The sequence below is a fragment of the Pararge aegeria genome, chromosome 18 (genome assembly GCF_905163445.1).
Source record: "Pararge aegeria chromosome 18, ilParAegt1.1, whole genome shotgun sequence".
In the NCBI taxonomy this organism is placed as follows: Eukaryota; Metazoa; Arthropoda; class Insecta; order Lepidoptera; family Nymphalidae; genus Pararge; species Pararge aegeria.
In genome coordinates, this window is record NC_053197.1 from 12,344,040 (window position 1) to 12,488,218 (window position 144,179).

The window sequence follows — 144,179 nt, forward strand, 5'->3', positions numbered from 1 at the left end:
TAAATAAAAAAAAATAAAGGTTACATAAATGCATCACGAATTTCAGCTCAGTTGAATGACAACCGATTAAGCAGAATATATGGTAAGTTGTAAGCAGTGGCGTGCACAGGGTTTTTGACCAGGGTATGCATAAAGCAGGTACATGACATAAAATGGAAAAACTCCCCTTCAAATCGAGTAATATAAAATAACTTGGGTATGCAGTGCTTTTGTGCATGTATGAAGTGCACGCCACTGGTTGTAAGACTTTCCGAATTGTATACCTTTACGGAAAAGCTTTACAATAGAGCTACTACTAAACATTTTATTTTAATATACATACACATTATCGAATTAAAAAGAAAAAAATTGTCACGTCCAGGAAAAATACGACAAAATCCACCAAACCAAAGTCTTAAAAACATAAATCTCTTCTGTACGTGGAATTCATAATACACCATAACGCCCGAACTGACCTACGATTACGCTATGATTTGACGAAATCAAAGAAAAAGGTTCAGCAAAAAAGGCTGTAGATAAAAATCTGGACGCAGCTTTTTTTGTGTTATGTTCCTTTATAACAATAAAAGATTTGCCGGGAATTGAGTTTGAAACGTGTTTTCAAGAAGCCCATTTTCATTTAATTACCACGATTTTAACTGTCAGCTGTAGGAAGAAACATTAAACCAGCAACTTGAATTTGTTGCATTTTGAAAAACAGGCGTTACTCCACGGAAGTTCATGATATATATACAATAAATTGACCATAATCACTAAAAAATAGATAAATTAGTACGGTTTCACGAATACTTTATTTTTGATTTTTTCATCACAACACGTATACTCAAAATTAATCTCTATGTGCTCCACCAGAGCATCTTCAGGTACCTACTTTACAACACATGATTGCAAAAATAGGAACCGTAGCATATTTAACTCGATTACGTAATCAATTATGACCTTGTCAATTTTAGTCATTATTAAATCAGTAAGATTTAATAAATACATATTATTTAGTATTATCAGCCAATTAATTTGAAATTAAATTCAAAATTCATTTATTTTAAGAAGACTTACTGTATCAGCACTTTTTAAACGACAACTCTGTTCGTTTATAGTAGCTCTCCCACCGATTTGGAAGTCAGATTTCACCCAAAAGAAGCCCGCAGAACACGCAGCAGTTTCTCTTTTCTAACATCAACAATTTGCGCTTTATCATTTATTTATTATGTGAGAGATAAAATTAGAGCAAGCTTCAAAGTAACCTTGTCATTAAAGAGTTATCCTAGAGCGGTTAGTTACCTTAGCCAAAGAATTAAGTAGTTTGGCCATCCAAAGGGGCAATGCTGCCAGCATCTTAGGAACTGTGCGTAGTTGCGGTGGTTTCGAAGACGTTTTAGATTTTATTTAGTTTTACATAGTATATTTTCGGTAATATTTATAAAACCAATGTATAAATAAATAAATATAACCTTGTCAATAAAAAATTTATCAAATGTATATTAGTTTACCTAGAAGTAATTTTTTTGTAGGTTAACAGGTCCCAAATCAAATCGGTCTGCGTGGCCCTTTTATCTATCCCACATGATACGTATTCGTTTTTTGCCAGATTTCTTCTAACACGAATATACCGTTATGGACACAGCTTGCATAAATCATGTGAAGTGGTGGCTTATGGTGTAGGATAGGTCGCTTAAATTTTTTTATCTGTGGTATGTGTTTTGCATTTGTTTTATTGTAATTTAATATCGTTATATTACAGATTTTAATATTAAAAAATTTAGTCCTTTCGGATACAAAGTATGCATATATAACCATTTTCCATTTGTTTTTGTTGTTTTTTATCTTTTTTCAACTAAAACAAAAATAGTTTGAAAAAGATTGGTACATTACTTCAATCAACAATCCTGGAGGTATCCTGTATATAAATATATATAAAACTTTCTGTCCCGGAAGAGAACCTAAAGCACCCTTCCGGGGGATTTAAAAACATTGCCTTTATTTAGCTATGTACAATTTCAAATCGGAACAAATCTTAGCTAAATAGATAAAATTATAACTAGGAAAAAAAACTGTACGTTCCCACAGGATTAAAAAAGAAACCAAAAATAAGTTGCGAGTATGCATCGATCACTATATTATTAGTGATCGATGCAGGTATGTTAAAAATAGTCTTTGACTTTAAAACAAATAGCTGAATGTACAATTTTTGGCCGAACCGGGAATCGAACGGTACGGTCTCGTTATCGGTAGTACTTACGTACTGACTACAAGGTTGAGGTGATGATTTTCTTAATTTTTATTTTTTCCTCTCACATTTTACTACAGTCAAAATGGTTTTATAACGTCATTTGCACTAACAAATAGAATTCAATTTAACACAAGCTTTTCCATACACCCATCCATCAACTCTTTCTAATTATATTCCTAACAATGGCGATAAAAAGTTGAAAAACAGTGGACAATAGGTCCCGGGTCCATCTCTAAAGGAGGTCTATCAAAAAGAGATCAGATCGATAGAGACCCACACATGGGGGCGTACGTAATAGTATTCCATAAAAAACGGATAGACTAGTGCAATAAAATAGATGGATGCTCTTTGGGAAAGACGTTCTTGATGTTTTTTTTTATCAAAAACTGCATGCCGTAAGAGCTACCTTTTTGCCTACTGAAAAAATCAAACCAATCAGAGACGTTCCAGAATATTGTTGAACTTCGTAATGTATGTCATGCTCATTTTATAGCAATGCATTTCACATTTTAATGAAAAATGCTTTGTGTGGCTCCTTCACTCTTAAAACTTCTAAAGGCGTTGTGGGGTTTTAGTCAGTAGAACTCTGACAGAGAACTTTCATCATGATTAAACAGTAAAGATTTTTTTTAAAGTTACTACTAGTTACAAATGAATATTATCCACCATTACTACGCGTTCGGCTTCTTTGTTGAACGCATCGGCTGCATATTCTTGTGCCCCGATAACCGTCTAGAACTTTTGATTAATCCGTGCAAACAACTAAGAAACATGAAACGATGGAATTATTCGCATCGTTTCCTTTCAAATTTTTATAGAAACACCTTTTTTTGTTGCAAAAAAGTATAAATGAGGGTGGAAGGTAAAAAATCTATGGACAAAGGCCGGTACACAAAGAGGTTTTAATACGAACTTTTTCTGACCGTCGATATACTTTTTCATCCGATCAACACTCGCGTAGATAGAGCCCGCATATATAGAAGTTTTTGCAAAATATTGCACCTACCTCGAAACATCAATTTTTTTAATGTTTAGTTGTTTGAATCTAAAGATAAACAGTAAAAAATGAAATAATACATTTTTGCCAATTACTAATTAAAATTAGTAATTGGCAAAAATGTATTATTAACAAAATGTATTAGCAACAGAAATATAAATGATCGACAAATATAACACACTGAGAACAATGAATATTATAATATAAATCATAAAAGCATTTGTGAAAGCTTGAATTCCATGATATACAATTAACATTAGTGAATAAAAACTATGAGAGAATAGGTCTGTGCCCAGCTGGACTCATACAGGTTTTCTTCTTCCCTCTAGTTTCAAATACTACTTAAAGCAGGAAGCTGACTTTCTTGCCGGCTTCTTCTCAGTAGAATCTGCTTTCCGAATCGGTGGTAGAGTCACTACACAAACAGGTAGACAAAAGTGCCTATAGAGTAAACCAGAATTTTTTTTTTTTTTTTTAATATTTTAATCACACTTGAACTATTAATAAAACATGTTACTATGATCTGGAAGCTGAAAGAGTTTTTACCTAATCAAAAATAATAATCTGTTGTAACTTGAATTAAAAATATATATATATATATATTCTAATTTATAAACACTTAGCACGTAATTAAAAAAAATATGAACGTTGATATAATGGTAGTATGATGTGAATGATCCCTACGCATTCGTTACTAGAACAAATAAATAATATTTACTTTTACTTTAATTGTAAAGCACCATCTCTACAAAGTTATAACGTTCGCATTCTTTCAACGTCCCAGCTTGCCCAATCAATGTCTTGACAACATTTTTTAATCATAAATGTTCTTGAAATTAAAATTTATAATTAATAATTATCTAAATCATTTTATTATTAAATTTTTTAAATAAAATAATGCAAAATAAAATACAGTCGGCCACAACATAAAGTGATGGACCGTTTACGTGTCGCAACTCGCAAGCTTGTACAAAATAATTAGAGGGAGTACGCGGCCGCTAATGACAGCCCGCCGATGCTCGTGTCCAGCCGAGCTCATTCAATGCTAATTCCTAAGAGAGAAGCACCAATTTGTTAGACAGGACTGATGAAAACCATCCTTTTTAACTTTTTATATAATGGGTAAAATTAGATACTTATGTTTTTTTTGTTTCAATTGTTTGGATGCATTTTTGGAAATTAATTCAACAAATTTTGGCACAATAGCCAAGAGTTTAAATTTTTCATTTGCGATTAAAAAATCAGTCTGAAAGACATGTAAAAACCGTTTTTAAAAAACACTGATTGAAACAGTTTTTGATAATTTACAAACCCTTTCCTTCGCGTTGTTTTCCCATACATGTGAGATATTTTCCCTGGATAAAAACTCAGCTAGATTTTCTAATTAACTGGAAGAGTTCCATCAGATTTAGTTTATTTCATATGAAACAGAAAAAAAAGAAGTAACAATAGTAGGAGCTTCAATAGTGTAAAAAAAAAGAAAAGTCAATTTCGAATTGTATTCAAACAGTTATTGTGTGATTACAAATTCCTCTTTAATTATAGAATATTAAATAATACCAATTGCTCATAGCAATTTTAATTGATTTATAAAATTATTTGGTGATAATACAACATTCCTTTAATATTTTCATATCAAACGTCTGCTCTAAATGTACTATACTCTTTTATCACACACACAATGACCTCGCGATGACAAGCCTTCTGCCCACGCGCAAGTTCATTCTAATCATTCTCTGTACCAATATCAAAATAAATAATAATAACGTGAGGTTATTGAGAACGAGCTTCATACACTGACAATGCAGCAGGAAATGAAAAATTCTCTACACGTTTATAAAAAGCAATGTATATAGAAAAATACTTAACAGAATTATTTTTATGTTAGTGATTACGACTATCTTCAAACTTATACCGCTGCGCTTGTTCATTCATACAATATAGTTTGTCGATTTTTTATTACAATTTAAACGCACGAGTGGGCAGACATTTTGTTTTATTGTCTGAACAAATTTGTTAGTTAATCGCTTTATCATCGGTTACGTTAATCGATTTGTATTAACAATAGTATTGTAATACTATTTCTATTATTGCAATATTTTCGAGTAATAATGGTTCTTACCTGGATGCATAATTTAATTTTTTCTTTGGAAACCTGAATTTAAAAGACTGAACTATAATCTCAAAGATTGTGCATTTGAACTCTGCTGTTAAAACTGTGAATGTAATGAAAAAGTAAAAGCATGTAATCAAAAAATGCTGTCGCAGCCCCGTGCAGTAAAACGTCTTGTTATGATATAAATGTATATATATATTTATATTTAATTGCAACTAAATGCCTTAATATTTAATCTGCATTTTAAATTTGATACAATATATAACCTCTTAGCATAGGAATGAGCAACAGATAACAAATTGTGAAAGGCTGTTTAAAAATTTAAATTTCGAAGCGCAGGTCCACCTCTGGCCAGTATGCTAATAACGACAATATGAAATGTCAAACTGAACTTTGTTATGTTGATGACTGTACATTTCTGTTACCACACCTTTTGTGTGACGACGACGTTTTCAAATGGGTCATCATTCATAAGAATTTTGATTTTAAGTTTTGTATTTAAATTTATATATTTATTTTAGATTTTAAATTATTATGTTTATCTGTATTGTATCTGTATCTTAGTTCCATTTGCTTGCCTTTCAAGAAAAAGTATATTTATTATAAAACGACTGGAATATCACTGGCATCGTAATTAGATCGCATCACGTGATGGCGTTCCAGTGAGGATATTCAATGACTGTTTTAAATTTAAAAAGAAATGAGGGAAACCTTTGTTGGATATTTTACTTAGGTGCCAAAAAAGTAGACTGACCTAATTTATTATAAAGATACAAAGCTAACGAATCGCAGTAGAGCAGTGGGGTATATCTATGACCGATGACGGCCTATTGGCGCAGTGGGCAGCGACCCCGCTTTCTGAGCCCAAGGGTTGCGTTCGATTCCCACAACTGGAAAATGTTTGTGTGATGAACATTAATGTTTTTCAGAGTCTGGGTGTTTAAATGTATTTTATAACTATTTATGTACCTTTATTATTCATAAAAATATTCATACGCTTACTTTGGGGTAGATGGCGATGTGTGTATTGTTGTAGTTTATTTTTTGATTAAAAAGAAATGTTCTGAAACCCTCTCTCCTAATATGATGACGGAGGTCACTGCCCAGTAGTGAGATGTTTATAGGCTTACTAGCTGTTGCCCGCGACTTCGTCTGCGTTAGATTTTGTTTTTAAAGTATTCAGTATCGCTAAGCCTTAAATGAGTATAGTAGTATATATATATATATAACATGTGACTGTCAATTAATTATAGACAAATAATTTGCAATAAAATAAAATTGCGACTATAATTAAAGATCTAAGCTATCCTATCTTTTAAGTTGGACCAGACTGCTCATTGTGTGCCAATTTAATTTAAAATCGGTTAAGTAGTTTAGGAGTCCATCGCGGACAAACATCGTGACAGGAGATTTATATATATTAAGATGATGATGATGAGGTAAATCCTCATTATACCAGGCCAGCCTTTTAATCTGACTGCTGTAGGTAAATAAGCAGTCTAGTTTTTAATCCTTAATAATACTTACTGTAACGTTTCCCTGAGGTAACGGCAGATCAGAATACTGTTTTAACCACCCCTCCTCGCGGGTGTAGTACGAGGTTTCTGAGCGCTGTGAATTTAATTAGGAGTTCCCGGGTTCGATTCCAGACAGGGCAATTTTTGAATTTATAATTTCCGAATTTTCTCTGGTATCGTCTGGCTAGTTATCACCCTAACGACAAAGATGTGCCGATAGAAATCGATTAGGGGTGTGACTACCATACTTCCTAACAGGTTAGCCCGCTACCATCTCAGACGGCATCAGTTAGGTAGGTACTACCAGGTGAGATTGCATTCAAGGGCTAACTTGTAATGTAATAAAAAATAGGCGACTTAGGGCATATAACTATATTCCAATTCAAATTCAAAATTCATTTATTTCAAGAAGGCCTAATTAATAAGCACTTTTGAAACGTCAAGTCTGTCTGTATTGACTCTACCACCAGTTCGGAAGGCAGATTCTACTGAGAAAAGCCGGCAAGAAACTCAGCAGATTGCTATTTTCCAACATCATTTTAAAGTTGAACAATCTTTAGAATTTTTCTGTTTTGTGAAAGATGAGAGCGGAGTGGCCTGCTTCCAAGCAGCCTTGTTGTTAAGGAATTTATCAATCGTGTAGTAACCACGATTTGTGAAATATCTTTTAATATATTGTTTAAACTTAGGTAAAGGTAGATCTAATATTACCTTCGGTATCATGTTATACCCATACCCACAAAGGATTTCTGTACTTTTCTCAGACGATATGCAGATATCAGTAATTTATGTCCGTTTATAGTTGTCGACATTTAGTTTATAATAACTTATTTTTTTGTTTAATAAAGATTGTATTATTAAAAATATATTGCTATATAAATATATTAAATAGATATATAATTTTATTTATTTTTATTAGAAACCTATCAGTAGCAAACCGTAAGGAGTTTCACTTGAAACAACATCCGAGCCTCTTCCAAAACGATACGATACCTTCCTACGCATCACTACGCACAGTGGGTTGAGTGGTGAGTCGATGATAGTGAAGTAACATCCCATCACAGAGTTCATTAATTACGCCCATTACAAATGGACTAAGGCAATTATATCTTTCACAACACTATTGTGGTGAGCGTGATTTATTCCGCTGTTTTTGTTTTGGCTATCTTATAATAAACGGTTATTAACTGTTCTATGAGAACGAATTTTGATGACCTCTCCGTGCTTAGAAGTTTAGGTTGACTAGTATCTGTTTTTAAAGGTCTATGGTTTTTTTAAATTCGGTTTACAGTTTCGCAAGTTTTTAATTTTACACGCTTTTTATTAGCTTCAGCTGTATGTTGGATTTGATTTTGATCCACTTAGCCGATTTCTCTTATATTAACAAACTTTATGGTGAATGGGCTTAAGAAAAACTATACTATACATATATATATATGTATAGTATAGTTTTATCAGGTAGTATATATATATTTATATATACTACCTGACCCCAGCGCAATCTGTCGGGATGGTTTGTGAATCTAAACCATCCAGGGTGCCACCCAAACGCATACCGAAAAATTCATTCAAATCGGTCCAGCCGTCTGGGAGGAGTTCAGTGACATACACACGCACACAAGAAATACACATATAAAGATAAATATATATAAATAAACAAAACTTTTTTTTACCTAGTGTGTTTTTGTAGTTTTATCGAACTATTAATTTTTAATTGTAAATTTTATCGCACCATAGCATGGATACAATTATGATCGAATATTGATGATGAACACAAACGCGGAATCACATCGATGGCGCAAGCGAAACTACATAGTTTACAGGACCAACGCAATGTTGCCAGTTTATAGGTTTTTTAACGGATATACCGGTAAGTGTGCTTAGGAGTTTCACAATCTTATTCCTCCGTTCCCGTTCTACCACAGAACAGCGAGACGCCCTAAGTGATGGTAACCTTATATGGTTAATATTCCACTAACTCGCATGCAACGTTTTTTATCCACTTTTGTGATACGTACCGCTAGGATGTGGTACGCCCACCCGGCAATTGTGTTTCCTGCCACGTATAACTTCAGTTCCTTCAAGGTGCTCCAACCTAGACTTCATCATTGCTTTCCAACAGGCATCATTGTCATCAAGCGTTGGCCTATCATTAATAAAAAGATTAAATTGTCTTCTATATTTACTCCCCCTTAGCCGTTGAATTAGCTGGTTTAATTAGGGGAAAAAACATGTATGTATTACGATGTACACAATGAAGTACGAAACGGTAGGTAGGTTTTTTGCGTATATAACAAAACAATAAGTTGAAGCTTTCACATAAAGAACTGAAGTAGACAAGAGATGGCAATAAACATTAGGAATTTCAATGCAAATCAATACTTTTATATAATTTTTATTAGTGTTATTACCTACACTTGGGAGGAATTATAAATTTTTATAAAGTTTAAAAAGCATGAATAAATTTTCGAAACCGACAGGATTTGAACCTGCGACTATCTGGCAATCGCGGCCAGATTTTTTTTTTTATATGCATTTTAAAATTTATAAAAATCAATACTAGTGCCCCAAGTCCAACAATAACATATTAAGTCAATGCTCAAGACCAATTCCTATTTTGATAGGCTATTTAGGCTTATTCAGACATGTGTATTTATGAAACAGTTCTAGATGGCACTAAAGAAGCATTTAAGCCAATATTGTATGTAGTGCATTGTGTCCAAAAACACTAAAAACGACATGCGCTCGTCTCAATTTTTGCACCCGCGTAATGTGGCTAGCTCAATTTATTTTTTCCCATTTTTCCATTTTATGGTGAACGCTTAGAACATAAGAAGTAAAATAGTTACTGTCAACTGCTATATTATGGTATGAAGTACCTAACCGAGAAACTATACTGGAGTGGAGTGGTTTTTGATGCTTCAATGTTAGTCGTGTACACGATTTCTGTATGTTCTTAATTCTGTGTAAAGAAGTATTCAAACTTTGAGGTAAATTATTCTAAATTCAAATTCAAAAATGTTTAATTCATTACAGAAACTTATGAAGCGTTCATACATTCATCATGTTACGCTAATGTTAGTGATGGTGATAACTACATTCGTTAACTTAAAACTAAAGCTAGGAGGATTTCTAAACGCGCCCTGGTCTAAGAAGAGCCCACAACGAACTAACCCGGGTAAATTTTGTTTTTTGGTATGCCTAAATGAATAAAGAAATTTTGAATTTAAATTTGAATGCAGCATTGCATTTGCAGCATTTGCAGAAATGATGGGTGGCTGTGACATCATCGTTTTAAGAAAATGAGGAAAAGATTACTTTCGCAGTCTGTTACAAAATAAATAGCTTGATGTTCAAGTAAATCGCATATTACCAAGAAATGAACGAAATGTAACAAGTACGCTGTAACTTGTTAGTCATGGAAGTTATATTTCTGGCCAATGGAATACCTATATTAATAATAATTATCTTTCTCTATAACGGTATATCGGTATATCGTCCGTTTGGATAATATCATGGTTATTATCACATTGGGTGTTTTAATGTTGGCAATAAGCTAACTTGTTCAGAATATTTTATTGAGGATTTAAACCGTAGGAGTAGATAAAAGTAACTTTATTCTTTCATTTGTAACTTTATTCTTTATTCTAAAGCCTATACCTAACCTATCTTTACATGTTCCGAAATACCCCAGACATGAATTATGCTAATATCTAAGACACAATGACGCTCAGTCGCCAACTGTCGCGCCAACCAACCAGCCAACAGGTGAAAGCTGACCACCCTAAATAAATACTTAATCCAGGCACATGTTAACCTTCTAACCGCAATGCTCACCGATTCTCGTTCAAAATAAACGGCCTATTGACCAAAATGTGCATATAGCCAATCATATGATTAAAAATTCTCGGGTAGCTAATGATATAAATGAATGAATGAATAAACTTTTACTGTACACCTCGTAAAAATACAGGAAAAATTATAAAAAACTAGTTTATACGATGTATAGAATTATGCAGTTTTATCGCTACATAGCGATCTCTTCCAGGCAACCGATGCCGTCACACACTGCTCAAGACGAGAGGTAGGTGGATATGATTAACAATGCTCCGGTCTCCTCCCAGAATTAAAAGGTTTTACGCCGTAGTTCAGTCCCGTCCTGCAGATGAAAAAATCCTCCTCTAATACAAGGATATACAAAACTAGGGTTCATGTCTGAAGTGCTCACGGGATATTAGAGATTCTACACAGACCAAGTGGCTAGAATCACCTTGTATTGAACAAAAATATGAAAAATTCAAAGTCAAATATCCTTTATTCATTAAGGCCTAACACAGGCACTTATGAAGCGTTTATACATATATTATGTTTACATAATTTATTGTAAGGGGATGGTGATAACTACTTTCGCCAACTTAAACCTAAAGCTACGAGAATTCCAAACGCACCCTGGTCTAAGAAGAGCCTAGAGTATACTTAACGTAGTTTTTTTTTTTTATTATCACCATCTCACAGTTAATTAATATTCAGGTATGAAGTTACAGCAATTCATACCCAAGCTTTTTTATCGTTTTAGAAATCCTTAATATAATATGTAGTAGGATTTTTCTATAAGCTTATATTTCATATAAACTTTGAACTTATTGAGAGACATCCCAAATATTTAAATGTTATAAATTGTATACAATTTCCCTTTAATTAACTACCTATTTTATGTAGCCCAGTAAAATGCACATCGAGTTGATATTTACTTCTTACATTATATATTTACATATTTTTATGGACTTATTTGAATTTTTAAAAATGTACTGACTAAAAAACTGTTTAGAAGCGGTGATAGACTAGTGGTTAAAACTTCAGCCCCCGTTCTGGAAAACGTAGCGTTGGAGAACTACCAACCCCCCAGGTGGACAGACGAGTCGCAAGGAGTCGCTAGATACGCTCCAAATGACCTATGTCCAGCAGTGGACTTCCTTTGATTGAGATGATAACGAACTGTGGAAGTCAGGACCTAAGCTGGTCTAATTTGGTCCACTATACGGCAAGGGTCTGATGAATTAGAAAAGTGTGGCCGTAGTCCACCACGCTGGTCAAGTGCGGATTGGTAGACTCCACAAACCTTTGAGAACATTATTTGGAATTCGCAGGCATGCAAGTTTCCTTAAGAATTTTTTCATTACCGATAAAGCTATTAAAATTAAAATTGCCAAAAATAAAAACGAGCAAAGCTCCAAAACTGGGTCGCCCCCCCGAAAGAAATTGAAGTCCTGGGTATCAAAAAATATATATTAAATGTTATTGTACATTATTACTATATTATTCTGTAGAATATTATATTTCTATAATCATTATGAACAAACAATAATTGATGTCATACCAACTTAATTTGCCGGCCGGCTGTCAAGGATAACGTCTGTGTGGTAATCACTCTATTGACAATGCAAAACATACACTGTGTCCGAGGATAATTCGCTTTAACTTGGAACAGTAAAAACCAAGGAGTTTGTACTGGTACAAAAAATATTTAGTTTTCATTCGAATCAGTAAATTTATTTTATTATTGGTTCTACAATAATAATGTTAGAACGGCCTTCAGTTATATTTTAAAGCTTCTAAGGCTCATATGATTCTTTAATGATAATATTTTTTGTAAGATGATAATTTTAGAATTATTTTATTTATACACTTTATTTGTACACCACAAATAGTAAAAAAGAACAATGGACACAACAAAAATAAACTTAAAAATTAGGATACAAAGGGCGACCTTATCGCTTAGTAGCGATCTCTTCCAGGCAACCTTAGGATTAGGAAAACCAAGGGAAACCGATTGGTGGGGTGTATTATTATTATATACATACTTACGAACAATTACACACTAATACTTATCAAGATTACACACATAAAATACTAATAATAATAAATATAAAAAATAATAAACTAATATATACTAAAACATACTTAAATATGAATGAGTTAATCACTGTCGTCTTTATTGCTCAAGATTTGGCTTTAACAGCATTTTTGAATATGTCTAGTGACCTTGACTGTCGTATGCTTATTGGGAGTGCATTCCACAGTTCAGTAGCTTAAACAATGAATGAATGCTTATAAAACTTAGTTTTATGAAACGGCATGCTCAAAGTCAGCGTACGACAAAAACTATTATAATAATTATTATATTAGTCGTTTTTTAATTATAATGGTTGATCGTACAAATATTCTAGATTTAACTTTGAAAATCAACTAACATCACATTAACTTATTTGGAAATTGCTAGATAATAAACTTCCAGTCCAGATTGCTATGTATATAAATGCTGTGACATAAGATTTAAAAATTCTGTTTTATCAGTAACCAAAACAGGTGCATATTTTTATAACAGGGTTTGCTTTATTTTAACGAAGTTATTTTAGCTGTGTAACTACTTTGTAACTTATGTTGTATTAATATTAGGTATATATAACTAGTTTAATACCAAACTCGTATTAATACATTTATGCATGCGCATATTTTGACATAATATCTTCGCGTATTACATAATTGACTTTTATTCGACAATCTTCTTCGTGGTTTCTCCTAACACGAAACAGGCAAAGTATTTTGTGATGTTTTGACACTATAAAACACACTATATTTGAAGCCATAAATCAAAACAAGAAGAAATATAAATGTAAAATTGGTCGTTAATAATTTCAGTTAAATTGTATTAAGATTAAATGACACGTACAAAGGATCCAGGATTGGAAGTTTGTATAATAAAGCGACTCTATTAACTCTCCTTTTCCTTCTTCATGACAACATTTGGCGTCACCGCGAAAGTGGGATTGTTACCGACATTGTTTGACACACGAACGAAGAAACGTGTCATTATTGAATGAATTCATTTTCGATACTGGCTTACTTTAAAAAATATATATATTCTTATTTTACTATAAGTTAACCCTTGATTGTAATCCCACCTGGTGGTAAGTTATGATATGGTAGCGGGCTAACCTGTTCGAGTGTTAAGGATATGGCAGTCATATTAGTTTACAAATACCCCTTATCGGTTTTTACGCGGTATCGTGCTGCTCCGCTTAAGCATTTGACGGCAAACATATAACAAAATATACAAAAATTATATCCTCTGATTATACCCCCCGACGGATATAATTAATATGGAACCTGCTAAAGCACGGGAATATGGAATATAAGAAGTTTAACCCCGTTTATTCACACACATATATTATTTGGATATTATTTCCACTTGTGCGCCATATACGCACAAGTGGAAATATGCGAATAGCTCTGACGTAGCGTAAAGTTTATACTAGTAAAGTTATCTGTATAAGAATTCATTCTAGAATTTTAAACGAAATATTATTACGTAAGGGTTTAACAATAATATCAGGCGAACACGAGCTTTTATATACTTCCAGTGTAAGTATGGATTATGTCCTTCCGGTTGTCTTGGCCACAATATGGTTTAAATTTTAGAATTCTTGCGCAAGAAGTCTAAAACCTTATTTATTACTAATTTTTAAAGTAACAGTTTTAAGAATAAAATTTATTAAAACAGCTATTTAATTCGTACTAAAGCAAAAAACAGTTATCTCAATAAAAAGGCTCACAGGGCTAGAAGCCCATAGTAGTGAAACTGGATAAAAATCTAAATTTAGAGTTACAAAAAGAAAAATAAAATTCAAAAAACGAATTACTTGCACTTTTTAATTAAACACGGGTTCTAAATTTAAAAATCGAATTCACCTTTGAACGCACAGCAGTGACCTCCAGCCCACATGGATGTCGGCCCACACCGCCAGTCATTTGGATTCGGGCCGCGTAGCCATTGTTTGACTTTTATTTGAATTTGGAATCACCGATGTTTCGACAGCTTGAGGGTTCGTCATACTGGTTGGCAAAAGGTTCTTTTATAAGCTGTGCAACAGATAGTCGCAACACTAAAGTAAACACTTTCATTTGAAATAAAATTGCATGATATTAGAAATAGTTATAATTGCCAATTTTCATGACATAAACTTTTGTTTCTTTTATTTGGCCCCATAAAATAAAATTCTGGGTTTAACGAAAAATTTCAACCTTAAGATACTTCTGTGGTTTACATTTACAAAGTGTAATCTATGGTGTACCTCGGTTCGTATACAATGAGAAAATGCACAGATATTTAGAAATACTAACAACCAAAGAGAAAATAAACACTTGCTGAAAACAAAATAAATAATTAAATCAATAATTTTATGAATATTGGAAAAAATATTTAACTTTTAAAAAGTTTTCTATGTAATACAGTATGTAAACTGCTCTCTACATGAAATGCCCAAAAACACTATCCTATTTATGTGGATATGTATATATGCATTCGCGCGGGTTTCTTTAGGATTTAAGAACTACAATTCTCTGGTAGGTATATTATTAACCTACCCCAAATTGTACCTTCTATCTTAAAGCTGTATTGTGATTGCATTTTAGAGAATTTTCTCTGCGGTGTACACTAAAAGTCTATTCATTCAGTGGCTCGGTGTCTTTCTTTAAATATCCTTCTTCTCTACATACATAAAAAGTTATTAAGCCTTTATTACCAACCATATGTTAAAACTCATCTAAAAGATGCGTGATTTCGGAGGATTAAGCGGATAAATAAAGGCCAAAAGCGCCTTTATTTTATACTATGTAGAGAAGAAATACGTCGATATGCAAACACTCCTCAACATACTTATTTTTGTGCGGTCAGTTGTTGTAACGTGAACTCTTTCCTTATGGCTCGCGGAACTCAGTATCGTAAATACCGAATTGGCTGGTGATCAAGTTCTCAAAATCACTTTTTCGTGTCAATGCTTTCATTTGTGAGCGAAACTAGTGTTTGTTTTTCGTAATGAGATTACCTGAACAGAGTGAACATTTAATCGTAATTAGATATTGAGTTACTTATACTTGAAGTTAAATTAAGAATTAAGTATTTGTTAATTAAATACTGGATGGCAGGCATTGTGTTAAAAGACTAAGTCGCAATTGTGTGAAAAAAACACTTAAATATAAAGATATTAATACTATTTTTGCCGCCAAGCAGCAGGCTGTGTTGCAGACTGAAGGAAATGGTTGCTTGTGTAATTACAGACTCTCTCTCTCTCTTTAATCGCTCCCTCATGACTGAGGATCGTGATCACTGCTATGGTCAGTAATCTTGTCATATAAGATCTCTCTCCATCGGGTCCTGTCTTAAAGACACATGGGTCTTAACACCTACGCCAAAATTAAGTACTTGTTAATTAAATACTGGATAGCAGGCATTGTATTAATAAACCGAGTCGCAATTATGTGTTTTTTTTTTTTTAATTACAGGCACATGGATGGGGCTTAACACTGACGCCTTAGGTTGAGCGACACAGGGTGGCACTTTGTAGAACGTGCTCCAAGCGAAGCGAAGCGAAGCGTTAGCCTGTTTATATGCGATGGTTTTCCGCTTACAATAATTATTATTCGGTGGGCCATATGACTGGTGCGTCAGTTGATACTTTAAAAAAATCTGTTTTCTAAAAATGTGTATACTTGGAAACGACCCAGTAAAAAATCCAAAATTCATTTATTTCAAGTAGGCCTAATATAAGCACTTTGGAAACGTCAAGTCTGTCTGTCTGTAGTGACTCTACCACCGGTTTGGAAGGCAGATTCTACCGAGAAGAAGCCGGCAAGAAACTCAGCAGTTGCTTTTTTCCAACAATTTACATTTTACATTTTAACATTCATTTTTCTATCTTGTGAGAGATGAAAGCGGAGCCAGGTGCTTCCAAGCAACCTTGTCATTAAGAAATATAAGCTTAGGCAATGTGTCGAAGTAAGTGTCAAACTATCAAAATCTGGCATTTGCATTACTTATATTTTACTTCCGAGTTCTGCGTTACTATTTGCAATGTATAAAGACCAGAGCATTTTCAAGTAGAAAAATAAACTAAAGTAGTCATACCCCAGGGCGCCTGCCACAGTTTAAACTGAAGCTACAAGAGGCAAAAAGCGTCATCCCTAACAAAAGCGGGGCCAATTGTCTATCGTAAATTCTTAACATCAATGCGTTTTAGTAGGCTGTGACTGTTTCCATTCATCCACCATTGTCCCTTACGTAAGCTTCGTAACTCAATACGTTTAAAGGACTTTTTGTCATAATATTTACTTAGCCTCACGTTCTTACAATGGGATACTTTAACTAATAATGCTATTATAACCATTCAGAGCCCCGGGGTCTTTAATTGTCATGTCATTATATCGATTCACGACATCGATGCTTTGACATCCGAGATTTGCGAACGATTGCTTATCGAGTGATAAGATCAATGTATCGTGTTGCTTATTCTTGAAGTGTTCGAACGTTATAATTTGAGACGATTATGTAAGGGATTTTCATGAGAAATAGGTAAATACGTAAGCGTGACCCAGTTTTAAGTGTAGTTAGAGGCTCTGACAAATTGTGCAGTGCTGTGATTTATAAATGGGAGGACTAGGACGCGATCCTTGGAGAGAGTAATTTGCAATGACTTTATAGAGAACTCTCACACATGTTTCTTCGCGATGTTTTCCTTCCCTGTTGAAGCAAAGTGTAACGTGATCGATCTGGCGAGTTCAATCCCCGGATATATCTTTTAATATCCAGGGACCAAACTCCATCCCATTGAAACAGGAGGGGACCTTACTGGTCATAGAAGTAAGACGTCGCGACGTTGTCTTCACAATGTTGCCATTTACCGCGAGATCATGTTCTCGCTTTCTTATTGCATGATTGGTTTAACCTCCTTCTAAATCATATATATGCTATAAATCATTGACTACCATTGCTGGAAAAATAGAAAACAACTTAAGTTACATAAAATAGAATTGTTTATGAAACAATAAATAACTAATGTATTATTACCACACAAACATAATCACTATATGTTATCAGTAAACAAGAAAACAAAAGTGAAAATACCATGTAATAAAGGCATTGAAAAAACGAAAATTAAACAAAAAACAACTTTATTATCTTCAGTATAAGATTCTATATATCTGGGTTCAACGGCAAAGTAGCTTGAATAAATAATTATAATAATCGGTAAAGACTACAAAAAGGGTGACCCCTCGTTGAATGGACAGTCATTATTTATCATCAAGCAGAACGCCGCAGTGAAGACATTGCGGTTTAAATCAAAAAGTCCCGAGGCTTACTACCATAGCCATGAACAGAATTATTTTGAATGCTCTCAATTAATAATTATAATTGTTATTTTAGGGACGTCACTAACAGTCATGAAAAACGATAATTTAAAATTTTTGCTTTGAGCAATGATACTAGTAGACCATTTAATGATGTATGTGCATAAAGATCTCTATTTCAAAACTTCCAGTAATTTCACATTTCATTCTAAATTTAAATAAAAACTGAAGAAAAAATACATAATTCAATTACATATTGCATTACCGCGAATACATCACATACAATTTAATTTATTGATGATGGAAATATTTTTCAAAAGCGTAATTGTTTTTAAAAATGTATCTAGAGTAAAAGAAATAGATATTATTGCATATAGAGATCTCAACGACAGCCACTTAGAAACAACAAATTAGATAATTTTTATGTGATACAGTTTAGGACCCAATGGTCAAATACTTTGGCAAAGTGCAATGTAGGGTATTTCATGTGCATTCAATAGCAGGATGGTTCTTTTATCTGAGGTTAACTCGTCTGTTTGTATGTAAATTCTAGGCTTCGTTGACCTTGCTCGGAGTCATCAGGAATGAATTAGGAATCGAACTTGACCACGGGGCAGGGTCGCGAGGTCTAGAGTGATTGACAACGTGAGGATGATGCTTTGTTTGAAACACGACTTTTTTGCTTGTCGCTTTATGGTTTTTGTTAGTAGTTTATTTAAATTCTTAAATCTTAATTCTTTTATTTAAAGTAGGCTTTTACTTGCGCATATGAAACGTTAGATCTGTCATTTTCCTATCTTATGAGGGACTAGCTGTTGTCAGCCTTCTTCGTCCGCTTTTATTACGGTTTTTACAAATCCCGCGGGAACCGATTTTTTTCCTGCACTGCTAGCATGGGAAGTAGACAATTCATATCTTGCCTGTTGCATTTTATAGACTGGGATAAAATGTAGACTACGCTACTCACTGTCTGTTCAACTAACTTTATATACCCAAAGTCAAGTAGATGGATTGTTCAGTTAAGGCGTTAAGGAAGGACAAATAAACAAAAACATTTTGGAATTTAAAATACTAGTAAGGATGAAAGCTTATCCGCTTCCAAGCAACCGTGTATTTACATAGTTGTTTGATTCATCATCATCATCATTTCAATAGGCGTCCACTGCAGAACTTAGGTCTTTTGTAGGGATTTCCACAATCCACGGTCCTGGGCCGCTTGGCTCCCAGCGACTCACCTGATGTCATCTGTCCACCGCGTTGGGAGCCGACCAACACTGCGTTTACCGGTGCGGGGTTGTATTTCCAACACCTTGGAATATTTCTATACCTAACACAAAAACTCACATATAAGTTCGCTGCCATCTTACTAACCACCAGATGAGATTGCTAAAAAGGCTTCAGTGGAAAACTTTTTGTGGATTAAAAAAACTCTAGAAAATTTTATAATATAAAAAACCACAGGAAAGCTCTCTACCATCTTACATACAGTCAAATGCTTACTTTTAGTGGAATAAAGCAATCTCTCGAAATATTCACCACAAAAAACCAGATATTCTACGCGAACGAACCACGGGCATCAACTAGTCAAGTATAATGGACAATTTGCTGTATTAAGTCGATAACGCCGCTAATGGCCGGCTGGCGAGTACTTCACAATTAACTCAACAAGGTTGCGATCATTTTATTTATTTGTCGAAACAAAATGGTGGATCAAAATGTTTTTATAAAACTGATTGGCGAATTTTATGTTGTACTTATTTGAATAATGACTCATTATTGCGCGGTGGTAACCCAGTGGTTGTAGCACGTAACTTTTCAAGTTATGTGCATTTAAATAACACTTCATCAACGGTGAAGAAAACCATCTTGAGTAAATCTACATACCTGAGAGTTATCCATAAAGTTCTCAAAGGTGTGTGCATTCCACCTATCCGCAATGCGCCAGCGTCGTGGACTACGGCCTTAGCCCCTTCTTATTGTGAGAGGAGACCCGTGCCCTCTAGTAGGTCGGTAATTTGTTGAAATGATGATAAAAGCAGAGAGAAGTATAAGCGAAGCGAAGCGAAGGAAGAGTAAATATTGTACGATTGAGGAAGTAAGACATCAGTCTCCTTTTGTTATGTATTTTTTAATGATCAGGTTCTAAGTACATTGAAATAGTACACGTAGGGTTAAAGATATAATAAAGTTATCAACTGGGCTTGGGCTTGGGCTTTCGTTTCCTTGGTAACAATACTTGACTTTTCCAGCCAGCGATGGACGGCGCCACAGCGGTCAATACACGGTACCACACAGTACCACCGACCGAAATCTTGGAATTTTTATTTGGGGTTGGTTTGATATTGCTATGGTAACCCTTGACGTTATGATGGTCATATTTTCTGTGAGTTTACCCTGTTTGCGTTCATTTCTGGCGCAACGGGAGGCCTTGTGGTTTTGAGTTGGAGATCCCGGGTTCGATTCCGGGCAGGGGCAGTAATTATAATTTCTGATTTTTTTTTTGGCTTCGGCAATGGATAGTTCCCACCCTACCTACAAAGTCGTGCCGCTAAGCTTTCTGGTAGGATATCGCTTAGAAACCGATAATGTAAAACAAACACTGTTTAACAATTGACAAATTTTGTCTAATCCATACGAATATTATAGATGTAAAAGTGCGTTTTTCGCTTTACGCCCTAAATAAGCAAACAATCGACTTGATTTATAATAAAGTAAGATGAAAGGACGGTGATTAACACGACTTTTACCTGAGAAAAACAAACGGAAAGCGGACAAAACGAAACATTGCACGGTATTATTTGTGTAACTACCCGCTTATACGAACATTTTCTTTTTAGCTGCATTTAGTTATATATAGATAATATAGTATATAAATGTATTTAACTATTTACCTTCTATGGTGTACCTACGCTTCGTTAAATTTAATTTAATTTTTTCTCTAATTAGCGATCTTTTGTTATTCTTTTGGGAAATAAAGATATTAAACCATAACATTTCCATAAAAAAAAATTCCGCATGTTCTTCTCATACCGGATAATCCTAAGGATAAATAATGTAACGTTTCAAAACTCATTAATTACAAGTCTGCTACGTTCATGGACTAAACTCTGATTGCAGTTAGGGGCTAACTTGTAATGAATTGAAAAAAAGCTAGAAATATAATTTACACTACGTCCATTTCCTCAAAATTTATTCAAATTTAGGAAACTCGTGTTTTACCCGGTCAATATAACCAGTACTTACATGTACCAGGCGCGGATTGGGGTAGCAAATGTTTGAGGGCGATTTATATCGAGAGAAATAAATGAGGCCTTTTATGATGTGTAGAAGATACTTTCTTTAAAAAAAAACCATCCAATCTTCGATTTAAGAAAATATTTATATTCTTGAAGTCATTCTGCATTATAATAATGCTATTTAATTTTAGTTTCCCATTTTTTTATTTTCAAAAGTTTGTTGAGTAGTTGAGGAGATTTTTATTAGGTTTAGTCGATCTCATTCACCTTCGAAGAAGGAATAATAATAATAATAATATTTAAAAGGGCTTCATACTTTGAAAGGGCTCGATTTTCCTAACATTAAAAAACTTAAGGTTGCTCTAATGCAGATTGGTGAGTTCTGCTAACGATCTGATAGTAATTACGAGCGCGTAGCCAGAAGCTGGGAGTTACAACAAACCACCAAGAAGAGAAAAGCCGTATTTCTGGGCCATTTTCAGTGACATTAGCGATATTAACTGCTCCAGTTTATAATTACGGGCAAAGAAGAGGGCAAACGATGCGTTGGAAGAAGGAAGAAGTAGTTTGCAACATCTGGGAATGGAGGAACAACGTGGAGAAATTGTTTCCCTTGGTGCAAGACCAACCTCCAGTAGTAGAGTGGTACAAAAAGAAGAAGAAACAGAAGTAATTATGAGTGGAAACGAAGGTTTTGCGAGGCCAGGAAAATAACCTTAAAAGACTTGTCAATTACCACCTCAGGCCAAAATTTGACTCCAGTGTTATTGAGTTTAATTCATTTATATTAAAGAGAAAGATAATAGTTTAGTGATGAGTATATCAATTCTACATAGAGTTGAAGATATAAATATAGGGCTTTTGATTTAGTGTTCGTGGCATTTTGATTCCACGCAAGCTTTACCCAAGTTAATTATCTCGAAAAGCTGATAATAAACAATCACTATAACAATGAGCATCTAGCCACCAACAGATTTATAGGCTCGGAGTTAAACAAATATTTCGCAATGATGAGTCAGCCTGAGAAACGCGTGGGGGGCATAAGGATGCATTGCGTTGCAAGTGATTTAATAATATGATAATTTGGCATTTATATGTCATAGATCGATGGGGTCATAAACACACGCTTTTTATAGAGGCTGTATAGCGTGTTTTTTCGCTTTCTCGTTAAAAGTTTCTTTCATTCATTTCGAATGAATGGAAAATATATAATTCATTATATATTTTACGAAACGGGCTGACCAGTTGGAACAGTTCAACTCCTGCTGGACGTTTCCCGGTTCGAAGCTGAGATCTCACCATAACCTAGATCTTCAAAAATGAAAAAACCACCAGAAAAAGAGAGGACATCCCTTTTTCTTCTAATTTATCACCCCCTAAAATGACAAAACGAAATGAAAGAATGTTTAATTGCTGAACAAAATGGACAATTTCAATGTAGAGTTAACGAGTCATAATAGCTGGTATAGTAAAAAGTAAAATCATCCATATTTTAATAGTTTCAGGTAATATTTAAAACATATAAACATATAAACATTTAAAATATATTATACATTATTATGTTACATACAATAAACTAACACAAGTTCACACACACACTTGAAAGTGTGATAGCCCAGTGGTTAGGACTTCGAATTCGCATTTGCGGGGCTGAGTTTGAGTCCCAGCACGAACCTCTAAATTTCCAAGTTATATGCGTTTTAAGCAATTTAAACACTTGCTTCAACGGTGAAGGAAAACATCGTGAGGAAACCTGCATGTCTGAGAGTTCTCTATAATGTTCTTAAATGTGTATAGAGTCCACCAATCCGCACTGGGCTAGCCGGCTTTAGCTACGTTTCATTGTGGAAGGAGACCATCGGGAGAATTAGGTACTTTGTCGGCGTTGGTTACGGTTTTTTACAAATCTCGCTGGATCCGTTTAACCGATAAAAGTAGCCTATTATCATCATCAGCATCATCATATCAACCCATTACCGGCCCAACCCCAGGGCACGGGTTTCCTCCCACAATAGGAAAGGGTTAAGGCCTTAATCCACCACGCTGGGCGAGTGCAGGTTGGTGGACTATTACACTATCCGTCTTTCAACCTTACTATATGTTCAATCAAGAATGGTTGCTTAGTTCGTCCAGTGAAGGAACGACAAACATACAGCCACACTTTCGCACAATACCTAGAGATAATATCAGTAAAGATTGTGCCACTTATTGTTGCCTATCAAACTAATTGTCCATGCTCTTCGTCAGTTATTTAGGATTGGATGCTGGATATCATCTCAATTTATGGTCCACGTTGGCGTGTAGTGCATTAGCCGTGTTTGGTTCAAATTTAGGTTAGGCTAAGACTGCCTGCAACTTAGATTTAATGACTGAGCTGTTACCAACGTTCTACGTCCGGTATTATTACGATTATTTTTACATACTTCGTATAAATCAAGCCGATTGATAGATCAATTAGGGCGTAAAATAAGGACAAAAAAAAAACAAAGTAACTAATAAAAGATAAATTTTGATCCTAATAAGCATCAAAATAGCTGTATCAGGAGGCCTCACTCTTCAACAAGACAAGATAAAATTTAAAAAAAACGATTGAGTAGTGTGTCTTGGTGTTTATGTAAACAAACAAACTCACTTTCGTATTTATGATATTAGTTTGCACTATCTTGCTTGATATTTCAAAAAAAGAGGAGAACCTCTGAATACGGCTATATTTATTTTTTGAGACTTTAACGGTGTATATCCGCTAAGTGTGAACCGATTTTAATGTAAGAATTTTTTTTAATTTCTAGGATATCTTAAGGGTAAATACTTTTTGTGAAAAATCTAACCAAATGGCGGAGAAACAGGGTAGAAATGAAATAAAAGTATTATCTATCCTAGTCCTATCTTTTTTACTTGTGGATGAATAAAATATATTTATTGAAATAAAGTCAGTTAATTATATCTAAATTACATACCTAATGATAGAACGTACTAGAAAATATGGCCCAGTGGTACGGCGGACCCGTCACGGTTTTACGTATATTATTATTCCTGGTAAAATTTGATGGATGAAAAACATCCTCTGTCTGTATCTAGGACGCAAGCTGTTTGTGTGCAAAACTAGGACAAAATCGGTTTAGCTGTAGGTAAAGGCTTGCAAAGCTAACCCGCGTAATTAAGAAAAATACGTTCCATTTTTTAAAATTACGCGGGAATATTTTACCGAGGTTTTCTAAATTTAAAAAAATTCTAATGGTAACAAAATATTGGACAAAAAAAGCAAGCACTTCTAATATAAGAATAGTAATGTGATGTGAACTTTTCAGAATCATCCAATAGGTATAATCCAATGTTTTGCATGGAAATCATAATAAGTTATCATCATAAGACGTATTGTTGCTAAGAGCAATGCAGCCTGATGGATTTAGATCATAAACTCAGACTTATTTTATGAAAATATGTCCTCTTATGTAGAGTTCGAGATTTGTTTGATTGTTTGCATACAAAACGTCCAAAGTAATACTGCTGTGGCTCATATTTATCTTGCCTTTAACAAGTAATAATTATATAATATACAAATACATACTTTTTGCTATATAATGTTATTATCAATTATAAATAATAATAAATAAATAAATTTAAATACTTCGACAATACACATTGCCATTTAGCCCCAAAGTAGGCGTTGAGTTATGGATACATAGATGACTAATGAAATTTATATAAATATTACAATATAAAGATACACCCATACACTGAAAAACACTCATGTTCATCACACAAACATGTTCCAGTTGCGGGAATTGAACCCACAGCCTTGAACTCAGAAAGCGGGGTCGTAGCCCACAGAGCCAATCGGCCGACTAAATTAATTTAATTAGTCAAGTATTACAATTTAATTTATTTTATATTATGTTGCAATCAATTCATTTAATTATTATCATTGCGCTTGGTCCGTTCTAGTAAGGCAAGAATAAAAAAAAAAAAAATTAAATATTAAATGCAAGATAAAATTAAGAGAGATAATTTATATATTTTTAAAATGATAGCTATCATTTTGATTAGACGCAAATTAAAAACGCATAGAAATGTAGCTAATTCACATTCGTTTTCACATTCACATTCAATGATTAGTTAGTTGCATAAATAACTGTGGTAGATCCCACACTAAGTTAGTCTGCATTAGCCCTAAAGCAGTCTAACTTATTTGGCCGCGCTTGATTAGGCCGAGCATCGTAGGCGCCGTTGATTCACCAGCATCCATCCTAATTACCATCGCTTACGTCTCACACAAACCACGGCCTCCATTATGCTAGCGAAATTATGCAACCATTTACACTTTTGCTTTTATATGAGCTTGCATAAATATAGGTATAAACTATTTACGTAACCGTGATAGCTTCGTGGTTGGGATTTCAGCCTCATTTTCATTGGGACGGAGTTAAATCCCCGACGAATTAATCTTTGAAAGAAAATGCGTTGTAATCAACAAAATATTATTTGCGTTAACTTTTTTTTTTTTTTCTACTACAAGTTAGCCCTTGACTGCAATCTAACCTGGTGGTAAGTGATGATGGAGTCTCTGGCGGGCTAACCTGGTAGGGAGTATGGTAGTCATATCCCAGGTTTCTAAGCGATATCGCACCGGAACACTAAATCGGGTAGGGTGGTAACTAGCCACGGCCAAAGCCTCCCACCAGACTAGACTAGACAATTGCCCTGCCGGGAATCGAACCCGGCTCCTCCAGCTTTAATTCACAGCGCTCACCGTTGCGTCATGGAGGTCGTAAAAAACTTAACTTAGAAAACATCGTGAAGAAACCTGCATGCTTGACAGATATTCATTATGTTCTCAAAGGCGTTTCGGCCAGCGTGGTGGTCAATGGACTAAAACCTCACTCTGAGAGGAGACCTGCGCCCTTCATTGAGCCAATAATGTACACACTTTTTAACCTGGATCAGCATCTAGAACGTATTCCAGGGCGATTAAAAAAAAACCTGAATAACCTTATACTGGCATAGTAAACCTGGTAAAATTGGAACAGCAAATTAAACCAATTCCAAAACCAAATTACCTATACTATAGATTGTAAGATTTTTTTAGCAACGCTTAGAATAAATGTTTGCCGCTAATGTTAATACCTCGTTACAAAAGCCCTTTCCAACTTTGACTTGATAACTTGAGGTCAAATTTTAAGTATCCAGTCGTAATATAAAATAAGGAAAAAGAAGTTACTGAGTCTATTTGTTAATTTAAGTCGAGAGTATGTCACAACATTACAAGCATTTTAGTCCATGTCATTTATAAAAAGCGTTGTATGTCAATATTTTAGTATGAACTAATAAATAAATAAATATACTTACCATTTACCTGTCTTAAAACTTAGCGTCCGCAAGACCCGAAACGAAATCATCAAGGGGTGTGTTTATTTTTGAAATACGAAAACAAACTAACATTTTCAGCTACAAAATTAAAAAATCGCGGAAAATTAAATCTAATTGCTAATAACTTTAAGATTCATAATTGTTTATATGAACATGTTTGTGTATCATAGAAACTGTGTGACATTAGTTTGTGTCGACCACATGTGTCCTTGAAAAGGGACTTGCGTAAGTTTAGGTCTATTTCGGGAATGTGGTCGCTCTCTTAACCACTGGAACTTTTTGTAAAGTTATCTACACGTTATTTAAAAATTCAAAATTCAATAGTCTTTTATTTCAAGTAGGCTTACTCTATAAACACTTTTAGCGTGTCTGTTAGTTTGTCTGTTGTTTCTCTCTAAAACCGGTTTGGAAGGCAGAATACCACAGGTTAGCCGGCAAGAAACTCAGTAGCTCTTTTCCAAGATAGAAAATTTGCAAATTTAACATTCATTATCCTATCTTGTGAGGGTTGAAAGTAGCGCCGGATGCTTCCATCCATTTTAAAGTTTTAGAACGTATCTTTCATCATCATCGTGTAAACCCCACTGTCCATTTAGACGGCCGACTGGCGCAGTGGGCAGCGACCCTGCTTTCTGAGTTTGAGGCCGTTGTTCGATTTCCAAAACTGGATAATGTTTGCGTGATGAACATGAATGTGTTTCAGTGTCTGGGTGTCTATCTGTATATTATAAGTATTTATGTATATTATTCATAAAAATATACAGTCGCCTTAGTACCCATAACACAAGCAATGCTTAGTTCGGGGATCATCGGTAGATCGCGATGTCATTAATCAATTATTGTCGTAGCATATTTATATTTATTTATTTATATTTATATTTACTGCATGGCACGGGTCTCCTCCCACAATGAGAAGGGGTTAAGGCCCTAGTCCACCACGCTGGCCTCGTGCGGATTTGTGGACTTCACACATCTTCACATGCAGGTTTCCTCACGATGTTTTCCTTCACCGTTAAAGCAAGTGATATTTTAATTACTAAAAACCGCACATAACTAAAGTTAGAGGTGCGTGAGAGGTGGTGAGGATTCGAAGTCGGTTCCCCGAAAGTGAAGTCGCGGTCCTACCCACTGGGCTATATACATATTTTTTTATGTTATTTTAGATTAATATTTCTGTAAGCCAACTTCACTGAAATGATCCAAACAATATGTAATCCTAACGATATTTTCTAAACTTAAGAAAAGAGCGAAAACAACGTTTAAATTATCTGCTATACGCTCCCAGACATTGAATTTGGCGAGAATTTGCAAAATGTTCCTGTAAATTCTACTTAAACAACTTTGACTATACTATAGAAGGTGCAATATGAATTACGATGTACATTATTAAGATCAAGGAAAAAACTTCAATAAAGCACGTTTTTTGTAATACCCTAATTTTGCAAATTAATATATTTATTATTTGTTCTTAAAGAAGCAAATAGAAACACCGGCACTCCCCGTGAAACATTTTAACTTTCTCTCTCGGATCATGAGAGACAGACGTACGGACGGACAGACGGACAGCGGAGGCTTAGTAATGAGGAGCCACCCTTCTGGTATGGAACCCTAAAAAACAATGACAAAAGCGGCCTTATGACATGTCCTCCAGACAATCTTTAACAGTAGATCCATGGTTAAGGTAATTGGATAACACAAGGGGAAACATTTGGCACAAAATTAAATATTTTAGGCACTACAAGTTAGCCTTTGACTGCAATTTCACCTGGTGGTAATTGATCATGCAATCTAAGCAGTAGCCTAACCTGTGAGTTTATACATATATTCCATAACACTGATACGCGGTATTGTGACGGAATATATTATATTAATACAGTTGTACCCACCCGTCCTCTTCCCGCGGGTGTACGAGGCTAGCCTTAGGGAACATAACGGAGACCGGGTAGCAGCATCCTCTGTGCTACTACTACCATGTACTGCGATCACCAGTAGGCAAACCATTCCGTTGGGAAAGGCCTATTAGTGTGTTAGTGTACCCTCATAGGCTACTAGCGTACCCAGCCCGCTTCGCCGGTCTAGATTTTGCTTTATTTTATTTAAATAATAAACTTACATCATTAAATTTTTAATTTAAGTCTTATAATATAATTAAATCATTTATTTCTCTCCGTATTCATTCTCTTCTATCCTCTTCTCGAGCGGGTGAAGATCATTATCTACACCCATGTACACCCAACAATAGAATATCATCATACTAAATAAAAGCTGTATTTGACAGTTTGATAGTTAAAAAATAGGAGTGCTCCGATCGTCACCAAACTTTAAAGGATTACTCGCCAGGTTAATCCGGAGATTCCCTGAAAGTTTCGTTGAATTCGGTTTCGGAGCCTATACGGAACATACCCACACACATTCTCTTTTATAAATATAGATTGATGGTAATATCCCTAATCGGATTCTACGCGGCATCGTACCGGGACGCTAAATCACTTTGCGGTGTTTTCATTGATAGCGTAATTACTATTCACCTGACAATGTAAAAATTTGCTTATAATTATTTTTTTCTGGATTTGGAATTTTTTACGACAACACACACACCGCCATCTAATCCCAAAGTAAGCGTAGCTTGTGTTATGGGTACTAAGATAACTGATGAATATTTTTATGAATAATATACATAAATACTTATAATTTACATATAAACACACAGTCACGTTCATGTTCTTTTTTTTTTTCAAAAATATCTTTATTCAAGTAGGCCCACAGGTGGCACTTTTGATGCGTACATAAGAACCACACGGTAGTGAGATGATGGCGATAACCACATTCGTAAACTTAAAACTAAAGCTACGAGGGTTCCAAACGCGTCCTGGTCTAAGAAGAAGCCCACAACAAACTTAGCCGGGTGTTTTTTTTTTTTTGTTATCACCATCTCACAATGTCATTTAAAATTATTAGAAGAGCAACCTGGTTAGAGCAATAATTTACACCCAAGCTTTTTTATCGTTTACGTAGTCCTTTATACTATAATAAGACTTTTCTATAAGCTTACGTTTAATACAAACTTTGAACTTTTTAAGAGACATCTCCAAGATGACAATTGGTAGTTTATTGTAGAATCGTATGCAATTTCCTTTAAACGAATTATGAATTTTATGTAACCTAGTATATTGCACTGTAAGTTTATTCTTACTTCTAATGTTTAAATTATTGCAGTCACATTTTTTCTTAAATTTAGAAATGTTTTTATGAACGTACATTAAATTTTCAAATATGTACTGACTATACACTGTCATCACACAGACTCAGAAAGCAGGGTCGCTGCCCACTGCGCCAATCGGCGGTCTAACTTAATTGGTTATGTCCAACCACTACGCCCGTTATCTCGATTAGTATTCTGGACTTGCAGATCATAAAAAATCTTATTTTCCCATAAAAAATGACAGAAATCACTTTACATCCTAAACTAAACCCGATACTTTCTCGGCGACAAAGTTTCGTGTATCAGATCGAGCAATTTTCTATATCCTGTCCCACATCTGTCGCGGGACAAAAAACATGAAATATCCGAAGGCCTCTACAATTATAACTGCGCAACATGTTTCTCACTCGCACGAAATCAGAAACTTTGAAGTAAAAATCTGAAATTAACCTTTTATCTCTCGAAGAGCATATCGTTAGCCCCACAAAGGTTTTCTAAGGCGATATGAAGATATCACCAATTGATGTCCTTTTCTAGTAAGTTTATAATTTTTATTCACTTTTTTTTTATAAAGACTAATGTTTTGTTCTACAAATATTATATCCCTACTTCTCTACTAATATTATAGATGTCAATGTAAGTTTGTTTGTTACGCTTTCACGCAAAAACTACTTAACCGATCCTCATGAAACATTGTACTTTATTGGAGGTGTTAGAAGTAATATAGGATACTTTTTATCCCGACATTAGGCTCGATTCCTTTGGGAGAGGGGATATCTAATTCCGGCAAATTATAACCGATTTAAATAATTATTTTTGTACTATAGAGATAATGTGGTTGGAGATAGAGGACAGAACTCCTCAGCGGACAGAAGCAAACCCCTCATATAAGGCGATACTGAACTTTGAATTTTTTTAGAACCACAACTAAATTGAATGCCACATCAAAAAACAAAATCAAACCCAGACGAAGTCCCGGGCAACAGCTAGTATTACATACAACGTGTAAATAAAAACCGAAATAATACATCACAGGCTTTAGAAAAACATAATGTACAGTCTCTAAAACTTGGGAATCTGTGAAACCGAAACCTAATAGATTTAGAGTAAACCATTGCCAAAGTTTTTACTGAAAAGAATCAGAATACAGCTTTATATAACATTATCGGAGTTTTATCAAGGATCCCGATTTTTTTTGAAAATATGATATAGCCTATGTCACCCGGGAATAGTGTAGCTTTCCAACAGTGAAAGAATTTTTCAAATCGGTTCAGTAGTTTTGAAGCCTATTCGATGCAAACAAACTAACAATCAAATCTTTCTTCTTTATAATATTAGTATAGATGAAAAATTTAAATTATGTGTCTCCCTTAATTACGAGTACGTAAGCGGGCGCATCGGTCTTTTATCTTTAATAGGGTTATACTACTTTATAAGTAAACACTTAGAATGTATTGAATTCGTTTGGACGGTAAAATAAATACTTCTTTTGATTTAATATTTACAGGGTGATTTCTTATGAAATATACTTATTCATCCTTCACCATTATTTGTTGATTCGTTTACACATTGTATACTATTTCTTTAAATTTTTCACGAAGGAATTCGCAAGATCTTAGCCTGTATATTGTTTGATTCTCTTTTTTGTTTTATAAATATCGACTGCCAAATTGTACCTACGTTCTACCTTATTGTGCTGTTGTATTTCTATCTCTGTAAATTTTCTCTGTGGTGTACAATAAAAGTGTATTCATTCATTCATTCATTCATCGTATCTATATCAGCTGATCCCGTAGGACATAAAACCGTCTGTAAACTGTCTAATTTTTCTGACTGCATAGGCAGCTGAGCTAATTTTACCCGCTAATGTCTATATATGGGCACCCCATTAAAGGGTTAGATACAAGATAGTTTTCCGCTTTAAAAAACCTATGCCGATCTCTAATATGCCAACTATATATATATAAAACAAACTGGCACACAGACATACTTTTGGATTTATAATATACAAGCTGAAACTGCGGCTATGCTCTCGTTTTACCCTTAAAAACTAAACCTTATTAAATTTATTAAAGCGAATAGCAACACTTGGTTACATTCTGACTCACACACTCACTGACACACTGATTACTGACAGAAATATAATATTTAAATAAGAAGTTCGACGAACTCTGTTTTTGTAAAACTTTTAATTTCTGCAATACGATCTCGATCGATATGGTACGATACGATCTCCAGGATGAAAAATTTAGCGAGTGGTTGAGTCGAATATAGGTAAGAAACCAGCAGTTGATCTCGTTCTTCGTCTTTGTTTATTATGGTTTTCTTTTATTCCACTACAAGTTAGCCCTTGACTGCAATCTCACCTAGTGGTAAGTGAAGATGCAGTCTAAGATGATAGCGGGCTAACCTTTTAGGGAGTACGGAAGTCATACCCCTTATAGGTTTCTACGCGACATCGCACCGGAACACTACATCGTTTAGCGGCAGGTCTTAATCGGTAGGGTGTTAACTAGTCAAGGCCAAAGCCTCCCACCAGACTAAACCAGAGATAATTTCAAAATTATAAATTCCCAAATTGTCCCTAGTGAGGTCGGTGGGGGTTTTTAATAAATTCCGTGGGAACCATTTTTTTTACTGGGATATAAAGTAGCCTAAGTGACTGTTTGTCCTTTCAACTAGATCTATGCTAAATATAAAGTTAATTTGTAGCTGCATATTAAGGCTTGAAGGAAGGACAAACAACCAAACATACAAACACACTATCGTATTTATAATAATATATGTAAGGACAAACAATACTCAGAAAAACATACGCTTTTTTTATAGTATGCATCAGTGTCGATTTCATCCAAAGACTGACTCTTAGTAAAGTGCCCGACCAAGTAATGAACCTCGGGGATGGTTCGCTACTCGCCCCCGCTTTCCACGCCGTCTAGCGTTGAGTAGCATCCCGAAACACACGTGAAAATCCACACGTAACAAACCATCCCTCTCGCGTCCTCCACACATACGTACATATGAACGAGATGAACATACATCGCTCATCATCCAAAGCTTTCCACTAGAGAAAACGGACACCCCTATCCATCTCTATTTTCACTTAAACCGTGGAACCTTTAGACAAGGATGGAATGATTTCACTCGATGTCCGAGTAAGGTTTTATTGTCCAGTTATTTTTGTCCAGCCTACTCTAAAATAGTGTGTCGAAACTTTAAAAACTTATGTTCTTATTTTTATTTTCTATTTGTAAAAGCTTAACATGACGTAAATTGAGATATCACATAAAATCAAATCTACTTATATTTCGCATAGAAATTTATTTATACAGTCAAATAATCAAAATTAATGCAAAAAATATTATTGTAGAAATAGTATTAAATTCCGTTAGTTCTGTATTTTAATAATACGACAGTATAGTAAAAAAATAACTTAAAATCCCTTTATTGATTTACCTCGTGGATTATATTATTTTTATCTCAAATATATATCTTACTGTATAATTAATCATTAAAAAAGAATAAATATTCATTTAAAAAACACAGCTTTTCCCCTACCAATCATTTCATTACATTAATTAATACATTTTTATTAATTTATCGCGGCTATAAAAGAAAACCAACAATTAAATAATTCTAATTCATTTTTAAATAAATAGTTAAGAAATAATAATAAAATCTTCTCGCAACAAAACAAAACGATTCTAAAATCAATAAACAATTAAATACAAGACAGACCAGACATGAAAACTTTTTTAAATTTCAATAATCGAACGTTTTAAAGCGGCGAAGTGAGTTCGGAAACAATTATGAAAAAGTTCTTTTTCGTCCGCAGTTCGCGCCAGACTGTCATAAAACTTATTAAAGTCAAGGACCGAGATAAGTTCCTCGTCTTAAGTAAAATAACGCGGTAAAAAATGCGCTGGGAAGTTGAGTGAGAGTGAATCTTAACTACGTGTTGCTTTTAGCGAACTATTTATGCTGTTGTATTTCTGCAAAAACTTTTCGTTTGGGTTTTTTGTGATGTAAATTTTGCTTTTTAATTAATTATTTAATTTACGCCTTAAAACGCAAGTAACGATTCATTATTAAATGAGGATAGAACATAACTGCAATAAGAATGCGTTCTACTACCAACAAACTCCAATGCAAAACAACATGATAATTGTTGATACAATAATATATACTCAATACCCTATTATTGTATATATCGTATTATTTCTAGCTATCGAATGCTAAACAAACTTTATACTCAGCCGTAGCCATCGTAGCATTATGCTACGTGCGAGCACTCCGAAAAAAAAATGTGGTCAAGACGCCTTAGCATTTGTCATATTTTGCTAATAATAATTTAATCTACAAAAAAAAAACTAGTTTAACTTTTTTCTTAATTCATAAAAAAAATAGAAATTTCTTGAAAATTAAGAAGGTCAATGTTTCTTTTGACTCTAGGTCAAAGTATCGTAGAGACCGAGTTATGTTTATTTCAGCTGAAAGTATTCACAGTTGTTTTAAAACTTATCCTTCATAAAAAAACGTTTATAAGCGTAGACTGACCGTGCGACACGGTCCATTCAATTAAAAATTCCATCTCCTAATCGAGTCATGAAATATGCAAGCAAATATTATCCCTTTTCTTTTGTACGCGCTGCATCTTCGCCCCACCCGCGCACGCACACCGACGCACGGCACTTGTGATTTATGACTATCCCTTTCACTCCCACGCTGTGAGGCTGAGGAGCGCGCGTTGGCGTCTCTCTCAAGCAGCCGAGGCGTTGGCGACCGCGAGTAACCCCTGGCTACTTGGTACGGACTCGCACGCGCCGTTGTCGGCCGGTTGAGCGAGACGGCGCGAGTCGTGGACACGAGGCCGTCGAGCCCTCGCGCAAAGGGACACAGGACAGACGTTCTCGGACATCGGGCGAGAGCGGGTGGCCGGCTGTGCACCTGCCTCGTACCGCTCCGCACGCGACGTGCTGCGCTACGATAATCACAAACAACAATAGTCTACATTTAAATAAAATTATATGGTTTTGTTTTCGTATTGCAAATTTTATTACAATTCATAAAAGCATTTTGGACAATCTTTGGGACAGTTTTAACATAATTTACTCTGGTAGAGACAGTGGTGAAAAAATTTACAGATACGTGAAAATTACCTACCTGAATTAAATTAAAAGTGCTAAAATAACATTCCTTGAAGCAGATCCTACAGTGCTGATAGATTAGATAGGACGCTGGGACGTTATACGAGTGTTGATAAGACTTATGACCGGTCAAAACTGAAGAATAAATATTGAAAATTGTGAAATTAACCGTCGCATCATGAAAAGAAAAAAGTAAGAAGTAGAAGCACTGAGTTTTCCAAATAATCGTGATGAAGAAATTGAGAAAATTACTGGAGTAATCTGTTTACGTGTTATCCGTCGGACTTTTGTAGAGGATTAGTGTGACACCTCGACCTTTATTATCAAAAACGCTTTGAGAGTGGGACGATAAGTCGCCGGACCGACGGCGGCACATGTGAAGTGCTAACACGCTGATAACAAGATATTAAGATAAAGATTTTCTTAGGATAAAGAAGTTGTTGAAGATCTAAAAATAGGTGACCAAATCAAGATGAGAATAAAGATGCCAGCTGTACGCATCGCGCAAGGTAAGAAAAGAAAAATATCAGTCGATAACTATTTTTACTTATCCTAGAATTAATTTCCTAAGTAGAAAACTACAGTAGCTAACAAAAATGTTACTTCATCGTGTTTCGGGAACATAATAAGTAAATATTGTTTAGTAGCTGTACGTAAATCTATTCATTATACTTATTCATTATTTAAATTTTTAAGATTTAAATCTTGAGTAAAACCGAATGAATACAATTTAAACACCTATAAACTTATATTGTTTATTTAAAGTTTTTATCGGAAAATATGTTGAAAATAAAACTTTGTTTTATTTTTCTAACTCTACATTTATTTATAAAACTATAAACATCATGCATATTATTTTTTACAAAGCTAATCTTAAATGTAAAAACAAACAATTTGATTGCGATTTAAAAGATTTGATGACAATCATTAATTATTTAAATCAATCATTGAATACTTAGCGAGATTTTTAATCCGGAAAACTGTATGCACAACTTAAGTTAAATTCTGAAACACGACTATAATTTCTTTAGTCATAGAAAATGGTTAGTTTGCAAAAAAATGCTTTTCGGAAAATTGTGGAAAATGTTTTGATTTCCACGGAAATACATCACCATTTCAAACATGCACCCACACTTCCATCTGCGAGACGCTATTCAACGCGACGAACTACTTAATAGCTAAGCTTAGGGTTACCATTTTTTCTTTTACACAAACATTAAAAAGGAAACTTTCAAGATTTTAAAGAAAACCTTAAATGTTTGTTAACTGCATTTATTATTTGACTAGAGCTGATTGTTTTATCGTTAGATAAATGAAGAAACGGTTCCTAATTAAGTTTAAAAATTTGGCGGTTTTTTATTTTTTCAATTATTATGTTTTAAGTTTATTATATAGTTTTACTCCTACTCTCTGTTACATGTAAGTTTGCAAAAAGTATTTTTTTTACAATAAATGGAGAATGAATCGATGAAACGAATTAAAGAAAGCAAAAATTTACTCTAAGTACTCTGCTTTTTCTCGTAATTTTACACAAAAGGTAAATACTTAATAAACATTTGCTATCTTAAGTATAAGATAGATCTATATCGTTTTCTTGATATTTGTCTTAATATAAATTTTATTTATTGTTTAAATAATAATGTTGGTACCTTTAGAATCGACTTGCTAAAACAAATAAAGATTCTCACTCTACAAAACGAAATTGGCCTGTATTTTACTCATATTCCAATACAGACTAAGGGCTTTTATTTGTTATACTATCATGTTATAAGAATGATGTCATACCAAAATTAATATACTTATGTAATTCAAAAATTATGGTAAATACTTCTTAGATGAGTTGAAAACCCTAGCAGTACCATAGCGTCCGTGTGTCAATATTTATCCTAGGCTGGTCATCCACGGTCCGAAAAGGGGAGGGTTTTAAAAAAATATGTATCAGGCATTCCTTTACAAACTACAACAATAAAAAACTTGTAAGTTTTATTTTGTGTAATAAAGCACATTTAGAAATCATTTTTTGAAACTAAGTTCGAGTGTTTTTTTTTTTTCATTTACTACTTATTACAAAACACATTACTATTAAATAAAGGTTACTATTTTGACAACAAATGTTACTGTATTGTTATAAAGTAATAATATACGTTGATAGTCTTGTTTCAAATTAGTAGGTAGGTTCTGTGAAATAAATAACAAATCAAATTAAAATACCAACATTTGCAATTTATATTGACATTCAATATGGAGTATATTGTGTGATGATGGTAGTGAATTTTTCTAATTTATGATTTTTTAACCATTTATGTCACATATAAAAACTATACTGATTGCATCAATAATCATGATAACAGTAAAATTATAGACGAAAAAAATTTCGTATTTTTTTAAAACAAACATGATAAGTTTTAAGGACATAGTCGAGTCATTTTGGTATAAAACTTACTTGAAAATGTTAATTAATTAGCGGAATAGTTTACGGTGATTTGATTTGGTTTTAGTAAATAATTATGGTGGAAAGAACTGAGCAATTCTGTTCGGGCGTCCCAAAATTATTCTCTCTGTACGGATAATGTGTAGGTATATCATCAGAAGCCTTAGCGAAGCCCACTGCTAGACTAATTGCATCTTTTAATGGAACGGTTTGACAATAATCACCACGCTAGGCAGATGGGATGGTGATCGGAGTAGATTGTAGTAGTAGCACAGAGAGCGCTGCTGTCCGTTCTTCTGTTCCCTCGAGCGACAGCCGTGGGGAGATGAGGGGTGGTGACTGTATTCTGATCCGCCAACACTTGTGGCACCTCAATTTTATATTCAACTAGAAACGCAAATTGATTTAGAAAATAATATTAACTGTATACCTTAGCCAAAGCTGTATACCTTTCAAACTATAACCGTTATTTAATTGCCGTGACTACCTTTAGCTCGTGGATCGTTTTAACTGCAGTGAAGATGAGTGGAGTGAAATGAAGTAGAGACACGCATAACCAATCCCTATCCCTATCCCTACTTAATATTATAAATGTCAATGTCAGTACATATATTTTTGGAAGTGTTAGAAGTAATATAGGATATTTTTTATCCCGACATTAAGCTCGTTTCCTTTGGGAGATGAAAGTGTTTGACGATTTTAAACCATAACTCAAACAAATTATAACCGATGTAAATAATTATTTTTGTACTATAGAGGTTATAATATGCCCACACTTTGTGTAGATCTGATGAATGTGGTTGGAGATAGAGGCAGAACATTTAAGGCTTAGCGATATAAAATTTTTTAGAACTACAACTAAATTTAATGCCACATCAAAAAACAAAATCAAACGCAGACGAAGTCGCGGGCAACAGCTAGTTAGGTTATAAGTACGAAGTGAAAATTGTAACAACATCTGTCATTAATCGTATCGGTATTTTCTCGAACGTCACCATTTGACTTCAAATGCACTTTAAAACTTAACTTGAGAAGTTACTTGAATATTAGTCAAGCTTAAGGATCATCTTTAGTCTATTAGATGCTTAGAGTTTGGAACCACAACGCTGCTTCAATGCGGTTTAAGGATTACTTAGTAAAAATAACTGGGACCGACGGTTTAGCGTTTTCTCCGAGGCGCGCGGCTGGTACTGAGAAATTCTTGACTGGAAAACCCGAAACTTCACCGTTTTCGACCGACTCAGGAATTGAACCCAATTATTACGAACAAACCTGTCGATCAACGAGGTACATAGGAAAACTAAAAGATACTACAAAACCTTTAAAAAAAGGACTACTGATGCGGGCACCTTTCAGCCACGGCTTTACAATATTATATACTATACTAGGATACTAAGTACATAGCTAATGGTAAAACTATCGAAACATATTTAAGGAAACCAAAATGATAAGCATAGATACTCTATATAAAAGTAGTGATAAAACTAAGTAAATTAGGAAAGTTTATATTAGGAATCTAAATGAAGCGGTGATAGCTCAGTGGGTAGAACTAAGACTTCACTTTCGGAGGGCCGGGTTCGAATCTCAGCACGCACCACTAAATTTTCTCAGCTATATGCGTTTTAAGCAATTGAAATATCACTTGCTTAAACGGTCAAGGAAAAACATCGTGAGCAAAACCTGCATGCTCGAGAGTTCTCCATAATGTTCTCAAAGCTGGAGCCCACCAATCCGCAGTGGGACAGCGTGGACAGCCACGGCCTTAACCCCTATCGCATTTCGGGAGTGCCCTGTAGTGGACCGGTAATGGACTTCTCAACTTTTAAGGGGTATACTACGCCGAATTTTCCGAAACTTAACGCCAACCACTCCTTAAGTAGATATATATGTAGCCCGCGTATGGCCTCTCTAGTTTTACGACTATATGCCGGTAGTTTTTCTCCTACTAGTCTCCTTATTTCTATTTTAGTCTCTTAGAAAAGCTCCAAGTACCCATATATTATCTGTGTATTACCCAGTCTTTGAGAGGTTCTATAGTTCTATAGTTACCATATTCTTTGATACATTGATTAAATAACAATATAATTATTTTATTACTCCATGTTAATATTCTTACTGTTTGCAATATCAACAAAGTAAAATACAGGCACTCTATAACGTCTAATTATAACTATAATTAAACATAGTAAACTCATTTATCTTTGAATTCACGTTTATTACTCAAATCTGTTACTGGTAAATACTCAACAGTTCTAATTTAAACAAATGATTATAGAGGATCGAGGTTAAGATATAGCCAAATAGTTGCATTTTAAATCTCTGGGCTCAAATACTTTGTAACTGAATCGATTCTAAATTCTAAGTTTTCACCGCTTTAAACAAGAAATACAAACAGAAATTTTGCGCAGCCGACTGGTAGTTGCAATTAATATAACGTATGGCCACTCTCTCTAACAACTAAAGTAATGCATGGGAAATGTTTGGACGGTCATTAGAATAAAATGCGTAATTAAATTAAAGTAGCACTTGACCAGTGGGAACTTCAGATAACAATGGCCAGAAAGACATGCCGCTTCGTATGTGAAACCATTACTGCATTTTTTTAAATTTTTGTGTTATTTTTAACTTAGAAGCCACTAAGTAATTCATCTTAGATCTAGCTGTAGAGTTAAATCATAAATTCCAGCTAGCCATAGCTATAGCTTGGAACTCAAGCTACAAATCGAAATTAAAAGTGAAAGTCAAAACTTTCTTTATTTGTATAGTACATTCGTACCAAACTACAAGATACCCTTTTGATGTTTGCGTAAAATTTGTTACAAACTTCATTAAACAAAACTTAAACAAATCTTATTCTTAGCAAAACTGAGTGAATTGAGCTTAACAGCAATTTAGATATATAACTAAATTAAAAAAAAAACTTAAATTAAACTTCCTCCGTAAAATCTCAAAAAGCTTCGCTGGTAAAATTGTATGGAAGTAGGCAATCATTAAACACATGCGTACGCGCACTTCAACGCACCGATTCTCCTTACGCCTAGTGTTATCGCACACATAGGCAATTAGCGCAAGTTGACCGGAGGCGACAGCCCGATCTGATTGGTCGGTGGCCGCGTGACGTCATCGACGGCTGCTGCCTTCGCGCCCGATTGGTCGACACGCGTCATTTCGTCGATGACACGTTTGTTCTTATTCTGAACGAAAGAGGCCTGAGGTACTCGGTTTTTTGTTATACATAACAATGGTAACCCCCCCGGTGCAAAAAAATGTACGTGTGTGTTCGAACTTCGGTACGAGGCGACAATATTAAAAACTTAATATTTTTTTTCAAGAGTAGTTATTTATATTAGAAGTTGTTTTTGATTTTAAAACTATACGCAGGAATGTAGAAACTAGAGTCGAACGAACGTTTTACGAATTTTCAATTTTCTCGTAACAACATTTTCAAACACTCGCTTAAGAATTTAGAATGTATCTACTAAGCCAGTTGTGAGTCATTTAATGTGACAGGTTCAACAAAAGTGCAGAGTAGGTAACAACGGTCACAGATTAAAAATTAAAGCTGACAAAAAAGTTCTGAACGCGGTCTCAATTACTGAACAGAAACTGTCCGAGAGCGGAACCTTTTTGGTTTTAAAACCCTCCTCAAAAGTGTGAATTGGGGAATCGTCAAATTACTTTATCAGGTGCGAGGCTAGACGGCCGGGGGAAGTTGTGAAAAGTTTTAAAAATCCAAGTTAACTTTCCCACCGTTTTCCACTCACTCCCTTAATAAAATATTAGCTCGTGCACCGATTTGTTTTTTGTTATACGGGTTGAACGACGACTCGTATAGGGTTTATTTTTGTTTAATTGACAGGGGTTTTGTTAGATGTTTGCAAATTTTAATTGCTACAATAGATACCTACTCTTAAATAAAAAAAAAATTGCCTGATTAACACAAAAATAATTATTTCCCTATAACGGCTATAGCAAGTCATAATAAGTCTTCTATCTGTAAAGTAGAGATCGAGCTTAGTGAGGTAGTAAGATTTTTTCATAAGTCTAACAAAATTGCTACACCAACACTACTAATTTTTATAAATATTAAGACTCGACATATATTATTTTAACCATATCATCTTTGTTTTATTGTAGGAATAAAAGCAAAAATCCTGTTTTTAAACGTTTCGATGCACTTAACTGTATCATTCATCCTATTTCTAATTCATTTGTTTCCATCAGTTGTTTTACATTTGTTTATTTTTCGTTCGGAAATGAGCGGATGGTGCATAAAAGGGCCGCACGTCAATTTAAAACATTGCCTATATCTTGTCTTTCGCTTAGCGATTCAATATGTCTTCATTAAGTGAATATCGAAGCATCGTATTCACAAGCGGAACACTCAATCTTGATCCTTCTGCGGGAATTATAGCCGCAACAATGCTCTTGATACTTTGAGCTAATTTCAGTTTCCCATGGGCTTACAACTTTATTAGGTAGGATATTGTATTTAAAGTTAGTTTATCTTGATATAACTACAACTCGCAAGATTCTTATTGACTTCCACATGAGATTGTATGGCAACGCCTTTTAGCATAACTGATTTACAATTTTCTTATTTAATAACAGTTTTCTAATTTAATGAGATCATGAAATCGGAATATCTATATATTTTTGTGGTAACGAGGTAGCAACCCTGAACATATTACCTATTACATTAGGTTAGGTTATTCCCAGTGCCTATTTTATTTATTTTATAGTTTTATTTATTTATTTATACTCTTTATTAGGACACCAAATCAAGTTCAGGCACTTCATGTACGTAATAGGATACAAAAGGCGGCCTTATCGATATGTAACGATCTCTGCCAGATAGCCTTAGGATTAGGGAAACTAAAAAGAAAAACGAATAGCATGTCTTGCACAAAGGTGCCTGTCTTCATTTGTCCTGACTTGTGCTGCATATGTCACAAGACGCTGTCATTTATTAAAACTGGGGTTGAAAGTGAGATGATCCTTACAGAGAGATCTCAGCCACCTTCGTTTGGGACTATTAAGCCTTCAGTGTAGCAACTGTGTTTTTTCTTGATACAGAATGTACTTGACAGTACACTCATTGCAAACTTTGTATGGAGATGTCAATTTAACTGGGAACGTTCAAAGTCCACTGGAAACTTACTATGAAGGTTTAAAACAATATTATTTTTATTAGAGTTGAGGCTCTTGTTTCAAAATTGTATTCCTTATTTTAGGGATTACGAGGTATGTTATATTTTTATAAATAAATATACTACGACAATGCACACATCGCTATCTAGCCCCAAAGTAAGCGTAAACAAAATTATTACTCTATTATATTCAGATCAATATTTCTAGGATTTACTCTTAAAAAATAATCACAGTATCTTCCCAGGATATCATAAATGCTAGTTTTGAATTTTATGGTCTTCTGGGAAAATGTTTCCTTGATCAGATCTTAGTGGTTGTTAGTTTAACGTCCTATCAGAGCTTTTAAACGTCCTATCAGAGCTTTGGAGAAAGTTAAAGGCTAGATGCAAAAGTAAGCGTAGCTTGTGTTATGGGTACTAAGATAGCTGATTTTATGAATATAATACACATAAATACTTATAATATACAGATAAACACCCAGACATTTTCCAGTTTGTCTTTGCATTCACTTAAAAGTTATCATTCCCACGGTTGCTCATCGATTAAGAACCTGCAATCGAATGGACGTCAAAATTATAATGAAAATGATTGTTTTGCTCGCAGTAAATTACGTAAATTCCTGATAATTTTGTTTCGCCAACACCCAGCTAATTATTAGTAAATAATGACAATTACAAAAGGTTGGTCAAGTTCTTTACTTACCATAGTTGCGTGCCATTGAATTATGAATTATACAATTTTATAGCACTAATTGTCTTTATTATTTGTTTTCAGCTAGGTATCAGCTAAATTAACAAATTGGGTTACCCTTAATCATCCGTCATCCTTAAGCTATATATGGGCACAGGATTCTCTCTATAGGAGAAAGAGATTTAGGAAGAAAGTAATGTTTTAGGATTTAAAGCTACTAAGCGGGTGGCGAACGTTGCGGTCTAAATAGCGGGAAGTACCGGGTTAGATTCCGGGAAGGGTAAATTTGGTAATTTATCAGGGCTTCAACTTAACTTAGTTCCACTCTACAAAGAAAAACGTGCTACGAAGCGTTATAGTTTTCCAATACGACGTCGGGTAGAAACCGATTGGAAACTCACATGATGGTAAGTGATCGTGCACTTAATCACTTTGTCGTTAGGGTTATAACTAGCCACGGCCGAAGCCTGCGACCAGATATGACCGGAGAAAATACGGAAATTATATATTACAATATCTCTGGGGATAAAACCCGGAACCCTGTCTCATATTATAAGACCACTGAGCCTGGGAGGTCCTCAAAAAGTCGTTTCTGTTGGGTGCTATACAAAATTTTACTTTTCCTTACACTGTTAGATTCATTATATCAACCCATTTCCACTTACAATTTTTTTATTTATTTACATTTATTTACCTACTTACATTTCTATTCAGTAGATTTTCAGTGACTGACGAACTGACAGGTAAGTGATTCCATAACGGTTTCGTTTTTTATTAACAGATATGGAACAATAAAACAATGCAAGTACCGAATGATGCGTCCAAGACCAGATAATTTATTCAGCACACAAGTATATTTAAATTATGGGAATGAAGTTAATTTAGCATTTAGAATAATGAGTACAGACTGCGACCACCCGTCTGGCGTCCTGAATTATTTCCAACTGGACCGGTGTTCTAACCGACTACGGCGAAATACAAAACGAGTGTTATTACTCATAAAATACTAGTAGTCAGTTTATTGAAGTGCACGCGTATCTATTCTCTTAACATCCTAATCTATTAATTATGTTGAGAATTTTAGCTAAAGTCACACTGGTCGATATAGTCGAGTAGACAATCTCTGAAGGCGAAAGTGCGTAAGGGTAAACGCAGTGTAGGATGTCTTTTAACACTACTGACCTATGTCATCAAGAAAAAAGCAGAAAGTGGCTTTATGACGAAGGCAGAGGATTGCGAGAGATGATTCCGTCCTCTTAAAAAATTCTATGTCCAGCAAAGGAATCATACAGGCTTAATCGGATGTGCTATAAGGAGAAGTCCTGTGTTTATATCATTGGTAGAAGACACCTTTAACCGATACCGAGTGCGTAGAGAGGAGTGCAGCTGCGTTTTTGAACAAATTGGTCAGTTTAGATTGGCACTCATGTCAAAAGAGTGAGTTTACTTATATCAAATGAGTGAGCTTACTTATGCCAAATGAGTTAGCTCACTTATTTAGCAATTTGATAATTTCATCCTGCCCTCTAACAATTTATATACTAACTTAATTTAATCCAGCGGCGTGTGCAGAGATTTTTAACTAAGGTATGCGTTTACTAACAAAGACTTCAAGTGTAAATAATAAGAGAAAAAAGCGTTTGAGAGCTGCATGTATATTTTTACCTACCTAATTTTATAAGATATTTAATCCCTTATTTTATTTAGCTCACATAGCTAAATAAATAATTAGTGGGCATGTTTTAAAATCCGCTGATATTTAGTTCCTGACCACTCTACAAACAGACTAACCGACAACATCTCTTTAAAATGTAGATGTAGACTGGACCGGGGTCCGCGTCGCTTTTTGCCTTATTAGATGTCCGCAAGCGATCGGCTCCCGTTTTTGCGATTCTTAAGATAACGTATGGATTTACATATGTTATATCAAAGGAGGTCCAGGTCCATATTTAAATTGGATTTATTAGTCCCCCTCCTATTAAAAGATGCAACGTTGGCGGTATGAAGAGAAACTTCATTCATAAAATGTTAAGATTGACAAAAAGTTTGAGCTTCGTTACTTTAGGTTTTAGTCTTCACAAAATTTTATTTAGGAAACTAATTTAACTGTTATAAATTATCGATTAAAAGAAACTTACTTTATAAATTCACAAGAGAAACATGTTTTTTAATTACGTCTGAACATGATCTTCAGCCTTCCTTCTCCAAGCTATGCTTTACCAGGTTATAACTAAACATAGACTAACTAATTAATTGAGCGTTGATTAAGATCGATTTAGATAAAAAACATACTCTGTATTTAGCATAGTAATGCTTTTCTTGTTTGTCTGACAACTGATCTTTCTTATTCAGGCAAAATTATTCTCAAATCTAAACTTATAAAGTGATTCGGGCTTCATTGCCTCTTAAATCCATACTAATATTAAAAAATTTAAAGTAACTCCTGTAACCATTTAACAGATTTCGTAAAAATTTGGCAATAATATAAATTCCATTCTAGGGATACGTAATAGGATATTCTTAATACAAGAAAAATAAAAAAAACATCGAAACAAATGTGAAAGAATTAAGCAAGATTAGCGAGTTAAAATAATTAACAGCTTTTACAAAAAACTTGATAGCATGCGGATTAATGCGTCTAAACTAAATATAGCTATGATTTGCTTTTTCTTTTGGATCATTATTTCTTTCGATTAGATACATGCTAGTGGTAGACGTGAATATACTGAAAAAGAGTTTAAAAAATCGTACGGTTTTAAAATAAGTGCAGGACTTGAATTGTATCACGGACAACATCGGGCTTTCTTTTTGAAGATGCAGGGCAAACAATCCTTTCTGTGAGAAAGGTCGGACAATAGGATTTTTTTCATCCAACAATACAAGTCGCATTACAAACAATGGAAACAGTGGCCAAACATTGTTGTTGTCATAGTCAAGGTGTTGAAGTGAACATAATCTTTAAAAGAAAGATTCACAGATAATTATTACGTGTTAAATACTACTTATCGGTTAGCAGTAATCTGTATTTACAATAACAATTACGGTTTGGGCTATTCAATTGTAAATAGGATTACACTTTTGCATTTGAAAAATATATATTGGTCTTCATTCTTATAAACCCAAAAGCAAATATAATACTCTAAATACCATTTGGCTGGAAACCAAATGGTATTTAGAGTATTATATTTTACACCTGGCCAACCAACACTGATAAAGTTTTTATAGTTTTTACTCTAACGTTCGAATCTTAATAGTAACTAGTAATTACCAAAAACGCTATAGCTAATCAGTACAAACCGCTGTAGCTATCTTTTTAAATAGAAAAACATAGAACACTAATAAAATCTTCCGTCAATGAAATCCGTTAAAAATTGGTGCTTACTTTTTGTGCCACATTACTTAAGACGTTATTCAAAGACCCTCTAGTAATAAGACGTAAAATAAAACAAGAAACTATAAAGAAGAATCTGCTTACAAAGAAATTCAATTCAATCTTCATTGTGAACTAAATTCCCTTTGACCAATGACCGCCCATTAGGCACTATTAGCTAGAGAGCTGGTGGACTGTTTTAAGGAAGCAGATGCTCAAATATGATATAAGCTGCAAACAACTGGCAGGCAAATTCAGCCGTCAAAAATCTGCATATCTAAAGAAAGTTGCCAAAAATAATACCTCTTGTATAAATTTCCTAGCCGAATTTACTTTTTTAATCTCTTGACCGCAATCAAACCTACCAAAATGAGGGATGATGTGGCCTTAGATGGAGTGCGCTTGCCTAGGAGATGCTCATTCACTCTTGATTTGAAGGCCATATTATAGTTATCAGGGAAGACAGAAGCCGGAAAGTCATTAAAGATCTTTGCGGTGCGAGGAAGTAAATCGCTTTGTACATCAACTATGTAACGGAGCAGATTCTTACGATGCCTTGCAGTTCGATGGTACATAGGTGTGATTTTCTTCTTCCAAAATATTGTTTGGAACCTGTTGTAGCTTGGTATCGTTCCTTTCTTTCAGCTAATTGTATTGCTTTTAAAGCGATAACGAATAAGACCCTAGCTCTCGGACCATATTACGAGCTAGTAAAATAAATACACCGCTAAAACACAATGGGGATAAAAAATGTTCATAACAAGAATTAATTTATTGTGAGCCGTGATCAATAGACGGCGAGTGGGTGGACAGTTTCTCAAGAGTCCATCTTTGTCAGGCTTTGATACCAATTTGTTAGTGTCGTCGGTTCAACGCTCAGCGATTTAAAGTTTGGTAGGTGGCTGGCTATTTTACGGTTAATATAGATTGTGGTTCTAGCAGGGCAATTAATTACGAGGATAAATATGATTTCCATATAGGCCATGAAGCAGAGAGTGTGAATTGTAAGAAAAACGGGATTTAAAGTTTTATCAAATAGTAGTGGTTAAGTTTGAAAAAATAAATGGATCCAATACAGCAAAAACAGAAATTCTTGCCAGTCATCTTTATCTTTACTAATTACTAATATTATAAATGTCAATGTAAGTTTGTTTGTTACGCTTTCACGCAGAAACTACTTAACCGATCCTCATGAAACTTTGTACACATATTCTTGGAAGTATTAGAAGTAATATAGGATATTTTTTATCCCGACATTGTGTATCCCGAAAGTGTTTGACGATTTTACACCATAACTCCCACAAATTATAACCGATTTAAATAATTATTTTGTACTATAGAGGATAATATGTGTTTAATTTTGCCCAAACTGTGGTTGGAGATAGATGATAGAGCTCCTCAGCGGGCAGGAGCAAACCACTCATTTAAGGCTTAGCGATATAGAATACTTTATTTTTTTTTAGATCAACAATTAAATTTAATGCCACATCAAAAAACAAAATCAAACGCAGACAAAGTTGCGGGTAACAGCTAGTTATTTATAAAAAAAGGCTTAAAAATAACTTTTGAACATGGTTAAGTTGCAAGGTTTTTTAATAAATAATATCGATATTGAAATGATGAATATTTAAAATAGCATAAAAACGATGACCAAACAAAAGCTGCAAAGATTTTATCAAAAAGATCGCGCATTACAGGTTGACAATAGTCTCCGGTCTCGATAGAGGCACCTGAGACTCCAATATTTTCCCATGGTCAACCTTCGATAAACACGTCGACAAAAAATTATTCGAGCCTTTGACAAACAATTGGTTAAAGGGATTTTTTTCAACAAAACAGACTTCGCACCCACATGGTCCAATATCGATAATATCGATATACAATAGACGAATGGGGTATGCTTCCATAGAGATAGGCAAAATAACTATTGTCGATCATTTATAAGGAATCCTTTCATCGATTCATACTGAAAGGGTTTACGAGTGTCACTTTCTTTTATTGTTGATTGTATTTTATTCTATTTTAGGAGATTCCAACAAACTGTCCTATCTTTTATTGATCGTTTACTATATTGGATATAATGTATTGAAAAAACTTTAAACATTACACGACATTGAGTCGTTATTTATTTTTCGTAAACACCTTTTTCATAAGAAGATACTACATTAGAATGATTTACATAAACATTTGTAATTTCTTATCTTTTCCCTGTTTTTTAAATGCTTCTTCTTCGTAAACGCTAACGCTTACCATAAAATAGAGATGCTGTAGTCTAAACAACTTTCTTTGAATCCAGTACGTCCGGGTAGCATGATTTTTTCACAACGTACCTCATTCCTAACAAAAAGTCCTTGATTGACACGAAGATTGCAGTGTATCATATTCTACCTGAACCTTTTATACACCATTCTTCCAACCTGTGTGCCGAGATCCCGTGACCATTGTCCAATGCCTTTGGTTCGGCTGAACTTCGATTTTTTTCCTACACGTCAAAACGGACAAACGCGGCTTTTAATAGAGACCAGTGTTGTATTGAATTACGACCAGTTACGTGTTTTTTTTCCTATATTTAATCCAGTTCGCCACTAGGGCCGACTTTAAAGGTCGTAACTTTTTGTTTTAAATACACAGCCTAATAAGATTTGAAGAATTCAGTCTTTATTAAGCAAAAAAACTTTAACTAAACTTGACTTTAACTTTTTCACTGTAATCATTTAAGACAATATATTTTGTTGAATTGCTATTATGTGTTAGTTTTTATAATTAATATGACTACAAATTGCTAAGCTTTAATAGTAGTACCTACAGCTTTTTGTCGTTTGAGAGCACGTCCGAGGAACGACTACTGCCATGATTACTTCTGCCTCCAAGCAGCAATGCTGTGCTCCTGAAGAGTATATTTGCCGGTGTGATTATAGGCACCTGAGGATAGCACCTACACCTCAGGATGATCGACACAGAGTGGCACGTTGCAGGGCGTGTTTTTAGCATGCCCAGGGAAGTGTTGCTCTGTTTATAAGCGCTTGTTTCATCAATTATTGACGTGGCAACGTCTTATAATTCTATGGGGCCGGCTGCACGCACGAAAAAACATGACGTGTGCGGCGTTACCTCGCTCTGAGGCGTTCCATTCAAGGCTTGAAGTGCAAGCGAGAGCGCGGAATGAGCGACAAAGAGGCACAGTCGGCCTCTGCGTTCGACATCTGTCTCACTCCTCCTTGAGTGAGCGATGCGATTCTCAATCCAAATGAAATTTTTTTTTTTTAAACTAGAGGCCTACTCATTACTAGTGGCTCGGTAATCGAACCCAGCACCTCGCGATCTGTTGTCCAATATACAAACTACGTAGTTAGACCAACATGAGACAGTTAAATACTGGAAATAATATGCCAAAGTACTGCCTTTGAAGGGCTCATTGTTTCCTATAAACAGATCGGAGTGGGTGTTAAAAATCATAAGATACTCGTTTCATTTATGATTTATATTGTGTTATGTGCGTTGCATTGTGTCTGTTTGTAGGCGTTCGACTAGATTTATAATAGCTCGCCCTTTTGCTTTAGCTAAATACGTTATTTAGTGGGATTCAATAAGCTTAATATTGGTCATGCATGCACACGGATTTATAATGAAGCACGATAAGTTGATGTTTTTGCTGGTATTGTATAACTTGTTATGCAACTATTTAGAAAATGTACCATTGGAAAACATTATTACTTATAATGATTTTTTAATTAAAATAAATGTTGTTTTTTTTGTTTAAACATCAAACAAATGTTACAAATTCAAATTCAAAACTAATTAATTTCAAGTATGCATAATATAAGCACTTTTGAAACGTCAAGTCTATCTGTAGTGACTCTACCACCGGTTCGGAAGGCAGTTTCTACCGAAAAGAAGCTGGAAAGAAATTCAGCAGTTGCTCTTTTCCACGGTCAACAATTTAAATTTTACATTTTAACATTCATTTTTCTATCTTGTGAGAGATGAAAGCGGAAACGGATGCTTCCAAATAGTAGTAGTAATTTTAGGAGTAAAAATTAGTTCAATTATTAAGTAGATTAGATTAGTATATTCAATCAATAAATCAATCGATTTTATTTGGAAAAATATGGTAGGTACAAATGATCTTAAAATATGAAATTAAATTGGATTTGTGCACAGGAATCTAATAATTTTAATGTAATCGTTTCATCTGGGGCGTTTTGACTGCTGCAAACACGAAATCCGATCATAGGAAGACACAGAGCGTTTCAGCTGGAAAAAAAATTTGCGATATATAAAATTAACCCCAAACCGAATTTATACAATTAAATTTTGTAGTTATTTTCGAGAAAAAAAATATTAAATGGATACTTGGGATACTTTCTTACACACTTTCTTCTAGTGGCTAGCGATTTAGCGCTCCGGTACGATGACGTTAAAAAACTGATTAGGGGTATCGGTTTAATATAACTGCCATACCTCTAACGGGTTAGCGCAATAAAAAATAATAATATGGGCAATAAAAAAAAATAATAAGGTTCGTCATCAACATCATAACAACCCGTTACCGGCCCACTACAAGGCACGGATCTCTTCCCACAATGAGAAGGAGTTAAGGGTTAAATAAGGTAACTTATGCTTAATATGTATGGATATGTGCAGGGAAATGTTATTCTCAATCCAAATGTAATCATTCCAACTGGGCCGTTTTGACCGCTGCAGACAATGGAGCGAGGCGCTCAGGTCACTCGGCGGTTATCTGATGATAGGAAGAAACATCTTTGCGGCCGTCGGGAAATTTATCGCGATTGCTATAGACCATCACTTCACCACATACCATGTGAAATGTACGTGAGCCTTATTTCTGGGACCATAAAGGTTTTGTGATGTGGTCGCTGCATTATATTTGAAGTACTCATTGTTTGTTATTGATACTTTTGTTTAATTTCTTAAACTCTTAACTTAAAGAGTAACCTCACCTAAATATGTCAGCGAACGTGAGGTTACTCTTCAATAATAAAATGAAAGTGATGAATTATTACTGAACTTAAAAAAAAGCAGGAAAATATTAAATTCGTACTTTTTTTTATGGATACATACATACGGGGTGTAAAATTTAACGGAGAACTGGCAGCGATGATGATGATGAGTATAACTTTTGCACGAATTTTTGATGAATCTGAACGGCTTTTAAGTGCTCTGGTTAAACATTTTTTATAATCTTTAGCCCGCCAACCTACTTTAAAGTAGCGTAGCGGGCCTAGGTTCTTATGAAAGAGGAAAATGTGCCTAGAACTGTATATACTTTAAATCAAAGCAACAATATCAGAGCATTGCCAGAACTGTTAACAAAAACCGTAGTTAGGAAAATCAATATTTTTTGAAACAGACCTCCCATGCCTCGAAGTATAAAAAAAATAGCTTCTGCAAACATCTATTGAAGTAGAGATAACTCTGCTAACGTTGCTTTATGCCCAAACGACTTCAAAACACTTGTGGAAACTTAACTATGTATGTACCTATAGTGGCCTTTAGAGTTGATTTTTACTTAATCAAATGTTACTTTAATTGATATTTCTCTACAATGTTGTGTCTGTTACAATCTCCTACTTGTATAATGTAAATTTTGCAGTTAAACTGGATAGTAACGGATACATAAGAAAAAGTAAAAAGAATGTTGGTATCATAAAGGGGCAATTAATCAGCTCTCTACGCTTCAACATTTATGGAGGATTGCAAAAAATCACGCTTTGTTTACGGTAAGCGTACACAGTTCACATGACCTCAATTAAACAGTCATCATTCAAACGGATGTAAGTGCATAATCTCGAGGCAGGTCATCTTTAACAAGGCGAGCGGTCACGAAGTGCCCGGTATGGGAAAGCTCCCAGCGTTGTATGCAGATACGACCTTATACTTTGGAATCGTGAGGCCGGAAATGCAACGGTGACAACTAGTCTGCGTTGGCGGGTCTGTGCGATGCATTGATCTATTGTTAGTAGGTGCTTATTAGAGTGCTATTACATTTCATCACTTGTAGCTGTCAATTTCTATGACCATAGCTCGATGAAGTTTACACTTTAACCAACACCGTGCCTCGTATAAAGTTAAATCTGCGGTCCCAGTACGGTGTAATAAAAACAATTTAATGAAGTCAGCCTGCAATGTAGCTGTGTGGACTGTCTAATCCCTCTCTTTTATATGAGAGAGAGAGAGAAGGCCTATGTTCAGCTTGATGCTGATGATAACATATTACGTTCAAGGTCTACTTACAATCATATTATAAACGACAAATAAACTCGTAATATCCAAATAGATAACGACTTAATTGTGTTTTTACTATTGTATGTCCAATTTTAAAGATCATAGAAAACGTATTTGGGTTTGATCAAGGTAGGTATTTAGAAGTAGGTTTATAATTTATATCATTCTAATTAATATTTCTGTGCAATCGAAACTTTAATTTGATGATTGAGCGACCATGTCTTGTGTCATTCTTTTGCATTATGTATTAAAACAAAAAAAAAACAGTTGAAGATTGGATAAAATTTCTGTAATATTTTTATCTTCCTTTTATAATACGCATGTTTGTAATATCTACAAACAAACGAAGAATGAACGCATGTTCAAAATCCACTACAATAAAAATAATGAAAAGTTTACAATTAAAAAAAAAAATCTCTAAAAGTAAAAGAAGGTTTATATACCGATGAAATACTATTATTTTTAGGTTTAAATATTTAGATTTACTCTTAGAGGTACATGTACTCTTAGAGGTCATCTAAATGATTACTCACATGTTAGTAAGATCGCAATTTAGAATTTTGTTACCAATTGCAATATGTATTTCCAATATTTCATCTAAAAAAAGTTTGCCGAGTGTCCTCTCGCTTTTCTCTCACGCTGTCTCCAATTTTTTGTTCCATTAGATGACATCCAACCCTTTATACATTCAACAATAGTGGCCATAATGGATTCCTTGACCAGAATTTGAGCATGTGGAATTTTTTGCTAAGATAAGGTATGCCGATTATGACACGGTCCTTCCGCATTACCGGTCATTAGGCGGGCCTGGGAATTACAGCGTGTAAAAAGGAAATTGAATTTCAAATTACATTATAATTGTTATATTATCCAGTGATATAACTTCTTTGTTATTGTTTAAAGACACAACATTACGGTCTTATCTATTAAAACTGTTTAACTCACCTGCTCCTATAAGACCTAATGCTTGGCTTTAAAAGATAAATCATAAACTGTTATAAGATTAGCCAGAACATGTTAAAGTCTTTTGGAATTCAACGATTTCAGTTATTTATCCGTAAATTGAAAACGAATATAAAAATTCTTAAAACACCGCATCTCAAAAATTGTTTAACAATAAACGTTATTGAGAAAAAGACGCAATGTTAAAATAACCGCACATATCCTCTCCCGCGTATTTGTGCTTTTAAAGATAAGATACAATATATAATACTAGAAACTTTAACATCGAAACTAGAAAAAATTTGGAAAATCCAAAAGTGCACGACTCATTAATAAAATAGCTATCCAATTATTTGCTATGTCAATAAATAACGAAAAAAAAACACGAGTCGTGCAAAATAAAAAGAAAAAAAAAAAAAAAATTTAAAACAGCTGTACTAGGAAAGCGATGCACAGGCGCCCCTGGTGGAATAAAATGTACATAATATCTATAGATGTAGATATATCACCATCCATGTTAATTTTACATGGATATATATAGATATACAGTCTTGCAGTTTTCGTTTTTTATTAATTGCAATTAAACTACACTGAATTAATTAATCATTCGCATTCAGTGACCTACAATCGTCGATTAGAATTTTTTTTTTTTTAAATTAACTCAATGGATTTTTTCACAAGTTAGAGTGTTTTCGGGTTTCACTCATGACGGACAGGAATTTTTTTTGACCTATTTTGGTGTTTTTTACAATTCTATTGCAGTAAATCAATTTTGTAAAAGTATGGAATTAATCTCCATTAAATTATCTCGACAATAGTATGCAAAATATCTTGATTTCGTGAACTAACAAGGCTATAATAATAAAAAGCCGCCGAAATGAGGCGAAAAAAATTTTTCGATCGTAAAGCACTCTCTGATGCTTCGCATCATGAGTCGTGCAATAGAAACTATTTTAATTCATTTGCAATTGAAAATAAAAAAGAACTTGTAAAATGAAAAACAAAAACCTCCATAATTCCACCACACTATGCGCAATACCGTATAATATACGTATATTATACTGGCAGCGTTGCCCCTTTCTGATGGTAAAATTAATTATTTCATTAACTTTTATATATGTTTAAATAATATCCTATACCCATTAACAGATCAATACAATCACGCTAAAAACAAAAGTTTACGTTTCAGTTAACTTTTGTGCAGAAAAACTGCTGGTCAAGTCATAATATGTATTATAATATCTGTATATATTACTACGCGATGCAAAAGCTTTGTACCCCTGTTACGAAAATTGCGCGGACGGAGGAGGTCTTATATAGAGAAAGAGTGCAGAATACTCTTTTTTTTATTATGCATCATAAATACATTAAATCAATTAAGCAACACCACGCATATCACTGCGTATTTGAAACACACACGCATATAATATAATGGTTTTCAATCATTATTATGTAATTTTGAAATAGGCAAATTGTCAACTCTATCAATGTCAGAGCCTTGGCAAAATCTGTGATTATAGAAGTATAGTCTTTGGTCTTGAATGTGCAAACTTATTTATTAAATTAATTATGGTCGGTATTTTGACCACTGGACCACTGGGCACTATAAATAATGTTCAATTTATATACCACTACTACAAACTAAATGTATAATTTAGTTTTTTTTTCTTAAATTTTGTATTCGATTCCTATTTGAATTGGGTCGAGCGGAAGAGCTACCGCAACCACCTGTTATGGTTTCACACGACCAGGTACCTAATCCAAAAACATCACAGTTCGGACAACGGGTCATAACTGTATCGTTTTTCGTTCTTTCTGCATTCAATTATGAAACAGAACAAGATTTTTGAAGTTTTACTTCTTTTGGCGCGTTTGGGAAACATGATGAGAGTAAATTTTTACGATGCGCGCGCACACCGTCACAAAAAACCGACACCCTAAAGTTAGTTACAGTCAACATTTTAGTTTTTCAACAAAATGTTAGACAGTGTACACTTTGAATTGTATGATTTTTGTACAATTAAATCACGGACTCATTCCGGTGATTTAATTGTACAAAAATCTTAAATTTTAATGTTGAGTGGAAATTTCTGGGACAATAATATTAATTAGCGAATGTTTTCATCGGCTGATGATTATATGATTTTTTGAAGGATTTATTGTTCTTGAATTCATCATTCAACCGACTTCAAGGGGTTCAGGCCATAGTCCACCACGCTGGCCCAGTGCAGATTGGTGGACTCCACACACCTTTGAGAACATTATGGAGAACTCTCAGGCATGCAGGTTTTCTCATGATGTTTTCCTTCATCGTTTAAACAAGTGATATTTTAATTGCTTAAAACGCACATAACTTCCGCCCGTCACTTACGACCAAATGTTGGGAAATCGTAGGAACTTTATGCATCTTATTATCGTAACTCCATTCAGCAACGTACTATCCTATTTTTTTTTAATGGAATGACTTACAAAGATTGAAATACAACTGTGACGGATTATTCTCCTATATTTGCTGTGAGTAAATAACCTCAAATTATTCCACCGTTGTACAAGCTAACATCACACGCAATTTGTCGTCCGACTATAGGAAAATCGAATTATTGTATTGTTTATCGCATCCCCCGTTATTTGTGCCTACCAGATGTACACTCAACGTCAATCTTGTGTGTTTGTTTACCTAGAAATAGCAAACATTCTGCTATGGGGTCATTTTGTACGCTTTGCCCGAATATTAGATTATCATAACTTAGTTACGACCATTGGTAGAAAATCTCGGGAAAGTCTTTACAAAAATAATATTTTGAAAAACAATTAATAATAACTATTATGATGCTAAAAACTTCGACTGCGACTTGTAGGTCTAGAATTATTGAGTGATATCCCACGGGGCTAAAACGTTGTCCCAGTATAAAAAGTATCCTATGTGTTAATCCAGAATATTATGACCTATTTAGGTGCTAAATTTTATTTAAATACCAGCAACCATTTCAGTAAGTTTGAGGAACATTTATCAAATTAAGCAAACATACAAAAATCTTCGAAGGTAGGACACGATCTATACCTCGGCATGCTTGCTTTTGAACAAAAATCTTCCGTTTCGAACATCAAAAGGTCAAAAAAAAAAAATTAAGATAATAAGGCAATGGTTTTAATTTTTCACCTATATAATGAAGACTGAAAACAATTTTTTCGGCAAAATCATATTACTACCTCTTGGAGAGATTTCCATAGTCTACGCACTGTTGTGCCTTTTGTGAAAACTTATCATTGCCTAGATAAATATCTTCGGCTGTTGTAAAGAAAAAGAGTTATTTAATTTTTCAGTAAATCTATATTAATTTAAATTTATGGTTGACCAGGTTTAAAAATGTAGGTACTTGAAGCTATCGAGGGATATTATTGAAATGCAGTCGCATTATGGTACTGTTATTTAAGCACATTCGAACCAAGCATTATACTATATTATAGCCAGGTCAGCTTCAACACAAAAACCACGTCCAACCAATAATTCATGCTAAATATAACGCGACACAATTATAAGTCATCCATCCATTTAGATCCGAAATCATATTCATTCACTAATACCATTTTCGCAGTGACATGCACTTTTTGCCATTCAAATGGGGGACAGTTGTATTTTTTCTGTATGAGACTTTCGCCGCGGTGTCTCTGGCTGGGTACCATAGGCGATTACGCATATTTTTGCTCACACGTTATTAGGGGTGGCGTGTGTGAAAAAAATGTACTATTATAAATAAAAGGAGCTCAACAAAGGGATGGAAGAGCGATCGGGGTCACTAGGAAACGGCGGTTTTGATACGGGTTTTTTTTTACCTGGCAGACTGGGGTCTTTTTTTAATAACATTTTCGTTTTCAAATTTTATGGTGCTAGCCAGTCAGTCTGTGTTCATCTGCGAAGATGATCACATGCTTTGTACCTTCAAGGAGACTTGAAGCGAGTGCCCAGTGGCCTTTCGGAAGTTGAGCTCAGTGTCTTGCGTACTTCTTCATCTTGGACTGTATACTTCTTAAGTGAACTGAAGATTAAACAAGAAAATGGATTTGTCGTTACGGAGTAAGTCAAGATTTTCTGACTCTGGCATCGACGTGAGACGTAAAGGTACTTTCATTTCTGTGACTCTTTATAATATTTCTCCTTCTTTTCAAGTTTTACTGGTATCTTTTTTAATATCAAACATCTACTATAAAACTAACAATCATTACTTCTAGTCAATTTAACTTTATTACTGGGATAGTCTCTTCAAATATTTAAGATATTCTTTCTCTGTCTCCACATATTGTCCTTACTTCGTCGTGATTAGATATTTACATGTATAACTAAATGAATAGAAGCTAATACAGATAGAGGGGTGGCCATAAATGAGGCAATAACCAATGTTGAAGACAAATTGGAAAGTAATAAGGCAGTGAAAATGATATCTGGCCCGGAACATATCTCTATGTGGAATCTGAGCGAAACTGATCCCATTTACATTAACATATAAATGAGTAAGTAAGTGGACTGTTCCCTGTAGCTTATTTATTCGTTGATCGAACTTTAGTGTTTTTATCGTAAAATTTCGATATCTAGTATTTTTAGGAGTACTTATTCTAGTTGTAACAATGTAGGTATTTCATTAACACAACATGCCGTAGGAAGTTGAGAATTTATTTTAATATAAAATTTAAAACATACGTCTATAAAGTAAAGCAAATGTGTGAAGTGAAAGCTGGTGTTTCCGATATAAATCTTACTTTCTGGTGACTATTTTAGATGAAACATTTTAGTTAGGTTTAAGTTTAAATCAAATAAAGCTAAGTTAATGGTACATATGATAAACTAGATTTAATTATATAAATAGCAATGGAGATTAACTGATAACTGGATTGTTGATCAAGTTTTGTTCGGCTGAATATGTTTTTTCTTAGTTCATCTTCTTTGGAAAACAGTAATTTCGCTAAAATCATTATAGAAAACGTTATATATATAATGTAATAAAAAAATGTGAGAGCTAACTGAGAACTTAAACGGAGTAATAGTAAAACTTGCCAAGAAACCTCAACAATTTATCAACATAAAACTATATTTAAAAGTACATCTTAGAATGATATACAATTAATACTATATTAGATAGGATAAAATGGAAATGTGTTTATATTTCGTTTTGTACCTAGATATTTAATATGTAGGTTATCTCTAAAACAATATAAATGAAACATTTGTGTGATGCTCATATTAAACATACATTCAAATAAATACATACATTATCCTTTGAATTAATTTAAAAACATAATTTTTTTTTTAGAATTACTTTTTGGCACCCAAAATAGTACATTAAAACTTAAAATATATAAGGATTTTAGGCTCAATGTTACTCTCACGATTAAGACGCGTGTATTGACACCACTCACATAAAAATAAGACAAACTGTTTAGGCTATAGGGCTGGCCAAAGAAAATATATACATACAAATATACACTCGAAAATGACAGGCTTCCTTCTTTCACAGTCGGGTAAAAAATACCCGAACAAATTATAATTAAAAAAAAATTATGATCCACACCTTGTTTATTTAGAAAAAAGACTACACACAAAATTATGTTGTTTTTATTCATGTAACCAAATAATCTTTTCTTTTAAAATTGATCCCAATAGCCGTTCTATCTTCGTGAATCTCTTCGGAATTTTAGATATGCCTTCCTTTGCTGTACTGACCGCAAATTTGTAGTGGAGGCCGTATGTCATAATAATGTCCACTCTATGTGCACTATGGAATAGGCATATAGGCCATGAGCTGGTGGGTGTTGGAGTAACGTTAATGTTACACACTCATTTTACTGTACTGACTCTTTGACGGCTGATCGGTCTAACACCTTTGTATGACGTAGTCTGTTTTAGTTTTTTTAACATTGTAAATATCTTGAATGCCCTTTCGGCTTCAATTTTATCCACTGCCTATAATATCGATAAATTAAGAGTGATTAGGTATCTTCTTGGAAATTGTCCTCACACTTTTGGATCCTTTACTACTTAATATCACTGTAGCCATTTGTGTGATTGCTGAATTTTATATAATTTTATACTCACTTTTAGTCCTTTTGGCAGCTGCTCTTTTTCTAAATTCTGGCAGCCACGCTGGCATGTTAAAATATTCTATACCCTCTATTGGTACGTATGGATCTGGAAGAAGAATCAAAATATGTATAAGAAGTCTACAAGAATGTCACATTCGAAATAAAAACGGCACAAAATCGCAATTTTATAGTTTAAATAAGTAAGCTTAGTGCGAATCAGGAATGATCCTGATTCGCACTAAGCTCTGAAGATTCATTAAATTAAAAATACATGTTTTAGTAATTAATTCATTAAATTAATCATTTTACGGTCTAAAGATATTTTTTTATAATTAGTAAAATCAGGTTAGGAATCATATTATAAAGATACTCCATTTCACAAACGACTTTTGTATCTTCGATTTTATAAGATTTTTTTTGATTGATTTGTGAGGCTATTCTAGGCTCGTCAGATAGGGCTTACTTAGCCAATTACTTATTACAGGACCTAAATATTCAAAATGATGAAAAACTTTATTTCCACAATTTCTTCCTGAAATTAATACTGCTGCCCAAGCCCCATCTCTGATAGGATAGATGGTTTTCATAGACCCACCACGCTGCACTAATGTAGGTTGGCTATAATCATTATCAAGGTTATGTTATAACTGAGACGAAGGTATAACTTGCTCACCCGAGGACGGGGATGAACAGTGAACACCGCCTATTTCCTAACTCCGAACTGTTGCTGGAATTTTATCAAACAGAAAATGCCACTTTTAATTATTTTATCTACCCGGGAATTGAATCCAGGAACGGATACGAATAACAAAATATTCGACATATAATATTAATTTTGGAGTTTCTTAAAACAAACCCTATGAAAAAAACATATCCATGTTTGAATAGATAACTTCTTCTTTTAAAAAGTCAGTTAAAAGAATGCGTTAAACTTAAAAGCTTTAAAATAATATGTTATTCCACTCAAAAATTAACTCCTATAAGTTGCACCATTGTCAATTTTATAGTTCAAGCTTTCTCTTTCTCCGAAATATACATGTCATCGGAATAGCCTTAAAAATGCTTTAAATCGGAACAGCTTGCCAAGTCCGAGCGACTACTATTTTATTCGCACTGGTTTCGGTGCAGATTTTCGTTCACGCAGTTGCTGTAACCTCTAACCTTCAGACATAAGGTTCATAATGGTGTAATACGGTTGTATATTATTGACCACAGTTCTCGGTGTAAGGGTTGGTCTTTGGCAGTCCTCCCGACCGGACGTCGCTATATAACCCCACTTTTATTGCTTTCGGAAAAACTGTATCTCTTGTTTCCATGCTCTTGGGAAATTGTGACCATAACGAAAGATCTAAAATATGTTCGGCGCTTCTTAATGTTTGATGCTCCTGAAAGTTGGATTATCTTTTTTAGGGTTCCGTAGGTAATAAAGCTTTACGTGGTGATAGCCTGACGGGTATAGCTTCGGCTTCAATTTCTGTAGGACAGAGTTAAAAACGCACCTTTAACTTTTCGGAAAACATCTTGATTGCATGCCTAAGAGTTCTCCATATTACTTTTCTGAAGTCTACCAATCCGCACTCTGTACTCTGAGGGGTAGATATATGGTGGCCGGTGATAGTGGATCGGTGATGGGTTTGTGATAGTGATGATGTTAAAGGAAACTATTAATTTACATAGCAATGATACAAAAATTATAAATTACAACCTCCTGCGTTTTGCGAAGTACAGCAAATGAAGCTTAATTTTCATCGTGGAATTCCGTAAAGTAACGACTGCTTCTATTTTATATGTGAAGAAAGTCTTACTACCGTCGTTTAAAGCAGTATATTATTTTGATATTGCTGACGTTTTATTTTAAATACTTATTTTAACGACATCTTGGTCAGTCATATGAACTTTAATTATAAAAAATTACCTTTTTATGCGATGGCGTGAGTTGTCCATTCCTGGACACAACAACCGCAGTTTCCTGTGACGTTCCGTGTCGCTTACAAAAAGTGTATACGTTTACACCATAGAACGCACGTAGCACGTAACGTGTTAAGGTTATTTGTCACAGTACAAGTGTCAATAAAACCGCCACACCGGACTCTTTCGCTGCTCTACAACGACAGAGACAGTGTTGTAATTCAATTGTCAATTTTTATCGAATTTATCGAAACCTTATCGCAGATAATATCTATTGAATGAGATAAATCTTGTTAGTTTTAATGGCCTTGACAATGATATAAGCGTGATTTACTGTTCCTTTTTTATGAACGCGTAAGCTTTCTACTGTGATATCACCTGGTTAGTTAAACAATTATGCTGTCTAAACATTTTTAAGTAGAGGAATATTAAAAAAACCCTTTAACAGTTTCTACGAGGTTTCTATACCGCACGCTATGTCGTTTACCGAAAGCATCTGACCGAACTTCATAAGTAATATAATTTCTTGCAACTTCTTCTCAGAATAATCTATTTACCGAACCGGAGGTAGTATACGAGCAGAAAATTATAAAATATACCTAGTAACATTAAAAATAACATCAAAGAGGTTTCTTTAATGTAACTTAACGTAGGTCAAGAAATTCATAGTCGATAGTTTGTCGGAAACTTTTTTTGCTAGAATAATTTTAAAAAATATATTATTTTATAATTAATTTAGCCCACATTAAATAAAAGTTTTAGAACTAAACTTTTTGATATTTGAATAATTGTTTCGGTTAAATCAAAAGTTATCCACTTGGCAGCTCTGCAAAACTTTACTTATTTATTGAATAAGGCCATTTAATGAAGCCATACTTAAATACTAATTATTAATTTTAGGAGTCGCTAAATGTGTGTTATCTATTATCGATGTCGATAAGAGGTTTGGCTATCGATACTTTACAGAGACCGTCACTAAAGCACATCCGTTAAGCGGACACTTAACCCCTAATCCTTGGCGCGGCAGTTTAGTCTCTCCCGGGCATTTATGGCAAAAATCTTAATTCTGTTCTGCTGTTAACTGCCCGCCTCTAATTATTGCTGCCAACTGTATCTATTACTTCGAGTGCCTTCCTATATTGCGTAAAGCAATAAAATTATAAGGCTTCGATTGCACAGACGATATCATAAAGCTTCCTCTAAACGATCCAATTTAAACCTATGCAGTTTATAAAAATCATTGTTTAAAGATACCATTCCTTCTATTATAGGCATTTTGTGAAGTAGTAATTGTAATTTAAAACAAAAATAAAATATTAAATTTATTTAATTGCGGTAAGATTACTTAGCCATTATTAATCACATACGACTGTGTAGTTATATAGCCAATAAGTAACTGTGTACAATGGGTTATAGTTGTTTTTCAGTTGTCCGTATCGGCCCCAATTTCTTTATTAGAATTTTATATTTTCTTTACACCGTAATAAATTGTTGTGTTCCGATAATCCACAATGATTTTTTCATCATCCAGCGATTACAGTTTTCCATTTGAGATTATATTACCAACTCACTTTCAAGTTCAACGGATACCACTAAAATAAATTTTCAATTTCACGTCCAATATTTTTCTATTATAAGGGCTGTCCATCCCCAGGCGGGATATCATGTTACCAGCAGCAAAAAAGTGGAAATAAGAAAAAATTCAAAACCCTCTAACGAAGAGGCCAATACTCAGGAGGGCTCTGTTTTCCTCCGGTTATTCCCAATATTCAGCAAGTATTGGATATCAGTAACACAATTACTGACCCGGCCTTAATTTGATCAATTGTGGTCGCCATTTTTTTTTGTTTCTGCGCCCTTACCTGGTACCTATACCAATAACAATGATTTAATAAGTAACGTAAAGCGACTGACACAGTTTTATAAGACACATGTTTCTGACATTAAAAAACCTCACGTGTACAGCACAGATTATATTAGTTATAATGTTTTTATGTTAGAAAAAAATAAAAATAAAATTAGTAATTTCTTTGAGTAAATGCTAATGTAATTAATTAAATTTGGATGGTTTTTCCAAATTTAAATAATTACATTAGCATTAACTAACTCATAAGTCTCATAATAACGAATGAAAATCAAATGGATTGCATTTTAAATTTTAAATTTATTATAAAAATATTTTTTTTTATTATAAAAATAATAAATTGGGTATGAATGTTATACACAGTATAGGCATTCTTGTCATCCATTTAGTTCCCTTGGGCCAAAAAAAAACAAGATGAAGATAATCAGGCGTTTTTGTCGCTCGGAATTACGTCGGATAATTTGATTAGCTATCGGTGGGCGAGAAGCGGACCCTTAAGAGGTAATCCTATTTTATAGGTACGCCTCTTTAATTTGATAGTCTTTAGCTGTTTTTATGGCACCTTCTGGATTCGTTTGTGTTTTATTTGTTGTTTTTATATTGATTTGTATCGCGATCGCTACTGTTTTGTTTGATATATTTAAAGCGATTATTGAATGTTCAACTTTTTTTGTTATTTTTTTATTTTTATAGAGCAAAGTATAAACTTTATAAAGATCGATATACCAGCCAATTCAAACGGGTAATCGAAATCTGTGTTCTTGAAATAAATATAATCTCATTGTTATTATTTGTTATACTATATATATAGTAGAGTAGCTATTAAACAAACACATAATGTTTGTTTTTATTTGTCTGTGACATATGTCCGAATTTACTTATTGTTTTAGCTTATTCTGGGCTTGTTTACATTACAAGCTCTGTCATAAAATACACTTCGAAATTATATTTATGGTTTATGGTCGCTGATATGAATATTTACAAAAACTAACTTGTCTAAAAAAATACATAAACTACTACTACATTTTTATACTTTACAAACATTTCGGACTTAATAAAAATTGCCACCACGTAAAGTCTTATATACCTACTCTGAAACTCAGTAATTGACACTATGACATACATAACGATAAATATCGTCATGATAATTATAGGTGGGCAAACTATGACGTCATTAGTCGCTGTTGACACAGCCCGCCTTCCGCCTGAATGGACTGGGCGTGGTGTTTACCGGCTCTTGGCTTGCAGGCCCTTGCTTATTTCTTACTCATAATTATAACTGCTCAAAGAATAGCACTGAATACTGGTATATTTTTATGTAAGAGCAGGAGGGTTAAATCGCGATTGCATTTTGACACTAATTGAGTTGCAATAAGGTTTTATTTCAGTTCACTTGTACAGGATGAGATGAATAAGGGAATATACGATTTTACGAAATTTTATATACATATTTAAAACCATGGTTGCGCCACTCTACTTAACCGTTACATGTGTCAAACCAACGATGTACCTACTGGGGCCGTATTATAGCGTATAACAACGGAATAGTAATTGAATTTTGTTACATTTGAATTGGCCTCACCTTTCAAATGTTAGAGCTCAAAAAACATAACATACCTATTCCGACGTAAGTTCCTAGAAGTTAAGGTTGCGTCACGTAAAAAGAACGCTGACTAGGTACCAAAGATTGTCAGCATTCTGATTGTGTATGACCTATTACGGAATAATATACCGTACTACTCAGTGGCGTGCATAGAGGGTATGCACAGGGTATGTGGATGATATAAAATGAAGAAAATCTCCAGCACGAGTTATAAAAAACCTAAGGATAGGCATTGTAAAAGTAATAAAAAACCTACCCTTAAGTATTTATAACTCGTAATGGAGATTTTCTTCATTGTATATCATCTGCATACCCTGTGCGTACCCTCTATGCACGCCACTGGTACTACTCTTACTTATTCATAATGAACTTATTCTGGAAGCACGCAACTCAGCAATCGCTGATGACACTTTTGGAAGAGCAAAGACAATTTGTGTCTTTAAAGTAGCTAACGTCCATTCCCAATACTCTTCTTGCCAATACACCAATTTTTTTTTAAACAAACTTATTCTTTTTTTTAACTACCTAAGACGGCTATACCCACAGAACAATTATTTATGTACTGAGCGTAAACAAAGGACAGTTTTCTTTTTTTCCTCGAAAATAGAACAATATTGTGTGCAATATTGTAAATGCCCTTAACACAGACGGGAAGAATTAAATTTATTAGTACTCAAAACTTGTCATAACGAAATTCCTGATTAAACCATTCCGCACAAATACCCTTAGTGAGAAAAAAAACAGCGTGTAAACATTCCGAAAGGCACTAAGGAACCAAAACAAATTTTATTATACAATTTAATAAAAGTAAAACAAACTGAATGAATCGGAATTTGCCGACAAGGCTTTATTTGTATGAGCCTTTGAACTGAATGTCCATTTCCGACAACTCGGGGCTCTGAATAAAGAGTTGTCAAAGACCAATGTCAAATTTTATGGCTTTGAATTATAAATAAATGCTCAATTATAAATAGGCTTTCAATGATCTAAAATAGTAAATTAAAATGAGATATTCGCGGGTATTTCTATTTGTTTTCAGCTTTATATTTTTAACATACCTCGCTGCGTATATTTATTTAGGTACTCATTGTATAATTTATAAATCCTATTGTGATTTATTTGATGAGTTTGTACTCATGAGTTAAAATAATAGAATTCATAATGAACTTATTCTGGAAGCACGCAACTTACAGAGGCCCAAGTATTAACAATAACATTTGAATAGGAATCCATCGAGTATTATAATAGTGAATATTGAAACTAATGCTGCCGATCGAAACTTATAATAGGGGGACTATCATTTTAGTGAATGTAGGATACGTCCTATAAATATAGGTGACATCAATTCTGATTAAATTGATTTTAGATCAAAGGACAGTGTTTAAATCTATTAATAATGTATTTGTTTCTAAAATATTTGCTGCTGCCCACGTTCTTAGATGCCTTTATTAGGGTTTTTCTATGAATCTAGTGCAAATAGTTTTTTTTTTTGGATAAAATGAATCCTTTTTTACTTTCCGTCCTCTCAACTAATAAAACTCTATACGAAATAAAAATGATTAGTTGTAAAGTTAGGGCGCAAAAGAAGGGCAAATAAACATACACACTTTCGCATTGGTCGCATGGTATGGATTGCACTAGCTGCGAGTAATGCATGTTCTAAAAAAGTCACTATGGGGTGACCTCCAACTTTTTATGACTACACCCTAAAGGCATAACCTTTAAACTCAAAAAGGTAATTAGTTGGCACGGTGTAAGTTTTAAGAAAATATACATACCTACCTCTGCAAGGGTTGCCATACACATAAAGTATACATATACATATACAGGAAATAGTCTATAGGTAGTTAGTTTTCCTATAGTTGGTAAACTAAAGTTTGGAAGACAGATCTTATCTGCAATTAGCACGGTAAATTTAATAAGTAATAATACTATGGCAATTACTAGGTAATAATAGTAATACTTTGGTAGCTACGACGTCGGTTTAGCAAATATATATGATAGGTACCAAAACTAAAGTTGCATTTCTGGGAGATTCTGGTTCAGTTTTCACGATTGTTCTGAAACTTTTAGGCAATACATACGTCCCGCAAAATAGGATTTTTGGTCACCCTATGGCATAACATTCACCACCCCCGCAGAATTCGGGTGTAGGTATTATTTTTATTTGGAGTTATTGTGGTGAAAAACGTTTGATTTCTATGGACAATAGGGTTCTCCTGATCCCCTGCCAATTAAGATCGGACACGGTGGTCACGTTGTGTCAAAGTTGGGCATAATTTTTTGTGCTTTGTCGCGTTATGGATAGGCCGATCAATCTCTTCTATTATTGATGCGTATGTAACCTATATTTGATCGCATAATATATAATATATTTATTTTGTTTAATATCAGTAAATATTCATTGGATTTTTTATTACATTATTCTATGTCTCGCATCATAACTCGCATTAACTATGGCGTGTAACGTAATGTTTTATAGTCTTTAATTTTAATGAATGAGCAAAAATATCAAAATCATATTTATCAAATTACGTATCACGTACCATTTTCAGAATACTACATTAGTTATGCAAGAAATAAATTTTTGATAAATAAAATCGAATATAAATGGTTTTAGAGTAGTTAAATTATGCCTAAAGTATTATGACTATACCGTACCTATTACATATTTTGAATTGAGACACAGCTAACCGGCTGAACAGAAACCTTTTACCAGAATGATGATAGAGCCAAATTAAGTGATCGTAAAAATGGTAGGTAATAAACTTCGGTCCCTGCGAAAAACTTTTCATATTTATATCAAATAATACAAAATAGAGAATCATGATGTACAAGTTACTTTAACGACGCCATGCACAGTGTTAACATTCCGCCAGTTGCCAGGACAAAATATAATTAATAATTTATGCGGCGACGGTCGAAAACTTCTAACACACAAGTTACTCGTACCAAAAAGCTATGCGCCCAATTCCCTTACAAGCGGGAGACGATATACAAAACATCCTCTTCTCTCATAATACTGGACCACGGGGTCCGTTAATAAAACTATACGGAATTTTTTTATACATTGCATTAAATAAATGTGCGTGATATTTCTTTGTATTATTTATCACTCTATGGTCGTTTCTTCATTTCTGAAAATCGTATTTATGGTGACATGTGAGTTTTGTTACAGATAGGTTCATTGTTCCTTGAGCTCGCTAGGTACACAAACATAAACAACTTAAATTAATTTTCAAGAGATTTTTCTAACATTACTGCCATTATATAATAGGAGGAGGGTTTTCTGTATGCTAATACTTTATATTGGTCAGTCAGGGTTTCACAAAAATGAGTGTCGTCGTAGTTACTGTGTTAAAGTAGAGTTTTTCCACGTCATTATTAATTATTTAGCATTTGTTTACTGGGCTATAGCGTTGTCTACTTCCAGGCGTGTTGCTTGATGCTCGTGACCTTTTCGCTCACGAAAAAACATAGCAGATTTAACTGTCACGCCTCGATGTAGTAACGAGCTAATTTAAACTTTTCGGTTGTCTCTTAAAGGGGGAGAACACCCCTACGTCGTCACCTGAGGCGTTCGAGACTAGACATGAGTTTACAATAAAACGTGTGTAATATATCAGTCAACATCTGGAATATATGTGCTTGAAACTAAAATTTTTATCTTGACGGTCAAATAGAAACACGTATTTAACTGTCGTTAATATTGTTACATACTTGCTTATTGCCACGTAATAAGTACCACTCGATTAACAGTCAACTTGTCAAGATATTTTATACGTAAAATATACTTTATATAAAAGATATTGTGTTTTAACTAAAGGTCCATTTTGCAATTTTTCCATGTTACTATGATTTTATATATTATTTAAATATGACTGACTCTATTGTTTTTTAAAAGAAACAATAGAAGTACTAAGGTTTCAGATTTTAATATGTCTAAGTACCTGCTACAGGTTACAATGTAATGCTATAGTAATATACAATAGTTTAAGAACTGTTATATTTAGCACAATTGCTCCGAAATTTTGATTTTATATATTGGTCCCCACTCCCCCTATTGTTACTTATAATTATTTTGGATTGCCTTACTGACAAACACCATCCGTTTAGAAGTAATACTGTTTAAATTTAATATCACCTTCAATTCAATTTAGTTCACAAAAGGATAGCTAAACTGTAAGGAATGATAAATAATTTGTAAGTTCTCACATAATTTCAACCATTTACAAAAGTGGATAATGCCCACATATTACAACCGGTGTTACCAATAAATCACCGTTTTACACCGAATATTGTATGTGGGTGTATTTATTGTATAGCGCATGTGATGACCAGTGCCCAGTCCCGAGCGGGGGTGGGGCTACCTAAATTTTGTCGACAAATCTACTTTCACGGCGTAAACCGATAGGGTTCGATCCGATAGGCGATCGCTCACTACTACACTTTTATAAATACATACGTAGGTACAGTTTAGTTGTCTCACACTATTATTCTGATAGTCTTAATACAAATATGTTCCTTTAAGGAAATTGATTTAATATTTAAATTTTAAGCAGTAATATCGCATTGGGCAGGATCTTGACTTTCCTTTGGGGGGGCCGAGTTCGAATCTCAGCTCGAATCCACCTCTGAGGAAACCTGCATGCCTTAGCGTTCTACATAATGTTGTCAAAAGTGTGTCAACTCCACCAATCCGCACAAGGCCAGCGTGGTGGACTACGGCCTTATCCCCTTCTCAGTGTGGGAGACCCATGCTCTGTAGTGGGCTCGTAATGAGTTGATGTGATGGTGTTCTCTTTGATCGGCTTGCATTAAAACATTGATTATTGTCTTATGTCTATGGAGTCATTTTGTTTCAAATATGGCGGGATAAAATAAGATAGAAGGAGATCTTTTCCGATAACTTTTGCTCCATAAAGTATAGCAGCCTCATTCACAATCAGTGCAAATTCTAAAACAGTAAACAACATCTTTTACCATAGGTGCTATTTTTTGAACATGACATTTAAATGGATTTTCCTTACACACACGAAATATTATTATTTATTATTATATACATTAAACATTAAATAAATAACTTTAAACAGTGGAGGGGTAATTACTAACACCTTGTTATTTAATGTGCTAGAGAACGGAAGGAAAGACATCAGTTTGAAAGGAAGCGATTAAAAAAAAACAAAACCATTTGCCACGAGCCACGGCGTCGTGTCGCCTAAATAAATCTCTCAAAAAAACAAAACTTTCATCAATACGACACATTTACATAATAAACCCCCTAAACAAACCCAGGTACGTCATGTAAACAAAGCGGTCGAATCACGTAGTTTTTTTTTGCGCTGTATTAATTTAGTACTCGGGTTACAATCAACCCCCGTACTGTAAATTATAAGAAAGTACGTCCTACTTTCATCACAAAGAGATTGAAGGAAAAATATAATAATAAAAGCGTACGGAATGTAAGGGAGTCCGCATAGTACTTATGTAAAATTAGCTCCGTACCTCGCCGGCTTTGATGTGCCCACCAATTGTATAAGTCTTGAATATGAAAGTGCCTTTATAATTTCGCGGGCGCCGATGTTCGGTGTCGACTTATTTATTAGGCAATTAAACGTATGTATATAGAGCATGTAATTGCTGGGATTTGTACATAAGGCATGCGTTTGAACATGAGAGCACTGCCAGAGTATGGCGACCAGTTACGCGACGCGGAAAATTTAACTAAGATGTCTGAGGCAAGCGTATTCTGTGCGAAGGATAGCTTATTTTAGTTAATAATGCAATGTAAGCAATTTTTGTTAGTTTTAGTTTATGAGATTTGCAAAAACTTAATGTTATACCTAATTATTAAAGCAAAAGTAGTTAATTGATAAATTTTATCATTTCTATTTTTCGAAAGAAAATAACTTTAATTTAATTTAATTTCAACTTTATTGAACTGAAACTAACTTGAAATTATAAAAACATAACTAATCGAATAACAGAGAATAATGAGATATACTAACATGATATCTATAGGTAAATATAATACCGTATACCGCAACAAAACGACTTCCAAACCACACAAAAAACAAGAAATAGATCGCTTGGCTGATGGGCATAAGCTTGCAGCTTCCTAGCAGCTTCTAAAGCTTAGGTGTCCTTACCGTAAGGCCTTAGTAGTATTCTACTTTGTATAAAAAATGCAGCCATTTTAAAATATTTTAGAAACGATTCACTAATTACATAATCACGACTATCAAAAATACAGGCGGTAACGCAACGCCATAAAAACGGCTTCTCCATTCAACCGTTCAATTATAATCATTTTAACCAAGTCAAAACATCAGATAAGTCGGACACATCTGTTATACAGATTACCTTATACTTGTACCAACAAAGGCGAAATAACCCTCTCAATACAAACCGCAAAAGCGAGACGGTCATTATAGGCATTGTATGGTGGTCACCACAACTGACACCTTAAGTTTGCCGACCGTGACTGAGACAAGATATAATTAAATGTAATTTAGCACTCGAAGGGTTGAAAGCATGAAAGTGTCATTGCCCATATGTCGCTTGAATTTGGACTGAAGTAATTGGCCTTCGATTGAATGCCTTTTCAACTGCTAAGCGTGAGCGCTAACCTGTTCTTTCAAATAAAATTGTTCAGATGTTTAAATAAATTTAGCAGGAATTTTCTTTGTGGTGACCTATTTAAGTTATTTTACTTACAATCCACTGCTCATATTTTATCCTTAACATGAAAGCGCCGTATGATATATAATGTTATTCCCTGAATAGCATTTAAATAAATAATAATTATAAATATACTACCACAACAAACCAAAGTTTGTATTATGGGCACAAAGATGACTAATGAATATTTTATGAAAAATACATATACATAAATACTTAGAATATACAGATAAACACCTTGACATTGAAAAACATTCATGTTCATTACAAACATTTTCCAGTAGTGGGAATCGAACCTACCAGTAGTGGGAAGGCCTTGGACTCATGAATTAGGGTCGCTGCCTATTGTATCTAAACGTTTTTTTTTAATATTCTTATTCGTCCGATTTTATCTCTTTCACACTATCCGAATTGGGATTATCCTTATATCAACAATCTATTTTACCTCCAGCCCTTTTCCTCTAATAAGAAAAAAGTTTCCACGAATTTTTGCCGTCTTTAGTATTTCGAATCGGTAACTACTCCTAAAAATTTTAACCTAGCTACAGATTCCAAAAACATTCTGAGAAATTAAACGAAATTGTTTGTCTTCTGCAGTACGGCATAGAGAACTGTCTTTTTTTGAATTGTTGGATATTTTCATTTTATTGCAATTATTGTAATACCCATTTTCAATAATACTACCTCTTTCTAGCGGATGCGGACAGCGCGGCAGAAGGCGGTGGGTCGCCTACACCCGGTGTCCCCGCGGACACGCTTACCTGTGGAGCGTGCCGCAGAGCCTTCGCCCTGGCAGACATCGTGCGGTTCATACAGCACAAGGTCTCCTCCTGTGATAAAGATCTGACGTCCTACCACTGCTACAGTGCAGGTAAGAGGGTCAACTAACTTCGGTAGCTAATGATGCTTAGCGCTACAGTTGTGAAAGCGCAATTGACTTCACAAATTGTATTGACATGATTTAAACTATCAAGATAAAAATTAATGATACTCAACTTCATAATTTTTTTAGGTAACAACGCGAAAAATGCAACTACTACACAACTGTTATCTTAGTCCTTATTTCCTGAACGACATTCAATTAATCAATTAACTTCCTTTAGGTAGACCATTTTTTCATTCGTAATGCCTCCTGTTTAGAAAGTAGATTTTGCTGAAAATAAGCTGGCAAGAAACTTTTATTGTTTGCATTTTTCACTACTAAACAAAGCAAAATCCTATAAACTTAAAAATGTGGAACACAATATTTATATTATATATAGTATATATATAGTAATCAGCCTTTAACATAAATAATTTGGTATCTATATTTCTACACAGGTCCAAATTCAGACCAAGAAGATGGATCTAGACCAGGTCACGTGGTAACTGGTAATTCCAGTGGCCGAAGACCGTCACTGCTCACAGCTCGAAGGCCTCCCAGCAGCAGGGTGCACACACCCCCGTTGGTCAGCCCTTCGATAGCCCCACCTGATCTTCTTGAAGACGGTGGTGCTTCCAGTACACCAAAACGGCTATTACATGGTAAATATTATTTCAAGTATCTTGAAGCTTACTTGCAAAAATTTATTTAATTTGATTCGTTATTAACTTATTGACTCTAACTTTTTAATTATCCTTTCGTAATTTTATACATTCAATACTTATTATGCATAATTGTTAATAGAAGCCGACCATGGTGCGTCTACGCCTAAAAGAAGAGCATCAACATCGCCTATGCCTTCAAGTTCCCCTGATGAAGACATCAAACCTAAGATCAAACAAGAACACATGGACACTACGGGTTCTCCTGAAGATCAAAAGAAGTCTAGAACTGAAGTTGCTGACGCTGAATCCAACACAATGCATAGTGGTGAGTAGATTTATGATGCTTTCAATCATTAAATAGGTAAAAATTTAAAAATATGTGTTAAATAACAAGTAGAATGATGATTATATATAAAGAAATTTGATATTCAATCAGCACTGAAAGTTTTATGTTCATTTGTCCTAAAGTACATTGAGCACGAAAACATTCTGATTCTGAAAGTACGTCACGGAGGTGGACGTAATGGACGTGTGCAACGTTTTGAATCTCCCTAAAACAAAATAAATAAATAAATAAATAAATAAAACAGATGATTATGTCTATATAGTTGTAAGAATATATTAAAATTTTTGGTAAGTTCCCTATGATAGCAATGTTTGGAATTCGATACAAATGGAAAATGAAAAAGGCAATGTTCACATCTTAGATCACGTTTGTTTGAAACGTTGATGTCATCGCGTTTTCTTTGTCTGGTATTTAGGATTTTATTAATGATTCCTGTCCACTGTCAGTTTCAAAGGATTTGGCCTTTGGAGACATTTTTATCATAACGTACAGCTTTTGTCCTTTATTGTGCAAGACGTTACACAACAACAATACTAGCGGCCATTTATAGATTGCTGACGTCATCTTTCGATCATACATTTTGGATCGGAGCTAATTTTGTCACATCACTGGTACATTTGCACAAGGGTGTTTCCTTATTTTAAAAATAGTTATAAATAAGAAAGGAGTTAAATTTAAACTAGAAAAGTTACAAAAGCTCATCCTAAATATTTACCTAAAATATATTATTGACCGGAAATTTTAAAGATAAAAATATTAATGTTAATATCAGATCAGATTGTTTTTATGACCGTTTGTATTTATAACCGATTACCTTGATAAAATCATAGGTTAAATCCTTTGGTAGTTAGCTAGAATCGTTAAATACAAAAGGAAGTAGAAACTTGGAACATCTGTATAGCGAACAATCTTGCGGGGGTGGTTCGAAAAATAATCTATCCGAGAGCATAACCCTTTGTGCAAGCAGATGTGCCGTCATTTGACACTTTTGTATTAAACCGTTGCACAACAAAAGCTTTCTTAAGCCCGAAAATTGTACACCGTTCAAAATTTTCGACCCGCATTTTGTAAAATGCTTTGTGAACCACTAAAACTTTAAGCGTTAACAGTTAATTTAGACTTACCGTTTGTGCAGCATTATTGAAAATATGCTCTAGTATTTATATGGCAAACTCAATAATACATTCAGTATCCACTAAGTTTACTAGGGATCATAACTTAACTACTATAAAAGATAGAAAAACTAAGGGATGTTAAAATGGCAGATGAAATCGCTGTCACAATTTCGATGCCAATTGCGCTATCATCTAAATGTCAATTGCAGACTTTGCTTCAACACCAGTTGTTTCGGCTTATTGAGTTTATCCTAAACGTTGATATTAACCCCTTCGAGTGAGCTGTCAAACCAGCCATATTCAATAAAGTATGAGGGTCCCGTTATAGAAATATATTATATCATATTGAAATGATAACCAAAAACAAAACAATCGCACCTATAAATCTACTAAACTTTAAATTATTGTGACAATTATGAATATAATTCTATTGGTGACAGTTGAATCCCGACCTCGTGCCAACGTTAAAAGGGATCTTAAATTAAATTATATTATTTTGTACATATTAATTAACCCCATCGCTTTATGGACAGATAAAGGGGATGCTTTTGAAGAAAAAAATTATTTGCATGAACGCACGATTGACGTGCGCTCATTGTTATCTAGTGCCTTTTGTGATGACCCTTATGTTAACCGTATACACAAGGTACAAAAGATCCAAGGTTTTGTATACCAGTAGATGAATATTAAGCAGTGTGATCTGATATATTTAAAGTTCAGTTTCGTAGAACAGATCATTGATATTAACGGCGTTCCGAAGACGATGGACTGCGATATTATAATTGTCAAAGATGCTACCGAAGCTCTATTGTCACAGGCGGCCTTTTTATAATTTTTCCAAAGATAAAAAATGTTTGGCGTGCTCCTGACACGTACGCGCACATGCGTTTGCCGTGACCTACGGAACTTCTTTGACTGTGACACAATGGTCGAGGATATTTTTAGTTTTTGTACGGACGGGAAGGTAGTAAGTGGCGGGCTTTAAATAAGTGGGTTTTAATTTTAGATGTGACGTGTTGCTTTTCTATGTGAAAGGTGAGGGGAAGATTGTCTCGTGCCTATCGCGTGTCTTTCGACTTCGTGTTCATTATATTATATTTGGAAGTACATTACCAAAACGCACATACAGATGACATCACCGTATCAGTTTTTCAACAGCTTGTTCTTTTGTCTCTAATTTCTATATTTATTTTACATGTTGTTAAAGATTCAACAATAGCTTGTCCTCTACAGTTTTATGTCCACAAGACATCTTTGCACTCATTACCATAAAAAATATGTACAAGAAACGATGGTCCACACTTATTTGTATCAAAATAAATATTGAACCAGGTGTAAATTGAGTCCAGAGTTTTTGTTTGGGTTACAAATTAATGATGGATTGTTAAGCTAGGTATTTCATATTCAAATGATGTGGCTTGTTAAATATTAGTTAGAAATAGATTTCTGGTAGTGACCCAACGTTTCAAAGTTTAGTATTCCAAACCCCTTAGCATACGTAATCATTGTGAAGTATTCGTGTTCGTATCGATTTCACTTTACCCCTCTCACAAGGTTCGTTGATAAAAATTATCCTTTTGAACTTGAATTATCACAGTCGACCGAGTCTAAAACGGTTGGTCAGTGGAGTCTAAACAACAAAGCTTTTTTACTTATTCGCTCATGCAAAATAAACGTCACCACAAAAGCCATACACCGGGCTCGGGGTTCAGATAAATCTCTATATTTGTACACTAATTACGCATTCATAGACCGTTTCCATGATCGCCCCCGTAAATGATTTCTCGCTAAGTCCCGTCCAAGATATTTCCATATCAAGACATGTTTTCTTAAGGGTCGGCCACAAAGGGCCATCTCGACGCCCAATCTTTAATCCTATCTCGGGACCTTTGCGGGCAAATTTAAATTTCTTTAGAAATATCGTCCTTATTATGTATGTGCGGGTTTCTATTCCTTGTGACATTCGTGGGCGAGATAACGTAAGTTAAGTCCGAGAGGAGATTGTTGAGAAAAAACTACCGCTGACTTACACTAGATCCGATCTCCCAAATTTGGGCTATTGAAATTTGACCTCAACGTAGGTGGTTATAAAACTCTATCTTGCTCGGATTTTTTAGGATTAGTACAACCTTATTTTGTATATGAGGTGATAAGTCTTTATGAAGGGTCAACCTTTTCTATAGTGGAGCTCACCCTTTTAGTGAAAAGAGTCCGTTGATAGCTGATTTAGGAATAGTGATAATGCATTCACTGTGTGTAAATATATCATAGATTTACTCTATGATAGATTGCTTTCCAGCCAAATAAGGGTTGGATAGCACCAAAAGATGTATATCAATGGTTTTTTAGTTGTCAATATCATAAAGGGGTGGCATACCTAGGTCCCCTAGGTTAGGAATTTTATTAGGAACGCTAGCTGTCGAAACGTGTAGCATTGCTAGATTGAATATCTGTAATATTTGCTTTGTGTTTTGGTGATGGGGTTTCATACATTGACTGGGTTGACCTAGAGAATTTGTTGATTAAAATTGTGATTTTGATTGATGTCTCGGGGTCGTAATACATAAAAGTATTTTGATTATTTAATATCCAAGTTAATTTATGACAAAACTCACAGGTTATATTAAAGTCAAAGTCAAAAATATCTTTATTCAAGTAAGCCTATAGCGCACTTTTGATGCGTATATTACATGAGAATTGCACGGTAGTGAGATGATGGGGATAACCATATTTTTTTTTTAATCAGTTAGATTTAAAAAAAAATTGTAATAATATTTTAAAATTAATTAAAATCAATTTCTGATCAAAATAAAATCCGTTATGTACTTTTCTATTAAGTTTGACTCTTTTATCCAACTTTTTAAGTTAGCAGATTTTCTTAATTTTATGCATTCAAATTTGAGTGCAGTTTCTTGGCAGATATGAATATTGGCAGATGTGCATGTTGCTTGTATTCCGTATGCTTTTTGATATTCGAACTCCCATTTTAGTTAACCATGGTTAAGTTTTACCAACCTACAATTATTTGCCAATTGGTAATAATCAATATCCCATTTTACCCGACCGATAATGGCCACGGTGGTCCATGCCCAGAGATTTTCCAACTGTGCGGAAGATTTTATAGTGCACATGTGTATGTGCAAACCATAGCATTGAGAACATACAGAATCCGTGTAAGTGACTAATATTGAAGCATCAAAAACCATTCCACTTTAGTAGTGTTTCTCGAATAGGCGGTTAGTCACTACATTCATTTAGCAGTTGACAGTAGTTATTTTGCCTCTAATGATCTTAAAGTTTACCTTAAATTAGGAAAATGACAAAAGTTTGTGAGCTAGCAATATTCCAGTGAGACGTATTTGGGACACCTTCTCTGTTTTTGGACACAATGTACTGCATGCAACAATGGCTGAATCAGGATTCAGTATAAAGGACTACGTTATCGATAAAAAAGCTTGGGTGTGAATTATTGCTCTAACCAGGTTGCTCTTCTAATAATTTTAAATGACATTGTGAGATGGTGATAGCAAAAATAACACCCGGCTAAGTTTTTTGTGGGCTTCTTCTTAGACCAGGACGCGTTTGGAACCCTCGTAGCTTTAGTTTTAAGTTTAAGAATGTGGTTATCGCCATCATCTCACTACGGTGTAATTCTTATGTACGCATCAAAAGTGAAAAAGAAAGATATTTTTGACTTTGACTTTGTATGTGCTAATTCTGTGATACAAAAACAAGTGCATTATTTATTCCCTCACTCTCATAGCCCGTAATTATTGTATATATTAATAACTTGGCTTGACTCGGGGATAGAACCCAGGTACTGATCTGCAGTAAAACATGTTTACCACTAGACCGACGATGAAGTGAGTCTTTGACACTGTAACTGTGCCACGACATCAAAACATTTTGAAATCAATTTTAAACCGCGTCCACTTTGATGTCCCTAACGCTCCCCCTCAACATTTTATTGTTTTTCCACAATTTTTTGTAATATGTGGTAATGGTCGCTCCACACGTGTCGACAACGGTTATTACGAGTTTAAAATAGCCCCTAACATCTGGGCAAAGACGGTCGCGGACCAATTTTGAAGATCACATTTTAGTGTCTCTTATGAAACATTTTTGTTGCAGCGCTATGATTTGTTTCCAGAGAAATTAGACTTTTTAATATTGTTATTTAAAGATTTTTTAATTCGTAGGATATTAAAATATATATATATATATATTGTTCTCCTCACCTCACTACTTAAGATAATGGTCCATAGCTGAGCACTGTCCTTTTGTGTTATAGGCAAAGAATATAGAGCTTAAAACTTGACCTTTATTAACGATAACGTTAATTAATTCAATGTTATCTTTAGCGTTGTATAGGCATTCTTACACTTCACCTACTTCTACTAAAATGGTGCCTACAAAAAATACGCTAAATTCTATAGAATTAAATTAATTGATAAACAAATAAATTTTTTTGTTTACAAAAATAAAGGCAGGTAATACTTTTTTTTCAATGCCTGAGCGTGATTTTATACAGCTTAATTTTCTTAAATTTCATTACTTTAGTAAGTTAGTTCAATTTTAATGCTGCTATTTTGCTTATTTTTTATTATGGCAACGTCAAGATTTTCCGGATAATTTTATTTTGATAATAATCATGGTAAGTTTACATCATTTAGTGCTTAATTGCCAATACACACACACACACATGCCAATATTTGACTACTACGCCATTTATGTTGAGATTTATTATGGTTCAGCTAATAATAATACCAAAATACGCTCTAAATTCTATAACAAACCAACAAATCTTTTTGTTTATAAAAGTAAAGGCAGGTAATACTCGTTTTCATAATGCCTGAGCGATATTATAGGTATATATACCTACTGCTTAATCCTCTTAAAAAGGTTATTACTCGCGATTTTAGTACCTACTGCTATTTTCTCTATTTTTACTACATAGCATTCGTTAGATATTAAGTAAAATTTCAATACAAACCGATATTAATAAAACGCCCCACTAAAGGCGGAACTGATTCGAGCGGGGGAGGAAGCAATTTGCGAGGTAACGTGATAGTTTACAAAAATCAGGGTTTTATAGTGCCTTTCGACGCCTGGGTGCGGTGGTCGTCACGCCGTCATATTGCCAGTTTATTACCTAATTGCTTGCAAATCAGGACATGATTTGTACACTATACGTACGTAGCACTGCCCAACACATATTGTAACTACTACTTGTACACATATCTGTATAAGTAGGTACATCTTCTTCAGCATTTTTCGACCACATATGTGTAGCTCTCTTTCAACATCTTCCACTACTCTGACATTGAGCTGTGAGGATCCAATTAGAACCGGCTATCTTCTTCCCATCGTCCTTCCAGTGCATTTGTGGTTGTCCTTCAAGGGGCTTTTCTCCCCATGGCTTCCATTCGAGGAGACGTTTGCAGCAAGAGTGCTCCTTCCGGCCACGTCCCACGTCCATTTAAGATGCGCTACTGGTATGTATAACTTAGAAACGCTCGGTTTTTAGTTCCTTTTTTAAATGTTCCACGCTAAAACATACAATATTTAACCATCTTTTTATCAACTATATTTGAAAATACCCTGTTATTATTAAATACAGGATGTTATAGACTCATCATTTACTGTGGGTTTGCAACATTGTTGCCTACAAATAATATCGATACAATTAAGAAACCTTTACACTTGGAGGGCAAACATATCAAATAGTTCTTAAATTTGTAATGTTTTTTTTTTACTAAAATTTTAAGGTATATGCAAATTTATAATGATATATTTTTAAGAGATAATAGGTTATTTATTTAATAAGGGATTTCGACAATGATAAAATGAATACATCAACATCTTAACATCTTTACTTGCATCATATGTGTGCTGCAATTAGTTACTTACCAGTCGTGAATTCTAAGATAAATTAAAATGAAAATTGATTAGTTCACAAATCGCGTATAGGGCTTTCCGTTAAGTATTAAATCTGTGTCTATAATGAATTATGTTATGATAGTACTTAGGTACCTAAATTGAATGTGTTTTCGTGAGCCATTCTATGTACATTCTTGGTCATTTAAATTGGACACCTTTGTTACATATATTTTCTTTTCACGGCAAAACACTTGTGTATTCAAGATACGCTCCTTCACATCGGTCATCTTATTATTTTAGCTGTTAATATGACCTGGAGGACATTCAGTATATGTGCGTCATGGTTCGAATATTATTATGCCATTGTAGCCTTTGCAGTATTAAAAAATAAGTGTTAAAGTCGTTTAAAAATACGCGACAATGTTGACATATCGATTCGTTTTACATAACAACGTAATGAGAAAATTTTCAGTATAATCGATTTTATGAAGGCAATTGCAAAATATTGGTATTTTTAAAGATTCGTAACTCTTTTAGTTTTATAGTATTATCATCATTTCATTACATTTTATATTTTAAATTATATCAATCTAATAAAAATAATTTCATTGAAAACCATACATGATTAATAGAGTTAGGTTCTTGGTCATTATCACTACCATCTGTTATTAATCAGCCCATTCCAAAGAGCCAGAGTTCGTAAGCCACCTTGAACCGTCGTGGTGGGTCTAAGCTTGAACAAGAGAGAATTAGCAGTAGGGCAATATAATTCAATGATTATGATGATAAATAACCAAACATAATCTTTTAAAAATACTATAGAATTAATTATTCAAACTCTCATCCAAAACTTAAATCAAACCGGCTACGTAAGAAAATAAAACAGTGTTTAATTTTTTTCAATTTTGCGATCGAAATCACGTCCATCTGCTAGTGAAATAATATAACGCCATCAGGACAATAAAAAAATATCGCACATAAACAAAACGAACGGTTCACGAAAATTGCGTTCCGTTTCGAGAATTTTTATTTTTCATACCGCAACATGTCCCCAGTTATGGGTCACAATTTGCGCCATTCGGGTTATAAGAGGGGTGTCATACGTCCGGTTTTCATCTGGAATATCCGGATTTTGTGGCCACAGATATACCCCGTGGGATGTCTCGAATGAGTGGGCATACGGTGGTATAGAAATGTCTGTGGTTGTTGTAGACACTGACATAATATTACTTACTCAAATATGATTTTTTGGCATGTTTCCGCACCTATACTAATATTATATTATATAATATCTTGTACTCAATAGCTGCATCGTCTAATGAAAATTTAGAACAGAGCTTGCATTCTGGAGACGGACATAAGATATTACTTTCAGTCCAAGAAAAAAAACGAGATTTTTAAAACATCAAAACTAAGATCGACGAAGCACGACTTCGTAGCTACAGCTAGGACTTTATATATATATATATATATATATATATTTATATATAAGAATAATAATATATATTTTACGTAGGTAACATACAAAACCAGGTATGTCACATAACATTTCATGGGCACGTCAAGATTTTCCGGACCTTTATAATTTGTTTCGGACGTAAAGTGTTTGAATAATCATGGTCAGTTTAAATTTGTTGCAAATGATTTTTGCCTATCTTTGACTACTAAGCCATTTAGATACAAAAACTAAAGTTTCTGTAAGTTATTCATCTAGAAATGTATAATAAAGATTTTTACCTTGCTAAATCCGTCGGTAACGTCACTTTTGTGCAGGCCCTTCCGCAATATTTGTGGTTATTACCGCTTACACCCTTTTATACCTAAGATTTTTTATCTAGATACTCATTTTCCAATAGTATGACATCAAGTTAGTGTAATACACCTTTTTTTTATTAGGGTGGGGAAATCTCCTGGTGACACCCAACTTCCTAGGGTAGTGCTTGTGTTATGCAGGATTCTTAGCCACTATTACCACCTCGGTGGCCACCTTCGGCACTTATTTGGAAGCTCTGGGATTACCTAACAACCAGTGCCTCCAGAAGGCTCAATAGTGTAATACCTAGTGTAATACCAATTGCGAAGATTGCAGTAATAAATAAGCCTACACGTTCACAACGGCGTTATTTTCCCCGTACACCCGAGATTTGCGCCAAGTGTCCGGGTTGTTAGAGGAAAACAGTGTGGCGGCCCTAGTTACGAGTGGGGGGTGGGGGGCGGAAAGGGAAGGCGGTCATTCAGCGCAGCGGCGCGACGGACATCCGCCGCATAACAACTCGATCTAGCCTCACGCTTATAAATATCGCGTAGCGGACGAAATAGGGCGGCCTTTTTTAAAATTGACATTTAAATTAGGCAGAAAGAGTTAGCTTCTTTTATTTTGCTAGTAAAGTGAGCTTATTACCATCGCTTAAAATAGTTAGATTTTTTGTTCCACTACAATTGGCCTTTGACTTTAATCTCACCGATGGTAATTGATGATGCCGTCTAAGATGGTAATGGTTTAACCTGTTAGAGGTATGGCAGTCATATAACCAAACCCCTAATCGATTTCTACGCCGCTAAATCGCTTGGTGGCATGTCTTCGCGGCAGTGGCGTGCATAGAGGGTATGCATAGGGTATGCAGATGATATAAAGTGTAGAAAATCTCCAGTACGAGTTATAAATACTTAATTAATTTTATAACTCTTTTTTTTATAAGGCTTTTTATAACTCTTACAATGCTTATCCTTAAGTTTTTTATAACTCTTACTGGGAATTTTCTTCATTTTATATCATCTGCATACCCTGTGCATACCCTCTATGCACGCCACTGCTTCGCGGGTAGGGCACTAATTAGCCACAGCTTCCAAAAGACCAGACCAGAGACCAGAATTCCTCAATTGCCCCTGCCAGAGACCTCGAAACCGCTCTCCACTGCACTAGAACTTACGCCATAGTAACTGTGCATTTGTGAGGATAAAAAAACTACCTCTAATTCTTACTAACTGTGTACGCGAAACTAAACGCAGTTTATAGTGACAGCGCTGTGAATTTGACATTTGTGTTTTAGCGTCATTGTACGTCAATGTCAATTCTAGGCAATTTTAGGAGGGAAAAAGGACGTTGCGATTAATTTTCAACGCATTTATAAATTTCAAGGAGCTATAAACGTGAACCTTCTTTAACATTAAAAATTTAGTTTTGCTGCACCTGTCTAAACGTTAACGCAAGTACATTAACTTCTTCCTTTTAGCAAAAAATCACCGCTATCTGTTGTTCTGTTGTGTATTAGTCGAAAATATATTTAATGTAAACTAATTAGAAGTCTTAAAATAGAGCGGTCCTCTTGCAAGGCAAATTATATAATATAATGAAATGTAAATAATGATGTTGGAAAAGAGCAACTGCTGAGTTCCTTGCCGGCTTCTTCTCTGTAGAATCTGCCTTCAGTACCGGTGGTACAGTCACTACAAACAGACAGATTTTAAGTTTCAAAAGTGCTTATATTGGGCCTACTTGAAATAAATTAATTTTGATATATGAATTATGAATGTAAGATGGACATACGAGATATTATTATCCCACCGAAATGTTTAAATGGAAACTTAACAACCAACTTTAAACTATAAAGAAATGAAATCCGGTAAAGAATAGCATGTATGTGAAAATAAAGTCGTAAAATTGAAAGCAAGTTCTTGAAAAATGTGAATACACTTGGTATGAAACATTCGGGCGGAAGTCGCCGGCGCTGCTTCCTGCGACAGTTGTTAGCACCGCTGCGCCTCTTGCGGACACCACGACATCTATAAAGTTTATATATGTATATTCACATCTCACTACTGAGAAGTACTGTCTGAAACAAAGCAAATAGTGTTTTGAAGAGAAAACTTCTTTAGACATGTTAAGCGATTTTTAATAGGGGAAAAACTTATGGGTCCGCGTCACTGCTGACCTCGACATGCTCGTGTTCGTACGAATATATGCACTCACACCTTGGGTATACTCGATAATATCATAATAGACGTGTTTGAATTTTTGGACGGATAAAACTTGTGATTTCGCGATACCTGATTTAATTCTTTTTTATTCCACTAAATTTAGTTTTCCTCCTGTCAACAGTCCTTATGAATGCCTGGGACATTTTGTTTATTTTGTTACAAGTTGGCATATGACAGCAATCTTACCTTATGATAAGCGATGATGCAGTCTAAGCTGGAAGCGGCAGGTTAAGGGTACGGCAGATATATATACCCTTATATATACCCTTATATATACCCTTTCCTTTTATCGGCTTCTACGCGACATTGTGTCGGAAGGTTCGGCGGCACGGTTTTGGGTGGTAACTTGCCACGGCCGAAATTTATTGCTAACTCAAATTAGGAGGTTTAATAAATAGGTTTTAAGCTAAACCAGTTTCCAAAATACTGACTGGCATCCCTCAGTGGATCTAGACGATCAATACATAAAGTTTTCTCGTCTACCTAGATGACGGATGTATAATATTGAAGGTTTCCCGAAGGTTGCGAGCCTATTACTAAACCTCCACTGTCCCTATGTCCACCTGTCCGTCTTAATACTTCCATCTCGCAGATAGCCCGCTTTTATTTGTATTTTTGGGTTATAGTACCTACCTAGAGCCATTACGCTAAGCGACATTTCTATATCGTTATAATCGCCAAACGCCGGAAAAGCTTCAGCAGGTTTTCAAAAAAGGAACTGGTTAGAGATGGAGGCAGCCAGAAGTTTAACAACCGTTTCGATTTCAAAAGGCAATCGCTGATTGTGGGCATTGTGGGCGAATCAGTGGGGGGTGAAATTTTTAAACGCCACCCGTCTGGACCACCCCCTCGTTTGGGGAGGTTAACCCCGGACAGTACGTTAACTGTTGTATTTCGTTTTACTCGTGCGAATTTTGCCGAAGTAATTTCAGGCAAATGATGCTTAACATCTACGCCTCAGGTTGACTGGCATGGTGGCACTTTGCTGGACGCATTTAAAAAAAATGTTTCATACATGCTGAGTAGGTGACCCGTTGACCACAACGAAGCAACATACGCCTAAATTATTATTTTTTTTTCTTTTTCTCTGTCCTCTTGTAAATAAATATTTTTATTATTATTATTATTATTTTACACTGACAATGGACCGTGCTAGGTTTTAGATTACCACAAGTAAGCGTGTAAGATATTATACTAAGCCTAACCACACATGAAACCTCAGCGATGCCACAGAGCGATCAAATCGGATCACCCACACGTTATTGTTTAATTATCACTATTATCGCACTGCGACAAGATCTTGTCGTGTAATGAAATTACGCGGTATCTAAACACGAAGCCGGTGTACGGTTCGAATAAAAATTATTGAAGGTAATTATTATTTAAATAATTTTTAACTTAAAATTTGATATCAAGCAATGTATATGATACTGACAACTAACCTAATATACTTTTATAAAATTTAAAATAAAATCATAATATTTAATTTTTTATTTTTATTTTTAAGAATAACTTTATGAATGAAATAATCGTATTACGATAAATAGTTCGTATCGTAGTGACTCGCTTAAGTTGAACAAATAAATCAAATTGATTACTACGAGTACTTACAGTTTGGCATTACTTACGGGTAGTATTTCCCCTTTAGACGGTATATACTAATTCTTTTCTCTAGTAACTTACCCGTCTATACCCGGCTACCCCGATAATCCTTTTCAAAAGATATTATTAATAATCTATTATTTTTAGTACTCAAATATTTACATATTTTTTATAAAGTTAATAGTTTAAGAAAATTGAGAACTGATTAACCAGACAAGTCAACAAGTCTTGAGGCTGCCAAGAAACTACTTTGTATGCGAAAAAAAATAAAAAAAATATATCTCATCGTTTTACTATTATTGAAATATACTAAATTTTCGTTTGATAAACTTCAATAAGCAAATAAATATACAATATATAATATATTATATAAATATTTAATATACTTTAACAATAATTTAAATATGATAATTTAGAAAATAAAGACAAAATGACATCACATACAATACTTTTACTTCTATAAGCTCATGCTACTCTATTTCATTTAGTATTTTCGAAAAATGATATACTATTTGCTATTTTCGTTATTCTGTATAAAAAAGCTTTTGTTGCTGACGGTACTGTTTAGCTACCGAATTCTCTTTCGATTCCATAATGACTGATTATTGTATGTATGACAGTGACGGATTATGTACCGTAAGCAAATAAGTTAACGGGCCAATCGATTTTTCATCATGCGTAGCCAAACCTATAAGTAAGGATTATCCCACTTTTTCTTATGTTACATTTAAATTAATAATTTTATGAAGGCCATTTGTATAAGGAATTATGGACAATATTATTTCTTTTGGTACTTTACCGGCTACTAATCAAGAAACAAAAAAGTGTCTTTGAGTGAAATCAGTATTCTCTGAAAAAGGTACATTTTTGTAACTCGCTTTTTAATCTACCTTGCCTATACCTGCTTAGGTATGTTTATTTGTTAATGTTTGTCAATATTATAGATTAAATATTGAATATAACTTAAAATATTACAGATTAAAAAATAGAATAAAACTTCAAAAATATTCGTTTATTTATTAGATTCGTAAGTAAAATAAGATATTTCGTAATTTTTATTCTAAAGCTAACACTCTGATTACTTTTCTGACTAGCAATAAGTTTCCAACTGAGGGTGATCTTGTTTGGCACGGAAACCTCTTGGTCACTATCATCATACTATATATATACTCTATTTTTGAAGGAATTAAAAAAAACTCTTTACTTTGTTGAACTAATTGCTTAGTTTTCTCTTTAACAGTCCATTATCTATCTCGGAAAGTATTCATTGGATGCTCATAAAATTAAAATAAACATAAGAATGTAAAACTTTTCATACAGAAACTTGAAGGAGATATTGAATAACATCGCCTCAAAAACCTTTAGTTTTTGAAGTCGGTTGAAAGAAGATTTCTACTTATGGAAGTGTGTGATGACCAAGACGAATACAATGAACAATGCCTGGACAAAAAGGTCAAAATATATTGATATCGTGATATGCATTTATACAGCATGATCCGTTTACAGTTCACAGTTAATGTGTGAAAAGATGTAAAATTTCACGTCACAAGCATTTCTGCCTTTTTTGTGTTAACTGTTTAGATCAAAATAAATAACTATTTAAAGTTTTTACAGTTTTAAAACATAGAAACTCGCCCATACGACACTAAGCGTGAAACTTTTGTTGCTTAATTTTGATACAACACACAGCACATTTAAAACCAAACTGTTAACCAGCAATTCTAAATCAAAAATATTTGATGTATCAAATTCCACAATTAAACTTTTGGGCTATAAATAGTGAGTTGCGAAGCTCAAGTTGGGCATGTACACAATTTGGAGAACTAATGGATGTTGTAAAAAGGCGAACTCCTTCTGGGTCAACTAGAATCAAAGGGCCACATGGAGTAGCTTCTCAAAAACTGCACTAGACGGCGGAGTTTTAAAATGCCTCATTTCTTCTTTCTTAATAGGGAATAATGGTAATAAGATTTCTGTTTGATTAAATATAATATATTTTTAAAAAAACCTCTGTCTAGCAGTCAGCATCCATTGGTTAACATAATGACGATGATGATTTATTTTTAATAAAGTTCTCAAATTTGGAGCATGCTATATATTCGATCCGGTCGGTCACAGCACAATCTGACCGTTACATTTCAATAATCGTCTTAACATTCGAGATCGCTTATCGTGCCGCGCCCACCATAGCTAGTGATGATCCCTCTATCGATAACAATTTGGGTTTAAAATATTAAAGCTTCGTGCTTGAATTTCAATCAGCTTATTATCGATTTAATATTTCTTTATCATCCTTACAGATATCTAATAAATGTTGCCGGTCTAAAACTTTCATTATAAAATGGACATTTACGATCAAATTTACAAGCGCAGGTATTATTGACTTTTTTAACAGTGTGGTTCTGTTACGTATGTTTTGTACATTTGAACATAGGAGTAGTTTTCAAGATTCTCCAAATAACTAACATTTTGGATAAAAAATGTAGTTATTTGTTCAGTAATGAAAGTCACTTTATATTTAAATGTATCTTGTATGTGATGTTTCGAATAACTATATTATTACAGTATACCTACCAACAATTATAAATTTAGTGTCCCTAACAGTAACTGCTAGAAACTATTTATCAATTAATAAATAAACACAATATCATAAATAACCTCCTACCGATACAAAAATAGCACGCAAACGGGTCAAATTACAGTTGAGAAATCAGTGATATAAAAATAAAAGATTTAATAAATTTAAGAACCTCCGCCTCTTTTGAAAGTCGATTAAAAGCCAATAATAATTGATACAGCGGTATCGATTTATGACAATAATCTGATTAATTTAAGCTCCCATCACTATAAGCTCGTTGAGACACAATACAATGTGTCTATAATAAAATTTGCGTCGGCCTCACAATGAGCAATCAAATTACTGTCGAATCTCGGGAGGCGCAGCCCCGCTACGCGTCTTGACCACCGATACTTCTACTAATAAACATTATGTTAGTAGATTTATTAGCAGTATGCTTACTGATACTTTTGTTTGCAAAATATTTCGACGGAAATTTCACAAAAAAAACTTAAAATTCATCAAAATGTTATCCTAAATCTTTTAACACGGTTCAATCCACGCTTAAAGTCTAATAATTCAATAGGTCTAATCTATATTTTAGTGTTTTAGTGGGTAGGAAGTCGGTTATTTTATTTTTCTATTAAGAGAGAGGCACCAATCTCATAATAGCAAAATAGCCGACTTCTAAAAAAAAAAAAAAAAAGGTCTACTCTATAAGCTAAATAGTTCGATGATCATAACTCGCACTGTATTCTGCAACAAACCATTTTATTGCATGCATAAATTTGTTTACATTATTATTGCGATATTTGTGATAAATAACCTCTTTAGCGCAATGGTGATCAGGATTCTTAAGGATGATTCTTTACGATGTATGAGATAAATAAAACAGCTATTTAAAATTTGGATCCCAGTTTACTGGTTTTATTTAACTTACAGAAAAAAAATTAGGGCAAACAAAAATTCTTTGCATGCCTATGGCAATATCTTGTAGGTGATAAAAGTCAACATCGTCCGTTAAAACAATAGTAAATACTGTATGCGACACGTCGTTTATCAAAAGGCTTTCATTTTTCTCCCGGCGCGATAGTGTTACATATAGATTTCAATATCAACATTCTTAACCCAGGCGTGTGTACGTGATTCCGGCACGCGTATATTTCATAAGATTTTAGAGGTGCATGAATCACCCGGGACACGGAGGGGCTATCAGTCACGGCTGCCGACGCACCGAGCCCATGGACCTCCTGCTTAACATGCGTACCACGTGCGCACCCTGGGCCTACACCACGATATGTGAGAGCTATTACTAGACACTTTGCCCGCGTTAATATTCCTCTATATCTTTCATCGGAAACCGTTTCCATCTTCCGTATCTACGAGTATTACTTTAGCTAACACGTTTTTTCCTTGTTGCAGAACCGAGTAATTACGTCTGCTCGACGTGCAAGGCACGCGTGCATTCCGCCTGGCGACTGGTTCAGCACGTGCAGCACGTTCATGGTGTGAAGATTTACGTAGAGAGCATGCCACAGCAGATGCCGAATAAACAAAACCATTCATCATCGAGCACCTCCTCATCAAGCTCTGGTTGCTCGTCTACTGGTCCACCTCTGCCGCCTCCTTCATTACGCCATCACCCACTGTTACCCCCACCGGATATGCATTCGCCGTTCGGAGTCGGTGGCCTACTGCGGATGCCACTACCGGGTAGTTTACCACCACTTGCTCATCCATCGGTACCGCCAACGCCTCTATTTGCACGACCGAACCATCACGATCATAGATTTCGAATGGAACAGCTAGTTTCGGAACAGTTTCGTCATCACGGGCTCAATTTAGCTGCAGCAGCTGCTGCTGTTGCGGCAAATTCTCTTCCCCCACATCAAGCATTTCCTTCCCCAGCGGATAGACCACCCGTAGTTCCAACTTCTCTCACGGGTCGGGAAAGACAACCTCCCGTATCTCAACCCCTTTCATTAGAACCCCAGCTGGATTTTTACTCGCAGCGCTTGCGGCAACTGGCCGGTACGACCAGTCCAGGGGCGGCCACAGGCAATTCGAGCTCTCCTAGCCCCAGGAAGCATTCGCCGCCGTTCGCTTCCCCGTCGCCCTCCCGAGTCGGACAGACTCCACCGGCGGGCGCCGGACCCGGAACGGTGGACACCCCTCGAGAAGCCACTAAGCCTCACAGTTCGATATCACCCGAACGACGTAGTGAACCTCAGACTGCTGATGCACCACCTCCAGAACGGCCTTTGTCGACACCACCTGCCAAAAGAAATAATGAGGAAGCTCTCCATACTTGCGAATTCTGCGGAAAGAAATTCCGATTTGAAAATAGTCTAATAGTTCATCGGCGTACTCACACCGGTGAAAAACCTTTCAAATGCAACCAATGTGATGAAGCATTTGATAAGAATTCGAAGTTAAAAAAGCATTTGAAAATGCACCGAGGGTCCGATGCTAATACGGAGGACGGTGACTCTGGTGGTGATACCGGAGAAGATGATTCTGATGATGAATTGGAAGATGAGGAATTAGATGGTGAAGAAGAAGAAGAAAATGAAGATGGAGAAGACGTTGAAGAAGCTGAAGATTTAACAGTTTCAAATAGTAGTGCCCCCTCCGCTCCACCTCGAAAGCAATCTTTAGCAATACCAGCCCATCCTCCTTCTGCATCTGTAGTTGGAGAACTAATGGACAAGTTTGGTTTGTCTAATATTGCTCAATATAGTGAGGCCTTTAAACAAGCTCTCCAAGAATCGGGAAACTCGCTTAAATGGCAATTGGCAAAAGACCGGGACAATAATAATGGACCCCCTCCTGAAAAGCCTAACGGTATGCCGCCTACAGCTGCGTTACGATTAAAGGAGGAATTTGCTAAGATGCCGCCTCAACCACATCCCTTATTCAATCCTTTTGAAAATCCATTCGAAGCTTCCAAACGAATGAAACTAGATATGGAAAGAAATGAGGGATGGTGGTTACCAACTTTGCATGCACAGCGTCCCCCCGATAACATTTTCGACGGACTGAAGAATAGTGGCAATGGTTTGCTTCAAAATCCTCTTTTAAAGTCAAAAGAAGGGCGTCGCAATGACACGTGTGAGTATTGTGGAAAAGTATTCAAGAACTGCTCAAACCTCACAGTACATCGGCGATCTCATACGGGCGAGAAACCATACAAATGTGAACTATGTTCCTACGCATGTGCTCAGAGCTCTAAACTGACAAGGCATATGAAGACACACGGTAGACTTGGCAAAGATGTGTACCGGTGTAGGTTCTGTGAAATGCCTTTCTCAGTACCATCAACGCTCGAGAAACATATGCGTAAGTGTGTTGTGAATCAAAGTAATGGTGCTCCACTTGCTTTATCCGATGACTCTAACGCATGTCGTGATGAGGCTTCGTGACTCTACCCGTGGGGTGGTCTTCGCCTGCCACCACCCGCGCCACTCAGCCAGATCTTCTAGATCTAAACTTTTAAACGTGTTTCGTCGCTAGTACCTCTAAACACATATCGATTGCGTCTAGAGAGATATTTGTTCAATTTCTAGTCTTAAGGAATAAATTGTGGCGAAATTACTATTTAATATATCCATTGCAATATGAGCCCAAAAATCCTAGAATTGAAGGGCATTAATTTAAATGATAGATTTACCTTTAGTAACATATCTTTCGTGTGCGCCAGTGTTGAGAGTACCCGTTGCATTGTTGGTGTTAGTTCGTGAGAATTTTTGGTTATTTTCTTTGGAGGCTGTATTATGATCTTTACGTTACTGTATTATCTAACTTGTTTTGTCATGTTTTATTGATTGTATAAAGGAAACCAATGCCAAAGTTAGCTATGTTGATTTATCCAGTAGAACATTTAGATGTTAAGCTGTATAGTGTCAATTAAACCAGTTTTTTCAGTATTTCTAAGATCTTATGTAGCATTATGTGTATTTTTGGTTGTAAGTTGTTTCGTATTTCTAGGATATTATGTACAATATAAATGAAATGTTTCCTATTCTAGTTAAAACTTGTAAATACGATCGCTGTAAGTGTATTATGTAAATCGAGTACCTACCTATTGATGTTCATATTTATAGACAACAATAATTCGCAAATTATAAATTACTTTTCGGCAAGAACGGTGAGTTTCCTGTAATCGATAATTTAGCATTGTAGAAAGCAAAATTGGAATCGTTTATAATGGTAGGTGTTATTACCAGCAAGGTACTTTATATTTAACTAGTGATTAAATTTATTAAATTAAAATATCTTGTGAGGCATTTGATCTTCATTTCCAAGCTTTTGTTTCTAGTGAGACGGGAGCATGTTATTTTATTAAGACTGAAAAATATTCCAGTTTTGTTTTTATTGATGAATGTTTTCTTGTGATTCGTGGAAGACCTATCACTCGTACCTTTAGTCCAAGTGTGAACTCTTTCAGTATACGTACTTAATGTAAATTATGATAGAATTTATATTAGATAATTGTAAGTAAATTATAATAGATAACTCCATTTTGTCTCCTGAATCGATCTCCTTTATCTCTTTCTCATTTTTGTAAGTCTAGGACCTCTCTAGAAGCTGTATCTCATTAAATTTATATCATCTAGACAGGACCTAGTAGTTTTTTAAACTGCACTTGATAGGTATCAACTTTGTTGAACTTTTAGTGGTCTCTTAGACACTTTAGATCTTGTCCATAAGGGCGTATAATAATATGCACCAATGTTGAGTCCACAAGAAGTGGGAAGGGCGCACGGGCAAATATCGTGTATTTTATTGATTTCATTTCAAACTTCGTGTGCAATGCACGAGAGAGAGAGAGGTTATTTAAGCTCACCTGACACATTTCCCTTTCTGGACAAGGTTTAATCAAGAGTAATGGACCCTAACCCTAAAATAATTACTTGCAACTTATTCTACAAAAAGCAGGCTATCCTATAAGACTCCTACAAAAATTATACTGTTTGTATTTACGTTCGTTATATGTCATGGTAAACCGTTCAATTGTTTTTTTGAAAGAATATATGATTTTAGTTGTTTAATTTTTTTTATCTTGAATAACTAACTTCTTGTAATAGTATGATTATTTACCATCGCCTCTCTACGATACGGTAGTTGTAGTTTTATTAGTACAAATACGTAAAAAAAACCTGTTTTATAAATAATAACCCCTTTAAAGTGGTACTTATTTCGTAGAGGAGGTGGAATTTTTCAAGGATTTAGACTAAGGTCGACAAAATGGGTATGGAATAGAAAAACAAAATAAATAACTAAGACAAATTTTATTGTGTAATTACCTACGTGAAAGATGAACTGTTTTTATTATTTTTCATTTTTATTATTTTTATTTCAATAAATATCCACGATTTGTTAATCAAAATATGTGTTTGATTTAAAACCCCATAAAAAAAACTAAAGTTGGCATTTCTCTCAGCATGAGAGTAGGTAGGTAGCTACTTATTAATCCTTATTTCTTTGCTTATATTATGAATGTGAAAGTATGTTTGTTTGTTTGTTCTTCCTTTATGCCCTAACTAAGTATATAATCAACAAGGTATTTGGCATAGAGTTAGTTAAAAGGACGGAGAGTAACAAAGATTTTCCACGGGATTTGTAAAAAAAGCGAAATTTTCCACAAAAAGTGCCATAAATACTAATTGGTTATAGATTCAGGAAAAAATATTGCAGAAATATATTTCCAAATACATGATTCCTCATTTAAAACCTTTTTTCAATTAAAATACTCAATAGTTTAGTCACCCCATCGAAAAAAGAAAGAAATGTTACAACTAGCCCCTAATATATTCGGAAGAAGAACGCGCGCAACTACTCGCTAACGAGTGGCCGTATTGTAATGTTATAATATTATGGTTTAAAATCCGTGGAAATAAAATCGGATCGATTACAAACCCACCTACCAATAAAAAGTCGATGTGCATGATTGGAATATATTTCTATTCAATAATTCACAAGTTGCTTTAATATGAGTAAACCTTAATAACAATCTAAGTAGAAGTGTGTGTGTTACAAGAATGTTCTTAATAACTTTGGTCTCATTGCCCGACGCCTGCCCAGTAACCTGGATAAACTTATATTTTTAGGTAAGCTGGAGGGGTAAAAAACCACGTGGCCGATTACCTCGTCGTTGGTCTGACCAGGTGAAGACCCTTCCTATTACAGTAGCTATCTTAAAGGGCTAGATAGCACAGGATGGATAGCTGTAATAAAAGACCGCTAGGAACGTAATATAAGCCTTGCGATAGTGGGATTTTGTTATCTTCCTACTACCCTCATATTTTTGTACAATGTTTACAGATAGCTGCACTGCCTATTAAAGGAATATTGGTATTTCTTATTATGTTTATTTGATTAAGCACGATCTATATTGCTTTGTTATAAGTGCAATGTTAGCAAACCTACTCTAATTACTGTGGAATGCACTCCCAATAAGCATACGACAGTAAAGGTCACTTGACATATTCAAAAATGCTGTTAAAGTCCATTATCTTGAGCAATAAAGACGACAGTCATTAAATCTTACTCATATATAAGTATGTATCGTATGTTTTAGTATATTTTACTTTATAATTTTTTATATTTATAATTATTAGTATTTTATGTGTGTAATCTGGATAAGTGTTAGTGTGTAATTGTTCGTAATTATGTATATAATAATACACCCCAACAATCGGTTTCCCTTGGTTATCCTAATCCTAAGGTTGCCTGGAAGAGATCGCTACTAAGCGATAAGGCCGCCCTTTGTATCCTACTGTTTAAGTTTATTTTTGTTGTGTCCATTGTTTTTTTTCCTATTTGTGGTGTACAAATAAAGTGTATAAATAAATTGTTAAAAAATAAATAATCATGTAATAGCCTGTAAGTTTTCATGTCAGTGAATATTTTCTTATGAAAACAATAAATCTCTTCAGTAATGACGAAAACGACGAAGAAGAAGTTTTTATTAACTACCTATAACATACATATATATAGGTTTAAGGTATCATCATCATATCAACCCACTACCGGCCCACTACGGGGCACGGGTCTCCTTCCATAATGAGAAGGGTAAGGCCGTAGTACACCACGCTGGCCCATTGCGGGTTGGTGGACTTCACCAATCTTTGAGAACATTATGGAGAAATCGCAGGCATGCAGGTTTCGTCATCAAGTGATATTTTAATTGCTTAAAAACCGCACATTCCTTAAAGAAGTTAGAGGTGATTCGAACTCGGTTCTCCGACCGACTGGGCTATCACCGATTCAATAGGTATACAATACTAGTTATAAAGATGTGCCATCGGAAAAAGAACTTTCATGTCGAGCGCTATGACTGATAATATAACATCTGATCCCATTGAAATCCTACCTGCGTACTAAATGCGTTTTGCGGAGGAATTTATAAAATTTCGAACTGTAATTCTTTAAAATGAATATTAATTTGCTATAGTCCGAGAAAATTCTGTGTATTTTATAATTTCTTCAATCTTTATAGTACAGACCAAACTAATCTGCCGTATACACACATTTTGTTCCGATCGGGAGCATCCTCAGTGAAATTAATATCCAAATGATACATGTGTAAAAAACTACTACTAAACAACTAAGTACACGTAGAATCTGCCTTACGAACCGGTGGTAGAGTCACTACAAACAGACAGACTTGACGTTTCAAAAGTACCTACTTGAAATAAATGAATTTTGAATCATCGACCTTAGGAGAGCTCTGGTCATAAAAGTGGGAAGTTCTAGTTTCGACGCCTGGAAATGGCAATCGGTCAATGTAAATCTCCTGAATTTTCTCTCATCTACTATGACACTTCGTTCGTGGCTCCTTAACACCCTACCGACAATGACGTGCCACCAAGCCAACGCATGGCTATAATATAACTATAAACCCTAATAAGTTAAGCCGCTACCATTTTAGACTGCATTATTGCAACAATGTAAAGGGGTAAGCGCCGTTGGCCACCACTCTGTCCCTGAACAGATTGGTGGATATTAACTTAATTTAGATAAAAAAGTTAACAATGTAGAATATCTACTTTATAAAAAGTCAGTATTGATTTCGTTTGAGGAATTGAGATTCCATAAAAAATATAAATTAGTATGTTTTCCATTAGACACTTAGGTACTATCACTATGCTTTACAAAGGCTACAGGTATTATTTGACATGAAGTACCTACCTACAAAGTTCGTTCAAATTCAAGTTTGAAGGTAGGACACAAATTTACTTAACATTAGTTGTAAGTATACAGTGGTATACGAACGAAGTCGCGATGGCCTCTAGCCTTTATAATATACCTAATTATTATGTAGTACTCGTCGCATTTTTCGCGTAAAATTTTTGCAGTCCTGACAATATTATTATATGTTCAGGCTCCAAATAGTTTACACGCTATTTTTATCTGCCTCGTCATACATACTCCGACAGAAACCTAAAGAAAAAAACGTACGATAAAAACCTTTACTTACCTATAAGAATAACCGACCGACTTTTCTAATAAGTACCTAAGTAGATAGGTATTTCTGCGTAGTAGACATTTTAAATATAGGTATACCTGTTTATTAATTTAATAGGTAGTTAGTTACCTGCCTAATAAATTCACAAATAAGATACATACCTCAGATGAGAATAGATGGATGAAAACAAGAAATAAAGATGGATCAAAATATTTTAATGTACAAACTTGTAATCCTTACCTCGTGCCTTCATTTGCATTTAGAAGTTGATCGTCTTAAAGCTGGTCTTATGAGGCTAATATTCATGATTATAAAATAAATAATATGAGGTACTACTACTAATAAAATATTATGAGGTAAATAAATAACGCGACTTGATTTTGCAACTTAGCTTTAGGAATAAGAACACTGGATACTAGCGCCATCTGTTAGTGAGTAGCCTAAACATCCAAACAGAAAATGAATTTGATATGCCGACAGTCTGCTTACAATGCATAGATATTCTTGCACAGTGTTCTAAATTATTATTTAATTAACAAAAGTTGTTTATTTTATTTTATAAACAGAATTTTGAAGAACATTAATTTAACGTACTGCCGTATCGTAGGTAGATAATATTTTATTAGGATGACTTGAAATTTTTAATAGTAAGCTGATACGAAAGTTGTTTATTTGTTGTTCAAATTGATAGGTACATTACTTACCTCATTATTACTAAAGGTACTTTTACATACAAGATATTACACAACTTGTTAGGTGAACTGTACTTAAAATTCTTATTAAAACCATGTTACTTCTTAAATATTATGGATCATGTTAGAGTTTTCATCGGGTTATTGGACTTTATATGTTAGTTCTGCAAAGCTGCACTAGATGGCGACTGTTTTGAATTAAATTATAATTGAAGTGAGATGTCGCTGTTAAATTGTCGTTATTAAATTAATAGTGTTACTTGCATAAAATGCAGAGTCGCGCAGTAACTAAATACGTTTTAACTTTTTAACTTAAAGAAAATCTACCTACTTTATTTACAGTTGTCACCGTAACTGCACTAAGCTAGAATAAAATGAGATATCTACTATAGACACAGAGTTAAGAACATACGGAAACCGTGTACGACTAATATTGAAGCATCTAAAACCACTCCACTTTGGAATGGTTTCTCGAACAAACGGTTAGTCACTTATACCATTTAGCAGATGACAGTCATTATTTTACCTCTAATGTTCTAAGCGTTGACCATAAAATGTGAAAATAGGAAAAAGTATGTTAGTTAGCAACATTCCGCGAGTGTGAAGTTAGAGTTTTTGGACACAATTCACTGCATAAAATAATAGCTGTATGAAGAATTTGTATGTTCTTAAATCAGTGACTATAGATAATAAAGCAAGAATGTTTAGCTTTCACTTGAAAGCAAAAAAAAAACATCTTTATCTATATTTTGTAAAACGTATAGCTAGCTAGTAGGTAACGTTTAGTAGGTAATTAGTAGGTAACCTTTAAGTAATGTAGTGGATGGCTTTTAATTTTTCTTATGACTTAATAAAAAGGTTTTAATTTACCTTATAATAATGTATTATCACATTCTGGTGTTGCTTTTTTTGTTTTTTTTTTCAGGGTTTGGCATTTGTGTACACTCTGATATTAAAAAGTCCTTGCTCGTATTTTGTATTAATAACAACGGTAACTAAATAAAGTGCAGCGAGCACTCTAGGTACCTATAGTATATAAATACTCCTGCTATAATAATAGTGTGTAGTTTGTAGTACACCCACAGGTATCAAGTAATTATATAAAAATAAATATAAGGAAATTAATCCAATGAAAAGACAATTATTTACATTTTTAAGATTCTAACTATCTATTTCTAACGATCCTAATAATCGCGATGCACCAATAGGTATTCGGTATAGATACTTTTGCGTGTGCCGAGGTTAAGTGCCGAGTCTTGGGAGTAGTCTGATTTTGAGCATGCATCCGCGGCCGATTTAAAATCGCGTCAACCGTCTGATGAAACGAACTATAAATGAATGTAAACTATAAAATGAATGAGTAAATAGGTGGAACCTAAATCGTCTTGGTTCCCAAGAATTCAAACTTCCGGATCAACGATCCTACAGAGACACATTCCGTTCAACTAATTACGTAAATTCAAGTCGTAGTGTTAAATATTACATTCCGTAATGTCTTGTATTACGGAATATTACCGTCCGTAATATTTAAAGTTCCATTTTTGAACCGCCCGGCTCCCTCGCGGCTGACCACGGAAATATTAATAAAGTACAAACAAGATTTAACCCTTCCATTGTTTAATTATCAAGTCGCATTGCAGTCGTCTGTGGTACGATTTACCCACCTACCTATCTTGTGTTGAATGTTTATGAATTCTGCGGGAATTGCGTTGTTTAATTTAATAAGTTTTGTTTATTTTCTTCTTTTTTTATTTAGAACTTGAGCTTGACAATTTCTAGTTGCAACTGTCAAGTTGTAATATTTTACCCAAAGTTCAAAAATAGAGCTTAGGACACGGCTTCTTTTTTATTTATTCTTTAGTGGGTGACGACTATCATGTTAGAAACTATATACCTAATACAGAACTTAAAATTTTTTTAAACTTTCAGTTGTCTGTCTGTCTTTTTGTTTTCAGTTTATTGTCAAATCTCCAGAATCTCCAGATACGCTTATATTGACGGGATTTTTATAGACAGAGAAGACAATACGAGGAATAAAATAAGATACTTTTTGTTCGGATTTCTACCTCTAGAGTGATGAAATGGGAGTAAAAAAATTATGAAACGAAAAGTTTCAACGTAAGGGACATAGAAATGTATAAGGTAGGTTGACTTTACGATTTTGGCATTATTTAATGGCATTTTTTAAGAAAGATTTTATCTTAAATCTACCCCAAAAGTGATGAAACAGGGTTTTTGGGTTAGTATAAGAAAGTAATAGATTTTTTTCAAGGCAAATTATCTGCATAGTTTGAAATAAAATACCTAAGCGTTTTTCTAAACAATCCTCATGGTAAAACCTATGGGAAAATTTTACTTATGCAAGTGTCACAAATTGTATGCGAAGGAAGTCGCGGTCCACCATTAGTTTTTCGGTAATCCAATAAGTAGAATCTGAGCAGTGAAACTCCATAGTGTTAAATTTTATTTAAGTGTGTATGTGTGAGAAGAGTGCAATTAATTGTAAAAACTCTTTCACAGCATTTCAATCTTTATATACTAAGGCATAAGAATGACAAACGTTTACAAACATGTGAGTGACCGTATAAAAATCTTATTGGAATGAATTGGGCCCTCAATTGGAATGCCCCCGTGGCGACCCTCCTATGATGACCAATGGGTATTTTAAGCCCCACCCCTTTCGGACAGCGGCCAGTTTAGGGTTGGAACTTTTATACTGATTTGTAGTTTGATCGAAAACTACTTATTTAAAATGTTGTGTTAAAAAATGTGCAGATTTTATTTAGGTCTTGTGCTGAAGGTTTTTTATTTGTGATTTATTGCGAGTTAATTTTAAAAGGATGAACGTAAGTACACTTTACCTGGTTCCTTATTTTAAATTAAAATTATATGTATTTCTTTTTTACATTATAAGCAACCTTATGGTAAAACCCTATTAGAGGTATGGTATACGTTAAACCCATGCCTCTATTCGGTCTACGCGGCATCGTACCGGAACGATCAGTCGCTTGGCGGTTCGTCAAAATGTGAAGGTCTGTCTTCTTGTTTATTCAATTCTTTTGTTCAGCATAACCACTGAACCGATCTGATTAAATAGGTATAGTAGGTAGACATAATAATAATAATTTATATACTACGACAACGCACACATCGCCATCTAGCCCGAAAGTAAGCGTAGCTTGTGTTATGGGTACTAAGATGACTGATGAATATTTTTACGAATAATATACATAAATACTTATAATATACATATAAACACCCAGACACTGAAAAACATGCATGCTCATCACACAAACATTTTCCAGTTGTGGGAATCGACCGCCTTGGACTCAAAAAGCAGGGTCGCTGCAAACTTCGCCAATCGGGCGTCATATTACAAATCAAAACATGATTTAAAAAAAACGAAATTCCAAATTCATTTATTTAAAGTTGGCCAAATATAAGAACAATTGAAACGTCAAGTCTGTCTGTTTGTAATGACTCTACCACCGATTCGGAAGGCAGATTCTACCGAGAAGAAGGTGGCAAGAAACTCAGCAGTTGCTTTTTTCAACTATTTACATTTTACACAAATAATAGTACTAGTAGTGGTAGGTTGTGTTATGTGTACTTATAAAAAAAATGACAGGAGCAAATTGGGAATTTATGATTAATGAATTTACTCTGGTCTGGTCTGGTGAGAGGCTTCGGCCGTGGCTAGTCTGTCGCCTCGAAATCGATTAGGGTGACGACTGACGAACAATACTCCCTAACAGGTTAGCCTGCTACCATCTTAGACTGCATTATCGCTTACCACCAAGTAAAATTGCAGTCAAAGGCTAACTTGCAGTGGAATAAAAAAAACAAATAAATATTTTATGAATAATGAATGAATGAATACACTTTTATAGTACCTACACCAAAGAGAAAAAGTAGTTACTGAGATATAAATACATATCAAGAGAGTACAATTTGGTGGCCTTATCGCTACATAGCGATTTAATATACCTACATAAACACTTATATAACAGATAAACACCAAGAAACTGAATGTTCCAACTGTGGGAATCGAACTCGCAGCTGCGGACTAAAAGAGCAGGGTCACTGTCCAATGCGCCAATAGGCCATCGTATAAGTACTTAGCCCATATACCTAAAGAGGTAATTTTGCTAACATCTTAGCGGTGGTTTCAAAGACGTTTTAGATTAATTTACTTTTATTTTGGAACATAACTTATTTTTTTTTAATTTTTAGCAATATATTTACGATTTTTTTTGTTTTAAGATTAACAAAAAGGAGAAATTATTATTTCTGCATTGTCCGTTAAAACTTTTACCATCTGCTATTTGGACAATGCAACTTTTTTGCCACGCAGTGCAATTTGCAAAATGCAAAAGGGTGACATCTTTATAATAACATTAAAACTGGTTTTCAGCAATAATTGCGAAAATTTTTAATAGTTTGAAATATTGAGCAGCTGCTATCCATATCGACTAAATAATGTTTAAATGTGAAAGTGTACTTGTTTGTTTGTTCGTTTACTTGTGTTAAGAATACTATTAAATCCAAACCAGTGACAAAAAAATCTCTCGCGGTCCCTCGGGCCATAACTGATCTTGAAGCAGTCTGTGTAAACCTTTATGGCAAATTTTACTCTGTAAATCATCATCATCATCATCGTATTAATCCATTACCTGCCCACTTCAGGGCACGGGTCCTCTCCCACAATGAGAAGGGATTAAGGCCGTAGTCCACCACGCTGGCCCACTGCGGTTTGGTGGACTCCACATACCTTTAAGAAAATTATGTAGAACTCTCAGGCATGCAGGTTACCTTACGATGTTTTCCTACGCCGTTGAAGTGATATTTTAATTACTTAAAACGCACATAACTTAGAAAAGTTAGAGTGTGTGCTGGGATTCGAACTCGGCCTCCCGAAAGTGATGCGAATAACTAAAACCCTAAAGACTTCTAAATAATAAAACCTTTTATACCAATGAACACACTTTTTAAAAACTATTCAATAGAAATAACTCATCGGAACACCAACAATACAGAAATGATGTAACGGCGGATATTTAATAATAAATAATAAAATTTTATCACACAAAAGTACATTTTACCCCGCGTACAGCACGCGTGGGGTTACAGTTTTAACAGAAAAATGGGGAATTGGGTCGAAAAGGTCATCTTATTTGGGGCTCGCATTGAAGGGTTAAAACGCCCTAATAACTGGCCTGCGCAGGGCGCACCTAATGTATGCTTTGCCGACTGGTCTTTCCGTGGACCGGCCATGTGCCTTACTTGCATAATTGTTTATTGACCCAGCTTGAAAGCTTCGTCGTTTCCTCTTAAATATGAAGAGTGTGCTCAGGAGCTTTTCGATTTGGTTAAACCATCTCCTGTCTACCATCAAACTGCGAGGTACCGAAAGAATCTGCACCGTTACGTTGTTGAAATAACATCTACACGTAGGACCTTTTTGCTTCTTCCTTGCTGATCAAAGGCAAATGCCTGGAATGCCCTCCCATCTTCCGTCTTCCCCGATACCTATAATCTGGGTACCTTAAAATCTAGAGTGAATGGGCATCTTCTAGGCAAGCGCGCTCCATCTTAGGCTGCATCATCACTTAGCATCAGGTGTGATTGCGGTCAAGCACTTGTCTATATATTAAAAATTAAAAAAAAAAATATACAATTTTAGTTTTATCCTAGTAGTGTTAGCAAATCTGCCTTTGTATGTACATTTGGTTAAAGATAAAAAGGGATTCAGACTGGTCAAAATTATGCATAATCTGTGGTCTGTGTGTAATTAGGTATTCAAAATGACAGGAACCCAGATCAAAAAGAAAGGTCATATAAAATTACTGGAAAAATAGTGGTACAGGGACAGAAAGTAAAAATTATCCGTAATCTGTGGTCCGTATAAGTTGGAGTAATTATTCAAAATGACAGGAACCCAGATCAAAAAGGAAGATCATATAAAATTGAGAGAAAAATAGTGGTACAGAGACAGAAGGTTAAAATTATCCGTAATCTGTGGTCGGTATAAGTTGGAGTAGGTATTCAAAATGACAGGAACCCAGATCAAAAAGGAAGGTCATATAAAATTGCGGGAAAAATAGTGGTAGGTACAGAGACAAAAGTTTGAAGGGAAGATTTATGGAGGGTAGAGGTAAGGAGAGTCATCTTATATGGGAGAAAAGTTGAAAAAGTGTCCAATGTATGCGCTAAATAACAGTTCAAAAATCCTCCACAATGGCGCTGGTGGATGCACAGGGTATGGTATGAATGTAGCAATCGTAGATGAATTGAAGTATGCCGAGTTAAAAAATTTAATGTCATTATCGACTAAAGTAGTTAATTATTGAGAATTTCAACAACTTGCGTTGTACAAAATATTGTGGTAAATATAACCTTACTTCCTTGTATCCCCATACTTCCTTGTTTATTTTTTTAAGCCTTCTCTAACAATATTTATATTTGGCGCTTCTTTTAAGAGTTACCCTGATGCAAATGTGGCGCCATCCTAATTTAATACATTTTGACGACACTTTTTCATATACACAGATGACTCTCCTTACCTCTACCCTCCATAGGAAGATTGAAGAAGTTATCTCTTTGTAGTTAAAAGTGTGCTATAAGTACAGCTAGCTTGATGTTTAAGTTTATAATGTGGTATGTTATAATTAGACATACTAAAACGATTAAACTTTGTAACATATGAATATGGGATTTCTTTTAGTCATCATCATCATCATCAAAGCTCTACAGCCCTGGGTGGGCCTTGGCTTGGTCAAGCATATTTTTCCATTTGAGGCGGTCAGAAGCTGCTTCTTTCCAGCTCCGAACTCCCAGAACCCTCATATCCCTCTCAACTCCATCACTCCACCGACCCCTAGGTCGTCCTCGGCTTCTACGCCCCTCCAAAGTGCCCTCCATCAACCTCTTTGGCGCTCTCGTGCCTTCCATGCGTTGCACATGCCCTGCCCATTGCATTCTTAACAGTTTGATAGTTCTGACGACATTCGGTTCTTTAAATAGTTCGTATAGCTCGTGATTATACCGAATGCGCCAAAAACCATTATCCTGCATAGCACCAAACACTCGTCGCAAGACCTTTCGTTCGAAAATGAGCAGACTGTTTTCGTCTTTCTTGCTTAAGACCCAACATTCTGCGCCATATGTAAGTATTGGCCGGAGCAAGGTCTTATAGACGAGTATTTTCAGACTTCTCGACAGAATCTTTGATCGAAGATAAGGTAAAAGTCCGAAGTAACATTTATTTGCCGATGTGATTCTCCTGTTAATTTCAGATGATATTTCGTTGTCCGCCGTGACAAGAGAACCAAGATATACGAAATCCCTAACTGTGGCGAAGGTGTTCGTGCCAATTTTAATACTTTCTTCGAGTGGGGTTTTTTGGACGCTTAAAACCGGCATGTACTTAGTCTTATCTTGGTTGACACACATTCCCGCTGCTTGGGTTGCACTCTCTAGTGCTAGGTACGCATTGTTCAGGGCTTGTCGAGATCTGCTTACAATGTCCAAGTCATCGGCGTATCCTAAAACCTGAACAGATTTATAGAAAATGGTGCCGTCTTTTTCAATTTTTGAAGCTTGCATACATTTGTCTAGCACAATATTAAAAAGCAGGCAAGATAGCGCATCACCTTGTCGTAAACCGTCATTCACCAGAAAGGAGTCCGAGAGGTCTGCTTGGATTTTTATTCTGCAGTCTGTTTTTTCGAGGGTCATTCTTGTCAAAGATATCAATTTCGGTGGTATGTTGATGTCTTTCATGGCTTGGATTAGGAAGCTTCTATGTACACTATCATAGGCAGCTTTAAAGTCTATGAACAGATGGTGGGTGTCGACATTAAATTCTCGAGTCTTTTCCAGAATCTGCCGCAGACAGAATAGTTGGTCGGTAGTGGATCTATTTGGCCGGAATCCACATTGGAATTCCCCTAATAAGGGCTCAGTGTACTTTAATAGCTTGTCATACAGAACGTTTGCAAAGATCTTATAAGCTACATTGAGAAGTGAAATACCCCTGTAGTTAGTGCACTCCAGCACATCACCTTTTTTGTGTAATGGAGATATGATCGCTGTTTTCCATTCATCGGGCAATCTTTCCTTACTCTATATTTGATCTATAAGAGTATGAATTTCTTTGTGAAGTCTCAGTCCTCCGTATTTAATTAGCTCGCCTTGTATATTATCAGAACCTGGCGATTTATTGTTTCTAAGGCGCTGGATTGCTCGTTCAACGTCTTCGAGGGTTGGTCTCGGTAGCTCATTATTATCGATATTTAGGTCAAGTTCGGGAGTGGCTGCCAGGGGTTTAGGAGTATTTAAGAGGTTAGCTTAGGTTAGGATTTCTTTTAGTACCTACATTAAAACCCTAAACAACTCTAATGAATACCGATAAATTATATCGAATATAAATTTAAAGTAACAAGTTTATTCCACCTAAAATTTTCTTACTTGTGCGAAATTTAGATACAACATGAGTCGATAGTTGGAATTTCGGTTGAATTCAGAATTAATTTATTAACAGTAGCCCTACTTTGTAAGCACTTTTGAAACGCCAAGTATATCTGTTTGTAGTGACTCTACCACCGGTTCGGAAGGCAGACCTTACCGAGAAGAAGCTGATCGGAAACTCAGCAAATACCCTTTTCCGGCATCAACATCTTACAATGTAACAATCATTATTTTATCGTTTAGCAGAGAGCATAGCTGACAGGTTCTCAGAAAGCAGTCATTAAAAACATTATTAACTGTATAGTAACCTCGCCGTAATAAATGTTTAGGATATTCAAAAAATTCAAAATTCATTTATTTCAAGTAGGCCCATTTTACAAACACTTTTAAAACGTCAAGTAGGTGTATATATAGTAAGTAAGATAAATAGTCACTTAGTTAGAGAAGATAGTAAGTTGATTGTTTATAAAAGAACGAATTTAATAGTTAATATTTTGTTTTGTCTAAAAAGTACTACTTTATTATAAATATTTAAAGTAAAAAAGTTAAAACAAACTAAGGCGAGCGCCATCTTTTAAATTGCTTTTAATGCTTGCTGCAATTTAAAACATTTATTGCATTGTTTCAACAAGCGGTGATAGCCCTGTGGTTAGGATTTTGACTTCACTTTCGGAGGGGCGAGTTCGAATCCCAGCACGCAACCTTTTCTGAGTTATGTGCGTTAGAGGCAATTAAAATATCACTTGCTTCAACGGTGAAGCATAACATCGTAAGGAAACCTGCATGCCTGAGAGTTTTCCATAATGGTCTTAAAGGTGTGTAAAGTCCACCAATCAGCACTGGGCCAGCGTGGTGGACTAAGCCTTAACCCCTTCTCATTGTGGGAGGAGACCTGTGCCCTTTAGTGGGCTGGTAATGGGTTGATATGATGAATTTACTTAGGTTTGAGGTTTGGAGCAAGTGATATTTTAATTACTCAAAACGCACTTAGAAAAGTTATCGGTGCGTGCTGGGATTCGAACTCGGCCCCCCGAAAGCGAAGTCGACCACCTACCAATGCGCTATCACCGCTTATATAAAGTAAGTTAGTAACCCAAATTTGATCCTTAAACTTATAGAATTGTAGGTAAAAGTAGAGTAGTGTAGTTTCCGTGACGCTTAAAATCTCCAAATGCCAATCCTAGCTACATAATGAAAACATTACGCGAAATAGGTGTTCATAGTTATTACAACTGCCATCATAACGTGACCTCCTACGCCCTCGACGTCTTGTGAAATCAGATTATAAAAGACGCAACAAATAATCCGCGAGAGGTCCAATTTGAATGGCTAAGTTGTAGTACAATCCGAATCAAAATTCAAAACCGCGCTCTCTCTTAATCCGTGTTGAGGATCACAATAAAAGGTAATACATTTTAACTCCTCAGACAAATTTTGAGCAATTTTAAGCTTTATTTAGATTGGAGTTAAGATAGGAATTGCTTGTACCTAACAAAAATAAGATTATCCAAGCGAAAGTAGAAGGTGAAAGGGAGACATTTAGGCATAAAGTGCGATGTACAGCTAAACCTAAAAACGTTTTCTAGGGAAGTTTCTGAATATATACTTGGAACGCTCGAGTGATTAAGACAGGAAATATTAACTGAGGACGAAACTCACAAAAAACATTAAATCTTATAAATAAGTAATGTTACAAACTTATAAATTAAAAATAAAAGTATCAGGAAAATAAAGGGAGAAGAAAGAAAAAGAAAGTCAGAAAATCAAAAAGTTAAAACGTTTTTCGATCGTGGTTGATCTTCTTTTGTTTTGGGGTTAAAATGTTTTATTAAATATTTATTTAATAATGTTTCTGGGCTCTCTAACTCTATGCTTAGTTTGGTAAAACAGGTATTTAATGATGCTAATTTTGTAACACTCAAAAGTAGGTAAGTAATTACCTACTAGTCCTCACAATTATTTTGTATAATTAATGTACAAAGTTATTGTGAGGACATTGTATTATGTGCAAAAGGCATAAGGTGAGGATTTTCAACAAATGAGGTTTATTTCACTGAGATATTTTTTCTTGTGTTTATAAAACAAGGCATTCGTTTACTGTATACGTTTATCCTTATCCCAGGTAGCTAGTAACAAGTGTATTGGCGATTGCACTTAACACGTAGCACTTTTTTTTATTTATTTAAACATCTTTATTGCGTAATAAAGGAGAAATTACAAATATAGTTAAACAAAAAATTAAAAGCAAAAGGCGACCTTATCACTAAAAGTGATCTCTGCCAGGTAACCTTACCGATAGTACACAACAAAACATGAGAGACGGGAAATCGCAATTAAAATAAACAATACATAAATTTACACACTTAAGTACATACTACTAATAACTAATATAATAAATAACTTTCACTTTGTGATTGGAATACGAAACTCCACTGAAAATAGACACACTGTGTATCCAAACAATGAAGTTTCTTAAAATAACTCTTTAATAAGCTATTATTCTGATGCACAAATATTTTAATATTAGGTTTTATAAAACGCGACGATTAAAATCGTCTGTATGCGTTGCTCCTCATCCCAGGTGGCGAGTAACCAGTGTAGCGCGTCTCATTTGCGATTGCAATTAACTCGTAGCACTCCGTGATTAGAACACGCAACTCCGCTGAAAATAGACACACTTTGTACACAAAAAAAAAAGAAAATTAAACTACATTTTGCCCGCAGTTTCACTGGCGTTAAATGTGGGACGTAGTGTGTTGTAATATAACCGATAACGTTCCCCTATAAACGGACAATAGTATATAACGAATAAAAAGTTTTTCAATCGGAGTGGCGGTTACTGGAATAGACGTTTTTTAATACCAGACATAATATTTAAATTAGTTTTATATGAATATTGTATTTTTCATTAATTTAATTACATACTAGGTTGACTTATTACACGCTATTTCACCAGCACAAAATGAGAAAATAAAAAAATATATTTACTTAAATAACGAGTTACATATGGCAATTCTTTTTTTAAATGTTTATTATTACTAGTTCTTAGAATTAGCGCGAAGACCCAAAATGTAGACCTATAAACCCAGACATCCAGTTACTGACTCATGATAGACTTTGGTTATAGTTCTTAAACCAGGACAGCCAAACTTACGCGATTTCTTACGTATTTATTAACTTAGCGATAGTTAAAAAACTAAGACTATAACTAACCATCATCTCTTTCAATAAAAATCATTAAAGGCGGGTACAAAAAAAAAACGATTTAAAAAGATTGTTTATTTCATTTAATTTACCAAAATACCAGAACCATAAACCTGTTAGTTCTTGCAAATGTTTAGATTAGGTAGCTACGTTTAATTAAACACCATTCATCTAGATATTTAGGAATCGCAGGTAGACACCGCAGACGCTGAGTGCGAGGTAAATAACAAAGAAATATGTAACAAAAGCCTTTCAGCGAGGGAGCGTGGACAATTTTACACGAGTATTTACAACCCTGCTGTCCAACGGTCTCGAGAAATTGCGGGGATAAGGATGCGAAATAAATTCTTTACCGATATCGATGAACGCAAACAAGTCAGCGCATTAATTTTTTTTTATTTTTATCAGTGTTTTTACATACACTCGCTATCGCTACAGTCGCTACAGTAGCTATAAGACTGATGTGAAAGGCAAATACTAATTTTCGGCAGCGACGGTAGGAGAGCCGTAGCTTAATTGGTGAAAGCGCTAAGGCCGCGATTGCCCGAGAGCCGCAGGTTCAAATCCTGTCGGTTCCGAAAAATTTTATATGCATTTTAAATTTATAAAAAGAGCATTAAAAGTAGCCGTAGAGTACTACGTAGCCAAGCATTTACTGTCTCATTATTTTTGGAGTTATATCATTCAATCACTGCTTTTTAGACGTTATGCAGTTAGGATAAGGGTTAATTTTTCCAAATGAAACTAGTTTATCTATAGCACACAATGAAATGTAGTCTCCAATGATAATTTATTTAGTACTAGCGGACCCTAGCAACTTCGTCCGTGTATGAGTCAATCAAAAAAGCTAGAATAGATCTGATGCTAACATCATAATCATCGTGGCTAGCTATGTTCCCTCTATTATTTTACGTGGTATACTGAGTTAGTGAGCTGTCATTATTTTTCTGTGTAAATATTTAATTTATATATTAAAAAAAGATGATTCTAATACCTATTTGAAAATCACATAGATAATGTAATAAAAATAAAAATTTATACAGTTTATCGATTAAAATGTGTCAAACACTATTCAACCATCATCAACACCGCATTCGGAAAATCTACACTTAACCAGAAGAGCCAGCCCTCCCATTTATCCTTACACTGTCCTATGGGGTGGGAGGAAAGGTGGAAGTGGGTGGGTGGCTACGGGGGGGTTAATTCGGGGCGCAAAGGGCAATGGGCGCTCGCGCAACTTACCGCTTGTAGCGATTTGCTCTTTGACTAAGTTTTATGCTTTACTTTGGGTTCGGAAGTTTTTGGAACAAGCAAATATTAATATATGCACGCGTTGAACTCGAGGTTAGTGAGTTTCCTTGTTGCCAAAGCCAGTTTAAGTGGCTTGGTTTGCCAAAAAAATTCTAAAATAGTAAACCTGTATTAAAGTTTTTAATTTGCCCTTTTCTGTTCTTTTTGCTTTTTATTTACGATCCTTAAAGTGAAATGTGTTTAACACGGATTTTTTTATAATAATAATAAGAAAGTTTTTTTATTTCATTATAAAATACAATTTTTACTTAAATTAGGCCCCCAAACTGCGGTATCCCGTGTCTTGGGGGTCAGTGTCTTCCCACATGTGCAGCGATATTAAAGAAAAATAAAAATACTAATTTTAGAATTCGTCGTAACCAAGACAATATGTGCGTGTGTGTGTTCACATGTGTATGTGTGGGTGTGTGTGTTCACATGTGTATGTGTGGGTGTGTGTGTGAGTGCTGGTGTGTGTGTGTGTGTGCGCGTGTGTGTGTATGTGAGTGTGTGAGTGTGTGTGTGTGTGTGTGTGTGTGTAGGTATGTGTGTTTGAGAATGTGTAACAACAAGTATCAAAACAACATCATACATATAAACGAAGTATTTAAAAAATCAAATCTTTGTTTCTTGGAAAACCTACAATAGAGTAAAACTATATATTTGTTTTTGATTGACATATGCCCAAGCTGGCAAAGTAAGAACAAAATAAAAATAGGTTATACTAGCCCACCGCTGGGCACTTTCCTCCTTTCTCATACGAGAGCCGGGAATTCAGCTTTGACCCAAGAGGAAGCTTTACATTAACAACGATTACAACAAGGCACGGGAGCGGTGGCTTCGCCTACTTCGTAACTTTGCACTAGCAACTACTGAAAATATTTCTCGATCAAAAAATAACTAAAAAGTTAGATCCTTAAATCTAAACCGGGACCCTTGATATCGGTTAGGTAAAAGAGTCAGTTGATAGCTGATTTCTGAAAAGTAATAATGCATTTACAGTGTAAAAAATTCTACATGAGAGTAGAGAGTAGAGTTGAGTTGATTTAGCTCCAGTAGATTACAGATCATTTGTTTTAAATTTAACAGCATCGTAATTAGTTCCGTAAAAAATAAGCTCCATAGAATAGAAGCTCAACAGAAACTCCAACAGTATTTTAAAAATATTAAGCAATAAATGGGAAAATCCCTTTATGGAGCACTGGGTTGGTACCCACTTATACACCAAGTGCTCAAGAGGGTACCCTCTTATCTTAATTAGGAGATATTTATATTTATAGGTTTGGCCAATTTTATTTGGAATTATATCCGAAATAAACGTTATTATTATTATTATATCAGGCATGTAAAAAAAATAACTTAAAAACCTTTTGAATAGCTGTATTTTGATAGATAAGTAAGCTTTAGTCTATAAATTAATTAAAACCATAATTTTCAAACGACCACTCACATTACCAAACGCGAAAGACGGAAGAGTTTACAATCGCAATTTAAAAACTCCATACGTAAATCAGAGCGAGGCGAGGGGGGTGCCACCCACCTTAACCCTCCCCCCGTGGGGTTCCGAGCCATCAGTCTGGCCACGGCAATTCGGATGATGAATTAATCCAACAAATGTGACGCTATCACTTAGCCCTAATGTAAGGATATAATGTTACCCGAAAATTTTGGGAGGCCCGGTTACTTTCGAATTTCGCGAGACATTGCTGAGTTTGGGGTATAATTATCGTTATGACCTATATTCGGAGTAAAGAAGATTATAATTAGCTTTTGACTTTACTAATATCTAAAGCTATTTTGTTTTCGGTTAAAAAGGGGAGAAAGATTTTTAATACATTTTTTCAGGGCCTTGAATTCCGATGATAATGATATTTCCAATAACGAACAAATTCTTTTGTGACATCACGTTAGGTAATATAAATGTGAAAGTGTGGATGTTTGTTTATTTATTTGATTGCTTGATGCATTCTATTATTATAGAGGTAGGTTATATACCTACCTCTATATAATATTTAAGATGAACTAACGACATTTTTTGTTCCACCCGGAAATCGTCCTAGTAGATTTATAATGTTTCCTTTGTTAGCTATATGTGCATATCTAACCAAGACTAATTCTCAAAAAGCACATGCGATCTTGGTCAAATTTTGTATCTTTTATTCCCGGCAATTTAACATAGAATACTTTTCCTATACATATTAGCATTATTATGGAAATGCTTGTGATTTTAATACTTACTATGTGTCACACCTTATGGCAGATTCTCAAATATATTCATCGCTATAGACCAATGGAGTTGCGGATTTTTTTTGTATACTACAGTTATCAACTTCCATATCAGGTGGATTAGGGCGTCAAGAATTTTATCGTAGATATGACTACGTGGGTGGTATAAAAAATAATAAAACCACAATTAAAGCGATTTCTTGCGCCACTCGTGATACATCGAATCGATACCTACATACCTCTCAAGTGCGAATGCCTTAGTACTTTACCGGTTGGCTTTACTAGACTGTTCAGCTTGTTACCATATAAGGAGTCTGTAAATTTGCTTTTTTAATGAATATAATAAGGCATATCTTATACATTAGAATAAGTATTCTAAAGTTTAATTCAAATCCTTGTAGCCAATAACCGGAAAACAAATCTAATCTGCCCAAAACTGATAGAAACTTGCGTAGAGTCAAAAACTCATTCAAACTGGTCACGCTAAAGCACATAAAAATAATTGGATATCTAGAATTGCTTCCAATATGAAATATATATCATTATATATTAAATAAAAGTACCTATATATAACTTAAAATAAAGTATTAAAGAAATATGTATTGGCTATTTTATATTATGGTGCAAAAGATGTAGAGATTTATTTGCAACATATTGCATACTGTACTCGTAAGACGGAATTTGCCTCTACTTATAAGTTTTTCTCCCACCTATATTCGCAGTAAAGTATGTATGTTTGTGGTAGAGTGACTACAAACATACATACTTGACGTTTCAAAAGTGCTTATAAAGTAGGCCTTCTTGATATAAATGAATTTGAATTTGAATTAAAATAATTTTGATTTTGAATTTGAGTTTGAACTTTTTGTGACAGAGCTCTTCCGAGGTGGTACTGATCTACGCTAGCTACGCTGATTTCTGTCACCAAGTTGACATTTACGCCTTAGGTTGATGGAAACTGGGTGGCACTTTGTATAAGTTGTCATGTCAAGGCCATTTGTCTGGTCAACAAATTATATCTATAAAACACGCTTCTTGCGTCGGGGTTGCCAGAAAAGGGCATTAGAAATATATCGATAGCTACCATTAGCAAAAATTACTTACACACTGTCCCTGAAACCTACATGCAAAAACAATGGGACAAACTTCGTTCATCGCGAGCATCGAGCGTGACAGTTCAACATAATCAGAACTTGCCTTACTCGTGTGCCCATGCGTTGCGATTTTACATTAAAAAAGACATTTATTTCACATTGACCTCCTATCTTCGTCTTCTTCTTTTGCTATTTGGCTTACCATAATCAGAATCCAAAATTCAGAATTAACATAAGCAGAAGTAAGTCTGCTGTTCAGGACTAATCAATAATTTTCAGTACTCTCACAATATTTTAAGTAGCTATAACTTTTCAGTGTTGGTCATTCCTATTTATAGACTTAAACTATTCATAAATCTTTTAACTTTGTACTATAATTCCAGTGTGAGCATTTTCCTTTCTTACTACCTATGTAAATTCTATCTGTGAAAACTTGTAATTGGCTATACTTGATAACTTTACTTTCATTTTTTTATTTTCTGTTATTAGCTGTTAGTTTTCCTCATCACACGGTGAAGGAAAACATCGTGAGGAAACCTGCATGCCTGAGAGTTCACGATAATGTTCTCAAAGGTGTGTGGAGTCTAACAAATCGCAGTGGGCCAGCATGGGGGGTTCACATTGTGGGAGACCCTGGGAGGCCGTATACTGTAGTGGGCCGGTAAAGGGTTAATTTGATAATGATGATTATAAATCAGAATTATAGACAAAGAGCGGCACTTTGTAGGACTTGTTTTTTTGCATGACCCGCGAAACGTTACTTTGTTCATTGGTAATGGTTTTCGTTAGTTTAAGTTTAGGCCATTTATTACCAATTATTACTTCGACACGCGTCTGTCAGAAACGGACATTAGGAATGGATCGATAGATACCATTAACAAAAGTTACTTAGACACTGTGCCTAAAATCTACATTCAAAAATAACGAGACAAACTTAGTTCATTGCGAGCATTCAGCTTGATACTTGAACATAAACAGAACTTGCCGTACTATGTGCTCATGCGGTCCGATTTTACAGAACATTTAATTCAAGTTGGTCTATCTTCATCCTTTTTTTTGCCTTTCAGTTGTTTCGTGACAGACGTTCTTTTTGGGACAGAGCTCGCTCGGGGAAGTACTACCGCCATGCTGATTTCTGTACCCGTAATTATATTAAACCCGTTAACTATCTCTGTATTGTTTACTATATATACTTAACTACGACTTAAACTACGTACGTAAAGAGCGTCGCTTACGCGTCTCTGTAAAAAATCCATTTGATTTGCTTCCATTTTAATGCTGGTAATCTATGTCAGTGATATAAAAGAAGCAGTTGTTGATTTCAAATCTAATTCTTATCTTGTTACTTGCTCATTCCCATTTCCCACTACTGGGCATAGAGTCCGAGCACACATCCACGTGTCAAGAGATTTATGTATAATAGAAGAATTGGAAAATTGTACGTCTAGACATATTTATAAGATGTGTAAAGACCGATATCTCAAAGATAAAGTGCGTCGCTTACGTGTTTCTGTAAAAAAACCCTTTGATTTTCTTTTGGTATCAAAAAAGCAGTTTTTTATTTCATAACTAATTCGTATCTTGTTACTTCTTGATCCCCATTTCCTACTTCTGGGCACAGATTCAGAACACACATACAAGTGTCAATCAAGAGATGTATGCACAATAGAAAAAATTATACGTCTAGACATATTTAAAAGTTGTGTGTAGACCGATACCTCATTAAAAGAAATGTTAATTAGAGTCTCCCTTTGAACTGAATTAACCTGGTCACTTCAGCCAGCCAAAATAATTCTACAAAACTTATTTTCCACACAATTTTGCACCATTATATCTTACTCGATAAAGGTGATTTTGTCTTGTACCGTTTTAATATTTAACGGTAGGTAAGGGTGAAGTGTACGTATCCACTTTTCTCCAAAGACTATTATTTGAATGTCTTTCAGCCCGTGAGAAGGGTCCACCCAACCTCCCCGCGTGTGTTCGTCTGATAATGTAATTAAAACAACACCTTTATTCGGAACAGTCACATTTTATAACAAGTTTTAGTTTGATGTAGGTTGGTAGGTCCCGCATACATAATATCTATATTAAACTTATGTAAGCTGACATTTAATTTTCTACAAATACTTTAGTAGTATTTTGTAAATGACAAAAGCGACGGTTTGTAATTGTATGAAGCTTTGTGAATCAGGTTTGAGCTTTGTTTTTCCCCCTTTAAAAACCCAGAAAAACTTATCCTTTTTAAATGTAATGCAATAATACTCGTATAAAAACATATAAAATAATATACAAAACCAAAAGGCGATGAAATATTATAAGAAAAGAAACAAAATATTTTGCCACATATATTAAGTAGGTAAGTAGGTATATTTCAGCAACTTTTAAGATAACTTTCTTTATTGTGCTACTAAAAGTATTCTCTACACACCTAAATAAGTAGTAATTCAACAAAACGTCATAAATTTTATTGCAGCTAAATTTCTCCATGAGATTTTGTAAAGCTCTTTATCACAAAATACCCATTCCGAAAACTTTAACACACACATGTAGACGTCGAAATCGCTCGAGGGGTTAACGCTGACCAATAGCATGCATTTAACCCTTTACAAGGATTAGAGCATTGTTTCAAATCTCGGTTTGTTCGTTTGAATTCGGAACGCCGCCATTTTGTTCATTTAAAATGGACGCGTGAACAATAGGTCACCATTGTTCATGAAAAGCGCTAGACGGACTGTGTCTGCAAAGTGAACGAATGTTGGCCATTGTTTTACAGTTTTCTAATTTTGAATTTTTAATAATGTTCCATTTCGTATGTCGATGGTCGTATTCTCTTGCTCTCTCGCACATGCTGGTTTTCATATAAACGGAAATGGGACAGGTTAGGTCTTTCAGTGATTTCCTTTCTAACCTTTCTTGTACAAATGAACTGTGTAACAAATGTTAGAATTCATACAATACTGACTGTCTGTATTGTGGCTTGGTGAATTGAAGACTCATATTGTTTAGATTTTTTTTTCTTTTTAGTTACTTTTGAACTGACAATACGAATGAATTGATTCATTCTCTCATGAGACTCTCAACTCAAGAGTCCTAACTGCCATTTAAAAAAAACGGAAATAAGAAAACTTAGAATAATGAAGTAGGCACTAACTATTGAGTTTAATTTCCTAAAACAGTTATTAAAGTTAGCAAATCAAATGAGTGAGAACAATAAACATTGTATCGCATTCATTTATTTTAAAAGAACTTCTAATTAAACTTAAAAAGAAAATGGATTATTACAATATGAAAATCAGAAGTAAAAATAAATTCGTATATATAAATAAACAGTTTACTAGACTACACTTAATTGGTAATTAATTCGCGGGAAATTGTAAATTACAACAAATTACTGAATGAAATCTTTATATCTCTCTATGAGTTCCAAATTTATATGAAACCTAAGTTTATAGAAAAATTCTATTATTATAATAAGGATTGATATAGGTAGGTAACTACTTAGTAGTTACATCAATGATTTAAATTTTATGTAACACTAATAAAAATACATCGATTATTTTACCTCGTTATTAATAACTTCCTTTCGTAGAGGTATAAATATATTATTATCTACAACTAAAGGTTTTGTATTTTATTGATTTAAATTATATCTATGAGCTAAGCTAACCAAGCAAAGAATCGCATGACAATGCACCAAAATAAACTACCTTCATCATCATCATCTCTTCAACTGATTGATGTCCTCTGCTGGACATAGGTCTTTGGTAGGGATTTCCAAAATCCATGTTCCAGCGCCGCTTGTTTCTAGTGGCTCCCAGCGACTCGTTTGATGTCGTCCGTCTTATCTCGATAGAATTGCCCAATAATCACCAAGCTTTTGGTCATAGCTAGATTCATCGCACCGGCGTTGCTGCTGCCCGACACCGGTCTGTGTCATTTGTTTAGTCTAGCCAATACAGGTGCACCACGGCCAGGTGAGGTTGACAATTTGGGAGGCCGACTGTTACCAACCTCCCTTACACCCGTCTACTACTTTCTAACGACGACTTAAATAATCAAGTGATCATGTTGATGCGAATTCATAACATTATTAATATAATCTAACAAACCATTAACTATAATTCATACAAATCTGTCATCATCTATATATAATTTTTTATTTCACGACCAAAAATTACTATTTAAACACTAATACCCAAAAACCAGAATTTCGTGTTCCTATTGTACAACGGATTGTAATATGGGGTCAAAACTAGATCACTGGTTTCAATAGACCCGGTGCGCGACGGGTTAACAAAAAAGCGCGATTTGGTACAATATTGTCCACTTTTCGGTAATAGAGTTTTGTCAACAGGAGGCGCGTTGCCGCAGCAGTGAAGGGTTGTTTGACAAATTATCGAAAGAAATAATGCGTGTTGTAATAAAAAGTGTTGATATTGTAAAATAACGTTCATATTTGATTTTTAGATACCATCTATCATGTGTGGTTTATTTATTTTTAAATATCAGTTATATAATTTGTTATTTCCATCAGTTACCCCTCCAACTTTTACCTGTCGTATCATCATGTCAACAAATGGACGTCTAGACATAGGTCTTTTGTAGGGAGAAAAATACCACGGTCTTATGCGGCTAGGGCCAAACGTCTCTCTGCGAATTGTATGATGTCATCTGACTATCTTTTTGGGGTCTACCAACGCTGCGTTTACACAGGTGCGAGGTCGAAGTTAAATATAAACAAGTTATTACGTATTTTATTTTACTGTGAAAAAATTAGCGTACCTTAGTATTTTTTTTTAATTTTATTTCGTTTGCAAAACTGACAATCAACTGTTTACTCTAATATAAACTATAGCACTATTTGGTAGTATAACCTCTTAAGGTAGTTCAAATCCCGTCAGTTCCAATATTTTTATATGAATTTTGAAATATATAAAATTGTAGTTCCTCCAACTTTAGGTAAAAAACACTTTAATGGAAAATAATAATAAAATATATAAAAATTTTATTTATTGATAATCAAAATCGACCATAATTAAATTAATTTATAAGATAAAACATTATAAAGTTTCTATTGTGTATTAATTTGCCAGTATTTTTTTTTCAAACATATTTTAATCCAAACAATTAAACCACGAATTTGACGCATACACGCGTGAAACAAACATTATTTATAGTTTAAAATAAATATTAGCAATCTGTACCTAACTCAGTATTAACCATAAGTGTTGAAAATATTATACTCCACCGTCCGTTAAATTTTCGTAAAAAGGGATACAAAATTTTTTCTTCACGCATCAATATAAAGTTTATTATTAATATGTCTTTCAACCTCATTTAGTAGCTTTCAGCACCGTAATATGTTTATTAGTTAGGTATATAACAATTAATCATCCGAGCCCTGTCTTGGAAAAGCATTTAAGTCACAGACCCTTCGATCTGTTAAGCTTGGACGCCTTGTTTGGTCCACCTGCTACTCTCTTTGTCGAGATTCTCGAACTGTACATACCTACTTACCGATTGACTATATGTACCCATTTGTTGCCTTCAGTGTCTATATTAATTGGAATTTCATATGTCGATGTTTCAAATTCCTTTGGATTACGATACCTTTTATATGTTTACATTCATAGGTATATCCTTCAGTTTAAATATGCCTTTTATTTATGAAAGTTTTCGGATTTTAATTTCATTAACTTCAATTCATAATTCTATTACCTTATATTTTTAAGGTTAAGTTTGAGAGGTCGCTGTAGCGATAAGGCCGCCAAATTCTATACTTTTCGTTAAATTTTCATTTACAAATTTCCTATGTGTTTATGTGGTGTACAATAAAAGTGTGTTAATTTGTTCATTCAAAGTTTTTACTTAAAATACTTTAAATTCATAATTCCAGCAGTAGCAGCAGCTAATCCGCGTCGTAAGGATTAGCATTAGCATGCAAACGGTCGCTAGACTATCGGACGACAAGCGGAATTTAGGGGATGCTGTTTGTCTAATCTCAGTTTGTTCGCACTTGCCATAGAGAATTAGGAACTTGCAATCCTACTCACACATACCTATTTAAATACAGTTGCGTGCATGGAGGGTATGCACAGGGTATGCAAATGATATAAAATGAAGAAAATCTCGACTACGAGTTATAAATACTTAAGGGTAGGCTTTTTATAACTCTTACAATGCCTATCCTTAAGTAGTTTATAACTCGTACTGGAGATTTTCTTCATTTTACATCATCTGCATACTCTGTGCATATCCTCTAAGCACGCCACTGCTTACGTACACACAAACATTCACGTTTGGTCTAGTGGTTAGATAAACGCAAGATGAAGAAGAAAACTCAGACAGAAGCAATAATGCGAAGTAAACTAAGAATTTGTACATGACAAAAAGTTTAGCCGTAAAAAAAATTTGTAGTCAGATCAAAAAATCCTAATATTGTTTTCCGTGTCGGGTTTAATTTTTTTACGCATTCTGCCAAGAAATTCCCAGTCTTCTCCTTTTTTTTGTCGTTTTCTAATGTAAAAATCGGCGCAAGCTCTTCTCCTTCCGCTCACTTCTATATTCATCATCTCATCATTTACTTCTTTTACATGCATATCTTCTTTGATTCCCATCTTTTCTTTGGTTTCCTTTACTTCTTTGTTCAACATTATTAAATATTCTTTTGGTATCATTATTTTAATTTCACCTCCGCAATATATGACCACACCATGTTATAATTAGTCTGTTACACCTCATCTTTTTGACACTGACGCTACGTTTTCTAAGCCTCCAAGAATTTCTGGCCTTGAGTATCCTCGTGCTTTAGACAAAATGTAAAGACGAATAAAAAGCGTTTAGCTGCACAACTACAACCACAATTCCTATTATTTCCAGGTGTTCACTTCAACAACAACGTAGATAATAAACGTTAATCTCGCACTCTTGTATTGTTTGCAGATAGGCTATAGCCATTAAACAGGTCTAATAGAGTTGTAGCTCTAATTGTCAGCTTTACACGCTAGTTGGTTAGATAACCGCAATTATAAATGTAGACATTAGACAAGTTCAATCATGTTTCTAGACAAGTGCAATCATAGCCCTCACCTATGATCCAGACACGAGACACCAATCATTTCAAGTGCTATAACACTCGACAACCACAATTCCTATTATTGCCAGGTGTCAATAACCTTCCAACGCCTTTTTTCTATACAGAATAAATATTTTTAAAACCACGAGTGTTGTGAAATGCCGCCTCACCGATCGCTGTGTGGAAATCAAAAACACTGTAAATAACAAACATCAATGGCGCACTTTGCGGCGGCAGTGTAAATTTCCAATTAGAACTCTTTTCAGTCGGTGGTGTGCCAACGAAAAATAGTTTCAAGGGTGACCTTACTTTATTAATTATTGGTTCTGTATGAAATGGTGAAGGCCGCGCTAGGTCAGTTAATAAGATACTCACCGGGCGTGGGTGTTTCAGTGAACAGCTTAATTGGATCCATCTCGAGGTGGCGTGCACTTCATACGAGCGTAAAAGCACTTTTCTTTTTGGCGTGATTGCTTCCTCCGACCCTTGGGCAGGAAGTAGGTTATGCGGGACTCCCCCCTCCAAAGGGGGTACTTGGGTACCCAAACTAAAAACCACCACGGCATGTCCCTCTTGATGGCTTTGTTAGACGCCCGGGGAACCCGTTGTATACCTCCCGGACAAGCGTATAATTCTATATATAAGCGTTTTTATGATATAACTAGAACAGAAGGGGGATTAATTATTTTATGCCAGTTCCCTGCTTTACCTACCTTCCTACCTTCGTTTACTATTGCCACGTTGGCACAATTGTGGACCGTTGCGTACCGGAGATCCTGGATTTTCCAATGTTTTTTTTTTATTCCACTACAAGTTAGCCCTTGACTGCAATCTCACCTGGTGATAAGTGATGATGCAGTCTAAGATGCGATGACAATCTACAGTTCAGCCGTCGAGTATTATAGCTCATTTAATATTTAAATGCAAAATACCACTAGTTATGACATTCTTCTTTTTTCCTTGCGTACTGTTGCCTACTGCTTCAGTCACTGATGGACTACGGACAAAAATGTAATAAGTAGTGGTTTACTCTTAGCAAAATTTTCTTTGGTTGATCCAGTGGAACCTCTTAAATGTTTTTGACCCTGCTTTCGGAGTCAATAGCTGTGGGTTCGATTCCCACTGGAAAATGTTTTTTGCGATGAACATGAATATTTTTCAGTGCCTGGTTGTGTGCCTGTATATTATAAGTATTATGTATATTATTAATAAAAATATTCATCAGTCAACTTAGTAGGTACCCATAACAGAAGCTACGCTTACTTTGGGGCTAGAGGGCGATGTGTGGCTTGTCGATATTTATTTATTCATTTACTATTTATTAAATTTCTAGGCCTAAAATTTATCTAAATTCCATTTTTAAAGGTTAAAGTAACCTTTAAGCCCCGCAAATTTGAAAGATTCAACAATTATTACACCTTTAAGTAACTTTTCGTCATGATAAGTTGTTTAGCAGTGCATAACGTAGTAACAAAAGCTTATGTTTTTAAATCCCGTGGAAACAGTTTCCGGATACTGTTCCCGCATGGAAAGTCGATAAAAATGCTGATTCCATCTGCAATTTCCTAGCTATGTCAGTGCCAAATTTCATCAAAATCTAACATAGGTAAGAAACAAACGAACAGACACATTCTCAAATTTTATAATTCTAGATAAAGAAAAAAAGGACGTCACCACTGAATTAAATTTGTCATCTGTAGATTTTGGATTCGATTGATTATCAATTTCGGGCGTTAGGGAACCCCAAAGCGAACTATCGCGTACCGATTGTAGCACCTTAATTAGCGCAATGCAACAGAGTGGTCGGGAATTGCCACTTTTTTCCCCGATTGTACCGCCGACTCTTTCCCTGATTGTGCCACTCCTCGCGATTGTACCGGTGCAGGCGTCGTCACGTGGGGCGCCGATGTGCCAATTAAAGTTGATGACTGTACCTCTTTTGAAGTTCCTTAGCTCCTAATTAGTTATGTTACTTTGTGGCAATGGGTATCTATCTACAAGGATGGCTTAGGAGAGCTAATATGGTAACAAGCCATGATGCACAATGAACAATAATTTGGTGAACAAAAATGGCTTAGCTAATATTTTTTTAAGAAAGCCATGGTAAAAAATGAACGTACGATATTATTCATACTTTCAAAATTTTTATTTTTTTTTTAAGTTTTCTATGCAGGTTTGGCTTTCGGAGCATCCTCACGAAATGTTTACTTTACAATGAAAAGTTATGTTCGTATTTAATCGTTTTAATGATTAAACTTACATAATAAACAAACGTCGCATAACGTCAATAAGTGCATTTCCACACTTCCACACAAAGAAAAACACAGCAAAACTATTCAGACCTAATAAAGCAATTTTAGCACCCGTTTATTTATTTCTTTTAAATTATCTTTAATACGGATAACATTGGTATCTTTATAATTCAGAACTCCAATGAGTTTTCATTGGATTTAAGGTAAGGCCAGTATCGCCCTAAATTTTTATTCTGTAACATTTATATTCTACAACATTTATCGAGATATTAAAACTGAATGTCAGAAAACACCGACCGGTAATTCTTCATCACTTCGCATGTTTTAATACCATCATGTATACTATTACTGTAATCTTATATCTTTAAACGAGCAATTCTTGTATATATATATTTATTCATTGTGAGATGGTGATAACAAAAAAAAAACACCCGGCTAAGTTTGTTGTGGGCTTCTTCTTAGACCAGGACGCGTTTGGAACCCTCGTAGCTTTAGTTTTAAGTTTACGAATGTGGTTATCGCCATCATCTCACTACCGTGTGGTTCTTATGTACGCATCAAAAGTGCCACCTGTGGGCCTACTTGAATAAAGATATTTTTGACTTTGACTTTGACTATATAATTGGAATTACCAAACGTGTAAACGTGATGGCGTGATATCGGAATTGTCGGAATTGTTTTTTTTTTAAAGTTCTATAAAACAGTCCGCGACAACATACGAATATTTTTTTAAGTCGGCTCGGCTCATTCGCGCACGAAGCCGCGCGGGTCCACTAGAAAATTGTAATGATTGACAAAACGAATTTTAGAAGGCGGTTAATAAAATGAAGCGACCATTAAGTCCATTTTGGCTGGTGGGAGGCTTTTGCCGTGGCTAGTTACCACCCTACCGATAAAGACGTGCCAATAAACGATTTAGCGTTTAGGGGTATAGGTTTAATGTAACTTCCATACCCCTAAGAGGTTAGCCCGTTACCATCGTAGACTGCATCATCAACTTCCAGCAGGTGCGATTTCAGTCAAGGTTTAACTTATAGAGGAAGAAAAACAATGTACCTACTTAAATATACTGGCGTATTTTGTTAAAAAGACAGTTTCACTTTCTAAGCAATATCAATTCGCGTAATAATGAACCTCAAATAATGATGAAATACAACCTGACCGCTGACTCGCTGTCCAAGCGAACCAACGGTATTTTAGTTTTTTAATATTTTCATAACAGAGCCTAGTTACCTGCTTAGTTTTAAACTGCAAAACCAATTAAGTAATTCGCAGCATTAGTGCTGCCATCTCTGGAAAAAAACACATAACATACCGATGTCGATAACATAAAGTTTTAGTGTGGGTAGCTAAGCGTTTTCCCGGAACAAAAGGCAGAAATCGCAGAAAATTGCGGGGTCACATAAAAGGTATATTTATGTAACAATCATCGCCATCGATTGTGCACGGGTGTTTTATATTGTTCGCTCGGATAAACCATCTATGGTTTTAAGAGAACAGCACTCAGTGGGACGCGGTTGTGCAACACCGAGCAATGCAGGTATTAAAGAATGAGAGAAAATTATTTTGTAAGAAAATAAATTTCATCATATATAAAAAGGCGTGCATTCAGCGTTGGAGATCCAATATGTAAATTTATAGACTCCCGGGTACATAATAATAACTAGTTATCATTAATTATACCGTAGGTACCTATTATAAAAAAAAAAACTTAATCACATCTTGGAGTGTCTGGAAGAGATCTCTAATGGCGCATCCACACATGCCGCCGGCTTATGCCGCCGGGTTTGCCGCCGACTTTCAGACCGCCTTGCCGCTGACTTTGCCGCCGGCTTTACCGGCGGCCTGCAGTCGCGGTTGCAATTTACGCAGTAGTGTTGTGACTTTCGTTGAAATTAGTCGTGTACGTAGAATCGAAAGATGTTGGACTATGATATAGTTGCGTGTATCGCAAGTGTAGTGTTGTATGTCATTATTCATAAAAAGAACCGCAAAATCAAACGAAGATATTGGGTCAGACCAAGTCTTCGAAATAGGCCTAATGTGTCCCCGATACTTGAAGATTTTAGAAGGGACGACATAAACCGAAGAAATATTCGTTCGAAATTTAACACTTTTCTAAGGATCTCTAGTGAAGAATTTGAAATATTACTGAATTTAACTGGACCCATGATATCAAAAACTGACACCCGCTGGAGAAATGCTGTGTCAGCTTCCGATCGACTAGCAATTACTTTGAGATACCTGGCTACAGGAGACTCTTATTTTTCACTCGGTACACTGTTTAAAGTGTCTCCACAAGTTATTTCTTTAATAATTCTAGATGTTTGTCAAACTTTGGTGTCTACATTATCCAATTATTTAAGGGTAAGTACAAAATATCCGTAACACATTAGGTAGTTAGAAACTGAACACCTACATTAGAAAACAAAACAGACCACATACATTCACACAGTTACGGCATGTACAAGACACAATTATAATATTTGATTTTATACTGTAGGGGAGAGTGCAATGGGTAACAGTGAATCAACTTTTTTGTAGAGCTAAATATTGCCACAATTTAACACTTTTAGAATGTGTTTTTATAATAAAGCCTGAGCAAAATCAATAAGGTACACACTGCCATAGCAATCTTAGGGCTACCTTTCTCAGGTTTATAGATATGACTATTTTTTTAAAGAAAGGATTTCCCTTTCTTTAAAAAAAATAGTCATATCTGATGACGCCATGTGACTTTTGATTCATATTAAATACTTTTTACAAACTGCAGCATTACATTTTTAAAACTTCAAAATATTTTGCTTTCATACTTACTTTTCCGTCGCACCCCGGTAGCGAGTCAAGGGCAATACAAAATAGAACGTAAAATGCTATATCGTGTAAATGTGCGCATTATATAGGCCGCGTTCGATCCACTGTACCCCTTGATCCACCGTTACCCACTCTCCCCTACCTGGAACTTCACACACATTTTACATACATATAACTAGAACTAAACACACAAATATCACAAACAATTTTTTTTACAGATGCCGAATACACATGGAGAATGGCTATCAGTGGCTCGAAGTTTCATGCAGAAATGGAATGTACCTAATTGCGTAGGTGCCCTCGATGGGAAACATATACGTATACTATGTCCAACTAATAGCGGTTCTGAGTTTTTTAATTATAAGTCATATTTCAGTATTGTTTTGCTAGCTTTAATCGATGCCAATTATAACTTTTTATACGTAGACATTGGATGTCAGGGCAGAATATCTGATGGTGGAGTTCTACGAAATTCAACTTTATTTGATATGATACGAGATGGAACTTTAAGTCTGCCACAAGCGATTCCATTACAAGGGAGAAATACACCTGTACCTTTTTATTTCATCGGTGACGATGCTTTCCCCATCTCACAGAATATAATAAAACCGTTTTCTGGATATCATGCAAAAGGATCACCTGAGAGGGTTTTTAATTATAGACTTAGTCGCGGGCGCATGGTTGTAGAAGACGCGTTTGGCATTTTATCTAATAAATTCAGAATTTTGCATTCACGCATTGGTTTACAAAATGAGAAAGCAAAAATTGTCGTGATGGCTTGTGTGCATCTGCATAATTTTATGAAGAGAAATGAAAGAACTACTGATGGAGTTTTGAACGAAATGCAACAAAATATACCGCAGATCGCTCTAAATGTAGAACCAAGTGTAATTAGAAATGAGCTAAAATGTTATTTTCTATCGGAACAAGGTCAGCTTCCTTGGCAATATCAAATATAATGTTTGAAAGAAATAAAATATGATTATTCAAATAATTGTTTTATTTAGGAATCAGAAACATGTATCAATAATTTTAAGCTTTTATTAAAATAAAATAATTTAACCGAAAATATAAACATTTATTTTAGTTTTAAGTAAAGGCATTGCGTTTTTCGTCATTTTAATATGTAACCTTATTTTAATCTATTACACTATTTTCGGTTAAATTATTTGGTTAAATTATTTTCCAAGACTTGTAACAGACTGTCACTTGTATTGACATCTGGGCTATTTTGCATTTCATAGTCTGATTGAACAGAGTAAGAGCGCGAAGTTGAGGGCGACGGTGACATTGCTAACGTTGTAGGTTGGCCGGTGAAGTATCCTGGACGAACATTTTGATAACGAAGAGGCTGAGTAGTATTACTAGTATCAAAATTCATCGAACCCATTCTCATTTCTGCTTCATAGATAATATTCTGGATTTGATGTTGTACTGTACACATCGTGTAATGATCCATCTTCCTCAACTTGCTACTTATATAGTCTGCAAATATAGCAGCATCATCGCGTTGCCTTGCATTAGACGTGATCTCCCTCAGTAATTGCAAAGCTTCATCAACTTCAGGTTCTCTCTCTATATTTCGCTTTCGTGAAGTCCTTGTCGAAGGTAGCGTAGTCTGGGGAGTGATATTATCTTGAGAAGACTGAAAATAAAAAGGAAATCTTATAAATAATTGCAAACAAGCTTCAATACTATATTTTGAATATATCCTATCAGTATGTAAATATTAAATAAAAACCAAGCTTATAAACATAACATGTATGTATAGTGTATACAAATAATTATGTAAGTTTAAGCTACATTTACTCAGTAAATAATTGATATTATTTCTTTATATATTTTTTTTCATCTTACATATCATACTTCATACTTCATACTAATATATACTAATATTATAAATGCGAAAGTGTGTTTGTTGGTTTGTCCTTGAATCACGCCGCAACAGAGCTACGGATCGACATGATTTTTTGCATGGGGATAGTTAAGGTCCTGGAGAGTGACATAGGCTACTTTTTATCCCGGAAAATCAAAGAGTTCCCAAGGGATTTTAAAAACTTAATCCACGCGAACGAAGTCGCGGGCATCAGCTAGTTGGCCATATATCACGTCCTCAAGTATTGCAAATGTCTCACCAGTAACCCTGTACACTCTTCACGAGCGCTTATTCCCGAATACTTCGCTTTCGGTAAGTGTTATGCCGACTACATAAGGTCAAAAACGAGAGTATGCTCGCCCGCGCTCCGTGGTATTATGTATTGTTACCGGGTTGTAGGTAGTAGGTATCTAAAATATTAATACGCGAAGCAAAAACTTTGTACCTACCCCTATTAACGAAAATATTGCATAATGAAATATGTATTTTAAATTTATTATGGTCGACCAACTAGTCTACTTAGGTAATTATAAGAATTTGATGGGTACTTACACTAGGTGTGTGGCTGTTCAGAGTCGGTACCGGTGCATTCTTGTCATTAAGAAATGATAACGCCTTATAAGCAAACCATTTCGGCAATTGAACATCATCCCGTCCAGATCCACTCCTTTTAGATTCTTCAAATTTGCGTTTTTCTCGAAAATAATGGCTAGATAAATTCTTCAGTTTTCTCTCAATTTCTGTTGATGCTATGTTGAACACAGAAGCAATATCCCTAACAGCATCGTTTCTTTTGTTGCGATTCTTGAAATCCATATGCCTTGGGTTCCACAATAGTTCATTTTCTTGATACTTTTCTATTAATAAAAGTACAGCACTATCATCCCAGTTAAATTCTGTCATTTTGTTATTTAAATGAATACGACAACACTACCACTCCGTATCGAAGCCGCAAGCAAACTGCCGCCGGCACCAAAAGCCGCGCGTGCCGCAGGTAAAAGATGCATGAGCCGGCGGCATGGCCGGCGGCCCGGCCGCCGGCCATGCCGCCGGCCGTGCCGCCGGGCATGTGTGGATGCGCCATTAGAGATAAACCGTTCATTGTTTACTTCATATGTTAAGTTTGTAATCACTTATTTCAGTACATAAATAATAAATAAAAAATGCAAATTTCAGTAACATGGTAAGATGGTTTTAATAAAACTATACGTAGACAATTATTTATATTTTAGTAAATCATTTTTAAATTTATTTTAATCATATTTTTTACCGAAGTTCACTAATCAAATTTAGTTACAATATTAACAATCAATAAAATTTTAAAATATTTGATTTTAAATATCAACAAATCCAAAAATATTATCGTGGTATGTACCCGTTGAACTATATTTAATATATATTAAATAATTTTTAGTTGTTTCCTCATTGTATAAAGCCTTCCAACCATCGAAGGCACGACGCAGACTGTCATTAAAAGGCTTTTAATTCTTGATGCTTTCTCTATTCACAGTCTCGATACGTGGACCTGAAAATATATACATGAGGTTACATTTAAGTTCTTTCTCTTAATGTTATAATAATAAAATATGCCGTTTGCCGTTAAGAATTATTATTAACTAATTCTTGTTTGACATAAACTAGAATAAGAATAGATCAGAATGAATCTAAATCATTGCAAGGCTGGATTCAGGAAATGTCTGTTTTCTATTTCTATTCCAAAGAGCTCGTTAAGCCGTCGGTCGTAAGTTCTGAAAATTTCAAAATTTAAAATTCATTTTATTTAGTTTTAAATGTGAAAGTGATATTATTGGATATAAATGTTTTTATTTCAAGTCGGCCTAATACAAATTCTTTTGAAACAAGTATGTCCGTTTGAAGGGACTCGGGAGGCAGAGAATAAGCTGGCAATAAGCTCAGCAGTTGCGCTATGCCAAAAATTTAACAATTTAACAATCGTGATAAAAGCGGAGCGGATTGCTTCCAAGCAACCTCGTCATTCAGATATTCATCAATAACATAGTAACCGCCATTTACTGAATGTGATTTTATACATTCTCTAAACTAATGTTAAGGTATACAAGCCCTATCAAAATCCAACAGAGTAACCCTAAAATGGATACGAGGTCACAACGGAAACAGAGGAAACGACGCAGCCGACGAATTAGCGCGTCAGGCGGCATCACTAAGGGCAGCTGGACCGGAACCCATCATACCCATACCCTTCACTGAATACAAAACATGGCTCCACAACCAGACGCAAACATCACACTCGGTGCTATGGTCTAAAACAAAAGAGTGCAAACACACGAAGGAGGCCGTACCAGTTCTCAACCCACGACTAACAACAAAATTACTGCAACTGAATCGACCTAAACTAAGGACAGTTGTAGGTATGATAACAGGGCACTGCCCACTAAACAAACACCTTTCCATTTTAGGTATAACTGACAGCCCTCTCTGCAGAGCATGCATGGAGACGGAGGAAACACCGATACACGTAATGCTCCAATGCAACGGAGTAGCAGAACAACGCGCAGCACACCTTGGCTCCTCAGCAACACTCCATGAAGCACTCGGCGACCTGGGCGGCCTGCTAAGCTTTTGGAGCGAGCTCGGCTGGCTGGAGTGATCCAGCGGGGAGCCGCATCAGTGGCCATACGTACAACGGACGGTCCCAGACCAACCAAGTGCGGAAAAGGCCCAGGAACAGAAGAAGAAGAAGAACTAATGTTAAGGTAAATCTAATATTACCTCCGTTATCATGTTAAAAAAGCACATAATCAGTCCCACAAAGGTTATTTGTAATTTTCCAAGACGATACGCTGATTTTACTGAAGACGATATGCTGATTTTAACTATTCATGTCATTATAATCGTGCAACTAACAAGCGAGAGTGATTTTTGGTGTAAGATAAAATTATTAGAATGTTTCCGTGGAAATTGTATTCCTGGGATGAAAAGTTTTACAAAAAAAAGTTTTATCTCCGTCCCTTCACCTAAGTCTACGCCAAAAATCAAGTTGAACGTTTGCTTTGTTAAAGTAAGGAACATCAAACAAACAAACATACGAATTTATGTTGTTAGTATGAATTTGTTTATTAGCTGAGGGATGTCAGTACTACTGTAGAGTTAGGGAATTGTGTGCAAGCCCGTGCCTTGCAGGCACGTTAAAACATCAACGACAACTTTACAAGGTGGTGAAATAGGCCCTTAATGTTAAAACATAGAAAGAAATATTCATTTGCATTTTCCTACCAGGCATGTTATTTTCATGCATTTCTGCTTTCTGGCTAAGAAAACTCTTTGAAAATAGTCATTTTATTTCTCACAATAGACTTTTATCTCTATAGATACGTTACGCATATCTTAAGATGTCAAGATATGAAGAATTCCGCTAACAAGCCTCTATCAAAATATGTGTATTCAAACAAGATGAACCGAGAGCAAATGAACGCATTCTGTAAAGTGTTTATACGGTACTAGTTACTGATCACGACTTCGTCTGTGTGAACTTCCGAATAATTGGACTCAAAACAATTGAAGTTTTTAGGTAGAATTTGAGCTTTGCATGACAGAGCTACCGCCATGTTTATTTCTGCTGCCTAGCACCAGTCTGAAAAGCGTGGTTGCCGGTGTTGTTACAGTATGTGTGAACGTCAATTTGAACACAAAAAAATTATGTTGATTTGATTTGACTTGATAAAATTTTCGCGATAGAGCTATACTCTGAGTACGAGAATCTCTTATTCTCAGAAGAACTAAAGTTACCGATATAGCTCAACGAGACGCAAAGCTGAAATGGCATAGTACCACGTAGCTGGGGATCTGATGGCAAAGGCAGCGTTTTTTGACCCCCGACTAGGTGGACGGAAGAAATCAAACATGCACAAAACCTTGGAACTTTTAACTCACAGAACATTTATTCTAGTAGTAGAGCTTTTTTTGACAGAGCACGTCCCGAGATGCACTACCAACATGCTCATTCCTACCGCCAAGAATGGCGCATTGGTGTGTTGGTCCGATCTGTGAGGTGTTCTTTTCGGCATAACTACAGGCACATGAGGTTTAAAACCTATGCGTCGGGTTGACGAATAGAGGGCGGTACTTTCTAGGACGTGGTCCATGCCCTGAAAAGTCTGCTTTGTTTATAGGAGATTATCTTCAAATCACCATCATTGGGCCAGACCACTTAGTCCTCCAATTCCTAATAAAAACCTAGCAAAAGTTTCATGACCTTGTGCCGCTGACGTCCAGCGGCTTCTTGCGACTCGATTAATGTCATCCTGCCATTCAGTAGGTGGTATACAAACGCTGCGTTCAAAGATGCGAGGTCGCCATTCCAGCACCTTGGGGCCCCAACGTCCATCAGTTCTCCGAGCTACGTGCCCCACCCTTTCCCACTTCAGCTTCGCGGCTCGTCGAGCTATTCGCCATCCACTTCTTCCATCAATAATTACTAGAAGAAAATGATCAGATGATGACATTTTATTTATACACTTTATTTGTACACCACAAATTGGAAAAAAAAAACAATGGACACAACAAAAATAAACTTTAAAAGTAGGATACAAAGGGCGGCCTTATAACTTAGTAGCGATCTCTTCCAGGCAACCTTAGGATTAGGAAAACCAAGGGAAACCGATTGGTCACAATGTTTATAGACCGTTCTTATATTTTCAACAATTCGTTTGCCAGCTCTCGCGCTATGTCTGAAGGAAATGACGCGGGAAACACCATAATGAGCTGGTTCGAGTGTATCATACTACGTTCCGCTGTACCTTGGCAACAAAAGCTGCATTATGGCGGCACACAAAGAGGAATATTCTAGGCTCTAATGTTGCCTGGCAATAGGAAATATCATTGTTGTGATCACTGGTTTTTGTGATAATTAAGAGCTTTTTGTAATAGAACTGGCGCTTTTTTTGTTCCTGTTACAGCGTAATTGGGCATTGTTGTATTGTTAGTTAATGCGCTTGTATGTTGCGAATGGATTTTTATAACGCATTTTATATTATAATGTGCTTATGGATCGACTTCTGCAAGGATCAATTCTTTTTTGAATATCTTATACACTAGCGGACGGTAAGTGATGACACATCCTAAGGTTGAGCGCTCTAGAAGATGCATATTAACTCTTGATTTAAAGATTTATGTATGGTATGAGATTGTTTCCAGAAATTAAAATATCACTTGGTTCAACGGTGAGCAAAACATCGTCAGGAAACCTGCATGCCTGAGAGTTCTACATAATGCTTTCAAAAGGTGTTTGGATCCGCACTGGGCCAGCGAGGTGGACTGCTGCCTTAGCCCCTTCTCTTTATGGTAGGAGACCCGTGCCCTGTAGTGGGCCAGTAATAGGTTGATATGATGATGAAGATGATGATGTATGGTATTATGGTATGGCATCGTAAGGTGGCAGCGATAGCGAAAGCTGGAAGGGCATTTCGGATTTTTAGCGAGGGAAGGGGGAGCAAAGCGTTTTGTCGAAAACTACTTTTTGACCGCAAATTCGTCCTCGTTTTTTCTGTATTTTCATCGGGTTAAAAAATATTTTAAGCCCTTCAAAAAGATGTCAAAATATGTAACAAATTTCATAAAGATCGCTGAACATACATTTCAGCGATCTTTAATAGAGCCAACCATAGGTGACAAACGAATAGTCGCACTTTCGCATTCATAATATCTTTCTATTTCGCATTAGAAGCCTTAATATCTATATAGGTAACATTCTGTACTCTCTGAGTCTAATTTAAGCTATCCATATTATATTAAATCTTATTCCAAACATGTCGCAACGTAGGCATTTTTAAAATCTAAATAAGCGACTAAAAACCAATGTTACAGCATTAGTATAAAGCTATTTTAAATCTCCTCTAATGTGCATAAAGCATAACAATAATCTAAAGAGTTTTTTGTAGAACAAAGTTATATTGCTCTCTGAGTTCCGGCCTCTAAAGTCGAGACGTAGGGTTACCATCTTTAGTTCAAATATAAATCTTTATCCTTGGAAGTACTACCCGTAAGCATGCATGTGTTAGGAAATAGGGAATTACAGCACTTTATCTATGATAATGATATTTTATTACGATGATATATTTAATGTAATCATCGTAATTAAATATATCATCGGGTTTATCGTAGATAAAGTGCTGTGATTGCCTATTTCTTAACACATGCATATTTATGGCCCCAAACAGCATTGCTTTGTTGTGTAATTACAGGCACCTGCATCAGATTGATAGGCACATGAGCTTAATATATATATATATATATATATATATATATATATATATATATATATATATATATATATATATATCAAACCAGCGTTAATGATCCAAATTCTAAGCTTCAACTTGATGCTTGTACAGTAGGATCTTAGTACTCTGAGAATAATAACATCGTCATTAGTCTTAATGAAAAAAAATAAACAAGTCTTGTCCGGCAAAAATATCTTGTGTGGTTTCCCTAATATTAAGAGAAAACTGAATGGCGGCGGTTTGAAGAATCCGCACAGGGGCTAATTCTCGACCATACAGACACGCTAATTGGAAAAACGTCGACGAAAGAAAAAAAAACATTGAAACGTCCGCAAATCTTAACCAGACCACGGAACTGATGTCGGATTTCAAATTCCTTTGTGTACTTTGTTAATATCTTATTTTTCAGTTTTTTTAAATTCTCACTACTACTTCATTGTCATCTTTAGCTCATTGATCCAACATATGTTACCAGATTGCAGTGTAGTGACTGTGGATCAGAATACGATTTTACCACCCCTCCACATATAACGGAGAACGGACGTCTGCTTCCTCTTTGGTCATCTACTACCATCTACTGCGATCACAAACCCGTTTTTCCCGACCTTAAGTCTAGCAGTCCACTGCTTTTACCACAGAAACAGTTTGCACACAATTTGAGCTCATATTCAATAAAATATACTTTAATTTATAAGAAAACAAACCAGTGAAATGCACTTTTTACAACTAAAAAAAATACTGAACTCTTAATTAGTGCAAACGCAAATCATAACAGGCGTGAAGTTCGCTAGCTAGTCATCTGTACGAACTTCAATTCGCAATTTTGCATGTTATGTCCATCATCATCATTATCATCAGCCATTGTGCGTCCACTGCTGGACATAGGCCTCTTTCAAGCAATCCAGTCGATGCTTGCCACTTTTTGAAGGTCGTCGCTCCATCTAGTTGGGGGGCGTCCGACACTCCGTTTACCGACACGCGGTCTACACTCGAGAACCTTTCGACTCCAACGTCCATCGGTCCTCCGACAAATATGACCAGCCCACTGCCACTTTAGTATGCTAACACGAAAGGCTATGTCAGTTACTTTAGGTCTTTGGCGAATCACGTCGTTACGGATCTTACCCCTAAAAGAAATACCAAGCATAGCTCTATATGTCCATACCGTAGACTTTGTAATAAAGATTTAAATTCCTTATTACTCAGTCTAAGGTTGATACTAAATTATTAAATAATCTATATTATCTCCGGTAAATACATTAAAGATCCTGAGTGAAAACAGTAAAATAAAAGCCCCATAGGCTCACAGGTGAATGTGAGCGAGACAAAGCAAGGGAACATCGTACACGATCGGAGCACGATCGTGATATTTCGGTGCCCACATAGCAAAAGCAAAAAAAATATATAATGTCATCATAACGTCATTCTGTCGGCCATTCCGACTCGCGCATCCGTCCCGTACGGATGTCTGTCTCGCAACCGATTGCTCGAGGTGAAAGTGTCAGTGGAAATCAGTGTCCGTTTCTGCGTTGTGGTAGTGCAGTGTAGTTCTAGGGTCTAGGATTCCTGTAAGTACACGTGTTATTATTAGCGTAGTTTAACACCCTCGTCACCTAAAGGCGAGGCCCCATAGGGCCACACCCTTTTTTTAGGCACACACCTCCCTGCATGGCAGGGAGGTCAACCGCTACCCCGGGGGCCGCCATGGCCCTCGCCGACTCCGACCTTAATCTGGAGGCCCTCTTAAAGGACCTCCAGGAGAATAACGCGGGTTACCTAAACCGCTTTAGGACTGTTAGGCCTAGAGTGTTCACGGACAGCCCGCAATCCCCGGCTCCCGCAGAGCCGATTACTGAAGACCCGGTCGCTATCCCTGCGATAGCGATCGAAGAATCTACCTCCCCGGCATCATCCGAGACCGACGACGGCTTCACCGTCGTCGGTGCTAAAAAGCGGAAGCTTAAGGCTTCCAAATCCAAGGCGAACCCGCCAAAGAAAGTGGTAACGGACCGCCCGATTAAGACCCAGTCCCAAGCGCCCCGCGCAGCGCCTCGCGCAGCGTCCCAGGCTTCCCCTGCGGACGAAGACGAGCCCGAAGACTCCCCTATGGAGGAGCAACCCCAACCCAGGGATAGAATCCCACCTCTCTTCATCCGCGACAAGCTCGCATGGATGAAAATCATCCCGCTTCTTGAAGCGAACGGCATCGGCTTCACCGGTGCCCGATCCACCGCTATAGGCATTAGAGTACAGTGCCTATCCTCCGACGACCACCGTCGGCTAACTTCAATGCTCAGAGAGCATAATATAGGTTTTCATACCTACGCCCTAAGAGACGAACGCATTCTCCGCGTCGTCATTAAAGGATTACCGAAGGAGATTAGCTCCGAGGTAATAAAAGCCGACCTTTTGTCGCAAAATCTACCTGTCCTGGAGGTACATAGGATGTACAATACCAGGACGAAATATGTCTACGAGATGGTTCTCGTTTTATTAGAACTTTCCCCCGAAGGTAAAGAGATTTACAATCTCGAAAAAGTGTGCCACCTTTCAGGACTCACTATCGAGAAGCCCCATAACAGAGGCAAGGTCGGCCAGTGCCACCGATGCCAACTGTACGGCCATTCCGCAAGGAATTGTTTCGCCCGCCCTAGGTGCGTCAAGTGCCTGGGCGACCACGGCACCGCCGATTGCTCCCGACGGGACCCGACCGTCGACGAACCACCGAGCTGTGTACTCTGCTACACCCAAGGGCACCCCGCGAATTATCGCGGATGCCCAAAGGCGCCGCAGTTTACACGGCGCAGGGGTCCGCCGCCGGCTCGGAGACCCGCAGCACAGCCCGCCCAACGCTTCGTCCCAGCGCCGGTACCCGCTACCAGCGCATGGGCCAAGCCCCTTAACGGAGCGCCTAGCGCCTCCGCCCCCGCCCCCGCACCGGTGCCGGTAGCCCCTCAGGCCACCGCACCGGCAGCGGCCCACCCGGCCTCAGCGCCCTCGCCCATGCACCTATCTCCGGATATGGACCCCCTGGACTTCATCCAGTACCTCGTGTCTGCGGTTGACATGAACGAGGTAAAAGTATTCTTTGCAAAGGCAAAGGTCTCCCTCAACCAGGCTATGCGTGAGCACTCTAGCCTCCTAACAACCATCGGGACTATCCAAAAAGCAATCCGTTAATGGGTAGTACATATAAAGGTAGGGTAAAACCACACTCCCTGACAGTCAGCTTCTTTAATGCAAACGGCATTATCGATCAAATGCATCAAATCCGTGAATTTATATGTGCACAACAAATCGATATCTTCCTAGTGCAAGAGACCTTCTTAAAACCTAGTAGAAGCGATCCCAAAGTTGGAAATTATAACTTAATTAGAAATGATCGGACCACCAACCGGTTGGGTGGTACCGCGATCTATTACAGAAGGGCTCTTCACTGCACTCCTCTCGATCCTCCACAGCTTACCAACATGGAAGCCTCCGTATGTCAGGTGGGTATGACCGGCCATCCGTCGATCATACTAGCATCCGTTTATCTCTCACCGAACAAAACCTTTTTAGAGAGTGACTTACTCGCTCTCCTCTCCTTAGGTGACTCTGTCATTTTGGCTGGCGACTTCAACGCTAAGCACACCGACTGGTCCCGCTCCACTAACGCGCACGGACGACAACTTAACATACTTGTCAGACGACCCGACCTCAACTTTATCGTAGTTGCCCCAGACTCGCCGACTCGCTTCCCGATGTCGGATAGTTCGATCGACCGACCGGACATACTCGACATAGCGCTCCTCAAGAATATCACCCTTCAGGTGAACTCTGTGGAAGTGCTATCCGAGCTATATTCGGATCACAGACCTGTCAAACTACAGCTAGGCCCCGTAGGCCCCGCGATCCTCCCGACCCGTAAAGTCATCGACTTCAAGAAGCTCTCCGGGCTACTCGAAGCGAAGGACTCTGTGCACCTCTCTAAAATTCCTGACGTCGTAGAGACATTAGAGCAAGCCCAGGCAGCCTCACTGCACCTGACCAACCACGTTTGTGACGCTACGAGCGAATGCTCCCGCGAGATGCCGTGCGGATTTTACCGCATGGTACTCACGGAGGACGCGCGAGAGCTAATCACAAACAAGAATAGGGCCCATAGGGAGCATGACAAATATCCGACACGACAGAATCGGTTAGAACTCTGGAGAGCCCAGAGGAAGGTAGTGTCTATCATTACCGCACTCCGACACGGACAATGGGACAGGTTCTTGGGGGAGCTCTCGCCATCGCGTAGTGCGTTCTACAAACTGGCGAAGGCTCTCAAAATGACCCGCGCTCCCGCCCTCCCACCGTTAGCACGCCCCGACCTTCCGCCCGCCTTTGAAGATATCGATAAGGCTGAATGCATGGCTGACTGCCTCGAATCCCAATGCTCTCCGAGCACCGTATCCATTGATAGGCCCCACGTCTTGCGAGTCGAAAGCGAACTCGCAACAATCCTCTCGACCCCTCCCGATGGTGAACCTCTCGCCCCGACGACCTGCGATGAAGTTCATACTATTATCAAGGGTTTCCACTCTAAGAAAGCCCCAGGCCCCGACGGCATTACCAATAAAACCCTAAAGTTACTCCCAGGACAAATTATCAACCTACTTGTGGTAATTTTTAATGTATTCTTGGCAAACTGCTACTTCCCCAACCAGTGGAAGGAAGCAACAGTCATAGGTATCCACAAGTCGGGAAAACCCCGCGACCTTCCCTCCAGTTATCGCCCTATAAGCCTCCTCAACACCTTAGCAAAGGTGTATGAGAGGGTAATATTACACAGACTGAAGGCAGTCGTAGAGGAGAAAAACCTCCTTAACGACGAGCAATTCGGCTTTCGAGCCAAGCACTCTTGCGTCCACCAAGCGCACCGCCTCACGGAGCACATACTGGCAGGATTCAATCGATACAGACACATGAGCCCCACTGGGGCCGTGTTCTTAGACATTGCCAAGGCCTTCGACAGGGTCTGGCACGCCGGCTTGTTGTACAAGCTGCACCATCTGGGCGTGCCAGCTAGTCTCGTTCGTTTGCTGCGAGCGTATCTCACCGATCGCACATTTCGCTATCGTCTAGACGGTACGCTCTCTTCCCCTAGACCCATACGAGCGGGAGTCCCTCAGGGCTCCGCGCTCTCCCCACTTCTATACGCGCTCTTCACGAGCGACATTCCCCGCGACCTACCGGCGACGGTCAAACTGGCCCAATTCGCCGACGATACCGCTCTCTTTGCGACCGATCCCAAAAAGAGCAACATTGCAAGTCGACTCCAAAAGGCGCTCCACCTGCTGGGCAAGTGGTTCCGCCTCTGGAGGATCGAGGTTAACCCCGAGAAGAGCGCAGCGGTGCTCTTCACGGGCAAACCGAGAGGCCGCTTCACGGTAAACCCCGCAGAGGTCACCCTCTACGGGCGTCCCATACCCTGGCAAGACAAGGCCAAATACCTGGGAGTAACGTTCGATCATAGAATGAGCTTCACCGCACACATTCGCAAGGCCCGCAACAAGGCTGCGTATGTGATGGGTCGTCTCTATCCGATGATTTGCCGCAAAAGCAAATTATCCCTCCGTCACAAGGTAACCTTGTATAAAACGTGCATACGTCCCATTATGACATACGCCAGCGTCGTATTCGCCCATCGCCCTCACAGCTCCTACAGGAGCTTTCAAGTCCTGCAGAACAAATTTATGCGTATGACCACGGACAGTCCGTGGTACATGCGCAACGTAGATCTCCACCGAGACCTCGATCTTCCCACCATAGCCCAGTACATGAAAACATTATCAAAGACCTACTTTGAAAATGCAGTCCGACACCCCAACCCCCTAGTGGTCGAGGCGTCCACTTATACCCCCGTCCCCGACGTCGAACCAAAGCGGCGACGTCCGAAGCATGTCCTTGACGACCCTGACGACAAAATAACTACCGACAACGTGTCCCAACAACACACACACACGCAACATTCACAGCGTCTTCGCCGGCGAAGACGAGGGCCCCGATTTCTGACGTCATCCGGACGTGGATCCTTACCACGGTCACGGGGGCGTTCGGACTAAACAATGATTAGTCCAAAAGTCCACCAACAGTCAGATTAACGTCGAACCGAGCCGAGGTCCGAGTCCTCGCAGGAGGCACCCTCGGGTCGACGTCTCCCATACTCCCCCCGATGTCGTCGAGCCCTGGGGCTCTTCTCATGGCGAGCTTTCGCGCTCGCCCCACTCCCCCGGTGACGCCGTAGCAACCCCTTAGGTGGTTATCGGCAAGTGTCCTTCCGAAAAAGCAAAAAAAAGCATTCTGTCGGCCGTTACTACCACAGAGTCTACTTGCCAGAGTAACATAGTGCTTTTGTACTCATTATTGAGTAAAAATTTTGAGCAAAACTTAACACAGTATGGTTTACTTTGTAAATTGCATTTCGGAATAGTCGAGGGAAATTTGAAAGAGATATTTATTGTAACACATGCCCGGCTTTTCGGCTTCTATGGTACCTAGTAGCGTCACTGTTAGACTGTATAACTACTAGGACAGAGCTGTTTCGTAGTAGAATAAAAAAAGCAAACACATTCACTTTTATAATATCTATAAACTTATATAACTTGCCTAAAGAGTAAGTAAGTATGATAAAAGTAACAACTCGACCACACCACCTTCCGACCTCATTCCACTCCACTGCTACACGTGTTTATTAATTATTTAGTATTCTAGGTGGTTATTACTTAATCGGGTGCTGATGCGGAAAGCTTTTGATATCGATATCCCTGTTAAAACAACCCCTACTCATTACGTAGCTATGCTAACTATTCTGTATTAAGTGAGATTGGATTATACTCTTAATAAAAGGCAAAGTATCAACTCTTGCGAATAAAGAACAACATACACTATGGAATGCCGTAAGATCATTATTAAACCATTTTCGTTTAACCATTTGATAGGTATATGATTATGTTGAAATATTAATAAATAAAGCAAAGTGCGTAAATTACAAATACAATTAAGATAGACTTTACTATACTAGTAACATCAATGTTCTTGGCAGTAGTGTAGTGCTACAGCTCAATTACTTACAGTTTGGATAGTTATAAAATTTATTTTGACGTGACAACGTCTTATAAATTGGTTTGCCGGGTGACACTTCAAGAAACTGCGTTACGCTCACGTTATGCGCTCACAATGAGAGCGAGTGAGAGGCACGCGTCCCTTCCACTCGGGCATGGTTAGCCCGCCTAAGAGCGAGAGAGACAGACATAAAAAGTGAAAGGCACGCGTCCCTTTGTAGTAAACGCTGTTTCATTGTACGCAAATGTATTGCAAGTTATTGTATGTATATTTGTATATAAATACGTATGTATATGTGTAAAGGTAAAAATAAAATTTTGTTAATATGAAATTCAGTGCGAGATTCTTTGTATAAATTAATGTTTTAAATATAATTCTTTGTATAAATAAATGTTTTAAATTGTTACTATTATTTCATCCTTCTTCCTACTATACGAATGAATATTCACATTAAAATTATTTTACCACTCAAAGTCGTTGTCACGTAAAACTTTCGCCCGTATACCGACTTTACAGGCAACCAATTTTTTTAGTAGTTACAGAGATTTTTGCCGCTAAGCAGCATTGATGTGTTATAGTTTGACGGGCGAGGTTGCCGGTGTAATTACAGGCACATATAGTATGTTTATGTGGCTGTGGTATAAGGCTTAATGTATAATTTTATGCGTGGTTTTTGTAGGTAATCAAAAAATTTATCGAGAAGATGCTGAGCGCCTGCGTATAAAGTATGGTTAAATTCTTCAAGAGTCTGACTCGGATATAAAGCTTTCAGATCAAAAGATGGATAAACATAATTCTAAAAAAAAGTGCTGTTTTAACAATAAGTGTGATTATTACCTAGTGTTACTAGAAGAGAAAGGTTTAGGTACTTGTCCTTATTTTAGTTAAATGCTTAACTAATTAAAACATAGTATCTTTCGATATTTTCCTTTTATTTATTTAGATAAATTCCTACAAAAATAAACACTACTAAATATTGTTTTTAATTTATATATGTAGGTATAATTCATATTTAACAAGCGGGTATGTGAGACCCATCAATACGTTCGCGTAACACTTTTCCACCCCCATGACGCCAGGTTGAAACTTTAGCCTAGCTTACAATAGTTACATATGAAATCAATGTACGTATGACATGAAACCTTAAGCTTTTTAGATTAACCGTGATCAAACAAGCACGCATTGTCACCAGGACAACATAGCAGCTAGGGTCTAAGTAAGCTGTATTCAAATTACACGATACACGCATTGAAGCCGCATGATCGAGGCATAAGCAATCTTTCCAATAAGAGAGAAAACATGTGCTCAGTAGCGGGATATTATTACAGAAAGGATGATCATGAATTGTCTCTATGGGATGTCTGAGGCTTTTTTTATCGTATAATTCATTGACCTCGCAGATGGCCCACCCAATGGTTACAGGAAACAGAGCAACTCTTCACAGTGTATGCGAGGGACACGTCCTGCGAAGTGCTGACCTGTGTCCATCAAACTAGGGCGTAGGTGTTAAGCCTCCTGTACTCGTAATAACACCAGCAACCAAGCCCTCCAGACCGGAACAAAGCATTGCAACATCGCTGCTTAGAAATAAGCGTGACGGTAATACTTCCCCGGACAAGCTCTGACACAAAAAGCTCTTCGACCACTAAAATGATGGGGATGGAAACCCACTACCACAATTTAAATGAAGGACAAAACAAAAGCACACCTTCGCATATACAATATTTAGTAACAACAATAGTTATTTTATATATCACGATATATATATCTCACTTCGCTTAATTCAATTACTTTTTGGGTTCTTTTACGAACTTTTGTATTTCAAACCACCAATGTTCCACAACAGTGGATTGTAAAAGCACAGCTCAAACTTCACCAAAGCATGCACGCGACCACCAGGAGCACAGAGGTATCAGGATCTACTTAAAAGCTGTATCCAAATACCACGGCACCTGTATTGAAGCAGCATGATCGAGGCTTAAGCCATCTTTCCAATAAGAGAGGAAAACTGTGTCTAGATGCTGGACAGTTTATGACTAATGATGATGAACTATCTCAGTGGGACGACAGAGGTTAATAGATAGACTATCTCAATGCAATAAATCAAATCGATCCAAATGAAGGACAAACGAAAAACAAACTTGCACATTAACAATATTTAGTAACAGCAATAGTTTTTTTTAATATAGCGTGTCCCACTTTGTTTAAGGCAATTACTGTTTGGGTTCTTTGACGAACGTATGTATTTCAAACAACCAATGTTCCGCAACAATGGATCGCTCAAGCAAAGCTCAAACGTCATCAAAGCGCTCACGCCATCAGGAGCACAGACATGTCAGGGTCCAAATTAAAAGTCGTATCAATAACACAAACGACTCCACCGACTATGAGTTGTGACGGCGC

The 144,179-nt window shown here is 35.7% G+C and overlaps 3 protein-coding genes across 3 annotated transcripts; 2 read left to right on the forward strand and 1 right to left on the reverse strand.

Annotated features, from left to right (window-relative positions):
- Positions 1 to 35,184: 35,184 nt before the first annotated feature.
- Positions 35,185 to 93,472, forward strand: LOC120631488 (B-cell lymphoma/leukemia 11A). The gene is made up of 5 exons (XM_039901098.1): positions 35,185 to 35,505; positions 72,652 to 72,828; positions 73,278 to 73,481; positions 73,624 to 73,809; positions 90,385 to 93,472. Exons 1-5 carry the CDS (start codon positions 35,469 to 35,471, stop codon positions 92,382 to 92,384), a joined length of 2,604 nt encoding a protein of 867 aa, XP_039757032.1. The 5' UTR covers positions 35,185 to 35,468; the 3' UTR covers positions 92,385 to 93,472.
- A 32,016-nt stretch (positions 93,473 to 125,488) lies between these two features.
- On the forward strand, positions 125,489 to 127,559 carry LOC120631654. Its single transcript, XM_039901320.1, has 2 exons — positions 125,489 to 126,104; positions 126,770 to 127,559. The coding sequence occupies exons 1-2, from the start codon at positions 125,658 to 125,660 to the stop codon at positions 127,508 to 127,510; spliced, it is 1,188 nt and encodes a 395-aa protein (XP_039757254.1). The 5' UTR covers positions 125,489 to 125,657; the 3' UTR covers positions 127,511 to 127,559.
- Positions 127,560 to 127,662: 103 nt separating this feature from the next.
- LOC120631710 lies at positions 127,663 to 129,459 on the reverse strand. The gene is made up of 2 exons (XM_039901391.1): positions 128,980 to 129,459; positions 127,663 to 128,196 (listed from the first exon to the last, which is right to left on the reverse strand). The coding sequence occupies exons 1-2, from the start codon at positions 129,328 to 129,330 to the stop codon at positions 127,717 to 127,719; spliced, it is 831 nt and encodes a 276-aa protein (XP_039757325.1). The 5' UTR covers positions 129,331 to 129,459; the 3' UTR covers positions 127,663 to 127,716.
- Positions 129,460 to 144,179: the final 14,720 nt, after the last annotated feature.

Excerpts from the sequence above, each read along its gene's own strand:
- LOC120631488 (XM_039901098.1), top strand. The coding sequence starts at position 35,469 with ATGAGAATAAAGATGCCAGCTGTACGCATCGCGCAAG. Across the intron at positions 35,506-72,651 it reads AGCTGTACGCATCGCGCAAG|CGGATGCGGACAGCGCGGCA; the intron begins GTAAGAAAAGAA and ends ACCTCTTTCTAG. Across the intron at positions 73,482-73,623 it reads ACCAAAACGGCTATTACATG|AAGCCGACCATGGTGCGTCT; the intron begins GTAAATATTATT and ends AATTGTTAATAG.
- LOC120631654 (XM_039901320.1), top strand. The coding sequence starts at position 125,658 with ATGTTGGACTATGATATAGTTGCGTGTATCGCAAGTGTAGTGTTGTAT. Across the intron at positions 126,105-126,769 it reads CATTATCCAATTATTTAAGG|ATGCCGAATACACATGGAGA; the intron begins GTAAGTACAAAA and ends TTTTTTTTACAG.
- LOC120631710 (XM_039901391.1), bottom strand. The coding sequence starts at position 129,330 with ATGACAGAATTTAACTGGGATGATAGTGCTGTACTTTTATTAATAGAA. Across the intron at positions 128,197-128,979 it reads TGAACAGCCACACACCTAGT|TCTTCTCAAGATAATATCAC; the intron begins GTAAGTACCCAT and ends TTTTATTTTCAG.